Source organism: Lampetra fluviatilis, chromosome 13 (assembly GCF_964198595.1).
Source record: "Lampetra fluviatilis chromosome 13, kcLamFluv1.1, whole genome shotgun sequence".
In the NCBI taxonomy this organism is placed as follows: domain Eukaryota; kingdom Metazoa; phylum Chordata; class Hyperoartia; order Petromyzontiformes; family Petromyzontidae; genus Lampetra; species Lampetra fluviatilis.
Genome location: NC_136287.1, coordinates 4655051 through 4770084, shown reverse-complemented (window position 1 = coordinate 4770084; position 115034 = coordinate 4655051). Strand labels below are relative to the sequence as shown.

Genomic DNA, 115034 nt, shown 5'->3' with positions numbered 1-115034 from the left:
ATAAAGTTATTTATTCGCTTGCCGCTGACGTTAGCTGTGATTGGAAATCAGACGCCGATCGCCAGTCTCACAGTGCAGTGCACTTGCCACTGTGCACCTTTTGCGACAAGGTATTTATATTAAATTCCTTAGGTTATTAAAAGAAAGGTGGCCATCATAATCTCTGCAAGTTGAATGTGCCGCATGTCGTTTTATGACACCTTTTGAAGTGCACTCAGTTTTAAATTATGTTTTTGTGCCTACAGCGTCTGCGGGCGCTGACTTTGTGACAGCTCAAGGGAATGAAAGTATATGCCGGCAAGGTGTAGGTCACGGGATGCATGGGCAAGTCGAAGTCAGGGGCTGGAAAGAGGCAACAGCTGGGGTGTGTGTGTGTGTCACCTGTAATCAAGACAGGCAGTGGCTGTGCTTGCCCAGGCATTCACGCTGATAAACAGTGCTGGAATGGCTCAACAGATTACATATCGATTTCCTGCACAATTATCAAGTGAGACCAGAAAGTACACAATTGTTAGGAACAGTGGCATTTTCTTTCAAATGCATACCATACGTACTGCGAATAAAATACCCATCACGAATAAACAGAGAAACGCATCTCATTCAAAATGGCAAGGGCTAAGAGTATCCATCTACATTTTATATAATCAAAGGAAATTTATGGAAGTCATATAGCTTAAAATGAGTAGTGACTGATTACTTAATCTCATTATTATTTAAATTAATTTCATGAAAAATGTGCTAGAGTTTTCACTTTGGAAACATGCACCATTAATATTTCAAGAATAAATGTAATCTGGTCAAAACATCTCAGCATAAGTAATGCTTCACTTTTTACGCTTAATAAAATTGTCTCCTCTGCAAAATGCAGCTGGGCTGCGCAAGATAAAATTAATTGCTCATATGCTCCACGAACCTCCTTAAACAAGGGCTTTTACACTGTGCATTTGAATAGATTTGGATTAACACTAGTAAAATGACAACAACAAAACAACAATGCCATGCATTTGATGGTGATCTCTAGAGCAATTACTGCCGCATTGTATCAGTCCGGTATTCTTTTTTTTTACACCAGACCAAATATATTGTACACGCAGCAAACACAAAGACGCTAACGCAGGTGTACGTTGCCAGTTTAAATACGAGCACAAAGGCACGGCTTTGTGTCCTCCACAGCAGCGGAATAACAAGCAGGGGCTCTCTGCATGCCGATTGCACTTCATGTGACAGGCTGGGCTCAGGATTTGCAGCTCATTACCTCACATCAGGGCTGTGTACATTTATAATAAAGCCCCCGCACTTTGTGGGTCTATGCATTCACGTGCGATTGTGTGTGTGTGTGTTTGGTGCAGGCACTGAGACCCATTGTGCATGTAACAAACCAGTTATTGGGCCGTGGGAAGAAAGTGCTCCTGCCACAATGGTATTTGCTTGTTGTCATTTCATAAAGGCAGTGCAGAATCAATACAAAACACTTATAATTACTGCAAATGGCATTACTTTTATAGTGTTTGTAGTATGTCGTACCGTATTAGATAATGATATTAAAACGTAACCTTATACTTGATAAAACAGTAGTCTGAACATAACACATTGTTTTAACATCACATTTAGGGTCCTCTTGAAAATTAAGTACGAAACACTTAGGCTTTCCTGGGTAAATATACTATGTGGACATGTCTGACCGTATCAGATAATGCAACAATACAAAGAGTACACTTTGTTTTCGCTCCAATATTAGTCCTTACGCATATAGATTCACATCGCAACGAGGTTAGCCTTTTTGAAAAATAAGAATGGTACAATAGTAAATAATGAGTCAGGACTTCCTTGGTAAAGATATATCAACCCTCATATGTGCACCACACACACACAGATAAAATCCAAAGGCTTAAAAAGAGAGAGAGAGAGAAATACGCAACCAATTACGGTTCTGTATCACCCACTTTGTCGCACTCACAGCAGTGGTCAGGAGCAGATCTGTTCAAGGGCGGTTTAGCGCATGACGGGGGTAATGTCCGACATTATCCACGACGTGAATGGAGGCCCACAAAAACAGCGTGTGCCTTGGAAACCCAAGATTTTCATATTGTGGAACTTCTCCCTTATGGTGATGACCTATGCCTTTACATATTGATTAACAATTCGAATGAATAATCTCCACGTGCTCGTACTGTAATTGCTGACTTGTGTTTTCATTATTTTTTGCCCGAGGTGTCTAATATTGTGCAAATTGGCTTAAATGTCGAAGACATGGCTGCTTTGGCTCACACATATTCTTACATTATATACAATTTGCACCATGAACAGAATTCAATTCACTGCTCGATGTTGTCTATTGCCACGTATTTAATTGTGAAGCAGACTGAAATATAACCTCTAGAATTGAATGTGACATTTCTAAAATAGTTAATTCCATTAAGCTCCCAGCATAAGCCAAATATAATAAACAATTTCATCTAAGAATGTTAAGACATTGACTTACCTTTGTTGCTCTGCAACTGAGCTATTCAATGGTGATGAACTCATTAAAAGTAGGACACTTACAAAATGTATACATCGCTGCACAGTATCCAATGTAAATTGTTCCCTATAGGAATATCCGTGGTCTATAACTTGGAAACAGTTGAAAAACAATTGATACCAATTTCGTAATTACCTAGAAAAGGGTTCGCTCCCATATTGAAAGTAATAAACCGGAATTATTTGATTGCACGAAGGATGTTGTCATCGGCAAAATAAAAAAAAATTTCCATCACATTGTAGGAACGCTGTGAGCACCGAGTTTGATCACGCAAAAATAAATAATCACAACAATTAAATACAGTAAGTTTTTCATTTGTTTACTTATCTTGCAAAATACAAAAAAAATCCCATGTTGAAAGGTATCCACCTCATTGTAGTGACAGAGTAATTGTTTTCAACGAACTTGCTGCACACAGAGAACAGTCAATGGTAAAACAGAGGGTCATTTATTTCAATATGGTCCCATTATTCCCCCAGATCTAAGCCACAATTCAAGTCTGCTTTGATAACCACACACTTTGTCTGAAATCCAGGATTTCATCTTTATGCTGGAGTGTATCATGAAAGGCAATACCATTATTAACTGTATCTTTACCACAATAATTTTCTTTTATCAAATATGGCAAAGTTCTTCAAATATTACCCGAAAAAATATGATTTTGTTAAAAACATTATCCATCATTATGTAGTGAAAGAAATAAAAACATTTAAACAATATTTATAAATTGTGCCATGCATTATCTGAAAATGTAAGGATTTTTTTTTCAAATTAAATATTATGATGATGAAAAATAATAACGCATTATTTAAGGAACGAAACAGGAGGATTTCTTCACAAATCTGGTTGTTGTCTGATGGAGCCAGTTTTAATTACTGGCAAAACGTCGTACTCATATTGTAAATGTTGTGGCTTGGCTCTCCAACACACCGGTGTGCTGTACGAGTAATGAATTGGCATGCTCTATTTACGTGACAAACCTTACTAATTGGCTGTGTCGGGTGGTGGCGGGTTTAACGACACGTGTATATATTTACGCGATCTAACCCAAATAAAACTGTATTATGAACGCATTTCTGTTTACAAATGCATATACTTATCAACATCAGCTCAACCAACCACGGAGAATCAATGACACATTTTATTTCGAATGCATGTGCCTTAAAACATTGGAAGTCTTAGTATTATTTCATAAGTTATGAGTCTGGAAATATAAATGTTGATTTCTTGAAGAAAAGCCAAACAACATTTCAAAACCATTCACTTAATGCATCTTTTATGGCCTCGAAACCCCAGTGTATAAAGTATTCTGCAGTGCGATGTTAAATTTTAGATTTCCTTTGCATATGGGAAACATGTATTGAGTACCTATCTTGAAGCTCTCTGCACAGCTTGCCTCATTAAAATTCATAAGCAATTTTCCCCCAGAGATCAGTTCACACAGAACAGCTATAGAAAATACACTGTACTCAAGCCTTGTGTGTGTCAGTGGAGAGGTCAGGCTTCAGGTTGACCTTTAAAATTGCCTCCATAAAATAATAAATATATAAACATAATTAAAGCGTTTCCAGCATCCATGCCAACAACACAGATTTAATATATGTAACCTAAATGTGGCAGCCAATTATTTTCATGCCCTTAATATTATATTCAGGAAGACCATTAATGCATTTTTTTTATTACCGAGAAATACGTACTGTATGTATTAGTTAGGTTACCTTTTCTCCTTTGATTTTCTATTACAATTGTGACGAGTCTAAATGTTGTGTTATGTTGTTACTAGCCATATATATTTATTCATTACGTAAAAAAAAAACTTGACCTTAAACGCAAAGGAAATGTCAAAACATACCATGGGAACATCTATAATTAATTTCCAGTCTCTTGCTGTGATGCCTTATTTCCAAAAGCTTTTACAAAAACCATTTTTCCTGTTGAAAGCTGTCACTGGAAAAATGGAAAATTAAATTGAGATGGTACATTAATGCATTATACAGCTAAAATAATGTCCATTATTGTTTTCTGTGTGCATTACTAAGTGTTGAATCATCTGCTTAGCATTTCAAACCACATTTAGTCCAATATTCTAGCTAACTCTGTATGTCAGCAATGTTTTATACTGCAGAATAGGCAAAGGGTTTTACATCTCCTGTCTTTTTGTATTTGCCAACCGTAAGTGCATTTAACCTATGCCGTACACCAAACGTGCGTTGTTCGCTGCATTAATAATGGAAGATTACAATAGCAACAGAGCAGTGATATCAACATTCTACAATACATGTAATCATTGCACGTCAGATAAAACATTTCAAAATGTATAATTAACACTGTGCTAATTGGTTTTTTACCCTTCTATCTGGCAACAAAACTGACACCTTTTTACAAGGAGTCATGTTTGCATAGACCGCAATACCTGCAGTCATAATACAAACAAAAGAACATAACTCTGATAATGTGCACTGTCCTTGAAGTTGATTGGTCCACACCCGAGACAGCTTTCTTTAGAGCCTAGTCTCACATGGGTTGGACCAGATGAAGCCAAAAGAGCCTAGTCTCACATGGGTTGGACCAGATGAAGCCAAAAGGCTTCATCTGGTCCAACCCATGTGAGACTAGGCTCTAAAGAAAGCTGTCTCGGGTGTGGACCAATCAACTTCGAGGACAGTGCACATTATCAGAGTTATGTTCTTTTGTTTGTATTATGACTGCAGGAATTGCGGTCTATGCAAACATGACTCCTTGTAAAAAGGTGTCAGTTTTGTTGCCAGATAGAAGGGTAAAACACCAATTATCATATCCGCCTTTTGGCTTCATCTGGTCCAACCCATGTGAGACTAGGCTCTAAAGAAAGCTGTCTCGGGTGTGGACCAATCAACTTCAAGGACAGTGCACATTATCAGAGTTATGTTCTTTTGTTTGTATTATGACTGCAGGAATTGCGGTCTATGCAAACATGACTCCTTGTAAAAAGGTGTCAGTTTTGTTGCCAGATAGAAGGGTAAAAAACCAATTATCATATTTTTACTGGCAAATGAGGTTCCCATAGTGTAACACTGTGCTGTAAGCTTCAACCCTTATTCATCTTAATATCCTCAAGCCAGATAAGACAACATAACTTTGACAACGACATTGTTAAAGTGTTCCACACTCTGAATAAAACACTATAACCGATTAAGAAACACATTGAAATATGGAACACAGGAAATGTTGGGGAGGGGAGGGGAGGAGGACACTATAATGTAGTTAGCGTTATTTAATATAAATAGGCTATATTTTTAATCAGCCGTTTTGAAATACAAGCTCAACTAAAATTAATATTTTACTTTTTCACAAAAAGTTTCACCATCTACTCCAAATGTACGTGCATAAATGTAGTCGGCTGTATAAAGAGTGCGACACGCACAAACATTCAAGGCAATAAAAGCATTTAATGAACTGCATATGCTACACACACACACCACAAATGTCAAGGCAGACAGCTCTCAGTATCAAAGCACACGGGGCGTGGTGGTCATTGATCGCTACTGCACGAAGATCGACTAGAAACACCTCCAGCACCTCCTACTGGAGGGTAGCGAGTACTGCATCTGCTGTAAGAGCTATATTATTTAACAATCCCTCGGAAATCTTCACAAATACGTGCACCCTGACCAATGTGGCGGAGTATTGTGCGGTCAAATAACCCCCTCAACCCGCACTCAATCGTGGGGAGGTCCACATCCAGCAGTGGAGTGACACAATAACTGTGCATGAATAAATGGACACCTCACCTGACATTTAAACCGGTGGTTATTAACCTTTACTGCATCATTGCACCCCTTTGGTTCTCAATCTTTATTTTTTTTATCATGTTAATACATATATCGGGTTTATTAAACAAAGTAGTTGTACTTACGTGTCCGTGCTTAATTTGCGTTTCGATTATTTGGCTTCTAAAAAAATTTGCCACGTCTCGCACCCCCAGAATGGGCATCTCGCCCACCCAGAGAGTGCGTGCACCCCAGGTTAAGAACCACTGATTTAAAATCTTTATTATTGAATGTTCGGCAAATAATCCCATTTTTAGTTTCACTTTGTGTATTTTAGTATAATAAATGTGCACCTTAAATTGTATTTCTCAGATAATGTGGTTGTTGTTGTTTGACTTGCATCCCACTGGGATATTTGCACAGGGTTGGTGTACGGTGATTTTAATGCAATATTTTGCTGTCTTTTCTTGGATTTTCTGTTTGCACATAGTCACTTTAAGATGTTTTCTTGTTCATGTTTTTGTTTTTTGTTTGTTGCGGTTGCACCCGATTCAAGAGCCAAATGGCTCACATGGCTATACCTAATAAATGAACTTTGAACTATGCCTCAAGAATGTAGGGCAGGTAAACAAATGTAAATGAAATGATGATTGGGCCCAGAAATGCGTTGCTAAAAGTGGATTGTACTTTGTCCACACGGTAACAAATATTCTCACAATGCAATGTGCCAGCAACATTTTAAACTTTTTATATAAATGTGTTTATTTAAAAATAAATTTTAATTAGTTAAGGGGTTGTCCATTACTCAATAGTTACTATGAGTTAACTATTCATATTTCAAGAAAAAAATAACTGATCAGTTTATTTATTTATTTTCATTCTCACCATGCACAATCTAAAAATCGTATTAAATATATCTCTCCAATAATTATTAACGATCTGGCCTCTCGATTTATGTGGAATGAAAAAGAGTCACCTTCTCAAACGTCATCTATTCTAGATATTTCCTTTTTACGGCAGTGTTATTGATGAATGCGTTGAGTGTTTTTTGCTGTTATTAGCGGTTGTGCACCACTGCCAACGCACTATAACAAAATACTTTGTACTCGTACAAATGGTAATATTACTGGACATAAACTGTAGCTTTACCACGTGCATCAAAACTAGTTTTGTCATTGACCAAAAGGAATAAGGAACAACACTAAACAATTCATTTTGGGCAGTGTTTTTTTCTACAATTTAAGTGCAAATTTGACAACAACAAAAAACCTGCTGGACTTAATAAAAGAGTATAATCATTGACAGCATCATGTCTGTTTTTTTTCTATTGCGTTTGGCAGATGTATCCTGCATGAGCAATGAGCAAGCAATCAATTACGCCGTGTGCATCATCAACACTGCCCATCTGGTCATATTTTCACTGCGCAAACATTGGTTTTAATGCACAGTCTCTATGATTATTAGATCAACACTCCTAAAAACAACAACAATATCAAACAAAACACTTTGACCCAATGTATACATTCTTGTTGCTTCAACCCACCCCTCCCTCACAATCAGCCCTATTTTTTTTATTGAATATTTCCAGTTAGGGACAATTAAACATTAAACCTTCTACAAATTACTTTCAGCGATACACATGTCCACACATGTATATCCAATGTCCACAAGTTAAATATGCACATATGCTCTATCTTGAGAATAAATGTGACTTCCCCCCATGGGAAAATGGCTTAAATCCATTTCACTTCTGCAATATGCTTATGACGTTTGATTATTACACTCAGTGGACCAGTGCCATGTGTTGTCCTTTGAACACACATGATCAGACTGCATGTCACAAAACGGCACCACTTAAGCACGGGTGGATGGTACAGAACAACTAAATATCCTCACCAGGTTTTATTTATTTGTTTACAAGCAGAAGTTACTGCTGAGAATTATACACGTCGTTACAACAATTATAATGATATTACAATGATTAATATTATAATGATTAATTTCCAGAATCGCCTGTTAAAGATTTTGTAAAATGGTCTTTGTCAGCATAGTAAAACTGTATGCCATTGCAAGCAAGGGGAAGTCTGCAATAATGCTGAGTGCCTACCACGACATTGTGATTGATACTGACAATGCTGACTGCAGTATAGAATGTTGATATTCCTGTCACTACATCACAACATTTTATTTTAATCGGTGCTTAATGTTACATATTTTCATCTCTCTCTGATAGCATTGCCTGATAACAGTCAAATAAAACATCAACTTCATAATTCCACACTGATCAGCATGAATATAGTTAAACAACCTTCACAACCGACAGTGGACTATATTATGATTATAAAAACACACCAATTTTAAAGCAAGTATATTGTTCTTTATTATGCAGATAACATATTACTGGTAGGAACCCACTGGTTCCACCAGCCCACAGGGGATTATTGTGTCAGTCCGTCCGTCGTGCAGGGAGGGGCTGGGTTGGGAGGGAGGGGCTGGGTGAGGAGGGGAGGGTGGGGAGGGTGGGGCTGGGTGGGGAGGGGAGGGTGGGGAGGGGCTGGGTGGGGAGGGTGGGGAGGGGCTGGGTGGGACTGGGTGGGGAGGGGCTGGTCACCCCGTGGTGCCCTTATAAAACTCAACGTTTAACCTACTCACGCCGGCTTGTGCCCGCCCTCACAGTCGGGCATATTTGCGGAATACACCACGCCGTCGTTGACCCTGGCCATTGACTGAGCAACCCAACGTTCCTACCAGCTCCCTCCGCAGTAATTTGTTAGGGGGACGAGAGGTAGGAGGAGGTAATTGGCAAATACATTATTAAAGTCCCTAATGCTGCAGTGTGAGAAAATATGCTTGTATCCTCAAAGCTACTCACTCTACGTCATGTGAATATTGATTTCCCACCCACGTAATACAACTAAAATGTATCCAAAAGCGATCTAGTATAACTCTCGCAAATTCAAGCATTTTATTACGCATGGTTTAAAAGAAACCGCAATACAATATTGACATAGTCCAGAATTTCATATCAGTTAGGATCCAGTAAGATTTTTTTGTACATATACAGCCGTGTGTCAATCATCTGTTGAATTAGATCATTGACACACCGTGTGGGACGTAGAGGTTATTTGGTCATACTTAACCACGCTGGTCAAGATAGTTTAGTGAAGGTGGAGAGAGCAGAAGTACAGAACAACAATGGATTTTTCATGCCCTCTGCTGCCCGCAATGTAAATGTAAACATATGGAATTATATACATATTGTATATACATTTCAATACCATCTTGCTTACACAGTACTTAGAAAAGTAAATAATGCACAACAAATGTAAATAATGCTTAAAATAATAGAATTATTGTCTTGGCGGATTAAGAGGTCTACAAGCTGAAACAATTCTAATAAATATCTCTGCTGTGTTTTCAGCTTGTACCACGTGTTGTTTGGCACGATATCCGACGCTTCGCTCCATGCGCTAGAAGCATCAATGCCTTAAAAAAAGGATTTCCTTTTCACAATAAATGTTTACTTCTGCGATGAATATTGTGTGTTTTATGTATTTTGTGAAGTACAAAAATACAAAGTGCTACAAAGCCACATTGCCAATGATTAAGTGCCTGCATCGAATTTGCAGTTGCCTCACATTCTCTCTTTGCATAATGAGGATTGAGCACTGTGAGAAACGGCAATGAAACATTCTGCGCACCATCCAATAATTAGCAAAATGTGTTAAATGCTAATACATCATCCACCGAGATTTAGCAAGTCCACGCCTCTCAATTTCACTGTCGACACGTCTGCATAAGCCACTATTTATTAAATAAATAAAATGTTGTGCTCTACAAGGATTCAGCATCAAGCATAACAAGACTCACATTAAATAGCAGCAAAGATAAAAAAAAATGTGCCAGAATACTTCCACTAGAAAATTGTGAAAATGTCGTAGGTTACGCCAAACGGCGTCTGTTAGCGAGACAGTATTGTGATTCCATTACCAAACGTGAAGACAGGCAAGCGTGGGCTATTAGACGTGGCAATGGCTCAAATAAAATGTGGTCAAAAACAGCATGATACTCACATTTAGGAATATATAATAGCTTTACTACCCGGCTTCGCCCGGGACTTGGATTCTCGACGCCCAGTGGCGATGTTCACACCACGGTTACTCGTTTGAGGCTGAGTCGACCTAGGGGAGGCCCAGGACCGGTTCAAATGATCGTCACAGGTGGTGGTAGTAAGTGGGAATCGAACTCGGGTAGCCGAGTTCATAGCGCAGCGCACTAACCACTACAATACCGCTCGCCCCACACACGCGCCCCCCGTCCATAGGTACACATACACGCGCTCACCACTCACCCTCAACACTCACCCTCACCACTCACCCTCACCATTCACCCTCACCACTCTCCCTCACCACTCTCCCTCACCACTCATCCTCACCAATCACACCCTCACCAATCAGCACTCACCACTCACCCTCAACACTCACCCTCACCACTCACCACTCACCCTCACCATTCACCCTCACCACTCTCCCTCACCACTCTCCCTCACCACTCATCCTCACCAATGACACGCTCACCAATCACCACTCACCACTCACCCTCAACACTCACCCTCACCACTCACCCTCACCATTCACTCTCACCACTCTCCCTCACCACTCTCCCTCACCACTCATCCTCACCAATCACACCCTCACCAATCACCACTCACCCTCACCACTCACCCTCGACACTCACCCTCACCACTCACCCTCACCATTCACCCTCACCACTCTCCCTCACCACTCTCCCTCACCACTCATCCTCACCAATCACACCCTCACCAATCACCACTCACCACTCACCCTCAACACTCACCCTCACCACTCACCACTCACCCTCACCATTCACCCTCACCACTCTCCCTCACCACTCTCCCTCACGACTCATCCTCACCAATCACACCCTCACCAATGACCACTCACCACTCACCCACAACACTCACCCTCACCACTCACCACTCACCCTCACCATTCACCCTCACCACTCTCCCTCACCACTCTCCCTCACCACCCTCCCTCACCACTCTCCCTCACCACTCTCCCTCACCACTCATCCTCACCAATCACACCCTCACCAATCACCACTCACCACTCACCCTCAACACTCACCCTCACCCTCACCACGCAACCTCCCCTCACCACTCACTAATCACCACTCACAATCGCCACTCACAACCGCCCTCACCATTATATTTTTGCCCCAGTCAACGCCGGATATTTCCCATTCGTAGCAGTTTATATAAACTCTATAAGCAACTTATATTAAACAGGAAGCGCGATCCTAAAGTAATTTACAACCTTCGATTAGTGCTTTGTGCGATTCAAATAATCGATTCCTGGCATGTTGGGGGTTTACATTTTGAATGATAGAGTTTCATTTTCATTGTTATTTGATTTTTTTATTTTTCAGGAGTTTTTAATTAAAATTTTGCCCCGGTCAACGCCGGATATTTCCCGTTCGTAGCAGTTTATATCAACTCTATAAGCAACTTATAGTAAATGGGAATCGTCCGAATGTAAAGGAATCTACAACCTTCGATTCCTTAGCGCGATTCAGAGAATCGATTCTTGGCGCGTGGGGTTTAAAAGTAATTACACAGTTGTTTTTTCATTGGTATGTAATGTTTGAAAGTTTTCATAAGATTTTAAATGTATTTTCCCCCCGGGCAACGCTGGGTATATCGAGTTTATAGCACAAATGCGTGCGCATATTTTTAACGGGAATTAAAAATGGCGTCCACCCGTCAGCGAATGTGTCGCTACCCGTTGCCAGGGGCAACCGCCGTCCAATGAAAGTGCGTATGGTCCGGCGACACACAGACAGACAGACAGATTCACGATTTTATATATATAGATTATATGTATTTCCAGATGATGTATCCTATTTAAACAATTATAAAGTGCCACATTCAGCGAGGTTGCACTTTAAAATAGAGAAAGCCAACGAGCAAGAAGGTTGCTAGATAACAATTGCATTTTCAACCACTCCAATGGAATTTAATCTGGTACATCCCGTTCCGCAACAACTGTGGATGCTGATTACACACACTTGTTTGGTGTTACCTTGTTCCCAAGTGTCAAGCCCACGTTCACAACACTGGGAGGCACTGTAATGTCATGTATCGTACTGCCAGCTGTTGGCAGATATTATCAAACATATATTTTATGCTTGTTATTGTTCTCCAATAAGACAGCGGTAAATTAAAATATACTAAGAGTGATTGAAGTACTGGACAAGATAAGAGTACTATAGTTAAGTGAATAACTTTCACAATGGGCGATAACTTGCGTAAGAGCCCGATTTAGGCAGTAATTTTGACCGTAAATTTGCCACTTTTTATGTAATGACCGCTGTTTTCGTAAAAAAAATCAGGATGGGATAAAATCACATTTTGCAATTGATGTCTGGCCAATTTTTATTCCTTACAAAACCACACTCGCCCAGCTACTTATCTTGGCACATTTGTGGGTAGGCTAAATGTGAGAGGTTAAATGAGGTTAAATAAATGTTTTAATGCCAATGATAACAACGATGACAATACATTGTCATTCTAATGATATATTAATGCCTCTGCTGCTTCTAATGGTTATGACAATGATGATTGTTACGGCAGCCGTTATTGCTTCTTATGCTCATGATGACAATGACAAAGATTGATGATGATGCACGCACCCATTTAGGTCCGAATCGACTTGATAGAGGCTGCATAATTCTGAAAAATGTGAAAATAATCTACATGAATCAGATCCAGTCTCCTAACTCTAAGTGGCATTTTTTTTTAAATCCCAAATTTATTGTGTTGATATAATCTGTATGTGTTGGATGTAACTGCATACATTAATAATATGGACTGTTTACATGAAAATAAGATGTAAGGCCACACGAATATCATTTATTTCATCCAGCATTGGACTAAAACTAGATTATGATCAGAAGAATCGATTTTTTTAAACAAAAGTGCTCAGATATATAACAAAAATTTGTTTGAGGCAATCCTGGAATTTTGGAGAAAATAAGCTGCTTAGAACTTCTGCCAGAATTTGAACTCAACTAACATAACATCCTTTTAGCACCTGTTGTCATACACACAGTGTAATGTGAGCGTGATTCACATCTTGACAGTCTTTATGGATGTTTTCGGTAAGATTCATTAGCTAATAGCCATTTATGTCAACAGTTACAACCAAAAGGACGAGGTAATTCACGTCGGCCCAGTAATTACCAGACGGTATTGTTTACAGCAACACACTCAAATGGGTGTATCTTAGGGTGATCTGGGGGCAGTTATGATGACAAAAGTTGGCACACTTGACACATTTCTATCCGATGACTATTTGTGAAAGAGACCCACCAGCTCAAATCTGAAAGAAAGTTGCACTGAGTAGTCACATCAGGGCATAGGAGGGTGCAGACACGGCTCCCCGTTCCCTCTATACTTTCTTGACTTCCACTCGCTCTTCAATCTGTCTCTGTAGAAGAATGATTTTTCTTCTTTTTGGTTCTTTCGGTAAAGTCACGCAGAAGGGAAACCTGTTCTTCACCTGAGGTCGGATGCTTGCGTTGTGGCCGAAACGTTGTGAGAATAATTTTATTATGTTTTATTTTTATTATTTTATTATTTCCCTTCTACGTGACTTTATCGAAAGAACCTAGAAGATGAATCCCTGCAGTCACGAAAGCTTTCAATCGAAAAAGAATTTTTTTTTTTGTTATTTAGTATATGTTGTATTTAATGGGTTCATGTGAACCATGTGGCCGCCAGAGATCACCACAGCCCCCAGGAAATATACCCTTGAAGCCCTACGATGCCTGCTGCACCAAATCACGCGTGTGGTGGCTGGCCCTGATGCCATTACGTCGTTGGTGCATACCGTTAGAGCCGCGCACCAAGTGTGATTGTAGGCCTCGGTAAGGTAAGGTAAATTACCTTTATTACCAGGTAAAAGAGTAAAGGTAAAGGGTAAAGGTTTCGACATGCCAAGGGGTAAGGTAAAGAGTAGGGTAAAGGTAGCTCAGAAGAATTACCCGGTAGGGTAAGGGTAGGGCGAATAATTACCTGGTAAATACAGTACCTTGTTTACCGCTAAAAGTTCCGTGGCGCAGTGACGCAGTCCGTGGCCTCCATTTTAAAGTGATGGCGGAGCACATGGAGACGGTCCACGTTCTTGAGGTCGAGGTACTAGAGGACGAGGATGCCAGCAACGGCTTTTTTGGGGTTGCTGCGAACAGCAATCGAAAGAGGCAGCGGTATGCGTTCCCATGGGAGCACACACACGATTGGATGAAGGGTGATCCGCCTGCACAGCAAGGGAAGCGGCAGTGCGTGCACTGCCGCAAGTGGTTTTCCACCCACACGAACACGTCGGGGTGGAAAGCCCACCTCAAGAAACACAACGTGCTCGCCTCAGGCAGCGAGGTCGGGACGTCGGCGTCGGCGAGCCGCCTAATACAGCAAACGCTGAGCCGGCCAGCAATCCCGGATCGCCTCCTGGTAAAGTTTGAGAACGCAGTGGTGGATTTTGTTATCCAAGGTGCAATCTCTTTGCGAGCCGCCGGCAGCGACAAGTTCAAGACCTTGGTCAACACATTGACGCAGGGATACGAGGGCCCATCGACCCGCACCATCATTCGCAGGATTGTCGAGCATCACGCCATCATGCTGCCCATCGTCGGGGCGTTCTTCTCCAACCTGGACGTCGCCATCTCGCTCACCATCGACGGGTGGTCGAACCGCAACCTGAAGGGATTTTGGATGGTCACGGTGCACTGGATCGACAGCAAATCTGGTGCATCAAAATCCATGCTGCTGACAATCCTCGATGTGCAGTCCGGAAGGGGTGTCGGCAAGCGCATTAGGGCTGCTCTGTTTGAGCACCTCCAAAGCCTCGGGCACAATATCTCGACCAATCTGCTCGCTGTCACCATCGACAATGGCTCCGATGCGAACAATGCTGTCAAGACGTTGTTCGCCCTGGTCAACGTGGATGCCGAATATGAGCAGTTGCGGGCTTGCCACCATATTCGATGTGCGGATCATTCCGTCCAGATCGGTGTCGTCTAAGTTCTAAAACTGATCAAGTCAACAAATGCCGAACTGCGCAAGGCGCTCGTCAATATCAGGTGCAGCAAGGTCGTCCGGCAGCCGTACCGCCGCGAGGCTGAGATCGCCAAGCTCGCCAGCAAGGAGCTGACGCACCAGGACTCGCCGACCAGGTGGCATTCGACGTTTGACGTGGGCGACGACGCCATCAAGAAGCGTGTCCCATTGGACATTATCATGGCGCGCTTCCAGGATGTGATCAGTGTCGGTGCTTTATCTGAACTGCAGTGGGCAAACATCGAGGGCGTGACAGCATTCCTGCGAATGCCGCGCCAGGTCATGGCCTCGTTGTCGGCGGACCACAATTCGACATTAGATCTCATGCCGGTGACGATGGAGCACCTCGTCCGTCATTGCGATCACGGTGAAGCCGCTCTTAGAGCGATCGATGAGCCCTTGACTGCGACGGGGATGAAGGCCGAGCTGGTGCGGTACCGACACCTACTGGTTCAGGAACCCGCCATTGTGGCATCCTACTTGAATCCACAGCTGCCGAAAATGACAGACCAAGACGAGCTGGCTACACTGAAGGCCACAATCCGCTCTGTCCTGCAGCATCGCTAGTCGGACGTGCTCGCGATCTCGCCGACGGCAGTTGCTGCCCATATGGAGGAGCGGTCGCTGTTCAGCACCCTGTTCAGCAACGTCGGCAACTCCATAGACGACGGCGATGAAGTCGATCGTTTTCTGAGCATGGGCGTCACGACCGCCAGCGCCTTCATTGACGTAATGCAGTGGTGGTTTCTCCGCAAAGAGCTGCTCCCCGCCCACTACAAGATGGCCTGCGACTACTTGGGAGCGCCGGCGACGTCAACTCCTTGTGAACGTGCGAATAGCGGAGCCGGGCGGGAGTTCACATGCGTTCACCAGTCGCTGTCAACGACGCTCTTTATAAAGTCCATGTGCTTGCGCTCATGGATCACGGCCGGCTGCCTGAAGGTTCCGTCTAACTGGGCTGGAGCGGCGCAGATCTTATTGCCTGTCGTCCGTCCAAGGATGATGGCAATGACGAACTTGATCAGGTTGTTGATGAGTTCGCCATCGACCAAGACGACTGTGACGAGGAGGTTATGGAGGACGGTGTCGTCAACAGCCTAAATGCCCGATTTGAGAGTATTCTATATGAATAAAGTGTCTTCTTGGTTCTTTTGGTAAAGTCACGTAGAATGGAAATAATAATATAATAAAAATAAAACATAAAATAATTCTCACGACGTTTCGGCCACAACGTAAGCAGCCGTCCTCAGGTGAAGATCAGGTCTGTCGGGGAGACAGCGTCTGAATGAAACAGCACCATGCTTGGAGCATATATTTAATCTGGGTTGGAAGGGGGGGAAAGGGCGCCTTGACAAAATAATTTGCATATCAAGAGGAATTTAGCATATTTATGGGAAATGCAGGTATGTGATTAGTACTACTTATGCCCGTGCATTATGCAGGATTAGCAACATCAAAGGGAGGGAATATGGGAAATACAGGTATGTGATTAGTACTACTTATGTCCGTGCATTATGCAGGATTAGCAGCATCAAAGGGAGGGGATATGGGAAATGCAGGTATGTGATTAGTACTACTTATGCCCGTGCATTATGCAGAATTAGCAGCATCAAAGGAAGAGGATATGGGAAATTCAGGTATGTGATTAGTACTACTTTTGCCCGTGCATTATGCAGGATTAGCAGCAACAAAAGGAGGGGATATGGGAAATGCAGGTATGTGATTAGTACTACTTATGCCCGTGCATTATGCAGGATTAGAAGCATCAAAAGGAGGGGATAGGGGTAGCATTAATAAAGGGAAGGAGTGTTAATAGTATGTAGCTGCAGTAACTAAAACCACCACGTAAACAACTAAAGTATAAACTACATAGTATCATCAGTATACTAAATATACTCTACAATAAGCTGAGTTACTAACAGTAAGTAATACATTACAATTCTACATCGTAAAAATATAATATGCTTCCATCTAAACTTTATTCTCTTACATCACACGAGTCTACTATATACTGCTATAGACAAACCCAACATTAAATTATATACTGTATTGCTATAAAACACACAAACTCCACTCAACATCCTGGCACCAGACAAACTCCACACTACATCCTGGCACCAGACAAACTCCACACTACATCCTGGCACCAGACAAACTCCACTCTACATCCTGGCACCAGACAAACTCCACACTACATCCTGGCACCAGACAAACTCTACTCTACATCCTGTCACCAGACAAACTCCACTTTACATCCTGGCACCAGACAAACTACACACTACATCCTGGCACCAGACAAACTCCACACTACATCCTGGCACCAGACAAACTTCACTCTACATCCAGGCACCAGACAAACTCCACTCAACATCCTGGCACCAAACAAACTCCACTCTACATCCTGACACCAGACAAACTCCACTCTACATCCTGGCACCAGACAAACTCCACTCTACATCCTGGCACCAGACAAACTCCACACTACATCCTGGCACCAGACAAACTCCACTCTACATCCTGGCACCAGACAAACTCCACTCTACATCCTGGCACCAGACAAACTACACTCTACATCCTGGCACCAGACAAACTCCACACTACATCCTGGCACCAGACAAACTCCACTCTACATCCTGGCACCAGACAAACTCCACTCCACATCCTGGCACCAGACAAACTCCACACAACATCCTTGCACCAGACAAACTCCACTCTACATCCTGGCACCAGACAAACTCCACACTACATCCTGGCACCAGACAAACTCCACTCTACATCCTGGCACCAGACAAACTCCAGTCTACATCCTGGCACCAGACAAACTCCACTCTACATCCTGGCACCAGACAAACTCCACTCAACATCCTGGAACCAGACAAACTCCACTCTACATCCTGGCACCAGACAAACTCCACTCCACATCCTGGCACCAGACAAACTCCACTCTACATCCTGGCACCAGACAAACTCCACTCTACATCCTGGCACCAGACAAACTCCACTCAACATCCTGGAACCAGACAAACTCCACTCTACATCCTGGCACCAGACAAACTCCACTCCACATCCTGGCACCAGACAAACTCCACTCGACATCCTGGCACCAGACAAACTCCACTCAACATCCTGGCACCAGACAAACTCCACTCAACATCCTGGCACCAGACAAACTCCACTCTACATCCTGGCACCAGACAAACTCCACTCGACATCCTGGCACCAGACAAACTCCACTCTACATCCTGGCACCAGACAAACTCCACTCTACATCCTGGCACCAGACAAACTCCACTCTACATCCTGGCACCAGACAAACTCCACTCAACATCCTGGAACCAGACAAACTCCACTCTACATCCTGGCACCAGACAAACTCCACTCCACATCCTGGCACCAGACAAACTCCACTCTACATCCTGGCACCAGACAAACTCCATTCGACATCCTGGCACCAGACAAACTCCACTCAACATCCTGGCACCAGACAAACTCCACTCTACATACTGGCACCAGACAAACTCCACTCGACATCCTGGCACCAGACAAACTCCACACTACATCCTGGCACCAGACAAACTCCACACTACATCCAGGCACCAGAAAAACTCCACTCTACATCCTGGCACCAGACAAACTCCACTCTACATCCTGACACCAGACAAACTCCACTCTACATCCTGGCACCAGACAAACTCCACTCTACATCCTGGCACCAGACAAACTCAACACTACATCCTGGCACCAGACAAACTCCACTCTACATCCTGGCACCAGACAAACTCCACTCTACATCCTGGCACCAGACAAACTGCACTCTACATCCTGGCACCAGACAAACTCCACTCTACATCCTGGCACCAGACAAACTCCACACAACATCCTTGCACCAGACAAACTCCACTCTACATCCTGGCACCAGACAAACTCCACTCAACATCCTGGCACCAGACAAACTCCACTCTACATCCTGGCACCAGACAAACTCCACTCTACATCCTGGCACCAGACAAACTCCACTCTACCACCTGGCACCAGACAAACTCCACTCTACATCCTGGCACCAGACAAACTCCACTCTACATCCTGGCACCAGACAAACTCCACTCTACATCCTGGCACCAGACAAACTCCACTCAACATCCTGGAACCAGACAAACTCCACTCTACATCCTGGCACCAGACAAACTCCACTCAACATCCTGGAACCAGACAAACTCCACTCGACATCCTGGCACCAGACAAACTCCACTCAACATCCTGGCACCAGACAAACTCCACTCGACATCCTGGCACCAGACAAACTCCACTCAACATCCTGGCACCAGACAAACTCCACTCCACATCCTGGCACCAGACAAACTCCACTCGACATCCTGGCACCAGACAAACTCCACTCAACATCCTGGCACCAGACAAACTCCACTCAACATCCTGGCACCAGACAAACTCCACTCTACATCCTGGCACCAGACAAACTCCACTCGACATCCTGGCACCAGACAAACTCCACTCTACATCCTGGCACCAGACAAACTCCACTCTACATCCTGGCACCAGACAAACTCCACTCTACATCCTGGCACCAGACAAACTCCACTCAACATCCTGGAACCAGACAAACTCCACTCTACATCCTGGCACCAGACAAACTCCACTCCACATCCTGGCACCAGACAAACTCCACTCTACATCCTGGCACCAGACAAACTCCACTCGACATCCTGGCACCAGACAAACTCCACTCAACATCCTGGCACCAGACAAACGCCACTCTACATACTGGCACCAGACAAACTCCACTCGACATCCTGGCACCAGACAAACTCCACACTACATCCTGGCACCAGACAAACTCCACACTACATCCAGGCACCAGAAAAACTCCACTCTACATCCTGGCACCAGACAAACTCCACTCTACATCCTGACACCAGACAAACTCCACTCTACATCCTGGCACCAGACAAACTCCACTCTACATCCTGGCACCAGACAAACTCAACACTACATCCTGGCACCAGACAAACTCCACTCTACATCCTGGCACCAGACAAACTCCACTCTACATCCTGGCACCAGACAAACTGCACTCTACATCCTGGCACCAGACAAACTCCACTCTACATCCTGGCACCAGACAAACTCCACACAACATCCTTGCACCAGACAAACTCCACTCTACATCCTGGCACCAGACAAACTCCACTCAACATCCTGGCACCAGACAAACTCCACTCTACATCCTGGCACCAGACAAACTCCACTCTACATCCTGGCACCAGACAAACTCCACTCTACCACCTGGCACCAGACAAACTCCACTCTACATCCTGGCACCAGACAAACTCCACTCTACATCCTGGCACCAGACAAACTCCACTCTACATCCTGGCACCAGACAAACTCCACTCAACATCCTGGAACCAGACAAACTCCACTCTACATCCTGGCACCAGACAAACTCCACTCCACATCCTGGCACCAGACAAACTCCACTCGACATCCTGGCACCAGACAAACTCCACTCAACATCCTGGCACCAGACAAACTCCACTCAACATCCTGGCACCAGACAAACTCCACTCTACATCCTGGCACCAGACAAACTCCACTCGACATCCTGGCACCAGACAAACTCCACTCTACATCCTGGCACCAGACAAACTCCACTCTACATCCTGGCACCAGACAAACTCCACTCTACATCCTGGCACCAGACAAACTCCACTCAACATCCTGGAACCAGACAAACTCCACTCTACATCCTGGCACCAGACAAACTCCACTCTACATCCTGGCACCAGACAAACTCCACTCGACATCCTGGCACCAGACAAACTCCACTCAACATCCTGGCACCAGACAAACTCCACTCTACATACTGGCACCAGACAAACTCCACTCGACATCCTGGCACCAGACAAACTCCACACTACATCCTGGCACCAGACAAACTCCACTCTACATCCTGGCACCAGACAAACTCCACTCTACATCCTGGCAGCAGACAAACTCCACTCTACATCCTGGCACCAGACAAACTCCACACTACATCCTGGCACCAGACAAACTCCACTCTACATCCTGGCACCAGACAAACTCCACTCTACATCCTGGCACCAGACAAACTCCACTCAACATCCTGGCACCAGACAAACTCCACTCAACATCCTGGCACCAGACAAACTCCACTCTACATCCTGGCACCAGACAAACTCCACTCAACATCCTGGCACCAGACAAACTCCACTCAACATCCTGGCACCAGACAAACTCCACTCTACATCCTGGCACCAGACAAACTCCACTCAACATCCTGGCACCAGACAAACTCCACTCAACATCCTGGCACCAGACAAACTCCACTCAACATCCTGGCACCAGACAAACTCCACTCTACATCCTGACACCAGACAAACTCCACTCGACATCCTGGCACCAGACAAACTCCACTCTACATCCTGGCACCAGACAAACTCCACTCTACATCCTGGCACCAGACAAACTCCACTCTACATCCTGGCACCAGACAAACTCCACTCAACATCCTGGAACCAGACAAACTCCACTCTATATCCTCTGACCAGACAAACTCCACTCCACATCCTGGCACCAGACAAACTCCACTCTACATCCTGGCACCAGACAAACTCCACTCGACATCCTGGCACCAGACAAACTCCACTCAACATCCTGGCACCAGACAAACTCCACTCTACATACTGGCACCAGACAAACTCCACTCGACATCCTGGCACCAGACAAACTCCACACTACATCCTGGCACCAGACAAACTCCACACTACATCCAGGCACCAGAAAAACTCCACTCTACATCCTGGCACCAGACAAACTCCACTCTACATCCTGACACCAGACAAACTCCACTCTACATCCTGGCACCAGACAAACTCCACTCTACATCCTGGCACCAGACAAACTCAACACTACATCCTGGCACCAGACAAACTCCACTCTACATCCTGGCACCAGACAAACTCCACTCTACATCCTGGCACCAGACAAACTGCACTCTACATCCTGGCACCAGACAAACTCCACTCTACATCCTGGCACCAGACAAACTCCACACAACATCCTTGCACCAGACAAACTCCACTCTACATCCTGGCACCAGACAAACTCCACTCAACATCCTGGCACCAGACAAACTCCACTCTACATCCTGGCACCAGACAAACTCCACTCTACATCCTGGCACCAGACAAACTCCACTCTACCACCTGGCACCAGACAAACTCCACTCTACATCCTGGCACCAGACAAACTCCACTCTACATCCTGGCACCAGACAAACTCCACTCTACATCCTGGCACCAGACAAACTCCACTCAACATCCTGGAACCAGACAAACTCCACTCTACATCCTGGCACCAGACAAACTCCACTCCACATCCTGGCACCAGACAAACTCCACTCGACATCCTGGCACCAGACAAACTCCACTCAACATCCTGGCACCAGACAAACTCCACTCAACATCCTGGCACCAGACAAACTCCACTCTACATCCTGGCACCAGACAAACTCCACTCGACATCCTGGCACCAGACAAACTCCACTCTACATCCTGGCACCAGACAAACTCCACTCTACATCCTGGCACCAGACAAACTCCACTCTACATCCTGGCACCAGACAAACTCCACTCAACATCCTGGAACCAGACAAACTCCACTCTACATCCTGGCACCAGACAAACTCCACTCTACATCCTGGCACCAGACAAACTCCACTCGACATCCTGGCACCAGACAAACTCCACTCAACATCCTGGCACCAGACAAACTCCACTCTACATACTGGCACCAGACAAACTCCACTCGACATCCTGGCACCAGACAAACTCCACACTACATCCTGGCACCAGACAAACTCCACACTACATCCTGGCACCAGACAAACTCCACACTACATCCTGGCACCAGACAAACTCCACACTACATCCTGGCACCAGACAAACTCCACTCTACATCCTGGCACCAGACAAACTCCACTCTACATCCTGGCAGCAGACAAACTCCACTCTACATCCTGGCACCAGACAAACTCCACACTACATCCTGGCACCAGACAAACTCCACTCTACATCCTGGCACCAGACAAACTCCACTCAACATCGTGGCACCAGACAAACTCCACTCTACATCCTGTCACCAGACAAACTCCACTCTACATCCAGGCACCAGAAAAACTCCACTCTACATCCTGGCACCAGACAAACTCCACTCTACATCCTGACACCAGACAAACTCCACTCTACATCCTGGCACCAGACAAACTCAACACTACATCCTGGCACCAGACAAACTCCACTCTACATCCTGGCACCAGACAAACTCCACTCTACATCCTGGCACCAGACAAACTACACTCTACATCCTGGCACCAGACAAACTCCACTCTACATCCTGGCACCAGACAAACTCCACTCCACATCCTGGCACCAGACAAACTCCACACAACATCCTTGCACCAGACAAACTCCACTCTACATCCTGGCACCAGACAAACTCCACTCTACATCCTGGCACCAGACAAACTCCACACTACACCCTGGAACCAGACAAACTCCACTCTACATCCTGGCACCAGACAAACTCCACTCAACATCCTGGAACCAGACAAACTCCACTCTACATCCTGGCACCAGACAAACTCCACTCCACATCCTGGCACCAGACAAACTCCACTCTACATCCTGGCACCAGACAAACTCCACTCTACATCCTGGCACCAGACAAACTCCACTCTACATCCTGGCACCAGACAAACTCCACTCTACATCCTGGCACCAGACAAACTCCACTCTACATCCTGGCACCAGACAAACTCCACTCTACATCCTGGCACCAGACAAACTCCACTCCACATCCTGGCACCAGACAAACTCCACTCTACATCCTGGCACCAGACAAACTCCACTCGACATCCTGGCACCAGACAAACTCCACTCAACATCCTGGCACCAGACAAACTCCACTCTACATCCTGGCACCAGACAAACTCCACTCTACATCCTGGCACCAAAAAAACTCCACTCGACATCCTGGCACCAGACAAACTCCACACTACATCCTGGCACCAGACAAACTCCACACTACATCCTGGCACCAGACAAACTCCACACTACATCCTGGCACCAGACAAACTCCACACTACATCCTGGCACCAGACAAACTCCACTCTACATCCTGGCACCAGATAAACTCCACTCTACATCCTGGCAGCAGACAAACTCCACTCTACATCCTGGCACCAGACAAACTCCACACTACATCCTGGCACCAGACAAACTCCACTCTACATCCTGGCACCAGACAAACTCCACTCAACATCGTGGCACCAGACAAACTCCACTCTACATCCTGTCACCAGACAAACTCCACTCTACATCCAGGCACCAGACAAACTCCACTCTACATCCTGGCAGCAGACAAACTCCACTCTACATCCTGGCACCAGACAAACTCCACACTACATCGTGGCACCAGACAAACTCCACTCTACATCCTGTCACCAGACAAACTCCACTCTACATCCAGGCACCAGAAAAACTCCACTCTACATCCTGGCACCAGACAAACTCCACTCTACATCCTGACACCAGACAAACTCCACTCTACATCCTGGCACCAGACAAACTCCACTCTACATCCTGGCACCAGACAAACTCAACACTACATCCTGGCACCAGACAAACTCCACTCAACATCCTGGAACCAGACAAACTCCACTCTACATCCTGGCACCAGACAAACTCCACTCCACATCCTGGCACCAGACAAACTCCACTCTACATCCTGGCACCAGACAAACTCCACTCTACATCCTGGCACCAGACAAACTCCACTCTACATCCTGGCACCAGACAAACTCCACTCTACATCCTGGCACCAGACAAACTCCACTCTACATCCTGGCACCAGACAAACTCCACTCTACATCCTGGCACCAGACAAACTCCACTCCACATCCTGGCACCAGACAAACTCCACTCTACATCCTGGCACCAGACAAACTCCACTCGACATCCTGGCACCAGACAAACTCCACTCAACATCCTGGCACCAGACAAACTCCACTCTACATCCTGGCACCAGACAAACTCCACTCTACATCCTGGCACCAGAAAAACTCCACTCGACATCCTGGCACCAGACAAACTCCACACTACATCCTGGCACCAGACAAACTCCACACTACATCCTGGCACCAGACAAACTCCACACTACATCCTGGCACCAGACAAACTCCACACTACATCCTGGCACCAGACAAACTCCACTCTACATCCTGGCACCAGACAAACTCCACTCTACATCCTGGCAGCAGACAAACTCCACTCTACATCCTGGCACCAGACAAACTCCACACTACATCCTGGCACCAGACAAACTCCACTCTACATCCTGGCACCAGACAAACTCCACTCAACATCGTGGCACCAGACAAACTCCACTCTACATCCTGTCACCAGACAAACTCCACTCTACATCCAGGCACCAGAAAAACTCCACTCAACATCCTGGCACCAGACAAACTCCACTCTACATACTGGCACCAGACAAACTCCACTCGACATCCTGGCACCAGACAAACTCCACACTACATCCTGGCACCAGACAAACTCCACACTACATCCTGGCACCAGACAAACTCCACACTACATCCTGGCACCAGACAAACTCCACACTACATCCTGGCACCAGACAAACTCCACTCTACATCCTGGCACCAGACAAACTCCACTCTACATCCTGGCACCAGACAAACTCCACTCTACATCCTGGCAGCAGACAAACTCCACTCTACATCCTGGCACCAGACAAACTCCACACTACATCCTGGCACCAGACAAACTCCACTCTACATCCTGGCACCAGACAAACTCCACTCAACATCGTGGCACCAGACAAACTCCACTCTACATCCTGTCACCAGACAAACTCCACTCTACATCCAGGCACCAGAAAAACTCCACTCTACATCCTGGCACCAGACAAACTCCACTCTACATCCTGACACCAGACAAACTCCACTCTACATCCTGGCACCAGACAAACTCAACACTACATCCTGGCACCAGACAAACTCCACTCTACATCCTGGCACCAGACAAACTCCACTCTACATCCTGGCACCAGACAAACTACACTCTACATCCTGGCACCAGACAAACTCCACTCTACATCCTGGCACCAGACAAACTCCACTCCACATCCTGGCACCAGACAAACTCCACACAACATCCTTGCACCAGACAAACTCCACTCTACATCCTGGCACCAGACAAACTCCACTCTACATCCTGGCACCAGACAAACTCCACACTACACCCTGGAACCAGACAAACTCCACTCTACATCCTGGCACCAGACAAACTCCACTCAACATCCTGGAACCAGACAAACTCCACTCTACATCCTGGCACCAGACAAACTCCACTCCACATCCTGGCACCAGACAAACTCCACTCTACATCCTGGCACCAGACAAACTCCACTCTACATCCTGGCACCAGACAAACTCCACTCTACATCCTGGCACCAGACAAACTCCACTCTACATCCTGGCACCAGACAAACTCCACTCTACATCCTGGCACCAGACAAACTCCACTCTACATCCTGGCACCAGACAAACTCCACTCCACATCCTGGCACCAGACAAACTCCACTCTACATCCTGGCACCAGACAAACTCCACTCGACATCCTGGCACCAGACAAACTCCACTCAACATCCTGGCACCAGACAAACTCCACTCTACATCCTGGCACCAGACAAACTCCACTCTACATCCTGGCACCAGAAAAACTCCACTCGACATCCTGGCACCAGACAAACTCCACACTACATCCTGGCACCAGACAAACTCCACACTACATCCTGGCACCAGACAAACTCCACACTACATCCTGGCACCAGACAAACTCCACACTACATCCTGGCACCAGACAAACTCCACTCTACATCCTGGCACCAGACAAACTCCACTCTACATCCTGGCAGCAGACAAACTCCACTCTACATCCTGGCACCAGACAAACTCCACACTACATCCTGGCACCAGACAAACTCCACTCTACATCCTGGCACCAGACAAACTCCACTCAACATCGTGGCACCAGACAAACTCCACTCTACATCCTGTCACCAGACAAACTCCACTCTACATCCAGGCACCAGACAAACTCCACTCTACATCCTGGCAGCAGACAAACTCCACTCTACATCCTGGCACCAGACAAACTCCACACTACATCCTGGCACCAGACAAACTCCACTCTACATCCTGGCACCAGACAAACTCCACTCAACATCGTGGCACCAGACAAACTCCACTCTACATCCTGGCACCAGACAAACTCCACTCTACATCCAGGCACCAGAAAAACTCCACTCTACATCCTGGCACCAGACAAACTCCACTCTACATCCTGACACCAGACAAACTCCACTCTACATCCTGGCACCAGACAAACTCCACTCTACATCCTGGCACCAGACAAACTCAACACTACATCCTGGCACCAGACAAACTCCACTCTACATCCTGGCACCAGACAAACTCCACTCTACATCCTGGCACCAGACAAACTACACTCTACATCCTGGCACCAGACAAACTCCACTCTACATCCTGGCACCAGACAAACTCCACTCCACATCCTGGCACCAGACAAACTCCACACAACATCCTTGCACCAGACAAACTCCACTCTACATCCTGGCACCAGACAAACTCCACTCTACATCCTGGCACCAGACAAACTCCACACTACACCCTGGAACCAGACAAACTCCACTCTACATCCTGGCACCAGACAAACTCCACTCAACATCCTGGAACCAGACAAACTCCACTCTACATCCTGGCACCAGACAAACTCCACTCCACATCCTGGCACCAGACAAACTCCACTCTACATCCTGGCACCAGACAAACTCCACTCTACATCCTGGCACCAGACAAACTCCACTCTACATCCTGGCACCAGACAAACTCCACTCTACATCCTGGCACCAGACAAACTCCACTCTACATCCTGGCACCAGACAAACTCCACTCTACATCCTGGCACCAGACAAACTCCACTCCACATCCTGGCACCAGACAAACTCCACTCTACATCCTGGCACCAGACAAACTCCACTCGACATCCTGGCACCAGACAAACTCCACTCAACATCCTGGCACCAGACAAACTCCACTCTACATCCTGGCACCAGACAAACTCCACTCTACATCCTGGCACCAGAAAAACTCCACTCGACATCCTGGCACCAGACAAACTCCACACTACATCCTGGCACCAGACAAACTCCACACTACATCCTGGCACCAGACAAACTCCACACTACATCCTGGCACCAGACAAACTCCACACTACATCCTGGCACCAGACAAACTCCACTCTACATCCTGGCACCAGACAAACTCCACTCTACATCCTGGCAGCAGACAAACTCCACTCTACATCCTGGCACCAGACAAACTCCACACTACATCCTGGCACCAGACAAACTCCACTCTACATCCTGGCACCAGACAAACTCCACTCAACATCGTGGCACCAGACAAACTCCACTCTACATCCTGTCACCAGACAAACTCCACTCTACATCCAGGCACCAGAAAAACTCCACTCAACATCCTGGCACCAGACAAACTCCACTCTACATCCTGACACCAGACAAACTCCACTCTACATCCTGGCACCAGACAAACTCCACTCTACATCCTGGCACCAGACAAACTCCACTCTACATCCTGGCACCAGACAAACTACACTCTACATCCTGGCACCAGACAAACTCCACTCTACATCCTGGCACCAGACAAACTCCACTCCACATCCTGGCACCAGACAAACTCCACACAACATCCTTGCACCAGACAAACTCCACTCTACATCCTGGCACCAGACAAACTCCACACTACATCCTGGCACCAGACAAACTCCACTCTACATCCTGGCACCAGACAAACTCCACACTACATCCTGGCACCAGACAAACTCCACACTACATCCTGGCACCAGACAAACTCCACACTACATCCTGGCACCAGACAAACTCCACACTACATCCTGGAACCAGACAAACTCCACTCTACATCCTGGCACCAGACAAACTCCACTTTACATCCTGGCACCAGACAAACTCCACTTTACATCCTGGCACCAGACAAACTATATACTACATCCTGGCACCAGACAAACTCCACACTACATCCTGGCACCAGACAAACTCCACTCTACATCCAGGCACCAGAAAAACTCCACTCAACATCCTGGCACCAGACAAACTCCACTCTACATCCTGGCAGCAGACAAACTCCACTCTACATCCTGGCACCAGACAAACTCCACTCTACATCCTGGCACCAGACAAACTCCACTCTACATCCTGGCACCAGACAAACTCAACACTACATCCTGGCACCATACAAACTCCACTCTACATCCTGGCACCAGACAAACTCCACTCTACATCCTGGCACCAGACAAACTCCACACTACATCCTGGCACCAGACAAACTCCACTCTACATCCTGGCACCAGACAAACTCCACTCCACATCCTGGCACCAGACAAACTCCACACAACATCCTTGCACCAGACAAACTCCACTCTACATCCTGGCACCAGACAAACTCCACACTACATCCTGGCACCAGACAAACTACACTCTACATTCTGGCACCAGACAAACTCCACTCTACATCCTGGCACCAGACAAACTCCACTCTACATCCTGGCACCAGACAAACTCCACTCTACATCCTGGCACCAGACAAACTCCACTCAACATCCTGGAACCAGACAAACTCCACTCTACATCCTGGCACCAGACAAACTCCACTCCACATCCTGGCACCAGACAAACTCCACTCTACATCCTGGCACCAGACAAACTCCACTCGACATCCTGGCACCAGACAAACTCCACTCTACATCTTGGCACCAGACAAACTCCACTCTACATCCTGGCACCAGACAAACTCCACTCTACATCCTGGCACCAGACAAACTCCACTCCACATCCTGGCACCAGACAAACTCCACACAACATCCTTGCACCAGACAAACTCCACTCTACATCCTGGCACCAGACAAACTCCACTCTACATCCTGGCACCAGACAAACTCCACACTACACCCTGGAACCAGACAAACTCCACTCTACATCCTGGCACCAGACAAACTCCACTCAACATCCTGGAACCAGACAAACTCCACTCTACATCCTGGCACCAGACAAACTCCACTCCACATCCTGGCACCAGACAAACTCCACTCTACATCCTGGCACCAGACAAACTCCACTCTACATCCTGGCACCAGACAAACTCCACTCTACATCCTGGCACCAGACAAACTCCACTCTACATCCTGGCACCAGACAAACTCCACTCTACATCCTGGCACCAGACAAACTCCACTCTACATCCTGGCACCAGACAAACTCCACTCCACATCCTGGCACCAGACAAACTCCACTCTACATCCTGGCACCAGACAAACTCCACTCGACATCCTGGCACCAGACAAACTCCACTCAACATCCTGGCACCAGACAAACTCCACTCTACATCCTGGCACCAGACAAACTCCACTCTACATCCTGGCACCAGAAAAACTCCACTCGACATCCTGGCACCAGACAAACTCCACACTACATCCTGGCACCAGACAAACTCCACACTACATCCTGGCACCAGACAAACTCCACACTACATCCTGGCACCAGACAAACTCCACACTACATCCTGGCACCAGACAAACTCCACTCTACATCCTGGCACCAGACAAACTCCACTCTACATCCTGGCAGCAGACAAACTCCACTCTACATCCTGGCACCAGACAAACTCCACACTACATCCTGGCACCAGACAAACTCCACTCTACATCCTGGCACCAGACAAACTCCACTCAACATCGTGGCACCAGACAAACTCCACTCTACATCCTGTCACCAGACAAACTCCACTCTACATCCAGGCACCAGACAAACTCCACTCTACATCCTGGCAGCAGACAAACTCCACTCTACATCCTGGCACCAGACAAACTCCACACTACATCCTGGCACCAGACAAACTCCACTCTACATCCTGGCACCAGACAAACTCCACTCAACATCGTGGCACCAGACAAACTCCACTCTACATCCTGGCACCAGACAAACTCCACTCTACATCCAGGCACCAGAAAAACTCCACTCTACATCCTGGCACCAGACAAACTCCACTCTACATCCTGACACCAGACAAACTCCACTCTACATCCTGGCACCAGACAAACTCCACTCTACATCCTGGCACCAGACAAACTCAACACTACATCCTGGCACCAGACAAACTCCACTCTACATCCTGGCACCAGACAAACTCCACTCTACATCCTGGCACCAGACAAACTACACTCTACATCCTGGCACCAGACAAACTCCACTCTACATCCTGGCACCAGACAAACTCCACTCCACATCCTGGCACCAGACAAACTCCACACAACATCCTTGCACCAGACAAACTCCACTCTACATCCTGGCACCAGACAAACTCCACTCTACATCCTGGCACCAGACAAACTCCACACTACACCCTGGAACCAGACAAACTCCACTCTACATCCTGGCACCAGACAAACTCCACTCAACATCCTGGAACCAGACAAACTCCACTCTACATCCTGGCACCAGACAAACTCCACTCCACATCCTGGCACCAGACAAACTCCACTCTACATCCTGGCACCAGACAAACTCCACTCTACATCCTGGCACCAGACAAACTCCACTCTACATCCTGGCACCAGACAAACTCCACTCTACATCCTGGCACCAGACAAACTCCACTCTACATCCTGGCACCAGACAAACTCCACTCTACATCCTGGCACCAGACAAACTCCACTCCACATCCTGGCACCAGACAAACTCCACTCTACATCCTGGCACCAGACAAACTCCACTCGACATCCTGGCACCAGACAAACTCCACTCAACATCCTGGCACCAGACAAACTCCACTCTACATCCTGGCACCAGACAAACTCCACTCTACATCCTGGCACCAGAAAAACTCCACTCGACATCCTGGCACCAGACAAACTCCACACTACATCCTGGCACCAGACAAACTCCACACTACATCCTGGCACCAGACAAACTCCACACTACATCCTGGCACCAGACAAACTCCACACTACATCCTGGCACCAGACAAACTCCACTCTACATCCTGGCACCAGACAAACTCCACTCTACATCCTGGCAGCAGACAAACTCCACTCTACATCCTGGCACCAGACAAACTCCACACTACATCCTGGCACCAGACAAACTCCACTCTACATCCTGGCACCAGACAAACTCCACTCAACATCGTGGCACCAGACAAACTCCACTCTACATCCTGTCACCAGACAAACTCCACTCTACATCCAGGCACCAGAAAAACTCCACTCAACATCCTGGCACCAGACAAACTCCACTCTACATCCTGACACCAGACAAACTCCACTCTACATCCTGGCACCAGACAAACTCCACTCTACATCCTGGCACCAGACAAACTCCACTCTACATCCTGGCACCAGACAAACTACACTCTACATCCTGGCACCAGACAAACTCCACTCTACATCCTGGCACCAGACAAACTCCACTCCACATCCTGGCACCAGACAAACTCCACACAACATCCTTGCACCAGACAAACTCCACTCTACATCCTGGCACCAGACAAACTCCACACTACATCCTGGCACCAGACAAACTCCACTCTACATCCTGGCACCAGACAAACTCCACACTACATCCTGGCACCAGACAAACTCCACACTACATCCTGGCACCAGACAAACTCCACACTACATCCTGGCACCAGACAAACTCCACACTACATCCTGGAACCAGACAAACTCCACTCTACATCCTGGCACCAGACAAACTCCACTTTACATCCTGGCACCAGACAAACTCCACTTTACATCCTGGCACCAGACAAACTATATACTACATCCTGGCACCAGACAAACTCCACACTACATCCTGGCACCAGACAAACTCCACTCTACATCCAGGCACCAGAAAAACTCCACTCAACATCCTGGCACCAGACAAACTCCACTCTACATCCTGGCAGCAGACAAACTCCACTCTACATCCTGGCACCAGACAAACTCCACTCTACATCCTGGCACCAGACAAACTCCACTCTACATCCTGGCACCAGACAAACTCAACACTACATCCTGGCACCATACAAACTCCACTCTACATCCTGGCACCAGACAAACTCCACTCTACATCCTGGCACCAGACAAACTCCACACTACATCCTGGCACCAGACAAACTCCACTCTACATCCTGGCACCAGACAAACTCCACTCCACATCCTGGCACCAGACAAACTCCACACAACATCCTTGCACCAGACAAACTCCACTCTACATCCTGGCACCAGACAAACTCCACACTACATCCTGGCACCAGACAAACTACACTCTACATTCTGGCACCAGACAAACTCCACTCTACATCCTGGCACCAGACAAACTCCACTCTACATCCTGGCACCAGACAAACTCCACTCTACATCCTGGCACCAGACAAACTCCACTCAACATCCTGGAACCAGACAAACTTCACTCTACATCCTGGCACCAGACAAACTCCACTCCACATCCTGGCACCAGACAAACTCCACTCTACATCCTGGCACCAGACAAACTCCACTCGACATCCTGGCACCAGACAAACTCCACTCAACATCCTGGCACCAGACAAACTCCACTCTACATACTGGCACCAGACAAACTCCACTCGACATCCTGGCACCAGACAAACTCCACACTACATCCTGGCACCAGACAAACTCCACACTACATCCTGGCACCAGACAAACTCCACACTACATCCTGGCACCAGACAAACTCCACACTACATCCTGGCACCAGACAAACTCCACTCTACATCCTGGCACCAGACAAACTCCACTCTACATCCTGGCAGCAGACAAACTCCACTCTACATCCTGGCACCAGACAAACTCCACACTACATCCTGGCACCAGACAAACTCCACTCTACATCCTGGCACCAGACAAACTCCACTCAACATCGTGGCACCAGACAAACTCCACTCTACATCCTGTCACCAGACAAACTCCACTCTACATCCAGGCACCAGAAAAACTCCACTCAACATCCTGGCACCAGACAAACTCCACTCTACATCCTGACACCAGACAAACTCCACTCTACATCCTGGCACCAGACAAACTCCACTCTACATCCTGGCACCAGACAAACTCAACACTACATCCTGGCACCAGACAAACTCCACTCTACATCCTGGCACCAGACAAACTCCACTCTACATCCTGGCACCAGACAAACTACACTCTACATCCTGGCACCAGACAAACTCCACTCTACATCCTGGCACCAGACAAACTCCACTCCACATCCTGGCACCAGACAAACTCCACACAACATCCTTGCACCAGACAAACTCCACTCTACATCCTGGCACCAGACAAACTCCACACTACATCCTGGCACCAGACAAACTCCACTCTACATCCTGGCACCAGACAAACTCCACTCTACATCCTGGCAGCAGACAAACTCCACTCTACATCCTGGCACCAGACAAACTCCACACTACATCCTGGAACCAGACAAACTCCACTCTACATCCTGGCACCAGACAAACTCCACTTTACATCCTGGCACCAGACAAACTCCACTTTACATCCTGGCACCAGACAAACTACACACTACATCCTGGCACCAGACAAACTCCACACTACATCCTGGCACCAGACAAACTCCACTCTACATCCAGGCACCAGAAAAACTCCACTCAACATTCTGGCACCAGACAAACTCCACTCTACATCCTGGCAGCAGACAAACTCCACTCTACATCCTGGCACCAGACAAACTCCACTCTACATCCAGGCACCAGAAAAACTCCACTCAACATCCTGGCACCAGACAAACTCCACTCTGCATCCTGACACCAGACAAACTCCACTCTACATCTTGGCACCAGACAAACTCCACTCTACATCCTGGCACCAGACAAACTCCACTCTACATCCTGGCACCAGACAAACTCCACTCTACATCCTGGCACCAGACAAACTCAACACTACATCCTGGCACCAGACAAACTCCACTCTACATCCTGGCACCAGACAAACTCCACTCTACATCCTGGCACCAGACAAACTATACTCTACATCCTGGCACCAGACAAACTCCACTCTACATCCAGGCACCAGAAAAACTCCACTCAACATCCTGGCACCAGACAAACTCCACTCTACATCCTGGCAGCAGACAAACTCCACTATACATCCTGGCACCAGACAAACTCCACTCTACATCCAGGCACCAGAAAAACTCCACTCAACATCCTGGCACCAGACAAACTCCACACTACATCCTGGCACCAGACAAACTCCACTCTACATCCTGGCACCAGACAAACTCCACTCTACATCCTGGCAGCAGACAAACTCCACTCTACATCCTGGCACCAGACAAACTCCACACTACATCCTGGCACCAGACAAACTCCACTCTACATCCTGGCACCAGACAAACTCCACTCAACATCGTGGCACCAGACAAACTCCACTCTACATCCTGTCACCAGACAAACTCCACTCTACATCCAGGCACCAGAAAAACTCCACTCAACATCCTGGCACCAGACAAACTCCACTCTACATCCTGACACCAGACAAACTCCACTCTACATCCTGGCACCAGACAAACTCCACTCTACATCCTGGCACCAGACAAACTCAACACTACATCCTGGCACCAGACAAACTCCACTCTACATCCTGGCACCAGACAAACTCCACTCTACATCCTGGCACCAGACAAACTACACTCTACATCCTGGCACCAGACAAACTCCACTCTACATCCTGGCACCAGACAAACTCCACTCCACATCCTGGCACCAGACAAACTCCACACAACATCCTTGCACCAGACAAACTCCACTCTACATCCTGGCACCAGACAAACTCCACACTACATCCTGGCACCAGACAAACTCCACTCTACATCCTGGCACCAGACAAACTCCACTCTACATCCTGGCAGCAGACAAACTCCACTCTACATCCTGGCACCAGACAAACTCCACACTACATCCTGGAACCAGACAAACTCCACTCTACATCCTGGCACCAGACAAACTCCACTTTACATCCTGGCACCAGACAAACTCCACTTTACATCCTGGCACCAGACAAACTACACACTACATCCTGGCACCAGACAAACTCCACACTACATCCTGGCACCAGACAAACTCCACTCTACATCCAGGCACCAGAAAAACTCCACTCAACATTCTGGCACCAGACAAACTCCACTCTACATCCTGGCAGCAGACAAACTCCACTCTACATCCTGGCACCAGACAAACTCCACTCTACATCCAGGCACCAGAAAAACTCCACTCAACATCCTGGCACCAGACAAACTCCACTCTGCATCCTGACACCAGACAAACTCCACTCTACATCTTGGCACCAGACAAACTCCACTCTACATCCTGGCACCAGACAAACTCCACTCTACATCCTGGCACCAGACAAACTCCACTCTACATCCTGGCACCAGACAAACTCAACACTACATCCTGGCACCAGACAAACTCCACTCTACATCCTGGCACCAGACAAACTCCACTCTACATCCTGGCACCAGACAAACTATACTCTACATCCTGGCACCAGACAAACTCCACTCTACATCCAGGCACCAGAAAAACTCCACTCAACATCCTGGCACCAGACAAACTCCACTCTACATCCTGGCAGCAGACAAACTCCACTCTACATCCTGGCACCAGACAAACTCCACTCTACATCCAGGCACCAGAAAAACTCCACTCAACATCCTGGCACCAGACAAACTCCACTCTACATCCTGACACCAGACAAACTCCACTCTACATCTTGGCACCAGACAAACTCCACTCTACATCCTGGCACCAGACAAACTCCACTCTACATCCTGGCACCAGACAAACTCCACTCTACATCCTGGCACCAGACAAACTCAACACTACATCCTGGCACCAGACAAACTCCACTCTACATCCTGGCACCAGACAAACTCCACTCTACATCCTGGCACCAGACAAACTATACTCTACATCCTGGCACCAGACAAACTCCACTCCACATCCTGGCACCAGACAAACTCCACACAACATCCTTGCACCAGACAAACTCCACTCTACATCCTGGCACCAGACAAACTCCACACTACATCCTGGCACCAGACAAACTCCACTCTACATCCTGGCACCAGACAAACTCCACTCTACATCCTGGCACCAGACAAACTCCACTCTACATCCTGGCAGCAGACAAACTCCACTCTACATCCTGGCACCAGACAAACTCCACTCCACATCCTGGCACCAGACAAACTCCACACAACATATTTGCACCAGACAAACTCTACTCTACATCCTGGCACCAGACAAACTCCACTCTACATCCTGGCACCAGACAAACTCCACTCTACATCCTGGCACCAGACAAACTCCACTCCACATCCTGGCACCAGACAAACTCCACTCTACATCCTGGCACCAGACAAACTCCACTCTACATCCTGGCACCAGACAAACTATACTCTACATCCTGGCACCAGACAAACTCCACTCTACATCCAGGCACCAGAAAAACTCCACTCAACATCCTGGCACCAGACAAACTCCACTCTACATCCTGGCAGCAGACAAACTCCACTCTACATCCTGGCACCAGACAAACTCCACTCTACATCCAGGCACCAGAAAAACTCCACTCAACATCCTGGCACCAGACAAACTCCACTCTACATCCTGACACCAGACAAACTCCACTCTACATCTTGGCACCAGACAAACTCCACTCTACATCCTGGCACCAGACAAACTCCACTCTACATCCTGGCACCAGACAAACTCCACTCTACATCCTGGCACCAGACAAACTCAACACTACATCCTGGCACCAGACAAACTCCACTCTACATCCTGGCACCAGACAAACTCCACTCTACATCCTGGCACCAGACAAACTATACTCTACATCCTGGCACCAGACAAACTCCACTCCACATCCTGGCACCAGACAAACTCCACACAACATCCTTGCACCAGACAAACTCCACTCTACATCCTGGCACCAGACAAACTCCACACTACATCCTGGCACCAGACAAACTCCACTCTACATCCTGGCACCAGACAAACTCCACTCTACATCCTGGCAGCAGACAAACTCCACTCTACATCCTGGCACCAGACAAACTCCACTCCACATCCTGGCACCAGACAAACTCCACACAACATCTTTGCACCAGACAAACTCCACTCTACATCCTGGCACCAGACAAACTCCACTCTACATCCTGGCACCAGACAAACTCCACTCTACATCCTGGCACCAGACAAACTCCACTCAACATCCTGGAACCAGACAAACTCCACTCTACATCCTGGCACCAGACAAACTCCACTCCACATCCTGGCACCAGACAAACTCCACTCTACATCCTGGCACCAGACAAACTCCACTCGACATACTGGCACCAGACAAACTCCACTCAACATCCTGGCACCAGACAAACTCCACTCTACATACTGGCACCAGACAAACTCCACTCGACATCCTGGCACCAGACAAACTCCACACTACATCCTGGCACCAGACAAACTCCACACTACATCCTGGCACCAGACAAACTCCACACTACATCCTGGCACCAGACAAACTCCACACTACATCCTGGCACCAGACAAACTCCACTCTACATCCTGGCACCAGACAAACTCCACTCTACATCCTGACACCAGACAAACTCCACTCTACATCCTGGCACCAGACAAACTCCACTCTACATCCTGGCACCAGACAAACCCAACACTACATCCTGGCACCAGACAAACTCCACTCTACATCCTGGCACCAGACAAACTCCACTCTACATCCTGGCACCAGACAAACTACACTCTACATCCTGGCACCAGACAAACTCCACTCTACATCCTGGCACCAGACAAACTCCACTCCACATCCTGGCACCAGACAAACTCCACACAACATCCTTGCACCAGACAAACTCCACTCTACATCCTGGCACCAGACAAACTCCACACTACATCCTGGCACCAGACAAACTCCACTCTACATCCTGGCACCAGACAAACTCCACTCTACATCCTGGCAGCAGACAAACTCCACTCTACATCCTGGCACCAGACAAACTCCACACTACATCCTGGAACCAGACAAACTCCACTCTACTTCCTGGCACCAGACAAACTCCACTTTACATCCTGGCACCAGACAAACTCCACTTTGCATCCTGGCACCAGACAAACTACACACTACATCCTGGCACCAGACAAACTCCATACTACATCCTGGCACCAGACAAACTCCACTCTACATCCAGGCACCAGAAAAACTCCACTCAACATCCTGGCACCAGACAAACTCCACTCTACATCCTGGCAGCAGACAAACTCCACTCTACATTCTGGCACCAGACAAACTCCACTCTACATCCAGGCACCAGAAAACCTCCACTCAACATCCTGGCACCAGACAAACTCCACTCTACATCCTGACACCAGACAAACTCCACTCTACATCTTGGCACCAGACAAACTCCACTCTACATCCTGGCACCAGACAAACTCCACTCTACATCCTGGCACCAGACAAACTCCACTCTACATCCTGGCACCAGACAAACTCCACTCTACATCCTGGCACCAGACAAACTCAACACTACATCCTGGCACCAGACAAACTCCACTCTACATCCTGGCACCAGACAAACTCCACTCTACATCCTGGCACCAGACAAACTATACTCTACATCCTGGCACCAGACAAACTCCACTCTACATCCTGGCACCAGACAAACTCCACTCCACATCCTGGCACCAGACAAACTCCACTCTACATCCTGGCACCAGACAAACTCCACACTACATCCTGGCACCAGACAAACTACACTCTACATTCTGGCACCAGACAAACTCCACTCTACATCCTGGCACCAGACAAACTCCACTCTACATCCTGGCACCAGACAAACTCCACTCTACATCCTGGCACCAGACAAACTCCACTCTACATCCAGGCACCAGAAAAACTCCACTCAACATCCTGGCACCAGACAAACTCCACTCTACATCCTGACACCAGACAAACTCCACTCTACATCCTGGCACCAGACAAACTCCACTCTACATCCTGGCACTAGACAAACTCCACACTACATCCTGCCCCGACAGACCTGGTCTTCACCTGAGGACGGCTGCTTGCGTTGTGGCCGAAACGTCGTGAGAATTATTTTATTATGTTTTATTATTATTTTATTATTTCCATTCTACGTGACTTTACCGAAAGAACCAAGAAGATGAATCCCTGCAGTCACGAAAGCTTTAAATCGAAAAATGAATAAAGCGCTCTAACTAGCATTTATCGTTAAAAAAAATTCCATGTTTTTTAACCCAGTAATTACCCTGTAATCGCGAAATTTGTATGGGATAAGGGTAAAAGTTAAGGTAAAGGTAGGCTCGTTCTTTTTTACCTTTTACCTTACCTGCTAAAGGGTAAAAGGTAGGGTAAAGTTTCTATTGTTTTTTTTACCGTTTAACTTTTACCTTACCTTGCCGAGGCCTATGTGATTGGCTGGCAAAGTAACTTACACAAGGGTGCTCAGCCTTACGAATAGCTGTATTTCGAGGATCTGAATGAACTTTTCTACAGCAACCGGTAAGCAAATGTATGAATGTCACAGTTTGGCGAGATGTACCTACCATTAAAAAAAAATCCCCTGTAAAGTGGCACAATTTCGAATATTTTACCCACATTTACACATTTTTGTCATGTCAACTAAATAATTGTTTTAAGGAGTTTATGTCGACATTATCCATATGATGTGCTGGAATAGAGGCCAGTAGTTTTTGGGTCCAACTGCTACCTGCAATGTTACATTTCACCCCTGATTCTGAGTTAATAACAATGGCTTTCCAAATAGCGTTTTGCTTTTGCTAAAAAAATGTGTATTCAAAAAAACATTTGTGAATTCAAATGTACGCGATACATACACCTTATTTTAAATCCTCAAAACTAGAAGATGTTTTCACGTACTTATGATTTTTCTTTCCCAAATAATGCCTTTATTATGGAGTTCATGCGATTTCTGACTATTGTTTTACCTAAATTAATACTATTACGTGGTGCAGGACAATTACGGTACGTCTATGCTGTCCGCTTTTGCCAATCCACATTGACCAGTGTGATGAAATATGGTCAAATTACTCGCACGACCCATACAATGTGTACATGTAAAATGTATACTTTGATCATTTGAAAAAAACAATCATTCGCATCGTAAAGGAGACGTTTTTAAAAGCTCGGTGATTGCATAATTTGTGGGGTTTGACACAAGGGGGCAGCAGTACAACACTTGTAAACCAACAAACGGGCCTGGGACATTAATGTATCTTTATTGAGACAAATTGAGTAAAAAAAGAGTAGATATGGAAGGCTGAAATTACACGTGGTGTGATATTTCGTCTTTAAAACATCAAAAGTAAATCAGGGGTCTTTCTCAACCCTCCCCTTCAACAGACATTCAGCAGCGTTGGTACATTGTGGGTGAAGTATTGTCAAGCCCCACCCTCCGACATGGCATGGGGACGGAATCATTGACATGCAGCTGTGCATTATTGACAGGGATGAAAATTGTTTTAATTTTTAACACGCAGTGCGTTGTCCTGTGGGTTTTAGCCATACGGACGAACATCACTGTTTGGGCAAAGAGGGCATTTATTGTCTTTGGTATGCAGTACCGCATTGGGCAACATAATCCTTGCTCGGAAGGCCCAATTTAAATCGGTTGCACCAATTGCACACGAAGAGTGGTGGACATTGTGCATACACGAAAATAAGTAAACGTTTTAAAATGTTTGAAGGATTCTTCTGAACAAGTGTTGAAATAATTGAACGTAAATTTTCATCCCACGTGAAGGCTTCCTCCCCACGCCGTGTCTGGTCGTGGAATTTGACTATGAAGAGGTGGGGCGGGTGGTGGAGGGTTTTCCCGGGACTGCATGACTCAGCAATGTTTCATTTAAAGGCGAACACATTCCTGCGGAGGGAGCTGGTAGGAACGTTGGGTTGCTAGGTCAATGGCCAGGGTCAATGGCGGCGTGGTGTATTCCGCAAATATGCCCGACTGTGAGGGCGGGCACAAGCCGGCGTGAGTAGGTTGAACGTTGAGTTTTATAAGAGCACCACGGGGTGACCAGCCCCTCCCCACCTAGCCCCACCCCTCCCACCCCCTCCCCACCCAGCCCCTCCCCACCCAGCCCCACCCAGCCCCTCCCCTCTCCACCCAGCCCCACCCCTCCCATTTATCACGACCGACGGACGGACACAATAATCCCCCGTGGGCTGGTGTAACCAGGAGGTTCCTACCAGTAAAATACCACCACAAAAGCTGCATCACTGGAAGATATCTTCTGGAAGATTAAAATTTGAACCCCACACATCTACCTCTTCCGGAAGACGTCTTCTGGAGGATGACCCGGCTGACGCGCATCTACCACTTCTGGAAGAAGTCTTCTGGAAGGTTTCTCCTGGAACACCGGAAGAGGTAGTTACATTTCAGCGTAGCTTTTTTGTTTAAATAAATGTATTTTCCGCTAATGACTCATAATAGCCTTATAGATACTAGGCACAGTAAGTTTAATAACAAAAATATTTTTTTGGGCTTATTTAAAAAAAATTCGCCGGAAGTGCTCTGCGTGACCTCTGACGACACCAACGCGTCGTGCCAGCGCGCCAAATTTGCCGCTTGAAATAAGAGCGGCGAGTTCGTGCACCCCTCGAAGTCGTCTCCTCGCCACCGCAAACCTCTCTTAGCAAGAAGCAAATAAAAATCGGAACATTTCACGAGACACGATTGTTTTAGTCTTCAAAAATGGTGCGAACCAAAGCGGACGGGGGTTTCAGAAAAGGTAAACGCAAAACGCAGTTGCTCAAATGTGGCTGTGATGGAACGAAGTTTCCCGATTATTAATTCAATCTATTTGACACAAACGTACAGGAGAATGTGTTTGAAGTCGTACAACGTTTTTGCATGCAACTTGGCTACGTTATTTCTGAGCTGTCAATAAAAAAGTGAAGGATTTATCAGTATATATTTTATATTTGGTACTTGTTGGGCAGTCGTATATATAAAAACAAAAGTCGTGACATTCAAATAAGGTGGAAATTTGGAAGCGCGAAAAATGCATTGCTCGTATAGTTTACGTTGCTCGTTATATGTAACATACGTAGTTGGTTGCTTTCAGTATTGTTTATAATGGAGAGATTCACGAATCTTCGTTGTTTTATAGGAAGGGCTGCCAAAGTAGTGCGTGCTATCTCTGCAGTTTAAATGTTATAAGTACGATATTTTAAATATATAAATACGCACGATTTGCTTCTAACACGTTACGACATATACGAACGGAAAGATTGCAATTCAAGATAACCGTGAATTTTTGTATCTGGATCCGTGTCACTTCAATAGAAAGTTGCCCGCAAGCTGAATTAACATTTACAGTATGATTGTCAGTATACATATGTTTGGCGGGAAAAAAATGTGTATATATATTTTAAAAATACGTTAAACTTAATGATTACAAAATACTTTTTTAATTCACACATTTGGAAGTGGTCGTAGATGCCTTGGCGCCATTTTCTGTCCTGTGGCCAGTCCTGGCCCCGTGTCGTTATTAATAAACCAACGACTTATGAATGCCCTCTTAATTGATATTATATTCAAGTCTGCTCTGAAGAAGGGGGGTATAAACTAAAACTGTTCAAGGGTTGATTAATTTGGTGGATTTTCAAGACTTTGTATTTTAAAAAAGCAAGATTACAGAGCCCACGAGAACGAATTTTTCGTTTTCAGATCAGGTTGAAGATTAGGTACGCCATAAAACCCACCGACTTGTGTAAAACCGATTATATGTTTCAATTGCGGTGAATATAAAGGAACATGTCCAAACCGTATCCAGTATTTTAGGAAAGAAGCATTGCAGCACGTCTTAAATTGAATTTATGTTTAAGGTAATGCCGAGGCATCCATAGTAAGTTAGGGACAATTAATTGAGTCGCCACTGAGAAGTTAGGAGGGTTGTCTTGTGAATGACACCCACACGATGTTTTATTCCCATCGCGGGCTCAGAACTGAACAGGTGAGCACTACTCCATTCTGATTTGAGTGGGAAATCGCTTCAGATATATCGAGACAATACATTTAAAAAAAAAAAGGAAATTAATTTAGAAATGCATGCACGTCCTGGAAATGTGGAATGGTTCGTCTTGAGGTGTCCTTACCATTATCCTGATCCCTGAGTATTCTGTTAGTGATTGCAGCAAGAGCGCCACGGAAAAACTTCACAGCACCCCCAACCTCTCCTGGGTCAAGCAACGCATCACCAGGTAAGCCAGCTACCCGGAAGCATGCTGGAGGATGTTTGTTGTTTATGATTGATGTATTACCCCTGGAATTCCGAAAATGTATGTGGTTGATGTGCAGTGTCCAAACTACATTTAAGTTTTTTTGTAGGAAATAAATATGGTGGTGGAAACTCCGTGTGCCCGAGACCTACACCAACGTGGCAGAAGGGAATTGGCGAATTCTTTGCGTCTCCAACCAAAGCCAGTAACAAAGAGAATCGTGTTCCCGATGGGTCCATCTCTGGAAAGAGTGGAGCAGGTTCCAGTAAGGCGAGCAGGTGAATTTTCTTGAATATTCATTTTGTAATTTTTTTGGTCAAATGTACTTTCAAAAACAATGTTAATTAACTAATGCTGTTTCTCTACCCTAGGTATTCAGAAGCTGGGCCTTCCAGCAGCAAGGGAGACTGCTCACTTGAAGATTCTGATGATTAATGACAATATTTTTTTTTATTAATGTGTGTGTGTGTATATATAGTGTGGTATTTGTAAATAACCACACTTTTACAATATGCAATTCAGTTTGTTCACCTTTAACTGATGGAAGACCAATAAAGTACATTTTACAAAAACATTCTTTCTGCTTCTGGATGCTTGGTGAATTTGCCATTTAACTGAACACAAACAATTAAGAATGGATTGCTCAGCTTTTATTTGCATTTTCAAACAGTCCTAAACTGACATCTGGCTACTGCCAAGCTGACCTTTACACTTTAAATTGTACTTAATGGAAACAAAAGCAGAATCAGTAGATAAACACATTGCTGATTGCCAGACTGGTTCCTACAGCAAAGATGCATTCTTTAAATGCAGTTGCAATGGAATTTGTTGGTGAAAGAATGTGACACTTGTGCCCATGGGATGGTATGCAATACATTCTGAAGCAAAAAAATACGTTAAACCAGGCTTGAAGTTTAAGCTTTCCTACAGCTAGCAACTGAATTTAAGCAATTCCAAAGTATCAAATGTGTTTACACCAGTTAACAAATAACATGGCTTTGCTCTATTTTTCTACCAAGTGCAAATATTTAACTAAACATGGCCATAACGGTAAAGCTTTAAGCATCCCAAAAATTAACTGCAGTACAACATTGACATATCGAAATAAGAAAGGCCAAATGGTGGATCCAGTGCAGGAACACCAGTGTTAAACTTACCAATGTATTTCAAATACTACCTCTACTACCTGAAATTGTCTGTAGAATGCCACATCATTAAGTGCCAACACATTCATGTATCACTAGCTCTGATACTGGTTAAGTATGTACTTTTTGTATGACATGTCAACTTCTCCCGTGTTGTGAAGCTGATCACAAATAGCTAAATACTACTGCATTGGTCATGGTAATTCAGCTTGTGTAAAGGCCATTCCCACATCTGCAGTCCCACTCGTTTTTGGAAAAATCAATGTACTGCAAACAAGCACGATTTGGTCAAATTGAAACAAAACATTTGTACTGTACAACCAAAAAAATATGGTTTTACAAAACAATGGGCTATAAACTTGGTTTATTAATGTTATGCATTTTACAAAAAAGGAATCAAGTAAGACCACAGATGGAAAGAATGTCTAATAAGCTCAAAACTGGGATTGGCTAGTTTTGAAGCCTCAGTTGAATGGGACATTTTGGCTTATATTACATTCAAAGCTGGTACAAAACTTACAACTTTCTATTTTATAACTTCCATAGGAGGCACTTTTGTATTTTATATTTGAATTTTTTTTTTAAATATAAGTTGCCAATTACATGGAAAGTTTTAATTGTCATATAATTACACCCCACCCCCAAATCGTATTGAGGCTTAGATGTTAACTTTGAAATTGGGCCAATTATGATACAGAATAATATGCTAAATGTCCATTTAGACATTTAGATCTACAACATTCACCTATGTACACTGGTGAAATGAAATGTGAGACCTTAAATGCAAGATGACTAAATTTACAACATTTTACATGCAAAATAAGGGATACCAAAGGATATTTAAAATTGAATGCAGCTTACTAACTGCCTGCATGCTGAGTATACATATAGGCCACTTTTGTTATACCAAGGCAAGTAAATAAAATAGGTCATTTTGCAGTAAAACATGACCCACAACTTAAATCTTTTTTTTCTCGGTGTAATTCAAGACATTTCAATACAAAGGTGGCCTTTATGTTGTGGACAGTGATGTGGTGGTCTTGAGACTATTTTGCTTTACCTTTGGTAAACACATCAACAATTCTGGCTATCTTGGATAAATTGCTAAGATGAGCTGGGAGACAATGATATTCAAATGTGCATTTCAAAGTAAAGGTGGGGGTTATTGATACGATTACAATCTTGCTACTCAGCAATAATGTACAGAAGCCAGGAGGGCTGCAAACAAGGTCATTCAAGCATTGTATTGTGCAGGCAAGGACTTGACATTTTCTCAAAACAGGCAGTTTTTTTTTATGAGTTATTGTTGCTTTTTTGCCAATATGTCGTGCTTGAATGTTCAATAAAACCAAATATCAAAATTGTGTGAATGTGCCTTAATGGGTTAATTAAATTTAGGTGGGAAACAGGCCAAAGAAGTCACGTACCCGACCCATTACACCACCTGACCAGGCCGACATAATTGGTTCCTGCTAGACCACCTTTCCAACTCGTGCCTTATATGGCCAGACATGCCTGCCAATGTGCTGCACACGCTGTGTCATACACTCAAATTGACCCATTTTTGGGGTATTGCAATATGCACTCATGTGAATAAGCCTAGCCCTATTTCTATGGTGCCAATGATGCCACTGTTGGACACAAACATCTCATTCTTTGGGTCTTTTGGGAAAGTCACAGGTTTAAATGCATACAAATAAACAAAAAACTACGACGTTTCAATCAACACAAGCGATCTTTTTTCCTCCTGATGACGATCGCTTGTGTTGTGATCGAAACGTAGTTTTTTATTTGATTAATTTGAACCTATCTACATAACTACCGAAAGACCCAAAGAATATGAATTCCTGCAGTCATGAATGCTTTACGTCACCTTTCTGTCATGTTAAGATTTTTTTATATTGTTGGTAGCAAGCATCTATACAAAAGGACTGCAAACGTTATTGGTTGATAAGGGTGCATTCAGTAGTGCAAATAGGGCCACACTATGCATTTTATGTCCATTTGTACCTTTACACGAAATCGTTCTGACTCAATGTTAGCAGGGAAACAATCCACGTTCAGATACAAGATACTCTACTCCATACCTGGCTTTAAACTGTTAAATACTGTACAGAAATTATCTTACAAAAAAAACCGGCAAGTAATAAGCTTTAAGCAACTATGACAATGGGTATCCCCATTTTAATTGGTTAGGGTGCACTCCGCACACCGTCACACATCTTAGCCATGGCGTAGTTTGATAAGAAAGATGAGGGGGTCAATTATTGACATAACCAGAAACAGACATGTCGTCCTCTGGTATTGTCACAAATCCTCGTGGGTCACATTATGCACTTTCCTCCAGCTGAATGAAACTTGTTCATCGGAGAAAACAACCGACAGCTATGCGAGAAAAAAGTTCTTGCTCCTGTCAAATTTTATGAAAAGAACATTTGGCATCAACTCCAGCAGAACTGCTCCACTTTCAGTTGGCCTAGCACATACTTATCGTAGACCATTCTTCTTTTAAGAAGTAACGCAAGAGTATGCGCAGCCTTTTGCCCACAAAGCCTCGACTCTCGCTTTAGCCAACATTGAAGGCAATATTAAAAACCAGGTGTCAGGAGCTTGGAAGGCAAGGCAAAGGCTCCTTCAATCTGGTGCTGGATCTAACTGAAGTCCAAGCAGTTGCTGGTAGTTGATGGTCTCCCCGAGTCATTTGTGTCGCTGGGTGGGCTTCCTCTTCCGCCTTTTGAAGAAGCAACAGCACCTGAAGAAAAACACCAACCATTAACTCATACTATTTTTATGGTTCAAAGATACAGGGGATAAAAAAAATGTGAACCAAGTATTTTGGCTAAAGTCTACATGAAGTGTTCATTCGACTTCAAGAGCCTCAAGAAAACTGCTTATGGAGTTATATTTTACTTCCAGACCTGTCATTTCATAACTTTGAAGACAAGAGCTGTAGAAAATGTATGGAGTACTAGTTCATAAAACCTGACATCGCCAGGCAAAAGTTTTGAATAAATATAATAATTAATCTGATTGAAAATGTTTTTTATGTATCTACTGTCAGACACTAACTACTCCAAAAAAAATTATTTTTGCACACAAAAAAAGAAGTTAACCACTTTATTCAACTTCTTATATTTAAAGATGTAGCCATCGGAAATCGTTAAATTTAAAGGTTCAGTTATTTTTTTATTAGAAAGAACAAAAATTATTTAACTTATTACGCTAGGAGGGGAAGCTCCTGTCTTTTACCTTTTTCGAATTATTCAGATTCGAACATAAAATGACAATTTTTTTTATTCAAAACCGTTTGAATCCGAAATATCTCAAATAAAAAAAAATAGAACAATGGTTCTCACTTTGATTTTATTTGCTGTTTAAAGTGCTATCAAACGAAAAAACCCGCTTTCTTGTATTTTGAATGATTTCTGAATGACACAAATATTTTTATGGGGCACTTGAAATCAAGATTTGGGGGCCTAAAATGAAAAAATCTATGATTTTCAAATTGTTCCTATTGTTTATGTCCTAAAAGCTACTTATGTACCAAATGCCAGCTTTCTACCTTGTCAGGAAGTACCCTAGAGGTTTTTTAGACACAGCTTAAGGTCTTTCTTGAAAAGATGAAAAGCCATTTGTTTTGTCCCGTAGCAATGCCTAAACAATAAGGGATAAGTATTGCCACTTTTGAAAAAAATACCAGATTGGCAACATTTCTCTGCAATTACTCTCATAAAGTGAATGTAGAGTGAACATATTTATTTAAACACACAGCATATTGTTTGTATTGTTTCAGCCTTTGCTTATTTAACTACAATTTTATATCCACTATTCTCTGGTAACCAAATCGATGCTACTCGCCATCCACGAGGATTACAGATTACAGTGGACATTTCAACTTCTGCACACACACTTCATAAATGTATCAGATCTTAAAAATATGACTGCCTAATCTATTTGGATATGAATTCAAGAGGTTAAAGTGCATTCGAGGAGTAAACATACTAGTAAAATTACCTCTTTTAATACTCATACAAAACATTGCTCAGAAGATTCTAAGTCACAAACAGCAGCTGTTTTTGTTTCTTAACTTGTCCGTCTATTTAAAAAGGTGCACTGCAGAATAACTGCCCTACATTATCAGTCGTTGCCAAATTCTGTAAATGATGCCAAATGGTAGTACGGACTTATGTAAATCCATGTTCATGGGCCATGTAGAGCTTTTTAAAGTGATTTTTCCGCTAGAATTCCCACAAGGCAAATTCAAGTTTTGGAGTCTGCATTATTAAGTTCCCAATGAAGCTTTTTAAAGTAAATTATGACCTACTGAGCCCATGGCCAACACAAACCCATTTGTTGGAAACTGCACGAGATGGCCGACGTTTATTTTAGAAACAAAAACAGGCACGCATTCAGCAGTTACTGTCTGCATGTGTTGCAGCAGGTCTGGAACCACTCACATGTTGAACAATTTCTGGCAGCTACGGATGACAGCAGGAGAGTAAACACAAGAGAAAGGAAAACAAAGGTCAGTTAGAATTGAACCAACAGCACAGCAAGTGAGTAAGAAACATCGCTTCACGTGGAAGAGCAACAAAATTGTGCACGTAAGCAATGGAAATTGTAAAAATATGCCTACAAACAGTAACGAAAGGTGAGAAAGGCACGTTTTTCAGCAAGAATGATTGCTAAACTTAAGTTTTTTAAGTGCTCATACCGCACTATTTCAAACTTAGAAATGTACGACTGTAATAAAGACTGTTCTGTATGTAAAACTTCAAACTTCCGGTAGAAACTGTCAACTGGAAAAAAGTTCATAATCTGGAAAGGTATTTCGTTTTTCACTCGGACGTACTTCGTCTCTTCCATAACTTCCACCTCTGCAGGAGCAGTAATTGGTGCATTTGAGTGTCCTGCTGTCGGGTCATCTGGATTCAGTTCCCCATTGGTTGAGCCCACCACCTGCAGGTATAATGCACATTCAGCAGAACATATTTACGCAAAACATTGTTAATTTGAGGAGTTCGACAAACAATCAATCTTCAAGGTGAGTTTGAACTAAGAAACAATGCATTTCATAAAGGCGAATTCACAAAATAAATCGGCACTACTTCACCATTTTTTAAACCACAGCTTCTGTACTAATTCACCAGTTGTTTAGACTGTCATAAAACAGTTCTAGCTCATCAACCAATTGAGCCACCTAATACTCATACAACTGACATTTAGGTGATACAGATGACGGCACCAAATATTTTTGGAAGACGAAACAAATTAACAAGCTATGCTGACCATTAATCCAAAAAAGGTTTCCAAAAGACACTTTTCCCCTCGAACAAAATGGCGATAGATGTTCTTACAACTAATTGGCGATTTAAATAACATAAAATATTTACCATCCCTCGATATTTATTTAAGTGTCAAATTGCCATGAAATCACATATTACGCAGGGAAAAGAATCTCAATGAAAGCACTTTTGGATTGAGCGTAAGCATAAACAAAATATAGGTCTCACCAGTGGAAATGTGAGTTCGTAAAAGTTAAAATTTGAGTCATCAAGTAACATTCAAATAATAGTCAAGTGAAGTACAGAACAAAAAAAACTGCCAATTAATTTGCATGTACCGGAATTGGGTAACTACAAGATTGCAATTTGTATAAATAAACATCAATATTCAGTAAAAATATAAATCGCTATGCCTCAACAACTAACATCTCCAAAAACAAATGTCTTAGATTTGTTTAGTTTTTGTTTATAACCGATATAAGACTTGGATAATAATGCCACGTGGTGCTTGCTTCGCCGATTAGTTTGGCACACGCTGGGACAGGGGAGCTGCGGCCTGCAGTTGCATGGATGACAAAGCTGGGAGAGAGGGAGGAGGGGGGTTGGGTGAGGAAGCAGGTACCTGAGCCATGCCGGGAAATCTGTCACCTCCTGGCGGTGCAACCACGTGGAAGGTGCTCGATTGCCTGTGGGGCTGCACTTCCCATGCCCCCCTGCGGTCTGACGGCTTTAGCGGCAGGGTTCAGGGCAGAAGGCCCATTAGTAAGGGGTCGTTAGTACAGATAAGCAGTGGTTATAAAGCAGTGGTTAAATTTAGTTGTGCAAGGGGTTGATTGTATAAATAAAATAAGATGATTTAAAAGCAGCTTTTTTTTTTAGGTCAAACTCAAATTTACATTGCAAACAGGAGATGGCATTTCAATACGTTACTCTACAACAAACCACACGCAAATTCCATGCTATATACTTAGCTGAAGAGTTACCGAGGCGTGGATATTGTAGAGAGAACCTTGTTCGTTATAGCAAGGAATTAAAATGCAGTGGTTTGCCCTACTGTACCTGGTGTCTGGCTAGCTGCAGAGTCCGGTCTCTGTGTGGCTCCCTGCTGACCGGCAGAAGGGCTGTTTCAGAATGCACAGATCCAATAGGCGTGGGCTGCGAAAAACAAGAACGGTATTAGTTGATAAAGATATCTATGGGACCTTTTTGCCAGTATCAAAATGATGAGCGTATTATCAGCGCATGTTTGTTTGCATATTTTGCCACTAGTATGTGTGTGGTTAATGCAGATTTTATTCCTTGCAATATGTATTTATTTGGTGTTTGAACATCTTTACACCTGTTTTAATGCCAAAAAGGGTAAAGCCCATTATTTTGTTGTTCACCAAGTTGATAAAGATGTTCAATTGACAGCAAGTGAAAAATTAAATACGGCAGTTAAAAAATTATATCCTGAGTTATACTCACTATCTGCCTTCCCGTCCAGTCAAACTCGTAGTCAAATGAGTAGCCTTTGCGTTCAAACAGGTCCATGAACAGATTCCTCATGTATTCATAATCTGGTCTTTCAAAGAAGTCCAGTCTTCTCACATAGCGCAAATATGTTGCCATTTCCTCTGAAATAACAAAGTTCGGTACATAAAGTGAAAACAGATGAATGATTAATTTGCGAAGACCACCACAAAACCTTTTTATATTTTACTTTACATTATTTATACATGTATTCTTTAAAGCCACATTTCATGATGTAATATATACACATTTGCATATGACACCGTTTTCCACATTTTGCGTACCTGGGAAGTTTTCGCATAAAACCTCAATGGGAGTGGCTCTCTTTGTGTCGCCTATTTTTTGATACCTTTCCTTCAGGGTATCAGCCTTTGAACAAAACCACAGACAAGGGGGGGGGGGGGGGGGAAGAGGCATCAAGGGAAAGCAATACTTTTGAGCACGCTCATGGACAAAAATCAAGCAACAGTAACAACCACGTGTCCAAACAGGCACAGTGGACCAAAGAGATACAATTGAAATGGAAAGATGACACACATTCTTCTGGCACAAATAGAGATCATGTACAATTAACAATAGCAGCACACATGCAACTATTCCTCCTGTAGAGCCCTTTAGTTTACTTTTGAGGTGGCAGTGTATATTTCACCAATGTTTATCAAATACATTTCCCAACAGATTCATTTTTTCTACTTGTGCGCACTCTATTGGTTCCCTTTGACACATGTTTGCAGTTAATATTAAGTCCCACCATGTGGTACTGGGCTTGTGTAAAATATGCACTGGATCCTGAGAACACTATGCAGAAACGACATCGCAGCACATGGCACAGCAAAAACGTAATTGCCCAAACGCATCGGGTGACGGCAAAGCCCAAAGCATGAAACACTACATCATGAGATCTCCTTTGCCAGTACCAAAATATGAGAATATATTTTCCCCTTTTGTCTGGCAACAAAACAGCTGTTAAGATGTTAAAACACCAAACTGAAACCTTTTACAAGGAATTATGTCTGCATTAACCACAATGCTTGTGGTCAGAATGTAAACAAAAACACTGATAATATATGCATTGTCTTTGAAACTGATTTGTCCACATCAGAGACAGCTTTCTTTTGAGCCGAGTCTCAAACGGTGTTCGACCAGAGGACGCCTTTTGGCGCCATTTCCACCTGATGATGATCGCTTGTGTTGCATTCGAAACGTCGTGATTTATTTTAATTAAATATTATTTAGTTTAATTTTATTTTATTTCTACATACGTTGACTTTACCGAAAAAAAACAATGAGTAGAGTATTATCAGAGTATGTTTTTGGCGCCTTTTGGCATCCTCTGGTCTCACACCGTTTGAGACTCGGCTCAAAAGAAAGCTGTCTCTGGTGTGGACCAATCAGTTTCAAAGACAATGCATATATTATCAGTGTTTTTTGTTTTCATTCTGACCACAATAATTGTGGTTAATGCAGACATGATTCCTTGTAAAAGGTTTCAGTTTGGTGTTTTAACATCTTAACACCTGTTTTGTTGCCAGAAAAAAGGGGAAAACCTATTCTCATGAAACACTAGTGACGTAAATAGCAAATCCAAAATTTAATAATTAACGCGCTCGGTCGTTGTATCATTCATTGCCTTTTGGCCGAGCAACAGAAAGCAGCCAAAATACATACCTTGAGACCCTGCCATGGCAAACTTCCTCGCAGAAAGTACATGAACATGTGACCAAGTGCTTCGAGGTCATCTCTTCGGCTTTGCTCTGTCACGCGCACAAGTGCATCATTGTTTTGTTTTACATTACTGTATTACTAGCTTTAATATCTAAGGTAAATACATACATTCGGGTACATTTCGTTTGAATGCATAATTTTATTTCACGTGAAATGTGGCAATGCAAGACAATAGTGTATGAATCAATGTTGATAGCTATGTGTAGATATTTGCAAATGTTTACTCTTTGTTTCTTTCGGTAAAGTCACGTATTTTATTTTATACCTACGTGTCTTTACCGAAAGAACCAAAGAGTATGGATTCTTGCAGTCACGAAAGCTTCAAATCAAGTTTGCAAATATTAACACAATCGAAATTTTAAGCAAGCGATGATTGATGGAATTGTTTAAAAATTACTGATGAATACCATTAGCCTTACATATTTTACAGTAAATATATCCACACGTTAATAATAACCTACCTTTGCCCAAATGTGTGTTGATGCTCATGTACCGGGCGGTACCGGTTAGGCTCTTGTGTTCACGGTATGGGATGTGTTTCTTGGTCTCAGGGTCAATATACTCCTTGGCCAAGCCAAAGTCAATAATGTGGATGATGTGTTGCTTATTCGTGCTCTGGCGCCCAATCAAAAAATTCTCCGGCTTCACATCTCGATAGATTAGGTTCCGGGAGTGCACGTACTCCATTCTTGTCAGCTGTCACACAGCACAGAACGGATAAATCAACATCAGCCATGATCTACGACACTGCTGGAAGAAGGCCCCCCCCCCCAAGATGTCACCATATCTCAGGGTCCTGAAAACGAAACTTTGCATCTAGCACCTGTGCAGGAACTGATATCATCACTAAATCTCTGGGGTGAACATCGTCTCAAGAGTGTCTCACTTTGGGTGTTACTCCATCGTTAGTCTCGAGCACCTAATATCATCCCTTCTCGCCATGACGTGCCCTGCGGAAGCCCACTAAATTTTTAATAATTAATATTACGTCTACCTGATTCATGCGTTCATCTTTCTGTCAGTGCAAGTCCGAGCATGAACCTCTCCCCACTTTTTGGTTGCATTTGTATTTGTGAATGACCATGTTTCTTATCCTTGCCACAGCAAATATGTACCGATTACACTATGTAACACAATTTTTGTTCCTGGGTAGTAAGTGTTATTTCGTTCTTGCTTATGCCTAAAAAGTATTATTATTTATCCCCACAAACTTTGCTTTTGTGAACAGGACAGTGATATTTTGAAATTATCCTATTTTCAATGAGAAAACGGGCAAATTTGTGTCTTTTCGTTCACAAAGTCAGAAAAACGCAACATATGAATAAAAATTTACATGTATTTATACCAAAATAATACAAAAATTACTACAAAAGATTTAGAAGTGAGTAGTTTTTCGAGATTTACGATTATACTGTAAATCACATTCACGAATCAGCCCCCAAATGTAGTCTCTCATCATGTTCTCGTTATACTGCCCTTGGTAGCGGCGTTCAAAGTCCAGTATATCCTGGAGGAAGCACTCGCCTTGTTCCTCCGAGTACGCTCCCATGTTCTCCTTAAATTGATCAAGATGAGCATCAAAGATATGGACTTTGAGGGACATCCTACAGCCCATTGTGCTGTAGTTCTTCACCAGAGTCTCAACCAGCTCCACATAGTTTGACCTTGTGATTGCCCAGGAAGCCACGAACCACTGCGACCAAGCTGTTACAAGCCGCTTTCTCCTTGCTAGTGAGCTTCATTGGGAATTCATTGCACTCCAGGATCTTCTTTATCTGTGGTCCGACGAAGACACCGGCTTTGACCTTTGCCTCAGATAGCTTAGGGAAGAAGTCTTGAAGGTACTTGTAGGCTGCCGACTCCTTATCTACAGCTCTGACAAGTTGTTTCATAAGGCCCAATTTGATGTGCAGTGGTGGCATCAGCACCTTCCGGGGGTCCACCAGCGGGCTCCCACTTGACGATGTTCCTCCCCACAAAGAACTTGGTCCGCTGTGGCCAGTCCCGCCTTGGTGTCTAAATCTTTTGTAATCATTTTTGTATTACGTTAGTATGTTAATTTAATAATTTTTATTCTTATGTTGTTGTTTTATGACTTTATGTGAACGACAAGACACAAATTCGCCTGTTTTCTCATTTAAAATAGGTAAATTTCCAAATATCACTGTCCTGGTCACAAAGGCAAAGTTTGTGGGGAATACTTTTAGGCATAAGCAATTACGAAATAACACTTAGTACCCAGGAAAAAAAATTGTTACACAGTTATAAACTGTCTTTTTTCACAGTGGCATGTTGCTTTTCATTGTCAAAGTTCCCTTTTGAATGAGCAAGCTGCTGTTGTCTGCTACTTTATTTCAATCAGTTTGATCCCAGTCCTCTTTTAATCACTGCCCTAGGTATCTTCAGTCGAGTGAATTTGCACCACATGGCTTTTGTTTTGTTCATATTAATCTTGAGCACAACTTATCATTATTTATCTTGAGACTTCTTTATTAAGCTTTTCTATAATTTCTAGTTGGTTCTTATGAATCGTAAAAACAAATCTGAAATGGTTATTAATTCCTGCACTTATGTTTAGCCCTTTACATCTCTAATAGAATTTTCAGAAATCATCTTCTAATGCCAATTGGATTACTTTGGTAAAAGAATGCCTGCTGTCCAATTCACTTTATAATATACATTGTTACTTCAGTACACAATGTCAGTTACATTTTAAAACGTGTATTATTATTCATTATAAACGTTTGTATTGAGGCCTTGGCTTGTGAGACTTTTGATGACTGCATCATTTTCCACTGACACAAATGCCTTTTCATAGTCTACAAAGGCTAGGCATAACGGTATATGATATTTTATATTCATTCGTCTTTTCCACTACTACGAGCTTCAGGCAACCCACAGATTAAACAAGTCACGTTCATTATGATGCAGAAGACAATAATCGCACTGCAAACAGCAACTATTTGAAACATGCACTTTTTTGCAAGAAAAATCCACCATTAAATATGATAGAAATTTTCTGCAAAGTGCAAAGGTTATGTCTCACAGAAGTGACGACCATGACTGAACACAAATAATTTAACCCAAAGACAAAGCATTTTTAACAAATCACATTTAGATCCAAAAATAGTTCTTCAGAATTAAGCTGAATTTTATAATTGGCACTTCAATTGTGCTCATGAATAAGTAAAATGGAAAAAAACACACGTACATAATTTATAACAAATGATTCTGAGCAAAATATAAAACGTTCATAAACACAGTAAAAGCAAGACATTTCCACAAACACAAAAATTAACTAACAAAGAAAGCTTCTCGGTCTCTGTTAAACAAAAAAATGTTTAAATCTCATTTTACATAGCACATACTGACTCAGATTATGTCTCTCAGACATTCCAATTGATGTTTAGGTAAGAATTTCCTTGGGGGTTTAGCGCTCACCACTCCTGCAGTGGAAGAGAATTCCGATAAATATTTAACCATAGAAGCTTTTCCTGAATATGTCAATCAATGAGGCAGAGGACAGACTTTGCTAAATACTAAGTTAGCATTGACTCGAACATGTGTGCATGCCCAAAGAAAAAATACACTTTACACTTATGATTAAATCAGCATGAAATCATACTATATTAGAAACAATTATTACTGCATAGATTCTTAGTTGGCACGAGACCAGGTGAATATGGTGTGGTGAAATCACCACCCAGATTTGCGTGATGATGTCCACCCGCATCCCACAGCAGTGAGCCCTATTTGTGTGTGCTGATGTCACGACGCCTCTCCCCCACCCACTAGACCGCCTACATCTAGCACAAATGTGCAGGATAGGCTAAACTACAGTATATAAGAAAATCAGTTTGCTGGCTGGATTCCTGTCTGCCTGGCACCCAAGTGCACGTGTGCAGTAGTGACATCACCATGCACATCTGTGTGATGACATCACCCGCATCCCACAGGTTTGTGCCAGGTTTGTGCAAGCTGATGTCACGCCACCCCTTCCCCTGCATATCCCGTGCAAATGCATAGAAGAGAGAGATAGAGGTGGGAAGTGATGATGGATGGAGATAGAAGTTAGGAAGAAGGGTGGGAAGAGAGTGAAAGGGCATGAATAGGTGAGAAAAGAGAGCAAAACGGACAGAGGAGAGCGAACACAAAACACAAGCAGTGGGAGGGAGGATTAGAGAGAGGCAAGAGATTTGAGATGGGAAAGGGAGAGGTGGGAATAGGGAGAGGGTGAGAGGTGGAAGAAACAGGGAGAGATGGGTGGAGGGAAGTGGGTGAGATAGAGTGGAGGGAGGAGAGGAACAGACGAAGAAAGAGATAGAAGAGAGGACAGAGGAATAGAGAAACAAATAGAAACAAAGAAAAAGTGAGAAATCGAGATAAAATGGGATATATAACACTGAGAAGGTAAGAAAAGGGTAGAGAGGCATGGCTCGATATACGATTAAACATTTTGCTGGTTGGGAGCCATGGATGGACACGTCCATCCAAATAACGTGCGGATTGCTAGTTTATCTAAAGATTGTACAAAGTAATTGTTACAACTCAAGCACATTATGTAAGGCACATGTGTAGGTGTAGACTCATGTTATATTTCTCTAGCGCATCCTATGATTAATATTTCAAAAACAGATTCAGAGTGCATGACAATAATTAATTTAGCCTCATTTGTTAACATTTACTAAACTTGCCTATACAGAAACATTCAAGCCATAAACGATGCAAACGATACTGGTGACCACTGCTTGCATTCAAGTTTGCACAGAACGTCCATGTACTTCCAAAAGAAATGCAATGTGCAACGACAAAAAAAACAAATGCGTGCAATTATGTCACATCCTGTTTGCGCAAGTGTTTCACGGCTGCAAGTAAAGTATTTTTTTCCTAAAGAACTACACCACTGCCATTATAGGGATGGAAAACGTTCGCTTATATCTACCCAACAACTGCTGAACAACCACACAATTCAGATACCCTAATGTGATACGAGCAGCCATATTACATTCGTAATGCAGAACTGCAGCTGACTTTACACTCAGGTGGTCTACTCAAATTATATCGAAAAAAGCCCAGAAGAATGGGCCACTTCCAAGTGAGGCAGCACATAAAAGTCCATACTAATTCCAAAAAGATAACAAATTAATATTCCTAGGGAATACAACTGGCAGTTGAGGGCATAGGTGAATGATTTAAGATTAAACAAGCGGAACTTAATGCAAATTAACAGTACAGTGTTGGTGATAAAAATACACCGGAAACCTACGAGGTTAAAGAAAAATTAAAACCCTGATTGTGACTGTGATGAGAGTTCGACAAGTAGTGAACTCACCAGTTGTATGGCGATCATGAGCACTGTTTTTAGGGTGAAGGTTCGATTACAGAGGTCAAAGAGATCCTCGAGGCTGGGTCCCAGCAGCTCCAGCACCATGGCATTGTACTTTCCACAGGGCCCAAAGTAGTACACCTGTGGAACACCCTCTGAAGAGCCAGAGTATACATGGACACATTTGGTTTATTTACAATGGCACAGAATACATGTGAATTTATTTTAAAAAAATGCTAAACACTTCATATAAATATTTGGGAGTTCTTAAACAAGCAATGCATTCAGTATAGCCAATCATGTAGTAATTAGGACTTGGCTGATGAACACAAGTTGTGATATTCCCAGTCAATGATTGGAAAAATTCCTTCTTATATAAAAGTAAGAAAAACACAAATTCAGTTTCTTGTTACCTTACCACATCCGTTTTTTTTTTTCACATAACCAGGCAAACACGATTATCACACAATATTGCTGAACACGCCCATTAAACACACACTGATAAATGATATGCAAGCAGTAAACTATGGAGCCAACATGTTAATTACACAATTGATTTCCCTTACAAACGACATCATCATTACGAGCGCTATCTCAGATGATGCTGACGATAAAGCAAGCCAATATAATCCGACTCATTATGAGAGGGCCAGGACAGAGCACCATCTCATGCAGCTAGAATTTAATGGATTTAGCCACACAATGCTCAAATCCATATTTATCTTATGTAATTATTATATCAGATATAAAATTAACATTCTGCATTGAGAAACACTGTTACGCATTCAGAAGGTCTAATGATACACAACTTTCATGAGCTTATGTAAAATAAGCACTGCAAAAGTACAGCTTATGTAACGTTATCATGCCCAAAGTTTATCAACCCAATTCACAAATGATGAAGACAAACCATGACAACCAATGACGCAAGTGAGCAACCATGAAAGTAAATACCTTTGCCGACAATATCAACAAAGAATCACTTCAAAGGATTATGAATGTAAGACAGCAAACATGACCTAGCTGAGCAAAGCACACCCAATTGCCTTTAAGTCCACAATTAAACGTGGCCTGGAGACACTGAAAACCACATGCCAAGCAAACACCACCACTTCACTCACCAGTAACTTAAGTAAAGACAAAAATAACTCTTGAAATCATTACTCAATGTCATTACGAGAAAAATTAAGTTAAGGAAACTACAAAGGGCAATCAGTCACATTTGACAAAAAATAAAACTACATAAAATGCCACACAATTGAAAAATCAAGAAAACCTCAAGTAAATGCGATATATATGAAAGACATTAAAGAAATGTGCTTTTAAATTGGAGCGATGCTGTGCTGGCATGCAGTGTCAAAAGCTCTGTCCTTGTGGATTCGGCCAAGCGTAATGCAGGACACCTGGTCTATGCACTCGGTATGGTGCATTTAACACGTGCAAATCCACAATGGTAATAGAACCGACAAAATGGGCAAGCCAGTAGCCCTTCGATTCGACCACCGATTGTCACACATCTACAGAGACATGATAAAGTTGTGTTGAGTGGGATCCACATATACAGCACACTAACTGATAGATGTGGAACGCAGTGCACCAAAAATTATCCAGATTTCAATATAAAGGGTTGTTAAAAGGGTGGGTTAAGTGTAACAAAGTTTTACAGCCAGGCACATATGCAAACCTTGGTATGTTTGGGTACTACGCAGTAAAACAATTAACAATTGACGTCAATTTCAAGCAAAATAAAAAAGAACCGGCACAAACAATGAACGAGAAAGAAGATGACTGCAGAACATTAACCTACTTGTAAGGGAACTCGACTCATTCGAGATGCAAAAGTGCAAGATGGAATTTTTTTTTATCCGAACTCGAAACCAGAAAGGCTACTTTGGGAAATGTCACTGTACAATGTTGCTAGTGCAGTTGCTACTTAAAGATAAACCTCAAAACTCCACCGTGCATGCCTCCCCACAGCCCAAAATTATTCCGCTTTCAAATATAAAATTAGACGACCACGAAATGACATGCATGCATTGATTTGTAAACACGTAGGACTGGGTGTAAGGAGACCCCCACTGGTTGGCGTATAGCCCCCCTCCACCCACCGTCATTAAAACGAATACAAACTTATAAATGGTTACACGCACGAACTTAGTCACAATGAAAATTTCTTAACGATGAAAGAGAATGTATCCTTTATGTGGTGAACGCATATTACACGTCTGTCGACCATTTTACAAATGCGTATTGTGTACACCGTAGCATTAAAATGATACGATATAGAGTTGAGAGTAGTAAATCAAACCAGTTTAGCAGAACACTTGTGTGTACAGTAAAACCCATCAGAAGGTCAATCTGGCATAATACCCCAATAGTTAAGCAACAGCAGGTTTCCCTAGTAAGTGTTAGCCTGCACATGAAAACAAAGCTGCTCTGTGTGGGACCACTATCAGACATCACCCAAACACAGTATTGATTTCATTGCTAAGATATAACAAAAAACAGGATATAAAAGTTGTATTTACAAAGTACTGTAGAGGTTGATTTCTTTTTTTTCTACCAATACACTTCTGAGTTTCAAAATCACCCCCTCTCGTATTATATTCGTAACAAGAGCAATATTGACATATGGAGATTAACTACTCAAGCCATATTAAGTGCTCGGGTGACTTTTTTCATCATAAACCTTAAAAGCAAGAGCAAGCTTAGCCTTAGGATTAGCAGTTGAGAATCATTAATAATACGATAGTTAAAGCCACAGGCTGGATGGAACTAACAATAAACATATCAGTGAACAATCTTGAGCTTATCTCTGACCACATTTCCAGTAAAGCATATTTCACAATCACATACTACAAAAGGTAAAATTGGCACATGACCAAAATTCCAGTAGTGGGATATTCTCCGGACATATGAACCTGTATAAGCAAACACTGCATATACATAATTAGGCGTCTACACTTTCTCCAAATAATATGGAATAACTCCTCTTCATTCCGTGCATTTTAAACCTATCAAACATGCTGTGATTTTAAATACTATGGTGACACAAAAGCATTTTGGAAATATATTATGCATAATAAAGATTTCTTGGGTTATATCGCATAAATATAAATGTCGTTAAACCCACAATCACCCAGGTTTAACAACACATTTATATTCATGCGATATAAACCAAAAAAAACTTTATTATGCATATTGGTCGTGAAAGCCGACGTGTTCAATTGGAAAAATGTTTCAGAAGTAGAAAAACTGTACATTCTGACAATATAGTATTTTCCTATAAGTGAAAAGTCTTGTTTTTGAACAGGCCACTGTCACTGACCTACTTGCCAAAATACTGCACTGCATTAAAAACGGGAGAAAAACATTATTCCATGTTCACAAGGAAGTTAGACACTCGTTATCCTGCACACAATATTATTTAACCAGCTGAGGAAACAAGGATTATGTAATACTGTAGAGTAGAACAATTCTCAAAATACATTGCTCGCATTTAATATTTCCCAAGATTCACTGAACAAGTTTTGAATGCTCTGTGACATGAGAGTTAGTGCTACTAATGTAAAATGACATTTGGCCTTTGGAAGATATCCTTTCATTTTAAATTCTAAAATAAAACAATTCAACCAAAGACAATATTTCATAAAATTTTGTAATGTAAGAAAGACATTCCTTTTCATCTTATGGGGGGCCTTTAATGTATTACCATTGTACAAATGTAGTCCAACTACACCCTCTATCCACGTCATATTAAATGTAGCCATCATTAAATGTCACGACAGTGCTGTCACCATACTCAAGCAGTCCGCAAAGCAGTTAGTGCAGTGTCCCTCCTTAATAATACTCTGCGTATAGTTTGCTGACTTCGCTGTATAAATATTGTAATGTGGCTGCACACGCAGAACCCTGGATATCCAGATTAGTGTGTGCTGTACATCTGTCAGCAAATGTATGCCACTGTTGTTTTTCATCCAATTAGTACAGATGTCACACAAAACGTGCAACAGTCATGCATGTAAACAAGACATTACATACACCTAAATTACTTATCTAAGCCCTTGAAACACATGTGATTTTTAATTTTATTTTCACAGTATCCATGAGCCACTTTAAGAAACACAAAATAACAACACTGTAAACCAATAAATATTCATAATACCAAATGACTGAGTGGATGTTGACTCGGGCAAACGGATGTCTCGCCTATGCACAAAAATTAAAGCTCACCTGCATTTCCCAGTTGTTTGTAAAATCTATATTCCAAATGTAGCTGTGGTGCTCGTGACTTCATTGGTTCCTGCAGACAACATTCACTTTAACTACACACAGTTTCTATGAACAATTATTTGTTTTCATATTAGCTATTATATACATAATTGTACCATTGCATTAGACTATGCAGTTTCATGTTAGCATCAGAAATTAAATATTACGTGATGCAGCAATTTATATCTTTAATAGCACATGAAAAAAACATTCTGTCAACGTACCAGTTTTATCGCCACATATTCATTTGTGTAAAGATTCTTTCCTGTAAAACAGACAATTACACGTGTTGACATTTACTCAGCAAAAGCTCAACATAATCACACACCACTACAAAATTAAAGGCGTTCACTTCTCCACACTTTTAGTGTCAAGGCAACAACACGTTCTGTTGTTTTTTTTTTACGCCACAGTTCTGCATCTGAACAAAACGAGCACCCTTGATCTCGAGACACACTTACCTAGCCGGAGCTCGCCAAAGTTTCCACAGCCAATCTTCTTGCCAACCCTGAAGTTGGGGCCCACCATTAGCACGCCCGAGCCAGCCGAGCCCGATGACCTGGAGCCGTGCGAGGATCGCCCGACCCCGGCGCTCCCCCGCGGAGTCCTCTTGCTATCCTCCATCAGTCAGATTGGGCTCCCTGGCCTCCCCCTTGCCAGCCCTGCCACCGTCACTGGTTGTCCGACTGGTGCAGGCGATGACGACGACCCTCGGTTTGGACGTCGGCGATCAGCACACTCAACGTCAGCGCGAGACAAGCTTGCAGCAGCTAGCTTTTCACGGAGTCGATCACAGCTGCCTCCTCCTGGAAGTCTGTGCAGGGTGTTGCCAAAATGGGCCACCTGCTGTGTGAAGCAGACGTTAGAGCCCTGATGACATATTTTGTTACGGTTGCTGAGCACAGGCCCAAAGGCCCATTATGCCAAAAAGCCAGCGATACACAGCACACTTTAAGGTGTAATACATTTATTGAATTAAGCATGACAGAGCTTGGGATGAGAGATGGTGGAAAGGAATTGCTAAGTAGAGTAGTATGAGGATTGACTCGAAAGTATTTGGTCCTGCAGCATGGTGGCCAACCACAGTATGGATGAGATGAAACAAAATAACTTACAATAGGATGTAATTGTACTGGTGTGATAGCCGCATCTCAAATTAAGGAAGCATTTTCAGAGGTGCATCAGTCGCAATTTACCGCGAAACCTTTTACTGTTATGGAGTTTCGTGGAATGTTATCTCCCGAGTTTTAATTGACTGCACTAAAAACCTGTTTGCTATATGTACTATCAAGTATAATCCTATATGTTAGCTGTAGCGACTAAAACAGATTGCTATGCATTTATATTTTTACCCAAATCTCCCTTTAAAAAGACTGCCGTCTCAAACAGACTTAAGGTCTTCAATTGCCATTTCTATATTGCTACAACAGCTCTCACACGTCATCACCAAATCCCAGCAGATTCTTACCTTCTAGAAATAAAGGACATTTAATTGAATGAATGGTGGGCTCCTAGGCTCAGCACACCGACTCTTCAGAAAGACTCACGACTGCGTCGCATCACCGGCCCCGGACGCTGTTCAACAGCCAGCCGTCATAGGAACCTGTCAAACGGCGCGAACACACACAGACACACAACCAAATACAATTAAAATACGGACTTCACATAGAACACATTTCGTGTGACACAAAAGGCTGCATAACATACGCGATGCCCCCGAATCGATTATTTGAGGGGACGTATTTAGAGCTCAAGATGCCAACAGGGCCATTCTTCGAGGACAAAGAAGCATTAATATTTAAGGTTGGAATGGTTGTTTTTTTCTGCATTACTCCATCGCGTTGCTTCATTAACTCAGCAAAGCGACAAACGACGCTTCAGTCCGGTAACAAAGAGCTGGGGATTTAACAAAAACACAATGCACACACACGCACAGCTAAAGACACACAGACATACATTACCGCGGGGCCTAGTCGAAACTCGGGAAGCCTACGGTCTCGCCTGACTTGCCCGCCGCTACAAACACACCTCCCCCCAGCCGATCAGCGAGGCCGAGCGGCGAAGCGAGCGGCCTGGCTGCATCAAAGAAGACGGCGCGTCATAGCGCGAAAGCAATGCGGATTTTCGTCGTTCGGAAATTTTTGGTTATAGATATGCGAGCCGTAGAAGCGGCTATGACGAATTGTTGTGTTCTTTAATTTTTTGGCCTTTTATTGTCTTATTCCTCTGTCTCCTCTCGCTGCGGACAAGCCCGGGCGAGTAGCCTCTCTGCCACACTGCGCATGCGCCGAGCCGGGATGTACCACTCGCGTCAAGGGTTTCCGACTTCCGATTATGAGAAGTTATTGAATAATTCACCGATTATCGGTTCGAATAGTTTGCCGCTCGACTCTGCGTGGCATGATGGTGCCACTCTTTGGTTCTTTCGGTAAAGTCACGTATAAAGAGAAAATAAAAAAATCTAATAATAGCATACGACGTTTCCTGACTTTACCGAAAGAACCAAAGAGTAATTCCTGCAGTCACGAAAGCTCCAATTTAAATGATGGTGCCAATCTGGGGGATGCATCTTTATCAGAACCTACATTTAGACCGGAGGAGGAATCCGATGAGCTATGAAGCTCTTTTTCACAGATGTCCAGTATGGGCGGGTCAGCAAGTTACAACAGCAAACAATACAAATAACGATAGGAGTGTAAAATAGAGAAAATGGTAAACAAGTACTGTAGGTAGAATATTAAATTGTTCAAATGCATACTTGATTACACTATGTAACACGATTTTTGTTCCTGGGTAGTAAGTGTTATTTTCTAATTGCTTATGCCTTAAAAGTAAAAAAAATGGCTATTATTCCCCACAAACCTTGCTTTTGTGACCAGGACTTTATATGAAGGAATGACACAAATGCACACGTTTTCTCTTTGAAAATAGGTACATTTCAAAATATCACTGTCCTGGACACAAAAGCAAAGTTTGTGGGGAATACTAGCCATTTTCTGTACTTTTGAGGCTTAAGCAATTAGAAAATAACACTACCCAGGAACAAAAAGAATATATTTTTGTTACACTGTCATTTCTCCACCAATCATCAATTCGATTATTCGACTTCATCTTTGGCATGGCGGGGAGTTTAAACAGGCATTCTGCTGGGAGGCACATATTATTTGTCTCTCTGAAGCAGATGGCAGCAGTGAACTTTGATGAATTTACTGATGAGTCCTAGTGAAAGCGAAACTGGTCGACATTTGTGTCTTTGTTTCATTGCTACCCAATTGGGATGGCCACATTTTTTTTCAAATTTAGTTGGTGGTCTAAATGAGAAAATGGTCACATCAGTTCTTTGAGCTGGTGGGCTTGACAAGGCTGAGAGTTTTTGTAAATTAAATGCACATTTTTGTGTGTTTTTAAATCTTGGCGTTTGAACAGCGATTATATATTCATGTCTATTGCATGTAGATATGTGTGGTTATATAGAATACCGACGTATTTTCGGTTCATATTGTTGAGTATGATGTTCAAAACATTACAATCACTGCCAACACAATGCAATATAGCTTGGAGGTTAATGATCATCAACCATGTTCAATCCACTGCCGTCATCTCTGGCGATCCAGCAATGTAACAACTGTCCACCCAGTATTTGTGTAACGTCACACTGCGGGTGAGATCCAGAGTTGAAATTGGGCCACATTTTACTGGGAAACATTTATCTGCAAAGCCCGAAGGCTGATGGATCAAAATATCCCTTTATTTTCAGATTCAATATTATACTGTAAAACGACATGTATTTGTACTATTGTCCTTTTGCTGACTTGAGATTACCCTTTCGTGAATACTGTACTGTAGTTGCAGATCTTCTCGATGAATAACGTAAACAATTTGCATGTACACAGGAATATAAAGACAAAGGTGTCCCGTACAACGTTTAACAGGCTTGGGGCAAGTGCTGTTGTGTGTCCTACATCACCTTTGTCTCCCCAGTGCTGATGGTTAACACACCAGACCAGGTACTCATTTAAGGCCGAGTCGACATAGGGGATGCACTGGACTAGTTCAGATATCACTCACCACCAAGGTTGTTATATTCATTGTTACATACACATCAAGGCTATGTTACTAACAGAAGCTTAGGAAAAGCAATGGTGAACAGATATGCAGCACAGCAATGGATTGAATCAGTCTGTGCAGAGCTTTGAGTGCTAATCCCTCGTATATATGGATTTCTATTGGTACTCCGGTTTCCTATATCATGTCACTTTAATGGAATTGGCCTAATATAGTAATGTAGCAGGACCCTCCTGATAAATAATGTTGTGCATCAATGACGCTCTCCTCTATAAAATCCATGGCAGTATTATATGTACTTACAGTACTGTATATACAGCAGAAATCCGTTCTGCATCTCCACATACAATGACATGTGTTAGTCAATTATGCTGCCTATTGGCTTTCCAACCAATAATATCAAGCAGCATTTAAGCAAGCAAATCCCTAGACTGATTTCAACCTTCTGGATGTCATCATCAGCGATGCTTATTCAACAAATGTTGCCGGACAATACGAGTCTGGAAAGCCAAAACTGCATAGGCTAATGGACTAAACATTGTTTATTATGTTCAAGTTCAAGTTCATTTATTAGGTATAGCCCTGTGAGCCATTCGGCTCTTGAATCGGGTGCAACCGCAACAAACAAAAAACAAAAACATGTGGAGACACAGTGGAGTTCAGCGTATAGATGTTAGTCTAAAAGAAGTACACTGGTGGTGTGATGTCAAAATCAGCAATGGGACAACAAAGCAACCACTCCAGCCACTTGTACTTTTCTGGCTTGTCATGTTCACTTCCCCACCTGGTATGAAGGAGGTCGTGGGTTTGAACCCGACCTTGACACCTGTACATTTGGAATTTGCATGTCTCTCTCTCCCCGTGGTCACGTGGATTTTTCTTTGGGTCCTCCGTTTTTTCCCTCAACATTGAGAAACATGTATTTAGAGTATTTGGTTGCATACATTTCCACATGATAAGCCACTTCGCTGAGCTATCATTTGTGGCCATGTCGCTTCTCAAAAAGCTATATTGTTCAGTGGGCCTTACGCGGGAAAAAAGAAAATTGTTTAGTTTTAAACAAATGCTGATCCATAATTGGATTACCAAATGTTATTTGCAATGCTACTTTGGGCCATATATAGTAAACCACTATTCTTTGCTCCTTCAACGGAGTAATAGCAAAACTACATGAACTCTCTTTCCTGAAGCCCTAATGCGACTGTTAGACCTCAACATTGGCATTCACCTCCTGAACATTCAGTATTGCCAGACGCAATAAAAGAATTGGCAAGCGTTCCCCGTATTCACAATGGTAAACTTACGCAGACAATTAATGGGCCTCCCTTCACATATCTGTCCTCTGCACGTACAAAAAGGTCAAAGTATGTTTTTTGGCACAATCCCATTAGCCACAGGGCATTCTCGACGTGCATATCAGCAGCATTTGTTCAAAACAATAAATTCTGTATCGGTCTCGACACCTAATTTGTCGTCAGGTCGCTTCCGAAAAATGAGATGAAAGTTCAGTGGGCTTTAGCTGGTAAGATAAACAAAAGTAAGTTTAGTTTCAATTTGGAGTTTTTTTTAAGTGACGTTTACCTTTGCTATAATATGCACTGCAGTCTATTGTGTTTTGTATCACATTCGTTGTTGTAACGTCCTAACCCGCCCTTACTGGACATCTACGAATAAAATAACTTCACAACTCATCGGACTCCTCCCGTATTAAAGAAATATTCAGATTCTGATTCAGTGTCTCATCAGTGACGAACCTCAACAGCACCATTGGAACCTCATTTGCCAGAAGAAAAAATATAATTGTTTTTTTACCCTTTTATCTGGCAACAAAACTGACACCTTTTTTTTACAAAGCGTCATGTTTGCATAGACCACAATACCTGCAGTCGTAATGCAAACAAAAAACATAACTCTGATAATGTATGCACTTTCCTTGAAGTTGATTGGTCCACACCCGAGAGAGCTTTCCTTAGAGCCTAGTCTCACATGGTGTTGGACCAGATGACACCAAAAGGCGCACAACTCAAAGACAATGCACCATCAGAGTATGAGAGCTCGGGGTAAGCATTTACACCATTGGAACCTCATTTGCCAGAAGAAAAAATATGATAATTGTTTTTTTACCCTTTTATCTGGCAACAAAACTGACACCTCAACAGCTTCACCACTCCCCCCCATTCCCCGGTCCTCTCTCACTCCCCTCCACCTCCAACCCCCCCGCGAGGTGGGCGCGAGTTGGTAGAGTCCGGGGCTCGACTTCCGCTTCCTGGTTTGAACGCTGCGCGCCACCACTGGCGGGAAGGCCTCCGCAAGCTCAAGCAGTGGCAGTCCGCTACCTTTTGCTGCCTCTTGAGTTTATTTTTTTACCTCCTTTCTCCTCTTCACGCCTCGTTAGTCTTCAACTCCTGCCGTGCACATCTTCGCCACAACCTATTTGCTCTCCTGCGTAGTCGCCTCTGAATTCGCCTCGAGTCGTGTGTTCTGCTGCTGATGCCGTTCACTCATTCGATCTCACGCCGTCGCTGCTTCAATCTTCACTCGTATTGACGCTTTACTTCTCACTCACGTGTCTATTGCTTCACTTTACTCATTCACCCCTCCTCCAGCATCCCCCCCTTTTCATATTTCCACCACTTTGCTCTGAATGCTGTTAATTCTCTTTTTATTTTAGCCCTTCGCTGCTTTTATTTAATCCAAATTGTTTTCCTTTCTCCTCATTCTACCTCGCCCCCACCGCCGATCGCGCAGACAACCGATTATCACGGTTGGCTGTGTACGGTGTGAAAGAAGTTCAACACACGCATACGTACATACATACACCTCTCAACTCCACCTTTATGTTGACAGGTCTCAAGAGAAATGAGCTCCTCCAGACCTGACCAGCTGCTCATCGTCCTGTCCATCTTGGAAGGTAGATGATGTCCTCGTGTGTGTTTAGTGATGTTCCTTGTCCTCTCTTCTCCATCCCGCACCTCCGATAAGCGCGGTTGGCTACGTACGGTGCGAAAGAAGTTAAACGTACATTCTTAGTTGAACAATTCAGTTCAACTGTTACGTGTAAATTGTATACAATGTAATGTTACATGGTGAACTTACGCAGACAAACATTTTAAATGTTATGTGAACGGATATACGAATACTGTTTTTGTCCGTATTCTGGTTTAATTGTTTAAAGACATTTAACGCATACTGTGCATAGTGTTTTGTTAAATGCTTTTGACAAATCTGTTATTATGTATGACGTTAATTGTAATGGTGATGAAACGTTTAAAAAGTACCCTTTGTTTTTTTTCGGTAAAGTCACGTATGTAAAAAAACAATTCAATGAAAACGTGACTACCGAAAAAAACAAAGAGTATGAATCCTTGCAGTTACGAAAGCTTCAAATCTAGAGTTTAAAAAATAGTTTTTGAAAGTTTGTTTATACAGTACACGGACTTTGATGTGCTTTGCTTATTTAAGCCCAGGGCTCCCTGGAACAAGATACAAAAGTTATCGTATCATTGGGCTCTTTACCTGCTAATAAATATAGGTCATCAAATTGACACAATAAGTGCAAAATTACGATGTTATAGAGTTGAGTGTATCTTTAAAACTAAAATATACAACGGTTTTCTTTGAATGACGATGCTTTTTAAGAGACCGGTTATAGTATTTAGTTGAGCAATGCGGTCTTAATGCATGACGTTCTTATTTAAAGCCATGAATATAGAAGGGGCTGAAACGTTTATTCTCGGGCCATGAATAGCGGCCACGGTAAAAACCACACAATGTATAAATGGTTGTATTGTATACTGGACGATTTTACACGTACAGTACAGTTTAACACGTAGGCTTTCGCGACAAATATCCATAATAGAGGTTTTTGGGCTAGATCGCGTAAATATATAAATGTGTCGTTAAGGAACGAAACGGTAAGACTTCTCCACAAATCTGGCTGTCGCCTTATGAAGCTAGTTGTAATTACTGGCGAAACGTCGTCCTCAGTTTGTAAATGTTGTGGCTTGTCTCTCCAACACACCGGTTAGTGCTGTACTAGTGACGAATTGACATGTTCTGTTTACGTGACAAACCTTACTAATTGCTGTGTCAGGTGGTGGCGGGTTTAACGACACATTTATATTTACGCGATATTACCACAAAAAAAAACCTGAATTATGGATGATATTCGTCGCGAAAGCCTACGTGTTAAACCAAATACATAACCCTTCACCAGCATGCTTGAAGTATAGCTGAAATACGTGGGGAGCCCTTAGTTCAGCGGTGGATTGAAAAAGTCCAGAACAATACATTGCATATACTGTAGAGTGCTGTAAATAAAAATAGTGACCAAACTAAACTGTCTACACGATAACTACGATTTGAAAACTTTAAAAAGTGACCCACAAAGAAATCGTATACAAGCACAACTACGTTCTCATGCCACACATAATACAGATATGTTTTAGTTCATCAGCCTACTGATATCACAGACCAATTTGACTTGGCATCATTTGTTCAAGGAAGGAAACTGAATTTGTTTTAAGCAAATACATGCAATGCTTATTGATGCTGAATTGGGTCTCAATGAGTGATGCACGTCTGCTGTCTACTGTATATATAACTTATACTGGTTGGAACCTCCTGGTTACGCCAGCCCACAGGGGATTATTGTGTCCGTCCGTCGTGCTGGGTGGGGAGGGTGGGGAGGGGCTTGGTTGGGAGGGTGGGGAGGGGCTGGGTGGGGAGGGTGGGGCTGTGTGGGGGTTTGGAGGGGTGGGGCTGGGTGGGGAGGGGCTGGTCACCCCGTGGTGCCCTTATAAAACTCAACGTTTAGCCTATTCACGCCGGCTTGTGCCCGCCCTCACAGTCGGGCATATTTGCGGAATACACCACGCCGCCGTTGACCCTGGCCATTGACCGAGCAACCCAACGTTCCTACCAGCTCCCTCCGCAGGAATGTGTTTTCGCACCATACATTAGCCAACCGTGCTGGGCCCTCTACCATAACCCACCGTTGCTCTTCTCCCTGCCTGTGCCCTTCCCATGCCCTTCCTCTCTTCCCTACCCTGCCCCATCCAAGGGCGCCGCTTTCCCAAGCGTCTGCGGCACCAGCTCGTGGTGGAGGCCAGGTTCGATGGCGAGAGCCTCTTCACAGACCCCGTTGAGCACTTGGAGCAGCCCGAGTTCGCCACCGAGCTCGCCTGGGAGCTGGACCGCAAGTCGCTGCACCAACACAGGTACAGAGAGTACCTCCAAACACCTCGCCTTTTGTCCCACCATCATGTTGTACGTTTTATAATTAAATTAGTGCGTTTTAGAATCATAATATAACTCAATACAACCCTTGAGCTTCCTCTAAGGTTGTCCTTTGGCTATTAACCTACTGTGGCGAGATGTTAACTGACTCTTATACAGGAGGTCGTGGGGGTGATCCCGGCTCTGACACCTGTATATTTGGAGTGTTCATGTTTTCCGCGTGGTCGTGTGGATTGTTCTTAGGGTCCTGCAGGTTTTCCACATTTAGAAACACATGTTTGGAGTATATGGCTGCAATACATTTCCACAAGATAAGCCACTAAGTTGAGTGATCATTTGTGGTCAACTTGCTTCTGAAAAAGAGCTATGTAGCTCAGTGGGCCTTACCTGGTAAAATAAAAAATAAAAATTGAGTTTACAAAGTCGTACTTAAGATGTCACAATACGGTACTGGGTGATGAATTTATAGATACCGTATTGATTTCAAATGACCCAGCCTCTTATCAACAGTTGACTGAATATTGTGAAAGTGATGGCTCCATATCTGAAAGAATATTGACAGATGTCATATGTTTATTGATACTCGTCGGTGACATGTAGAGAATTTGAAATACAAATTAGTATTCGCATTCATTTCACCCAAGCTTATTTGTGAGGTATTTATAAATTGATTACCCTGTGTTTTTATAGCTGCTAGCCCAGATAAAGGTAAAAGTGGGTAGCAAGTCAGACCAGTGCCTTGAATCATCCCAGCCTTTCAATAACATAGTCATTATCATCAGCGATGTTGAATCCAATGATGAATAAACACCTCCCCAAGCCGTCACTATCTGTCATGGTCCTGCGATGAAACAACCTCTCTAGCTCCTGCACACGAGATAATTTCATCACTACATCTCGGGAGTAGTTATCCTCTTGGGCCCGTTCCGTCCATTGCTGTCACTGATATTAGTCTTGATCACCAGCCATCATCCCTTCTAACGACACATCCTGCACAAGTCTCATCACTTTTGTAAATGGTAAACATGATGTATCCAAACTAGATTCGAAGCTTTCGTGACTGCGGGAATTACTCTTTGGTTATTTCGGTAAAGTCACGTAGAAAGAAAGTAAATAAAATAATAATAGAATACGACGTTTCGATTGCAACACAAGCAATCATCATCAGGTAAGAATGAATGAGAAAACAAACATAGTAAACTTAAGAATATAATGCAATACAACACAGAAAGTCGGCTAACACAACAGTCAACACTCTACCTGGTTGATTACGTTCTTCCAAAGATTTCTAAATTTGAGAGAGAGACAAAACACAACAACCGCCATTCGCCACTAAGTGGCGGTGACGTCACCACGACGCTTGTGCCAGGCCATGTGCACCTTGAGGCCACGTGAAGTGTCGAACGCCCGCTGGCAGGAGGTCACGGGGCAGACCCAGGTGCCACGGGTCGACTGACCGAGATGACCGAGATGACTGGCTGATGCACCACCTGTGCCCCCTACTGTGCCAACTTGCTGTGCTTTAGCCACCCGGCGCTCCGCTCGTTGGTGTGAGCGTCGCTCCTCCGCCCTCCGTTGTTGTTGGAGGGCGACTGCCTCCAACTGCCCAGTAGCGTCCTTCACGAGCCTCCTCCACTGAGGCCGATCTTGACACCGCTGGTACCAGTCATCGGCAAGTCCACTCAGCTCCACGTCCTCCTGTACCACATCACTCCATCTCTTCTCTAGCCCGTGCCGCGCCCGTTTAGCCCCCTCGATCCGGCCGAACAAAAGCTGTTTAGGCATGCGGTGGCTGGGCATGCGGGCTACATGACCCAGCCAACGCAGCCTTGCCTGCCGGAGGAGCTCACTGATGGGACTTTGCCCAGATCTTTCAAGGACTTGTGAGCTCCTCACACAATCCAGCCTGGTTAAACCCAGGATGGATCGTAGGCAGGCCAGCCTAAATGTTTCCAACCGGCGAAGATGCTCCACTAGGGGGGTCCACGTTTCGCAAGCGTAGAGAAGGGAGGGAATGACCGTGGCCGAGAAGACCTGAAGCTTCGTGCGGAGTGACAGACCAGGTAGCTTCCACACAGCGTTACGCAACCGATGAAAAGATATTGCCGCTCGACTGATTCGGAGTGAGACCTCTGCTGATAAACTGGAGCCGGTCATGAGCACACTGCCCAGGTATGGGAAACTCTCTACTCTCTCCACAACTGCCCCATCACCGATTGGGAGTTGTGGGGGCGGAGTGCCCGATGGTACAAAATACCCAGGCAGGTGCTTAGTTTTGGTGGGGCTGATGGTAAGGCCCCACCTCTTAGTGGCACGCTCCAGTCTCAGCAGCAGCGTCTCCAACTCCTCTTCTGAATGAGCAGCTATTACCAAATCATCGGCATACATAACGTGGTTGACCAATAGGGAGCCATCCCTTGATCGCACCCGGGCGTCGATCAGCCTCCCATTGTATCTGTACCAAATGGTAATTCCCCCGGTACAGCTATTGAAGGCTTCACGAACTACGCAGTCGAAATAGATGTTAAATAATGTGGGAGCCAGAGGACATCCCTGTCGCACCCCAAGGTGTACAGGGAAAGGCTCCGACTCCCGGCCACGTAGTTTTACCCGGGCCCGCTCACCATCATGAAGGTCCTTAATGATCGTGAGCAGAGGGTCAGGGACTCCGAAAGCACGAAGAACAACCCAGAGCCCAGTCCTACTGATGGTATCATAGGCCTTGACCAGGTCAATAAAGCAGAGATGTAGGTTTTTTTGGAATTCCCTACACCTCTGCTGTAGCAGACGGACAGAAAATATGGCATCTGTGCAGGACCGCCCTTTCCTGAAACCACATTGGGGCTCCGCAAGCCTCTCCTCAGCATGCCTAGCAAGGCGATGTTGAATAATCCTTGCCAGGACCTTACCCGGCACACTGAGGAGTGAGATGCCCCTGTAGTTGTTGCAGTCGGTACGGTCCCCCTTCTTAAAGAGGGGGACCACCAGGGCATCCTTCCAGTCCTGCGGAACCCGTCCAGTGGTCCAGACTGTTGTTATGATGTCATATAGGGCAGTCTGTGCACAAACGCCACCCTCCCTCAGCATTTCGCCTGGGAGATCATCTCTGCCCGGTGCCTTCCCTGGTCTCAGACTCCGGATCGCCCTCAGTACTTCCTCAACAGCCGGTACCTCAGCCAGCCACTCACAGGGGGTGACCTCTTCCAATATTTGAGGCACCGCAGCCTCAGCAAAACACAGACACGGAGACACAGACATGCACACAAGCAGATAGAGACACACACAGAGACACACAGAGAGAGACACAACATAGACAGACAGAGAGACAATGCCTCTGTGTCCTTAAATAGAGAGGGGGGGGGGCAGAGAGAGAGGGGGGGGGTTGGGGTAGATAGCAAGGAGAGAGTTGTGTGGAATTCCTGCCCATAGCGGACGGAGGAGAGACAATGGACTTATAAACAAAGCACGGAGTTGTGTGGAATCCCAGACCAACTGTTGCATGTCCTCTAATCCGTGTGTTCCTCTTTCTGTGTCTCAATGTAATTCCAATTATGCATATCTCCATCACATCCTTTTCAGTTAGCACCCATTGCATGCATATGACGCTGTTTCGTTATAACGCTCTTTGTCCTGGAGTAAAATCCCTGTGCGGATCAATCCTTATATGGAAGAAAGCAGGTGCGGCATTGCCCCATAGGGGCTTGTCATTAACCATATGTGGTCTTGTGGTACCTGAATCGAGGTGTCAATTGTTTAAATTCTGCTCAAAGTCGATCCAACAGCCACGTTAGAGTATTGATTCATCGAGGGTTAATCACTGCATAAATGCATTGGCGATCGATGGATCGAGTAATCCCATTTTTTAGTACTGTATATCTTCCCACGGAACATGTGTTTTTAACAGACGGTGGTTAATCTTACACAAGCTCTGACTGAATGCACTCCTCAGTACATAACTTTTTGTACTTTTATGTCATCAATAAAATAAATAGTTTTTATTTATAAAATTCTTTCATACATATGTTGCGGTGCAGTTTACGACTGGCTCACGCCTAACAGTTGTTACGGGCTTACGCCTAACAAGGGACTCCACTAGCCTATAACTCCCTGGGGGTAGGGTACTGGGAAACCTACCACTCCGGCATGTCTCGGGCTCTTCCCACTGCACCGGCCGAGGGGTAAACCAACTTCGGCCGGCCGGGTGAAGCAGCCACCCTTAGCCCCGTGTTAGGTTCTCCTACCCCGGGTCCCAACTTTCACTCTCTCTCCTTCCGGCTCTCCCGACGACCCCGCTTACGTCACAGGACTCCCCTTAAATACCACCGTGGGACATGACGTCACCGTCCCCCAAGGTCCGCCTGACGTCACTCCCTGCGACGCCACTCCCTCGGGAGGCGAGCGTGACGTGACGTCACCCACTACTCCTCTACACATATATCATGTGTACAGTATCATTATTATGGCTATTATTGATACCCCAATGAAGCCCTCATATATCGCCCATAGGTAAAATGTGGCGGTCGGGAACGCATTTCCATTGGAACCATGTTATAATGACCTCGTATAGCGCTGTTTCCTATATAGTATCCTGATTCTCAAGAATGCATCCTGAGCGCTATAGGTGGTATGCCTGTACATTGAGATTCTCTATTAATCTATACGTCACAGCTGTGCACCAATCCCATGTGACCCCCCACCCCACTCACCTCTCCGAGCCCTATAATCCCATGGGGATCTGCCTCCTCCAACAGACAGCTGGTTAAACCACATCGCGGTGAACAAGGCTCACTAGTGTCTGAGTTCGGCCCAGGGCTAATCATGGCGAGCAGTTGCACAGCCTGCAATCCCACAACGGGGGGCTTCCCGAAAGAGCTGGGCTGTATTCCTTGGTGTACCTGAAATGATGGATGATTTGAGCCGAAGTTGCAGTGTAAACCAGTAAATGTAACAACTATTCCCAGGCTTGAGCAGTAGGGATAGTGGTTAGGATTAGTATTATAGGCAAGCGACTTGATATTAGCATCGTTTTTTTTTTAAATACCTACATCCATCACATTATACTCCAGCATAACTTCTTGCAATTACTCTTTTCCATCAGCTGCTGCCCACTTGCACCAGACTTCTCGTCTACGTGAAGGATGATCACACCTTGACGTTCCTGGAACGAGGCTTGCTTCAGAAAGAGGGTTATTCAATACTGTGATCATAGTCACCACGTTTATTTTAGTGGTTATTTTTACAAAGTATTTATGAGGGTTGGAAAAATACAAAGATGTATTGATTATGTGCTATTGTTTAAGCCTGCAATACGTGCATAGAATTGCACAGAAATTGATTGTTATTCACATACGTAATATTTAACTGGTTCACGTGGCCCCTTAAGCCATTGGAGGTGATGCCATTCTCTGCATTGTAAAAAAAAAATTGGATTCTTGAATTATAATTAATTTCATGACCCGAAATCACAACAATGTATGGAGTCACCGAGAGATGGAGGGGATGAATCATTCCACCCTTACTAGTTATACCATTGAAATATAACTCGTGATGTCCTATTTCTTTTTGAGTTGTACCACATGTTTGGCATTATATCCAACACTTCACCCCCCATGCTGGGAGCATCCCATTTCCTACTGGAGCGAAACGTCAGACATCAAGGACCGAAAAACATGCAGTCCTACCAGACCTGCATAGCTACAACTGTGAAAACAAATGCAATCGATGTCAACATTATTTTTTTTCACTTCTATGAAATTTATGATTTAAGCTACTTTTCTGCTTGTTTTTTATTTGCGGAACAATGGCACATTTGATATCCTTTTTCCAGGCTGCAGAGGACTCCGATCAAGCTGCAGTGCTTCGCCGTGGATTCCCCATCTGCAAAGGAGCCGGTTGGCTACGTGGTCCTTGATCTTAGGTCCGTTCAAGAAAAGCCGACGGTAAGAGCCTTATTGTGTTGCAGTGGTTAGTGCGCTGCATTATGAATCCAACCACCTGAGTTCAATTCCAGGCCACGGCTAAAATTGGGAAGTGAGTAATATCTGAATGTGTCCTCAGGTCTCCCCCCTTCACCAACTTGTGCATGGTGAAGTATGGTCAACAAACCCCATGACTGACACAGAGTGGGGAGGCTTTCATCCAACAGTGGATTGACAAGTGACTGTAAATGATTATTTTTACAGAATTATAGTTTGGATTTGCATGAGAAGAACAATGTCCAGGTTTTAATCTGTGGCAAGTAAAAGGCTACTATAAACTGTTTATACATTACTGAAAGAATTGTAAAAGTAATTGACAGACCTCATGCGCAACATTTATGTAAATACTTTAGGCAATATAGGATCTCAGAAATCTTGAGTGAATTGAAGTTTGTGCCATGCAACAATCAAAGCTAAATTTGCCTGTGACCAATTTACCCTGCAATGCACCTGATCTTGTCAGATTTCAAAAGCGAAACACAGTTAAGCCTGTTTATTACTTGGATTTGGAGACTAGCTGGAAAAATCAGGAGTTGCAGGCTTAAGCTATGAGGTGTGCAATATATGCAGGTACAGCAGTTAATTATTGAGTCTCTCTGTTGAACTTTGAGTGTTACCGTCTCATATGCGTTAGGGTTTCCTCCAGATATTCTACTTTCCTCCCATGTACCAAATATTCACAAGTGAAATTGGCCAAACATCACATTGCAGGACCTTGAAAGAGTCTTGACAGTTCTTGGATAAATGAAGGGTATACCATTACATTAACATTTTTGAATGACTATAGTATAATTTATAATTGTTCAAGGTGTTTTTTTACATTACTTTTTTAGCACAATCTGTTCCAGAAAAACTGCTCCTATTAATTAAAGTTTTTTGCCATTTTTGTTGTAGGTACGGGCTACCAATTTATCTTTTCATGCCAAAGCCAAGAACAGAATACCATGTATTGTTCATTCTGTTTTTACAGGGACTCTTTATTAGTCTGACAACTGGTGCCGCTGTCCATGATTTCTTTTTTTATTTAGAGGAAATAATTTACTTGTAAAGCATTTCCGTTTAATATAGAGGCAAACAAGTGAATTGCTGTAAACAATTTTAATCACTTCCAATATCATCATCAACCATAGTTAATCCACTGTCAGATGAAGGCCTCTCCAAGCTGCCATTGTTTTTCATGATGCAGAGATGTAAAAATCCACCTTTCCATCTCCTCAGTGGGTGTACTTTCATACACATTCCATTCCTTGGCTACCACATCTTTCACTATTGACCATTGCTATTTTCCCTTTCAGCCATGATGTGTCTTGTCCAAACCCACTTATTTTTATTCGCAGTATGAATTGTCTTTAACCTGCGCCAAGTTCTCTAATCCATGCATTCCTCCTCCCATCTCTCATTGTAATTCCCAGCATGCATCTGTCCATGTATTTTGTGCACTTTTCAATTTTACCTTCCATTGCTCTTTGACAAATGATCACGTTTCTTGAAAACGTATGTTATAGTGGGTAGAATGTGCTGCCAGTTAATATTTATTTAAATATTTTTAGCCACCCAAGTGGTACCCACTATTGAGCAGCAAGTATGCCAAGACACGTCCAGAGCTCCGGATTGGGGTGCTGCTGGAAAACGACTCAAAAGCACAGCCAGACGCATTCCGGGCCAGAGACGCTCCACCGAGAGACGGTATGTGAACTGTATTAGCAGTGTGCATACCAACAATTCCCGCCCTTCATGCTTTGCCACCGTGGGCTGCCCTTTTTGCCCATCGTCATGTAGGTGAAGTATTTCACATGGTGATTTTTTTCAGTAAAGTCACGTAGATAGAAAATAAGAATAAAATAAATTGAATTTAAAAAAAGAAAAACACTAATGTAGACTGTAGCCTGGTTCTTAATCCGAGTGAGTACTGGCAATTTATAATGAAGACTAGCCTGGTTATTAAGTTTGGTGAGTGTATTGGTAGTCTATAATGTTGACTGTAGCCTAGTTCTTAACCTCGGTGAGCATACTGGCAGTCTATAATGTAGACTTATTATTGGTTCTTTCAGTAATAAAAATTAAATACATAAAAAGAGGTAGTGCTGTGGCAAAATGTCAATTAAAACGAGATAGTCTTGGATTGAACCCTGGCAGGCCTGCATTAGATCATGTTGGCTTTTACAGAGCTTTCCAGGAGCATCTGCTGAAGGAAATGCCATTGTCATGGTTTTTTATGTTCACTAAGTAAAGGAATACATTCAGGTTATATATAACAATTAATATTACATTTGTAGTGACTGGGAATGTCAATGTGTGGTGCCGTGCATGCGAGGCCACGGCGGGATGTCTACTGTTGTGTGTACACCCTGGACACGGGGTGTAGTACCAGCCCTAGTGGGGGTTGGGTGAGCGCTGGTTAAGCGCGGGGGCACCATGCACAGCGTGCGGTGCGGGCTCCCATTGAGAGAGCGAGAGAGTGTCGGCCAGCTAGGGTTACGTTGGGGGCATGATACTCTGGCTGACCTGGGGACATGTGACCGGATGACACTGGAGGGGGGCCACCGGTGGAGGGGGCCAATGGGTGGTCACATGGTCCGGGAAGAACTCTCGAGAGCCTTCGGGCAAGGGGTCGAGAGAGATCGAGAAGGTGGGCGGGGTGAGAGGCGGAGCCAGCCCCAGCCCGGCCCGATATAAGGGGGACTCTGTAAGGGGCTCGGGGTTCTTACTGTTGGAGAGGCAGGAGATCCACGTCAAGCTTGAAGAAGCCTCCAGCCACACGGTCCGGGACCCAGCTTGTGGTCCGGACCGGAATAGCGGAACCGTGTCTAGTTCCGCCGTAGCGTGGTTAGTTGGGTGGTCACCACCTGAGAGTATGTGGTGTTAATAGCCTGGAGTATGTTGTGCAAATAGTTTAATAAAACGTGTTGCTCCCTAAGACAATGTCTGCGACTCAGTTGGACTCACTATACATTACTTAATTTTACATGCTTGAATATACCTGTGTGTAAAATATTGTGAGTTTTCTTTTCCATTTAACGGTATTTAACCATTAATGCTAAGATAAATATTGGTAAAATATTCTCTGCGCCTTATTTTACTTTCAACGTGCAATGCTCTTCTGTGTCTTTCCTCTACTTCTTTCAATGGAATCTGACAATGAAGCTCTTAAATCACCTATATCTATAACTAAGCTAATGCTTCTTTCTGGTAAGAAACCTTTTTCTCTATTTGTGTTTGCATATTCCTCGCTATGTTGCATATTTCTCAGAACATAAACATGAAAGCCGTACGATAGGTCCTTATCTACATGTTTGACCAAACTTAAATCTTCTCGCTATTGATGTGAACATTTCAGCAAAACCAAAAAATAACTTTTCCTCGTCTTTATTGCATGAAGCTTTAACTTAATGTTATAAGTTAATCACAATTTAGCGACTTAATGTGTGACATTAGCTCTCCATTTACTTTGTGGTGTGCAGCACGCATTCCAAACGCCAAGGCTCTGACGGCCGTGCTGGATGAGGAGGAAGGCTTCTACTGGATAGGTCCATCCCGCCAGGCCACTGATGTCTACGTGGTGTCAGTCACCATTGCATTTGCAGCTCATTTAGAACAGGTGTGTTTTATTCACAGGGAATTGGTTAGTTAGTCCATTAAGGTTTGGAGCCAGCTGGCCTGTATTGGGCAAATCTTTTGCCCACTTTTCCACCCAGGCAACTGGAGATCACAGACTAAGGTTTTCTAACCTAACGATAAAACTAACACATATGTAAGAATCACCGTTAAGAGACAAACAACTTATATACTATTACAAATTATGAAAATAACAAAAATACGTGAACTATCCTGCAATGAATTTTGGTCATACATGTGTCGGTTGCACATGTAACTTCATGTTTTCAAGAAGACACAACACATGAACAAATTACATTTATAAATCTATGTCCTACGCTGTAGGACACTGCCACAGGGTAACAGTTGGCATGCTCCACCTCCAACCTCCCTGAGGTCGCCGGTTCCTTCTGGTGCAGCAGTTGAAACAATGGGCAAGTTAGTGAAATCACTCCCACTTATGCTCACCCATTTCTACATGGATACGTCAACATTAGTCAATTGGCAGATTACGTGTGGTTGAGCAATGCGTGTGTACTCCCACCCTCTCCAAAACGTATGACAAGCGCGAAAGAGTAGGCCAGAATACCCTCTATAATCCCCTTTGCGCCAGGAAAATGGCATGAGCAAGTACTGGCAGGGCTGTACCTGTACCCTTATGCCTAGGCTGTGTGTGTCCTGGACTATCCAACACGAGTTTGAAACTTCATCAATAAGAAACGAGATGTTTATCTTGGTCAAGTAAGTATTTTTGGCAGCCCAGTGACAGAAATACACATCAATATATAATGCAGTGGCAACACAAGAACACGATGGTCTAGCACCTCGCTGTTATTTAAAATATGTTTTGCTCATGAATAAAACTTCTAACTTATGGTGGACAGCTCAATACATACAGCTTAGGTTTTCTATTAAATAAAAGTTAAATGGGTTTCATCTTCCTTTAGCAGGGATTGTAAAACACTGTACTAACAAAACCTCCGAAATGGAGTCTGAACACGCTGCAGTTTTTAGTTTTACTTTCAAGAGAAAACCACCATATGCTGATAGTCCGAAAAATAAATAAATATTTACGACCTCAGATCGTAAAGAAAGAAAAAGCAGCTGCGTTCTTATTTCTTTCTCGCACGGAGAGATAATCTCATTTGGATCTCACCTTGATAAATAATAGGCTTAGAATTGGCTCAGGTGGTAAGCTCTAAAGTGCTAGGCTTGCGGCACCTGCTCTGTAATCATGTGCGTCCAACCCCCGTGCAGCTGGTGCCGAGCAGTGTGCGGCTCCCGGAGGGCAAGCCTGAGTTCTACTTCTACTACACCCTGCTGGGCAACAGTGTCGCCAACGACCCCTTCGCTGACCTCCTGAACCCCAACTTCTCGCCGGAGCGAGCCTCCCTTAAAATCCGGAGCACGGTTGATGTTTTGCAGCGCTACTTTTCCTTGCAGCCTCCAATACAGGTGAATAAGCACATAGGAGGAACAACCAACCCCTCACAATTCACAACTTTGCAGCGTTGTATGTGTAATATTTTGCAACATATCAGTATGAGATACAGATTTACCAAAAGATATTCCGAAACTCGCTGACCATTGTTTAAATAACACTTACTTCTTATGGAGAGGTGAATTCTTTAAACAAAGGGAGGGAGCAGCAATGGGCTCTCCTTTATCTCCTGCTATAGCAAATTTGTACATGGAAAACTTTGAAACCAGAGCACTTGCCTCGAGCACATTAAAACCATCCTTTTGGTTTAGATATGTGGATGACACTTTGGTTGTCTGGCCACATGGTAAAGATACACTTAACGATTTTCTAAATCATCTCAATGCACAAAACCCGGCCATTCAGTTCACCATGGAAATGGAGGTGAATAACACACTCCCGTTCCTGGATATTTTACTTGGGCATGGCCTAAATTGTAAAATAACACACAGCGTTTACAGAAAGCAAGCGCACACTGATGCCTATCTGAATGCAAAATCGCATCATCACCCAGCTCAGAAATCCTCTCTTATCAAGACGCTCATACATCGGGCTAAAACAGTGTCAGATGATGAAAGTCTAGTGAGAGAGATTAAACATGTTAAAGAAGCACTAAGACAGAATGGCTACAATAATGCTCAAATTAACAGAGCACTAAGTGCCAAATCACGATCGCAAAGCAACACTGCTGAAAGCGATCAGATTATTAAAACAATAAAAATACCATTTATCTCAGGAGTAACTGACAAATTAGCCCGTGTTTTGCAAAAGCAAAACATTACAGTAAGATTTGGTACAGTACACAAAATTCAACAACTAGTAACGTGCACTAAAGACGAATTACCTAAATTATCAACAGAAGGTGTATATCGGATTAATTGTGTATGTGGCAGATGCTATATTGGACAGACAGGGCGTAACGTTAGTGTAAGACTAAAAGAACACCAGAGAAATATTAAACTATCGCAAACACAACTGTCGGCAGTGGCAGAACATGCTTGCCAACAGGGACACTCAATTGATTTTGACAACGTTGAAGTGTTGTATAAAACTAGTTACTACTGGCAAAGACTAATTAGAGAATCCATTGAGATTGAGAGAAACAGAAATAACTTTAATCGCTCAGACAGCTACAGGCTTAGTGCGGCCTGGAAGCGTATTATTAAATAAGATGCATTACAATTCCTTATAAGGGAAACAAGCACTAACTGATTATTAATGTAGCATAATCACAATAGAACACATTCCAAATGATTACTAATCTACAACTCGCATCGTAACAATAGCCTTATTACTAATCAAGTATATAATTACAATAACCCCCCCCTCAAATCTTTGCACCTGATGAGTTAATGAGTTAATGATGACGTCACCCTGCTGCTGCTCTATATAAGAACGGGAGACACAGCAGAGCCTCACCATTCTGGCGAATTGCCCGATGATGCTGGATGCAATTACCAGCGAAACGTCGTACTCAAACTGTAAATGTTGTGGTTTCACGCTTCAACACACCGGTGGGCTAAAGCAGTGAACTATTTGTCTTTTGTCAACGTGACACTTTTTTACTGATTGGCCGTGTCGGGTGGTGGAGGGTTACGACACATTTATAAATAACGCGATCTAAACCCAAAAATCGTTGATTATGAACAATATCAGTATGAGTGATAGATATGACTTTATACAATTTTCTTTTAAAACGGTGTGCTAAACCTTGATATTGACATTCAAGTTGTGTGCATTAATCTATGGTATTGCCATAAGATTTCGGTTACTTTAATATATTTTGATCCTGATTACAAACGTGCTTTTGTATCCATTGTTCACGGATTTCTATCTTGACTCTGGCATGTGGCTCATACATTGTGCCTCCAGTACATGTACGCTATTTATATCAAGAGTTATGACTCAGGGATGCTGCCATGGTTATCATGGTTAGCACGCTGGTTTTGCAATCCAGACGTAGCTAGGTCGATCTCTTGGTGCGGCAGCTAAAGCAATGGGCAAGTTTCTTAAATCCCCACTCCCCTTCGATCCACCCAGGAGTATAAATGGGTATACCACACATTCATAATTCATATTTGTCTCACTTAAAAATCTATTATGAATCATGATGTTGGCTGCAAAAACCTCTGTTATGTTCGAGCTGCCGGTTGTGTGTGGTGGGGTAATGTGTGGGTACTTGTGGTTGCTGCCACATCTTCTAAGACTACTCGCCGGAGAGGCTCTGTCCCCCTAATGGAGTCTTTCTGTCAGCAGAGCAAGCAATTTCAGGGCTGCACCTCTATCTCTAAAATGGCTCCACACGTGCTTCTCACCGGGGGAGTTTTTTTTTCCCCCCAAGACGAAATGTTGTATTTTGTGCTTGTGCAGATTCACCTCTGTTGTGGGGAGCAATCCCTAGGCAGCACGGAGGTGTCACTGGAAGGATTAGCACGCAGAGAGGTGGACATGAGACCTGTGACGGTGGAGGGGGTGTTCGCCCTGGTCCCTCCCAACAAAACTAAGCAGAAGATGCCGCCACTCGCTTCCGACGAGGCTCCTTCCGTCGGCGTTTCAGTGACACTCCGGCGAGAGGGTGCTCCTTCTCGGGTACGTTGAAATACAACAACAGTTGGCCAGGTGTTTCAAGAGGTCGGCAATGAGCCAACAAGCACCACAGGGATCCTCCATTTAAATCCAGCCTTTAGCCACCCATGATTAAATGGGTTTTTCGAGTGTAGTAAGTGGATCTCAGCTCATTCACCAATGACTACATAATAACCATCACATTAAATCAGGTTTAATTTAATGTTGAGTAATGTCTGGTCTGAGAATAAAAAATTGGTTTTCCTGCCATGAAATGAATATCTGTATAGCAGGGCATGTGGCAAAGTGTCCCCAGGTGTGGATAAAAGTCAGTTAAAGATATTTCAGAAGTAGTCTTCTGATGTTTGCTTCTGTTCGCTGCTCTTTCACAAGTTATGTACTAAATCTTGATTTAAAGCTTTCGTGACTGCAGGGATTCATATTCTTGGTTCTTTCGGTAAAGTCACGTAGAAGGGAAATAATATAAATTTATATATTATTATTTCCCTTCTACGTGACTTTCGGTAAAGTCACGTAGAAGGGAAATAATATAATTTATATATTATTATTTCCCTTCTACGTGACTTTACCGAAAGAACCAATAATAAGTTATGTACTGCTTTGCAAAACTTCTGAATTATACTGTCAATCTTACCATGATACTGATTGCATAATTGGAATAACAAAATCTGTTATGTTCATGATCATCATGGAAAGCAGAAACAAACACATTTGACACTACAAATGGGAGTAAAAACGATACAAAAACAAATCATCTCCTTAAACGGAATCATGTCCCCAAATCCGGAGAGTCACTTTATTGCACGGGGGATGAATCATTGCATGCCTAGTTGGAAAGTAGAGTGCACTGTTAGCACGTGTGGGAAAGCGTGCAGAGAGTACATTCACTGTGAACCTAAAACGGCATCATTGTGCACACTTCAGGAGGCGAGTCCAGAGAATGCAACATCTAAAAAACGGCTTCCAAGCAAAGAGCCCACAAAGCCAGCCTCCCATCTGGAAGTGAGCAAGCAAGCATCTATAGGGGTGCCGCCCTCCCCACCCACCAAACAATCAGCCTCAAGCCAACCCAAAGCACACGGCTCATCCCCTCCGCCAAGTTCTTTCAACTCTCCTGAGTGTTCAGGCCATGGAGGCCAAGCCTCCAGGCCACAGCAGCCCCGGTCTGACCATGCTACCAATGGGAAGCCCTCAAGCCAGCCGAGCCAGGCCTCGGGGCCTCCGGTGGGGCCGGCGGGCCTCGCTGACAGTCGTGGGAACAGCACAGGAAACGAGGGCGAGAGCCTGGAGGATGATGGGAAAGGAAGAGGTCGCACTTCAGGAGGTGAGTGCCGAATAAGCAACTGCAATTATGCCAGTCAAATTGTGACAACTCCCGCAGTGGATGAAACTGACAAAAATGAGGGTCGTGTTTCGACTCAATGTGTGTTTACTTTATGAAGCAAGGAGGTTTGTTATCTGTGTCTTATGTGAAGGAATGCAGGTTTGAAATGCTTTTTTAACATCTTCGCAAGTGTTTTGTGGACTAAACACATTTTAATTGTTTGACGGATGTGACTACCTCTGTATTGATTTTTTACTGAATCTAAGCATGAATTTTCTTCAATAAAACATTAAAACGTGGGGTTAAAATTTTCGATATAATCAGATGTCATATTTGACATATCCACTGTTGAAAAACTGGCCGTGACTACTGCCATACTCTATTACCCCACTTTTATGCCTATTTTACATTTATCTTCTCGATTGGAACCTCCCTCCCCCCCCCCCGAAATCATGTTTATCTTTTAAATCACATTTGTTTAATTTCGGCAATGTAAACAATCGCAGAATTAGCTTACGCGTGAACATTTTTGCATTTCTTATTTCTGAAGAGAGTACGAGGGCAAGCGAGCTGGCCTTGTCAGAACGTGTTAGGGTGGATGTCGGCACGACGTTCCACCCAGCGTGCATTGTTCGTACGATCGGATCGCTCCCAGGTCTGATGTCAGGTCTGATGGGATCTCTTGCAGCCCGGGCCTCCAATTATCCCAGTTTTTCAACCTCTGAGGCGTGACTGCTGGCTCATGAGTCCTGTTAGAGCGAATTGTAAACAAATGAAAGAATACTGCAAAAATGTTTCGCACTACAGGAGTGATCGTTTTGTTTTCATATGCCACTTTTCACAACATTTACCAGACAAAACTTTCATAGTTGTATGTACAATAATTGCTTACTCTCTCTGTGAGTTATAAGAACCAATCACCGCTAAACCTTTTGTGAAATTAAATAGTTTGTATCAGTATGGGGACATATTTGTTCATGAATTATGTAAAGTTCCATCTGTATAATTTTATTGTCATAGTACAATGGTTTTATCTTGTGTGTATTTTTTCTCACACGTTCGTACAATATGAGTACAATTTTGGTCACTCCATTAACTTGGGGTAAAGTTAGCGCATTATCTTAAAAAATGCAAATGATAAATAAATTTAATCTCACGCACGAATCTGCATGTAACATGATTAAAAAAATATATACATCAATTACCAACATCAATCCACTGCTGAATGAAGGCTTTCCTTCATAAAGCAGTTGTCACCATTTCTTATGGCTGCCACAATGCAACAATCCATCCAGCTCCTTCGCATGATCCGATTTTATCACTCCGTCTCCACGATGGACGCCCTCTCTGGGCTGCTGATGCATGGTTGCTTGCCTAATAATTACATCCATAAAATTTTCCACGACACACATGCAAAGTGTGATGGGTCTGATGTGCAGGCCCTCTTTTTTTTACACAGCAGGGCCCAAGGAAGCTGCTCCGGTGTCCAACGCCGCTACTGGAAGTGAGTCGGGCCTGACGTCCGGCTCACGCGTAGCCATCCCTGCCACTGCCCACCACATGTGCTTCTCTCTGGACTTGCGCAGCATCCGAGACTTGGCGCTGGACTCTGCTATCAGCTGCTTACTGCGGTCAGAATAGTAATACTAATAATGACATGTTATTTTGCCCTGCTTTGACGATCCACTGCTTGGGTGAAGGTCTCCCCCGTGCCGTGTCGGCGATCATGGGGGTTGTTTGTTTGCTGGTTAGTCCGTGTTGGTGAAGGTGTGGTGCAGAACATGTTTAACATTCTTACAATAACGGTCATAATAATGTCTGTTTAGACCTATATTTTGGTTCTTTAACATATAATGTTTCTGCTACTCAATTTGTAATTATTCTGTGATCGGTATGAAAATAATCACGTTGAGTCGATTTAACTGCATGGTTTTTAGAATTGTTCATTGATTTATGTTTGTGCAATATTTTCGATCTCTCACATGATACAGTTGTTTTTTCTATTTGAATCATTGCTATACTTTACTTGTTTTTCTTTTATAATTTCGGTGACCTGGGCCAATTTTGGAAATCACACTGTCTAGGTCTCTCAAGTTCTCACTTAGGTGAAAGAATTAGAAATAAAATTTGCCCTTCAGTCTGTCAGTCCAGTGACAGAACTTAACCAATTTTGACATAGAGGATCAAGCAATGGCTTATTAAGAAACCAGCGACAGCTGTTGGTGATGAGCCGTTTACCACCTATGACCTTTGCCATAGGTCAAAAATGTGACCAACATTTTCACCGTGCTAACCTAATAAGTGGGGCACCACCTGGTGGAAGAAGTGGTTCGTTGCACCCCGTGTCAAAAGTTACCTTGCAGGTCAAAAATGAAGCTCAACAGGGATTCAGTTGGCTGTTACTCCGCAGTTTTTATAACAATAGTAGTTTTGAAAAAAAAATCAAACCCCTCCATGGAACAGGCTGGTTACAGGCTTGTAGCATAAAAACATCATCACCAAATAGTCGGTTATTTAAAGCATTTCCGAATGGGGCATATTATTGGAGAAATGTGGACCGCAAGCATTTGTAAAACTCCAAAAGCAGCTCATCTGCAAAGTGGCCTGGAGGTGACAATACAGGAAGTGAACCTCTGAACGCATCTGAGTGTCCTTATCACCTTGTATGCATGGATCTCTGGGTATTCCGGTTTTCTTCTACTTGCACACTGTGATTATACACTGTGTAACAAACATTTTTTTTGTTCCTTGGGTAGTAAGTGTTATTTCCTAATTGCTTATGTCTCAAAATTACAGAAAATGGCTATTCCCCACAAACCTTGCTTTTGCGACCAAGACTGTGAGTGATATTTTGAAATGTACCTATTTTCAATGAGAAAACGTGTGCATTTGTGTCTTTCGTTCACATAAAGTGCTGGTCACAAAAGCAAAGTTTGTGGGGAATAATAGCCATTTTCTATACTTTTTAGGCATAAGCAATTAAAAAATAACACTTAGTACCCAGAAACAAAAAATGGTGTTACATAGTGAATTATTAACAATGAAATAACAAAATATACATATTAATAAAAAAATGTTTTTATTGAAACCGATTGATGGTTTCTGAGATCAATTACATTATTATTACTACATCCCTTAATTAATACTTCATTAATGGCAATAAATTGTTAACTTGCGAGTACATTAAGTAAAGTGTGTCCTGACCATCATCTTCATTGTGTATGTAACAGCTGTTGTGGCAACGCTCCATATTGGTAAGTTGATTTTGGAATCAATGTCTGATTCCCGTGTTTCCACCACCATGCGCGCGTGGCTTCCCTGGTTCCACAGGTACTCGTACCCGTTCTTTGGCAGCGCTGCCCCCATCATGACGAATCCTCCGGTGGAAGTTCGGAAGCACATGGAAGTGTTCCTGCCACAGTCCTACTGCATGTTTGAGTTTGCCACCCTACCCCAACAGCTGGAGGACACATTCTACAGGCAAGCCACAAAGCGTGCTGATGCCGGAATTTGCGTTTCTCACGGTGTAACAGGGATGCTTCCGAGGTGAAATGGCTATCACACTGGACTCGAAGTGGTCGCTGCTTCGATCTCCTGGCACCGCAGTTAACACATGTTTCTAGAATCCCCTCCCCTCCTCTGTCCACTCAGCGATATAAATGGGTCCACCGCGGCCGATAAAAAAGACCGGTGTGGTAAAGTGTTAGTATTTCCACGTCTTTCAAGACATCTGGCCAGTATGGAAGGGCAAACCAAAAGATCCTCCAGGGTGGCTTCTGGAGCTTTCTCTTGTAGAGGCCTTCTGCCAGCAGTGGCCTAAGCCGTTCATTTGAGAGGCTGCATCTTTACCTTTTACCCTTGGCAATGTGGCATTGCCGGTTACTACAACACGTTTCGTCACGTGGATTTTACCATTGTGCTTAAACGTGCACAGATGGAAATTTTACTGTGTGCATTAGTGATGGATGTTATGGCTTGTAAAGTTGCAGGAAAGGTAATAAAACATTCCTCCGCCTTTGAATTTGGTACACCAAGGTTTCCTTTAAAGCCTGCTTTCACACTTCATTAACACATGTGAGAGCCAGTCCTTACTTGTTTGCTATGTACTGAACCCACCTGGTTAGGTAACACAAGAACCTCCATTAGATGGTGTTGGTTAGGGTGGTGTGACTTTATTGTCACACCACCCTAACTTGGTAGCAAGCATTGGCGGTCAAGCATTGATGGGCCTCCAAATTATTTGATGTGATCTTATCTCTTGCACTGTTTTTGCTTCTTTTGCCTTTGCTTCATATCCACTCCAAAGTACATTTTTTCCAGTGATGCGAGTGTTATCTTCAGGCCAATGGAACAAATGAGACGGAAGAAGCAACACACACTTATGAGACAGACATTACAAACGACACGAGATAATCGATTCTCAAATAGAATTCCAACACCGAATTGTGACAATTCACAAAATCACGAGCCAGGACCGGCCGGTGGATCGTAACGTGCCAACGCACGGTGGCCCGTGCCTCTGCCCCGCCGCCGCAGGGTGCCGCTGGTGGTGGAGTTGTGGCACCGCGACCGGCTCACCAAGGACAGCCTTCTGGGCGTGGCGCGCCTCCCGTTGTCCCACGTGCTCACGACGGAACGCGCACGATTCCTGGCGCCCGACGGCGGCCAGTGCTGGAGGCAGGCGTACGGCGACCGCGCGCCCGTGCTCGCCACGCACGGGTGGGTAAGGCGAAGGAGCTGCTTTGAAACCAACGCTAAAAGCACGGGGGAAATAGCCCAGAATAACTCGGGCGCGGACACTTTGGAAGTTGTGGGTAGATGCTGGTTATCGCTTAGATTGCAGATGCATTGTGACCCATCATGTGCTGATGCTAACATACGTCTATGAGAGTGAATGAGCTCGCTTTAGTTAACAGATGCCTATGCAGTGCAGCAGCCGCACGTTTGAAGTTGGGGTTGGGCTACGAGCAAATGGTTCTCCTTGAGCTTATTGGTTAGATTACAGATTGGGCTATGAGCGAATGGTTCTCCCTGAGCTTATTGGTTAGATTACAGATTGGTATCCATGAAGTTGGCCCCACCCACTTCGTCACGGATAGGGGAGTTCTATTGCCTTAAGGTTATATTAAAGCTCCGCATATACTGACTATTGAGCCTAATGTTTCATCATCGCCATTGATGTCACCTTGTTGAAGGGAGAAAAATGCTGACGAAAAAAATACCATGATTTTTTTCAATGTTTATGGCTGTCTCTTTTCCATGTCGAAATATGTCGGGGGTGTCCGGACAACGAGGGTAGAGAAATTACACTTATCTCGCCTTTGTAAAGGTTAGAAATTAAAAAAACTGTTAACTCTGCACATGTCCCTTCAGCTCGAGTGAAAAAATCGCAGAGTTAAATTACACGATGACTCTCGAAGACCGCGGAACTGTGAAGACCCAGCAGGTCTTAATCTCAGAGCACTCGCAGGTAACCACATTGGTGTGACATCGTGGAGTGCAGTGCAATCAATGTCCTATAGAGGGTGGTATTTTATTGCCAGAGATTACACCAGTGGTTCCCAACCTTTCTGGCCCTATGGACCATTGTTATCATCTCCTAAATACAAACTGCATATCTCCACGCAATAAAACATGGTGTTTTGTAAAAAAAAAAGAAATCATAGTGTCTGCAACAGTTTGGTGGACCACTTCTTATGGCCTTGTGTATGTATGTTGGACTTCTTTTGCACCGTACGTAGCAGACCATCACTGAATTACACCATTACTGGGGTTGCTTGAAAATTACATGTTACGGCATGTTTTTCTTTCAAACAATGGACACTAATGGAGCTGTGTGCTGTGATTTCCACACAGCTTTAACTGTAGGCTCTGGATATACCTGTCTGGTTGCATATAATGTATCAAATGGAGCTTATTTGGATTTAAAAAGATGCACTTGGTATTAACACAACATATAAATATTGTATTTTTAATCCTGGAAGGAAGTTGAATATGTTTTTTTGGAAATAGTTTGAATCCTTTCCATTTTAAATTGAATAAACAATGCATATTCCTACAAAAGTAAATAGAAAGCCTAGTAATTTTTAATCCTGTAAAGATTTTTTTTAAATATTGTATGAATGAATGAACTTAACTATGCTGCCATGATGTAATGCATAACACACTGCACTCACAACCCAGAAGTTGTTGTTTCGATCCCCGGACGTGGAACTTTAAATAATGGTGCAATTTTATAAAATTTCCCCACCTCTGACCACCCAGCAGTATAAATCGGTCCACTACAGTTCGACGATCGGCAGATCGGTGGGGTAAAGTGTGGGCACTCCCACCTCTTCTGAAAGGTTTTGCCAGTGTGGAAGAGTAGGCCAAAAAAAACTTGCTAAAAGGACTGCCTGGAGCTTCCTTTATTGGAGGATCTTCTGCCAGCAGTTGCACTGAGCAAGCTTTTGCACGGCTGTTCCTTTACCTTCCCCAGGAGGAGCGGATTCCTCTCAGAGAGGCTGCACATACCCAGCCCGAGCCGGCCCCCGCCGTGGCGGTGGTCAAGGAGCCCAGGCAGAGCCAGGAGTACCAGGCGGCTCTCGAGCTGGAGATGTGGAAGGAGATGCAAGAGGACTTATTTGAAAACCAGGTACCTAACCCAGCATATATATCCAGCACAACATACACATTTTTGCTACCATCATAATTTACTGTTCGTGTCGTCCCTCCCATGCGGCACATCTTGACTCACCAGAGCAAAGGATTCTTGCAGATAATAGCTCGGTTAGGTTTCGAAATTTCGCAAATCTACACAATCCACTCGAGAGCTTTGGATCGCAAGCGTGCGTCACCCTGCCCGACTTATAATAGTGCTATCGAGCTTTTGGAATGAACGTTCTTCACAGTTGCTGATTATGCACTGTTTTGAATTGCAAAACCTGGGTGTGCTGTGATTATCTGATGATTGATCACTGCACATAGGTCTGCATGTGATTGCGCAGCAATGCAATGTGGGCATGGAAAACATTTTTTTAAAAATGTTAATCAAGTGCAGCAGTCAATGACTTAACCATTAATGAAATACATGGTACAGCACTGGTGGTTTTCATTATATAACAGAAATCTAAAATGTAATCATTGCAGGGTTTTTCTGACACTGAATAAGTGTTTACCTGCGAATGTAGCCTTGTTAAAAATCAGAAACTGCCCTGTTTTTCTGTGTTGATTCGTAACCTCAGCGCCTCTTAAATGAGCATTATTCTCTATAAATACAAACCAGACTTTAAGGCAGGTCCCAGGAATGCCATGCGTCTCAATTAGAAATGTCAATAGCTGTGAGCCGTGAAGTACAAATGCTTCTTGCTTACTAAGGCACGTCGGTACGACAGCCATTTCTAACTTCAGTTGAGGAACTTCATTTTCAAAATGTATTGTCACAAAATTGAGTTCATTTTTTGTTAAACATTTTGTATGAAAATTGAACCACGTGACAAGTGCTCTCACATTATTAGGTGTTGTTTTGCTTGTGACAGACGCAATGAATTGCAGTTGCATCTTCGGCGGCGTGCGATTACCGATCGTTGTCTTTTAACAGCTGAAACAGAAGGAGCTCGTGCACATGCAGGCCTTGGCGGAGGAGTGGAAGAGAAGAGACAAAGAGAGGGAAGCCTTGGTCAAGAAGAAAGTACGTGAATCCCACTGTGTGTGTTTGTTTTCGTGGTTGTGCGTTGTAGCTCTCCTGTGTGTGTTTTTTGGGTTTTGTGCCCATGTGTTGTGCACCATGTTGGCTAACGTTTCGCTCCACGTGCTGAAGATGCTCCCCTGCACGTGGGGCGAAACATGGGACATCTCGCCGAACAACACGTGGTGCGACCCAAAAATGCATCGGGGAGCTATAGGTGAATCCCATTTTGGTTGTAAAGATAATTATTTAGAAATATATATAAAAAATAAAGTGATTACACGTGTGTGAGTCACCTTCAATGAAAATGAGCATCTAAGACGAATAAGCACTTCTAGTAAATGTGCCTCGGATTGTTCAACGCTTAAGCAATTGTGTATTGGTCATAAATCAAGCTAGTTACATCATTGGTGTTTTCCAATTGTACTGTATGCAAGTGAAACTTGGGTGATCAATTAACTGTCGTACTGCAGAAAACAGTTGCGTAACCCTTGGACTACGAGAAGAACCCGTGAAAGTTGACTATCAGAGAGTGCTGGAAAAGCTAAGAGATGTAGCTAGGTGTGATGGAGAAAACGAGGAGACTGTTTGTGTTTTGTCAAGTGGAAGACAAAGGGAATAGAGGATTGATCCTAGGGTCAGTCGGTCGGTTTAATGGTCAGGTGACCGGTCTATAATGGGGGCTCAGGACAATAAAAGATGGACTGACTCATTTCTGAAAAGGTCTAAAGACAATAGACCGGTCTCTGATGACATCCTGACACAATGATAGACAGAGCAGTCTTTGGATAGTCTTGTAAATGTAACACCGCCTGATAGTTTACCAGTGGTAAACAAAATGCCAAAATCGCACAGAGTGGGGTAGCTTCATCATTGGGGTGGGGGTGCTCGGTAATGAACAGAATGACTGACAGATAATTGTGTTGACAGGTTGCAGAGTATTCCATTCTTGAAGAAAAACTGCGGACGACGCTGTGCGACCTCGAGAGGCGGGAGAAAGAGCTCGTTGCAGGGGAACACGAGGTGGATGCCACATATGTGCAATCCACAGCAGATAAAACCAGCCCTTGGTTGCACCCCTTACACACACAGCTGCTGAACATAACTTCGTGGATTTTTTTTTTTACAAACTGCTAAAATCCTATCTGTTTTCTGCATTAATATTGTGTTAAATGCACCTGATTTAATACAACTTCGAAAGGTAAGCAGGCTTGAATGCTTAGTCCGTGTATGGGAGACTAACTAGGAATTCTAAGTGACAGTAGAACAGCAATGTTTTCTGTAAACTGTGGGATTTATCTGCCTTCATCTTGGCACTCCAGTTAACTTGCGTAACACTCGCGAAGATAATTGGTCAAGCATCCCAACAATGCAGGACTCTCCTGAAAAAAGTCCTGAGACACACGGCGACTTTCCTAGGTGAAGGGCATCATCATCAGCATCGCCTGTCAGGGCTACAAAAAGTCAATAAAAGTGGCCAGGATTTCTGTTCGGAACGCCGCGAGGCTACGGAAGTGCCGAATGAATGAGCAAGCGATCCTCGCTCTTTGCGCCGAGTGAGTGAGCGAGCGATTGAGCGATCCTCGCTCCCCCCTTTGTGCCGCGCTCCGCAGCTCCGGCAGCTGCAGCGGGAGCTGGAGGGGGAGCGGCAGCGTGCGCAGTTGGAGGTGGCGGACCGCGTGCGCCGTGCGCACGAGGACTGCAGTCACCAGATCGAGCTGGAGCGGCTCAAGTTGGCGCAGATGGAGGAGACGCGAGGCCACTCACTCACGCAGGTGAACGTGCCCTCGTGTTCATCTGAAACTTAGATTGAAAACTAATTTCTTTAGAAAGAAGTTCAACATGCATACATACAACGACCTCGCCTGGTAGACAGGAGGCCGTGGGTTTGATCCCGGCCCTGACGCCTGTTGTATATTTGGAGATTGCGTACCTCTCTTCCCATGGTCGCATAGATTTTTCTCCGGGTCTTACGATGTTTCCCTCCACATTTAGAAACATTCGTTGAGAGTATTTGGCTGCAATACATTTCCACAAGATGAGCCACTTTGTTGAGCTATCATTTGTGGCTAAGTCGCTTCTGAAAAAAAAGCTATATAGCTCAGTGGGCCTTACCTGGTAAAATAAAAATAGTTTATTCTTTTTTTAAATGCATTCACGCGGGTGAGCTCGCCCGATGTCCTTATGCAGTTGCACTCGTGCATACGCACGTGCCTGCATAAACGCATTTACTTAGTTTCGCTCACCCACTTGCATGCGCAGGTAAACTGGCCTATGCCCTCACGCTGATGCGCCCAATTACGTACCCACGTGAGCCCGCCCATACTGTCATGCAGTTGCACTTACCTGCGTACACGTGCCAATGTGCTCAACCATCCCCACATACACATGTGCGCACTCAGGTGTACATGCACGCTGGTTCGCGCACACCAGTCTGCGCTGTTGCTGCTTGTTCCACAAGCCTAGGTGTTTCCGGATTTTTTGCAGTCACTGAAGTTGTTCCCTTGGCTGTGCAGCTGCTGTTAGATTGCTCAAATTAGTTTCTTACTCGTTGAAAATCTAATTCTCTCCGTATGTGTAAAAAATGTATATACCACAGTCAGGTGTGTCCAGGTCACGTGTGGTGGGTTGAAGTGTGGGTATTCACATATTTTTCAAGATTTCTAGCCAGCGTGGAAGAGTAGGCAAAATACCCTCTACAGAGGGGCCCTCTTGAGCCCCATCTTGTAGAATCCCTACCACCAGCAGTGGCTTGAGCAAGCAGTTTTAGCAGCTGCATCTTTACCTTTTTGGGGTACTTTTTTTTTTTGAGACCATAAACTCACTCCACTTGAAAATGCAATGTAATCATGGGTGGCTGCCCAGATTTGAACCCCCAATCTCAGCAGCACTGTCTCAGTGGTCTGACATATTAGTCTCCTGAGCTACCCGGTCAGCCACCTCACTTGCTGCAAAACTCTGCTTGGCTCACGAGAAACAAAGAGCACTGCAATGTGAAATTAAAGCATCGAAAAATCAACAGTGTAAAATTCAGAGAAGGTTTTAAGTTACATCGACACAATTACCACACGAATGTAGCATACAGTCACTTTTAATGCTGTGCCTTCGTCCTTAATCCATTCTAATGTACGATTTAAATCAAAAGGATTTAGTACAAATTCATAAGCTTTACACAGCTGCACGGAAAATATCATAAATTGATGTCAATGCTGGGATTGGTATAGGTTCAGAAAATGGAATTTGCTTTTGCCATGGGCATGGATCTTTAAGTGAATGCAAACTCCACATTATTCGGCACAATAATCAATGCAATGTTTTATGGAAAGACTAATTGGTTGGCACAGCATCAATCGATAATGAAACATATCTAGCACATTTTTAAACATAAAAATTGCATTGACCGGGAAGTCGTGGCATTGTTATCATGACAAGATCGAGAACAATATTAAGAATAATTTCCCGTAAAACATATGCATATGATTAATTTAAAAAATTTCAGTGCCTGATCTCTTGCAACAAATAAATTCTTCTTCTTCTCTTGGCATTATTAACACTCATGTGGGGTCTAATGCCTTCCTCGTACTTTTTATCCACTCATTTGTGTTCTGGGCCATCTCCAAGTCCACTACACAGTCCTTCGCTCGCTGGTTACCAATTGGACCACCTCTTAATGCCTGTCCGACCCCACCCCGGTGGTTTCCTGTTCATCACCTTCTGATGTGAATCACAACAAATTTAATGGTCACAGTTTAAAATTCCGCCCAAACTCAATCGCAAACACGCCTCGTACTCATAGCTCTCCCATGTGTTTTCGGGTTCTCCCGCGTGCTGTTCGGCGTAATGTCTGACATTTGGCTGCATGCGCTGGAAACGTCGGACATCGTGCCAAACAACACGCATTGCGACAGGGGAATCCGCTGGAGAGTCATGCAACGCAACGGAGAAAACCCCCCCAATAGTTCACTAAATACTTGCAGCCTCACTTTCCGTTCAACCGCTTGCGCAGCACCTGACTTCCTCGCTGCGTGCATGCGAGCGCAGCTGCGAGAGGCTGAGCAAAGGCATAAGGCGCTGGAGCGAGAGTTCCAGCAGTACCGCGAGCAGCAAAACGTCAAGCCAGAAGTCCGTCTTCAGTCCGAGATCAACCTGCTCAACCTGGAGAAGGTAAGAGAGTGACCAGAGGCGACGGGTGAAAATATTTTTTCAACGGGGTGGCTTTGAAATGTTTTTTTAAGATATTTTTTTAATATTTTTTTTTATACAATATTTGTTTTGAAAAATGTTGTTCTGAAAAATAAAGTGTGCAACGTTGCCACTGGTAGAGCACGTTTCTGCTCCTAAGAGCACGGGTTCACTGATTGTATCAGTCCGCCATGTGATCTGCTCGCAGTGATCTTGCCCTCTGTTGTTTTTTGGACATTAATTGTCTAAACGTATATGAATTTGCTCATGTTCACCGACTGCGTCAGTCTACAACGTGCACTGCTAGTGGTGACCTTGCCTTTAGAGATTTGACTGCGTATGCTGGTTTAAGTGGACCAAGCCCTGTTAGCCCGAGCCACCTGCCACCTGTGGGAGGGGCACACCTTGGCGCTTTTTGCTATCGTGAGATCTAACCCCCATCAGTGCCGAAGTCGCAATTATAGTGCCACGTGCAAATGTCTTCATACTCAACAAACACTCAGGTTTAGTGTGTTTGGTTGTCGATGTTTCCAAAATGCCATCGCTCGGCTAATCTCCATGTTTTTCCTGCGCAGGTTGAGCTGGAACGTAAGCTGGATTCAGCCCTCAAGTCCAAGCTTCATTACAAACAGCAATGGGGTCGTGCGCTGAAGGAACTGGCCAGGATTAAGCAGGTACAGATGCTCCATCCGACATTGCACAGTCTTGTTTTTTATTCAAAGCCATTCGTCTTTTACCCGCTGTGCTCCACCTCAGCCACACGCCTTGGCAAAATGTTGCAATTGTCCAAATAGGCAACTGCGTTGGATGTGCTCACAAATAAATAAGTAAATGCACACGAAGCATTTGTGTATTTCTTAAAGTGCCAAATGAATCAAGGATTTGTCTCGCTTACCGGTAATTGACGTGGCAGCACAGATGGCCTTAATGAGCAGCCAAATACACCAGTTATAAAAAAAAAACGGAACATCTTTATTTACGGCTGGAATGGTAAACCCATCCAGATCAGGAGCCACTCAGCGCTGAGGTTCGTCGTGTGTGGGATATCCTCCTCCGCAAGCGCGCACTAACCCTAACCCCACTCGCTGTGTGTTCCTGTCCACATTCCCATTCTCCCTTGTACAAATCTATCACATCAGGTGCCATCAGAGCCCAACAGCAGCCGACCTAGACGTGACATCTTACAGCTGTTGGCAGCACTCGGCTGTTACAATATTGCTTTGTGGCTCAGTCATTCGGTGATCACTATGACTAAACTAATTATTTGGGTGATGCTGCGTTGGCAGTGGGTGCAAATGCACAAATAACAAAAGACACATTTGTCAGTAACGCTGCATTACAAGGAAAATAAAAACATGTAATAGGCGACTAAACGTGTTAAACTACATGGTTCAGTAGACCGTTGAACAAAAACGTTACAGTAAAAAAAGGTTAATAATTGCACTTACCATTAGCATATTGTACATATATCCTTACATTGCATAAGGATTAATTATGGTTAAATTAACGACAGCGAGAAACCTAGCCTTTTTTCTGGTGTGTGGCATTTTGCGTTATTAAACACGGCTTGTTTATAATTTGGAATGCTCCCAACACATACGATATGCACAATAGGCCTGGATGCTGTCCATAGAGCACATATGTTGTGGGAGATCAGTTGGGGGTTGTGGATGCTGTGGATGGTTTCCAACAACGGTCGGGTTAGGGAGGGTCACAGTTTCCCCTATCTGGACACAGGGTCGCATGCAGATGACCCTCAGAGCTGAAGCTTTCACTCTCTGTGGTTGATGTACATAGTTCCGCTTATGAATTCCGAAAACCATTAGCAAGACTGAATGGCTGTTGGCCCCCTTTATATATATATAAAAAAATTTGTGCTTAAGTACTTAGAATGTCCTACCTCCCCCCCCAGACTGATGGTGATTTGAACTCAAATAATTAATTGACAGTACCATGGTCATATGCACATTGCACTGCCAAGAGTTTGTGAGCTATCCTAATAGGAAATGCCACCACTTCTGGTCGCCTGACCCACATCACAACTAAATAGTTGTGTTTGCCTCAACAGTGTTGTTCATATTTTCTATATACAGCCCTTTTATTTTATTTTTGTTGTAATGTTCACTCAATTGTATACCGATTGTGCCATCGGCGTCATGTCACGAGACAAAGCATCCATTCGGATCTCTCGCAGAGTCGTGCAATCCCAATAACACGAGCACATCCCTAGCATGCATACGCACACTTTGTTCTGGACGAACATCGGGGCTGCCACGTTCAAGCTTTTTATTCTCACATTAGAATTTGAAACGTGAGTGCGTCCCACTCAAATCTGTTTAGTCTAATAGCATGATGTTTACACAGGGTATTATAACAATGATATAGTGACGCGTGCTTGCCAGTGCAGAACATTTCACGTTCTCTGGGACCAATGACCTTCTGAACGTGTCTTCTTTGCAACAAAAAAAATTGGGTCTGTTGTTCATCCCAGCTGGTTTTGCCGTGGCCGTTGCCAAATTCGAAACGTTTTTCTGTCGGGGAAGAAATATGTTGGCTCGCTCACGTTTACATTTTTTTGCAAACTCGCAGACTAACAGTGCTAACAGATCACGGAGGAGGGACGATTGAGGCTGTAAATTTCCTCGGCTTTATTACTGACAACGCAGGGCACTTGGTCAGATGCCACCAAAATGCATGGGGATATGAACCACATGGTTTTAAAATCGCATACACCACATTCCATTTTCTCGAATTTTTTAGAGACCCTGATATAAAGTAAAAACTCAACGTCTTCATTACATCGTCATATTTTACGTCTCGTCCTTGATTTAACTTCCTCGACAGTTGTTTTTGGCCAGACTTGTTTAAATTATCGTGTTCCCCCCCCCCTTTTGTTATTCATGAACACTGTTTCATGTATAGATTATGTAAGTATTAAACTAATTCCAGCATAACGGAATCTTATAAGCAGACTTAAATTTCCGTTGCTCGCCGTCTAAAACATCAAAGTTCAACGGCAGTTCCTAAAACATGGCTGTTTGGATGGCAGCGATGGCGATGTAAATTTCGTCTCGCATCTCTTTTTAGCGCATTTTAAATAAACGAAAGCTCGCACTCCGGCAGCGCCGCCCGCCCCTGTAATTCAGCTTACGTGTGCATGCGCATGCTGAGCGTTGCAGAGGTCACGATCGAGGAAGCAGCGTGCACACAGATTAAACCCAGGAGGCTTTCTCCTTTTTTTTATTTTAACACCGCCGCCTGACCATCTCAAAACCTCTAAAACAATCGTTTGTCTCACCTATCCATTATCCTTGCCCAGGACGGCCTCGGGGAACCAAGCCAGGGCCTGACGGCAGGGCTGAGTGATCGGCGCGTGTTGCCGCAGCCCTCTTTGATGGTCGCCCTGAAATTTAATTTTGTTATTTTTTTGCATGTAATTAAATACATGATGTGTGCGAGTGGATTTTACATGTTTGCTTAGATGAAGAAAAAAAAAAATAGGAAATGTTAAAGTTTAAAATTATATCTTCTTGGTTCTTTCGGTAAAGTCACGTAGAAGGGAAGTAATAAAATAATAAAAATAAAACATAATAAAATAATTCTCACGACGTTTCGGCCACAACGCAAGCACCTGAAGACGGCTGCTTGCGTTGTAGCCGAAACGTCGTGAGAATTATTTTATTATGTTTTATTTTTATTATTGTATTACTTCCCTTCTACGTGACTTTACCGAAAGAACCAAGAAGATGAATCCCTGCAGTCACGAAAGCTTTAAATCGAAATTTCTTCATCCATGTTATGTGCTGAACATGCTCCTCTCCTTTCACTTGTGAATACGCCTCGGGATCATGCATTCATGTATTCAGTGGAGCAGGCAAGTAGCTATTACTTGCACACGTATTTCCCGCAGAGGTCTTCTTAACCAATCCCAGCACACTGTAATGGAAAAGTGTCATCACTTTTTTTTGCCCTATCAAAGTGCATTTGTTTTATGAACCAAAAGTATATCATGAACGATTGTATACGATAGACTGCAAGCACAGTTTCAAGTAATGAATGACTCCGCGCACATGTAGACACGATCATTGGGACAAGCACTGTTAGCAAAGTCCTATAAATGGTGATGTGGCACTTTGAATGGGTGGGTTGACCAGCACCATGCCCAGCCAGGCGGCATAAGCGCTCCAGTGCAGTTAAAAATATCATTCCTATTATTCATCGTGGAATGAACTGCGCAGCCCATTCGGCTTCAAACGATTCAACCCCTCAATTCAATCCTCTTCAGATTTCGATGCATCGTTATGATTCCAAAACGTGATCTGATTAAAGATTAAATCCTATTTTTGCCTCATTTTACCAGTTTTGTTTACAACATTAGCCAAATGTACCTTCAGCATATTATTTTCATGAATTGTAAATGATCGATCTTGCTTCCACGATTATATGCGTGTTTTACGATTGTATGAATCATTTGTGATCAACGCATTGTTACAGAGGTAGTGTAACGATGCAAGTACCGTTACTGAGCACCTATTAAGGCTGGCAGGGCACACGAGGGTATGGGTGGCCAACACCATGCCTGGCCGTCTTTGTTGTTACTCCATTGCTGATGTTTACACACTGCACCAGGTTCTCATTTAAGTCTGAGTTGCCTTAGGAGGCCCAGGACAGGTTCAGATATTCTCCACTGTTATTGGTTGTAAGTGGGAATTGAACTCGGGTCGCCGGATTCGTAGAGCAGTGCAGCGCTAGCAAACACTCACCCTTGCATCTGCTACTCAGCTCTGGACACCTGCTGGTGTGTTCCTTGTACCCGTCGCCCTAGAGGGAGCAGGAGAATGCTCTGGCGAGGCTACACAAGCAGCAGACGGAGCTGGAGCACATGAGACTGCGGTACCTGGCGGCCGAGGAGAAGGAGGTAGTGAGGGCCGACCGCCAAGAGCTGGAAGGCATCAAGAATGACCTCAACAGGTGAGCTCTTCCATTTATTTCCTCCGGAGGATTACGTGTCCACTGAGCATCGCTCACTACCTATGTACCCAGGTCGCTGTGATCAAACCATCTTACCACTGCAAACGTACTTAGACTGGTACTCGCGCACAATGCATCTGCCCTGGACACCCGGTGGTATAGAGTTCTCAAGAGCCTTCCATCTACTCTGATTCCCCACCACCACCCCTCTTCACCTCACATCAATGGGCTTCTTAAGACCTAGCTCGGGAAATATAAAACAAATAAGCAGACGGTATGCCTCGCTTGCATAAATTATCGGCTCAAATTTTCCCCCCTCTACACAGTTGTAAATGTTTTCATTGCGAAACCTTCGCTGCAGTTTTCAATATTTTCAACGAGCTATCGCTTCAACGACTGCACGGCAAATTTGTAATCGCTTCAATTTCCCTGGGTGGCTCTGTAACGCTACATGCTCTGCCTTTTTACCCTCCTTCCTGCTGAAACTACCGTGTAGCTCACAGTGTCTGGCCATGTGCTTTCTTGTCCGGAGACTAATTGGCCACCGAGACCCGCTGTCCAGTGTCTGCTTTAATCAGGTTTGATGCGTGGGTCTCGTTTCGGGATGGATTGCCAGCAGACTACAAGTGAGAATTCGCAGGCAGAGTCCGCAGTGCGTCGGATCCCCGGGACGGATAATAAAATAGTTTTGTAGAGCAAGTTTGGCAGCTTTGGCAGAGCTTGGTAATGGGGCATGACTAAAAAAGAGAAATTGGCACCTTCCCGTTGTAACCTGTTAAGCCAACTTTCAAGGGAATGCTCGTGTTGCTAAAACCATTATTCAATAAAGGCAGTCCTGTTCCTGTGCTCGCTAGACATTCCTCCTGGGACTTGCAGACAGCCGCATACATTCTGAACTACGTCCTTAGACGTGTAAAAGGGCAGCTAAAATTTGCGAATGCATACAAAGAATGCGTGCATGAGAAGTGGTAGGGAGGGGAGGGGGGTTTGCGCCTCACCCCCTGAATTGCGTACGGCAATTTGTTCTCGAACTTTGTTCGGTCCTCGCCTACGAACTTCCTTTGTGAGGCGGCGCTGCCTTTTCACACTGCGTCCTCAGTCAGCTGTTTGTTTTCACGCTTCTTCTAAGTCACCACGTAAATCATGACTTTCTCAACCCAGAAAAGCCAAGCCTATCAGTGGGTCATGACCCGCGGTGCGGGGAATGGCTGCGTTAATGATTTTGGCGCAGAGCTGAAGTCATTGAGCTCAAACGTTGCCTATATTTAACTCGAGACCATAACTCTTACGTGTAGATACAGTACGTACACGTGGGGCAGCTAGTATATTTTCTGAAAAACGTAAGTTAAAAGAATGCAAAGCCTCTATTTTAATTCGATATCGCATGACATCAATACAATTTTCTAATAGGTGCATAAATCTCAGGCTTCAAAATAACATTAACATTTAATGGTCAACATTTTTTGTAAAATGCTAATATCAGTCTTGTAAATGTTGACATCTGGTATATATGCAATGGTGATATATGTACATACAATGTAGTTGTCTTATGTTAATAATATATAAATGTGGTAGAGGAGGTCAAATGCTCTCATTAGGGCCTCTCTCAAGCTCCCTCAAGTGGAGGCCCCTTCTGCCAGCAGCAGTGGCTTAGACAAGCAATTGCAGGGCTGCACCTTTATCTTTCACCTGCTATTTCACAAAAACAGAGTCGCGTACAAACCTTGTGTGACTTGGGCTTGACATTTACTGCGCTCACATCTGCCCGCAGACTAAAACTTCAGGAGCAGCAGAAGGAGCCTGGACCGAAGCCAGCCCAGCTGCTGCTCGACGCCGCTGCCGCCGGTGCTGCCCCACGTGCAGCCATCGGGCACGGGAGCGACGGCGCCGCCGAGGAGAGCCACGACGCGCACCTCACGCGCCTCATTGAGGAGAGGGACACGCTGCTCCGCACGGGCGTCTACACGCACGACGACCGCATCATCGTAGAGCTTGACCGGCAGATCCGAGATGCCATCTCGCGGCACAACGGCAACGTCGGCCACGCGGGCCCCACGGGCCACATCGGCCACACTTGAGGCGGCAGCGGCGGCGGCGGCAGCAGCAGCAGCAGCGTCTTTCTCACTGTGGAGAGGGGAGCAAGCCGTGTAATAAGTGGGATTGGCTCTGAATTCCCGCGGCAGACTTACCCCCGGGATGAGCCAGGAGTGGGCTGGTGACCACGCGGCTTTCCTTCTTTGCTGCACTCTTTTAAACTTGTCACCTGACCTGGCAGCGGAACCAGTCGTGACGTTACGGAATTGACACAGAAGAAAGTCATCGGTGTCTCTCACTTTGGACAACTTCAGGGTCTTGTTTTTGTTTAAAAAAAAAACAGTTAAAATTACAACATAATAGATCTTAGACTGGGATCGCGTAACCTAACCCAAGCGTGCGTGTTAAGCCTTGTTAATTTTTTTTAATTTTGATCGCTTCCCTCCAGCCGTAGAGGGGGGGAGAGGGTGGGAGTGGGGTAGAGCAGGAGTTGCCGTTCCCATGAAGCGTTGGGATAAGCCTGGCACGGCTTGAGTCCGCAATAAAACAGCCGTGCAAACGTGGCATTACACAGGCAAGAGACCTCCCTTCCACGGCTGACACGTGCGAGGGGGCACATCTGAGGACCAAATCTGAGACCACTAACCCGCAATTGATCATTAAATTCAACACATTGTTTTACACGGATAAAGCATGTGTTGTGTACCTATGCTGTTATTTACAGATCAATTTAAAGTTTTCATTTGGCGATATCTCCAGGTTGTTGGAAAAAAAACTTCCAGGAGGTGTGATTTCTATCTACCACAATCAAAGAGGTTTGTGTGTGATGTTGGTACATGGTCATGTCTATGCCCTGCAAGAGCTTTTATCATAAACACATGCAATTACTCTAACGGCTGAGTTCCACTTTGCATTACATTATTAGTTTTGCATTATGCATCTCAACACAAATAACTGGGAGTTAAACACTAAAATGTTGTCATTTTAAACATTCATGGATTTAAAGTGTGCGAATTGTAAAGTGATGTTTTCCCGAGTGTGTTTGTTTGATTTGATCTCGAGTTGTTCGGTTGTTTTTTACTTCTTGAGTTGTAAATTTTAAAGTATTTTTCAATAAACTGAAATGTTTAGTTTTAATTGCATTACAGAATAACTCTTTTACAACCTTGATTGTATAACCTATTGCATTTCATAGGTGAGCATGACCATTTTACAATGCTGCTTTCCTTACAAGATGCCTGCCCGTGGTGTAATGGTTCGCACACCTGGGCTTGCTGCTGTCCAAGTTCGATTTTCTGGCGCAGCATTTTTGAAGAAATTGGCAAGTTTCTTAAATCCCCCCTGCCCTCTGTCCACTGAGCTTGTTGTAAGTGGTACACCACAGTTAGTCAATGGGCAGGTCAAGTGTGGTAGGTTAAAGTGTGGGTACGTCCAGTTCCAAGAAGTCTTGACTATCGTGTGAAAAGTCTGCCAACAATATCCTCGAGAGAGGCTCATGAGAGCTCCCTCTAATGGAGGCCCTTCCGCCAGCAGTGGTGTGAGCCGGAAATTGCAGGACTGTACCCATGACCTTATTTACTTTTGCAGAAATGTTTTACAAAATAAATTATACTTGGCCATTTTTTTGTCAACAATAACTAACGAGCCTTTTCGAATATCCTAAACGCTGCCCACAAGTACAAGAAAAAAACTACTTTTAGAAAACATTTCGGTGAAGTCCAGGCATTTCACTTTTCTTCAAGACGTCCTATCCGGCGAGCATTTGCTATCGCTGGGTGAGGGAATCCGGCATCGATAAAAGCCGGTGAGCGCTCGTCCATGTTTCCAGCGTTCGCAGGCTCGGTGTGCCCTGTGGGGCTGCTGCTCATGGCTGCTGGAAGAGCTGATAGATGGCCTGGCAGTGCTGTGGGCTGAAGAAACATTGATAGATTTAAGAGCCACCCAAAGATGCCTTAAAGACGATCGCATAAATCCATGAAGGAAATGCCGAGCCAGTCCAGGGCGGTTTATCTTGCGCCCTCGTACTATTTTCACTCAGAAATTTCAGCCTCGATAAATATTGTCCTGTTTAGAAATTACGACCTGAATAAATTTTGACTCTTAACCTGCAAATGCAGCACGGTATATGTATGTTCCTAACATGGAAAACTTTTACTTTCTGAAGAATTGTGTTAAATTTTAATGTGGGGATACTCATGTGATCATGCTTTAGTAGACTACACAATTCAAATCCCACTCATTAACAATTAACTGATGGACCAATACATTTACAAACATTCTTAGAATGTATTTGTGGATTGTCACTATAAGTGCAGCTTTTGAACTCACATTTGGTTCAATAAGTGCGATTTTTACAATTATCCCTCTGAGAAGCTTATACAAAGCATTTGAATGTATATTTTTTTATTACAATTATTTGTGTTTTCAAGAAAATGGTGTTCGGGAGTAATTTAGGTGGGAACGAGTTTAAAGTTGGCGAAATGTGAAAGTTCATTTGTTTCTATTTCCTCCTGCTGTTTCATTTTATGATTTCTATAACACAAGGGGGAATGCATCCCAGCGGAGCTTTCGTTAGGGCCATTTTGATTAAGTGTCTGCCAAAATGCATTTGCTCTGTTGACATAATTTTACCTTTCAGTTTCCCCAATTTAAAATTATTACGATAAATATGTTTGCCTTTGCTGATTTATACTTGAACTTTTTTTTTAAAGTAAAGTCTGCTGCCCAAAAAGATAAATAAATCATACGCAATAGAAAGAATAATAATTGCCAAAACTCAGCCTGACAGTTGCTAACAAGCCGACAGGAACCGAGGCAGAAGTGGCAGCCCATCTTTTGCGCGCTCCACTTTCACCGGGAATGATGTTGCGTCTTCTCTGCATTGGCGCCGGGCCCTGTTTTCACACCGTGCTGATAAGTGTGCAACCGTTTTAATCTCCGTGTCAAAACGCTCCGAGGGTGGTAGAAATGTAACGTAAAAAGCGTGGCGTAAGAACGGGCGCGTTGACACGGCAGATGGAGTGATATGGCACGTTTGTCCGCGGGGGGTTTCCGTTTTATGGAATTTGCAGCGAACGTGTGAGCACTGCGCTTTTCTCCACCACATTTTCCACTTCAGAACTATTATACTTACCCAGGATGTATCTCCCCCACTAGCGGGAATAAATAAGTAGTTAATGGTGCGGCTTGGAAGCGGTGGCATTCTGCCGAGACAACAAATGTTGTACCTAAATTTTCCCTGCGTGACAACAAAGATACGGTTTCAAATTAATCCCATTTATAAGGAAATTCTGTTTTCAAAAGGAGTGCATTTCCTTGCACACCCAATCAGTCTTTTGTTTCACTGAAACACAACTCTCCGCACGCTGACGCACACCAACGTGCTCAATGAATTCCCGGTGTCTCTTGATTATGAAATTGCGGCAAAGCAAGGTTTGCATTTCCTGCAACATTACATTCCGGAGTTGGCCCATTGTGCAGCAGCGTGATGGGTACATTTCGCTGGAGTCACCTAATACAATGTACACCCAACAAGACTTTTCAGGTTGAAGCTACACTTCACAAATATACCTGTACCACAGTGCAATGACAAAGACCTCCCGCATGGCCTTCGCAGATGTGTGGGGCAAGTGCTGTTACCAAGCACCTAAGAGGGCAGGAACAGCGCTTGATGGGCTGGAATGGCTATAAAACCACGCCTGACCACCTTTGTCTTCCCAATGCTGAGGATTAGGCGACGCATTGCGTCATGAGTTCATGTAAAGCAGAATTGACCTAGAGGAGGCCCGGGACCCGTTCAGATATTTTCGCCACTGATGTTGGTTGTGGCCCGGAATCTCACTCACGTCAATCATCCACTGCTGGGGTCAAAGCCTTCTTGTTTGACACCGTTTATCTCTGGTCTTGTAAGTACAGCTCAGCTGCTCACGCACCACGCATCTCCACCGAGCTCCCTTCGAACTGGGCAATTGGCCAAACTGGATTAACAAATGAAATGAACTCAAAAACGAAACGCCAACTCCTGTGAGTCCACTGCTGGATGAAGACTCCCTACGCCGTGTCGGTCATGAGGGCTCTTTGACCATCCTTCACTACACTGGTCAGTGCATGTAAATACGAGCTCGATAGCTCATCGGATTCCTCCAGTATAAATTCTGATTCTGATGTTGGTAAAATAGTAGGGGTGGTGGGGGGAGGGTAAGGAGGGACCGGACTGCTTTGGTCAGCATTTGCCGCTGATGTTAACCACGGCCAGGATTAAAATGGAGGTAACCGAGTTCAGAGCGAGCAGTATTGAGAGCTACTGAAAAATAAAACAAGGTCTCCCGTCCAATTCAAATTTGTAAAAAAAATGTATAAAAAATGCGTTACAGGACTAAAAACGCGCGTGCACAGTTCGCAGAATTTCTCGCCCTCCGTTCGTACGCCCGTGACGACAATGACAGTCGCCAATGACCCGTTCGACGGCCGCTCCTCTTTCCCCGAAGTTGCGAGTGCCGCCGTTTGACAACGCATTGGGCTTGCTCAACCCAGAGGCTGGCACGGCAGGTGTGATGGCTTTAGTCGCGCCACTCCGCGTGCACGTGTTACCGCGCTGTGACAGAGCCAGACTTAAATGGCTGTGCAAGAGTCTAGACTCCATAAAACTACATCCTTCCTGCCACCTTTTTTTTCTTCTGCCCATGTCAGGGCAGTCCGTGAGCTAACGGTGCTCATTCATCAAGCAGGGCTTAGCAAGACTGGGTGGGGGGGGCAATGTGTTCCTAAGTAAGGTTATATACTGCAGCGGGCGTATAGATCTACGAAGCTGTTCCTAATCTGGTTGATTGATTCTTTCCACTAGCCAGATATGGTAATAATATGCAATCAGCAAGTGGTTTACACGCAATTTTTCTCCATGCCAAGATTGTTTTACAGGGCTTCTGTAACAGTGTCCTGTAAAAGTCGGCTGGATTTGCTTTTTGTGTTTTACTTTTTTTGATGTACAACTTCATATGATACACTTTAATCAGCGGGGAAAAACTATATTCTGCAGTTGAAGGCCGCTTTCCGGGATTTGTAAAACACTGGGAGAAATGTGGTCCATATTAGCCCTTGAATGATTTTGGCCTTAAACCCAATTACAAAAAATAATGGTATTTTAACAAAGATAACTTTCATAAGGGTTCTTTATTTTCCTAGTTTTAGTCATGATAATTATGCCCATTATGTAATACAGTAATACATCTTGAATTGCTGAATGTTAATAAACACACACTGAGCCTCAGTGTTAGAGGGTACTGGCGGAGCCGAAGAAATCACTAAATAATCTGAACTGCATTCAAAGATTTAATTCGTAGCAGCAACCCACAGAGATACATTACCTGCTGCGTATAGTTTTTTTGGTTGGTGTATGAACGGTTGTGCCACTATGCTCCTGTGGCCGACAATGCACTGCAGTTCACGCACGCGCTATTGCAACGTTGCAGTTTTTAAACGTCTACAAGGAGAGATTTTGTGGGCGTTCGGATGCCGATTCCGGTACAAAATACCCCGCGGAGCAGCGCGACCCCCGGCCCCGCATTTGGGAAATTTTGTTTAAAATTGGCTCAGTTTTGTTAAAGTTGCTTTGTCGGTCCCAATTATCAACTCACTCTCCCCCCCCCCCCCCCCGAATGTCCTTCCTTTGTTTTTTGGGCACACACACACAGACGCGTCGAGCAACACTCCGACACTGCTCTGTGCCAAGCAACAACATTTTTAGATCTTTCTCAGCCCGACCGTCGAGCGCGCACATTTATCTTCCGCCAAAATATTTAATCGCCCTAAGAATGGGCCCGTCTGGTTAGGAAATGTGGTAACAGAAGAAGAAGAAAAGCAGCATTATTTAGCTCGCAAAAATGTGCCAAGATTGCTGGCAGGAAGGAGAGAAAATGTTATATACGGACATAACTTGAGATTAGGGCAGCGTTAGTTACTGTAAATTACGATTTTGTGTACTTTTTTTTTGTCCGCCCGTTTGGTCGAAAGTCTGTTGAGAATATTTCTGAGTGCGACGTCGTTTCGCTACTTCGTATTTCTGTTACTCTCGAGTGTTTTCCTTTGCTTCGGCCCGACCGTGTTGTGTTTTTTTTTGCGATCAAAGCGCTGGCCCGAGGAATCATTCGTCACGTAAAGGGCGTTCAATCAACGCACCTCCACGTTCAATAAGAAACACATGGGAAGAGTTTCTGTTTGTTTGCCTGAATGCCCAAAAAATAACTCTCCTCGATGATAAATGCCTTCTGCGAGGAATTACTGCTCCAATTAATCACTTGTAAACCAACAGGCATAATATTTTTCTTCATTTAGATTTTGCGCGAGAAATCAAACATTTATGTACAAAAATATTATGGAAACGCACAACGGTTTAAGGGCACACTTTGTGTGTGTGTGCAGATATACATACATACGTGGGTGCAAACTAAAATGTACTTGACAATTTTAAAAAGAACGCTGCGTCAAAAGCAAACATCACATCTTATTTACATTACTCATCGCTTTCTTAAGCAGCATTTTCTGTAAAAAAAAAAAATTCATGAGCAGGGTCAAATGCTGCACTGTCAATATAAAAACACAACCCCACATCGAACGCACGCCGATCTGCATCACTCGTGTTCACAGGCGAGTGCACTTTGAGTCGGCATGTCTTCCTTGCAAAAGAGATCCTATTAAATAAGAATAAAGGTAATGTTCTCAATGTGCTGTCTGTTACCTGGGATACCTTAGTCAGGACAAGTGTAATTAATTTACTTACATAACACATACCTGTGTTTTGTTTCCCCATGGAAGTACGCGCATATGTAATATAGCGCGCGCACTGCAGCAGAGGTCACGTACCACTGATTTACACTGGAAAGTTTTTTTTTTGCAACGTTTCTCGGGAGAGCTGTAAAATGTGGAAGGTTTTGAGAAGTAAGAAAAGGGCTGGTGATTCCGTCTGATCGTTATCTTAACCGTTCACGAGCCCGCATACAACCGCTGTTTGTACAATACAAATTTATTCACAACACTAGTTTGTACAGCTTAGCAAACGCATTTTTGCATTTTGAAGTAAGGTAAAGTGTGAGCAGAAATAACGGGTACAGACATTCTCTGTTGGGTTCTGTACAGTACACTGGTTTTGGCTACAACTTTTCTCTTTGGCAAAACTGACACCAATTTGTGCTTCCGCTTTTGCATTTAATACAGCAGTAAAATTAACACACGAAAAAAAACATCGTCTAAGTCCTTGACACAGAAGTGTTCATCAAACAAGAAAATAAAATCACTATAAATACCGTCGTATATATATTAATTCAGTCCTGGATGAAGCTATAAATGGCGTGAACGCGGGGTTAAAAGGTGTGGGTGTTTTATGTGATCGAGCCACTCACAGAGTTAAGTTAAGGTTGCATGCAATCTGCTACACTGCTAGGGGCAATGATTAAACTGTCACGTAGAACACCCGGGCAACTCCAGTGATTCAATCAGCTCAGCCCAATCGTCCCATTGACAAAGTCTTTCCCACCCCAGTGACAAATAAATAAATAATGTCCTCCGTGTCGACGAGGATCGATCCCACGGCTCGCCGGAGCGTTTGTCTCGGCCCTGCCTCGCTCTCTTCATTTTTTCC

At 44.1% G+C, this 115034-nt stretch overlaps 3 protein-coding genes across 12 annotated transcripts; 2 read left to right on the top strand and 1 right to left on the bottom strand.

Moving 5' to 3' along the window:
• The first annotated feature begins 43435 nt into the window (after positions 1–43435).
• Positions 43436–45493, top strand: PCLAF (PCNA clamp associated factor). The gene is made up of 4 exons (XM_078862108.1): positions 43436–43526; positions 44926–45000; positions 45128–45296; positions 45390–45493. Exons 1-4 carry the CDS (start codon positions 43490–43492, stop codon positions 45451–45453), a joined length of 345 nt encoding a protein of 114 aa, XP_078718234.1. The 5' UTR covers positions 43436–43489; the 3' UTR covers positions 45454–45493.
• A 153-nt stretch (positions 45494–45646) lies between these two features.
• Positions 45647–66574, bottom strand: CSNK1G3 (casein kinase 1 gamma 3). Of its 6 annotated transcripts, none has more exons than XM_078862102.1 (15): positions 66245–66574; positions 65752–65886; positions 64745–65129; positions 64508–64548; positions 64245–64314; positions 60018–60166; positions 55147–55381; positions 54629–54714; positions 53245–53329; positions 52916–53064; positions 52508–52603; positions 52071–52175; positions 51016–51122; positions 50621–50641; positions 45647–48915 (listed from the first exon to the last, which is right to left on the bottom strand). In XM_078862102.1, the coding sequence occupies exons 3-15, from the start codon at positions 64905–64907 to the stop codon at positions 48861–48863; spliced, it is 1362 nt and encodes a 453-aa protein (XP_078718228.1). In that variant the 5' UTR covers positions 64908–65129; positions 65752–65886; positions 66245–66574; the 3' UTR covers positions 45647–48860. The 6 variants fall into 6 exon arrangements, with proteins under 6 accessions (XP_078718228.1, XP_078718229.1, XP_078718230.1 ...); XM_078862103.1 differs by having other exon boundaries at positions 64745–65126; XM_078862104.1 differs by having other exon boundaries at positions 64745–65097.
• A 4063-nt stretch (positions 66575–70637) lies between these two features.
• CEP120 (centrosomal protein 120) lies at positions 70638–108538 on the top strand. 5 transcript variants are annotated; one of them, XM_078862098.1, is made up of 22 exons: positions 70638–70738; positions 71196–71259; positions 73411–73567; positions 79414–79525; positions 81115–81250; positions 82709–82753; positions 83026–83162; positions 84416–84613; positions 87009–87227; positions 88149–88548; positions 90008–90179; positions 91879–92028; positions 93085–93267; positions 93922–94018; positions 95027–95182; positions 96128–96217; positions 97145–97237; positions 97828–97989; positions 100256–100378; positions 100972–101070; positions 105222–105367; positions 107139–108538. In XM_078862098.1, the coding sequence occupies exons 2-22, from the start codon at positions 71208–71210 to the stop codon at positions 107443–107445; spliced, it is 3234 nt and encodes a 1077-aa protein (XP_078718224.1). In that variant the 5' UTR covers positions 70638–70738; positions 71196–71207; the 3' UTR covers positions 107446–108538. The 5 variants fall into 5 exon arrangements, with proteins under 5 accessions (XP_078718224.1, XP_078718227.1, XP_078718225.1 ...); XM_078862101.1 differs by adding an exon at positions 79644–79671 and having other exon boundaries at positions 70638–71259; XM_078862099.1 differs by having other exon boundaries at positions 70638–71259; positions 90011–90179.
• The last annotated feature ends 6496 nt before the right edge of the window (positions 108539–115034 follow it).

What these genes read in the sequence shown, in the direction of transcription:
- PCLAF (XM_078862108.1), top strand. Translation starts at nt 43,490, where the DNA reads ATGGTGCGAACCAAAGCGGACGGGGGTTTCAGAAAAG. An exon ending in GGACGGGGGTTTCAGAAAAG is followed by an intron (nt 43,527 to 44,925) that starts GTAAACGCAAAA and finishes GTATTCTGTTAG; the next exon opens with TGATTGCAGCAAGAGCGCCA. An exon ending in GGTTCCAGTAAGGCGAGCAG is followed by an intron (nt 45,297 to 45,389) that starts GTGAATTTTCTT and finishes TCTCTACCCTAG; the next exon opens with GTATTCAGAAGCTGGGCCTT.
- CSNK1G3 (XM_078862102.1), bottom strand. Translation starts at nt 64,907, where the DNA reads ATGGAGGATAGCAAGAGGACTCCGCGGGGGAGCGCCGGGGTCGGGCGA. An exon ending in TTTATGCGAAAACTTCCCAG is followed by an intron (nt 53,065 to 53,244) that starts GTACGCAAAATG and finishes TTGTTATTTCAG; the next exon opens with AGGAAATGGCAACATATTTG. An exon ending in TGCCAGAAATTGTTCAACAT is followed by an intron (nt 48,916 to 50,620) that starts GTGAGTGGTTCC and finishes GTTTTTCTTCAG; the next exon opens with GTGCTGTTGCTTCTTCAAAA.
- CEP120 (XM_078862098.1), top strand. Translation starts at nt 71,208, where the DNA reads ATGAGCTCCTCCAGACCTGACCAGCTGCTCATCGTCCTGTCCATCTTG. An exon ending in TAAGCTAATGCTTCTTTCTG is followed by an intron (nt 82,754 to 83,025) that starts GTAAGAAACCTT and finishes TGTGGTGTGCAG; the next exon opens with CACGCATTCCAAACGCCAAG. An exon ending in CCCGTGCTCGCCACGCACGG is followed by an intron (nt 93,268 to 93,921) that starts GTGGGTAAGGCG and finishes ATGTCCCTTCAG; the next exon opens with CTCGAGTGAAAAAATCGCAG.